General features: G+C 49.7%; 5 protein-coding genes and 2 long non-coding RNA genes across 11 annotated transcripts; 3 read left to right on the top strand and 4 right to left on the bottom strand.

The window, feature by feature from the left end:
• Nucleotides 1–3894: 3894 nt before the first annotated feature.
• Nucleotides 3895–7139, bottom strand: ZNF768 (zinc finger protein 768). Its single transcript, XM_030871753.3, has 2 exons — nucleotides 6316–7139; nucleotides 3895–6024 (listed from the first exon to the last, which is right to left on the bottom strand). Exons 1-2 carry the CDS (start codon nucleotides 6401–6403, stop codon nucleotides 4427–4429), a joined length of 1686 nt encoding a protein of 561 aa, XP_030727613.1. The 5' UTR covers nucleotides 6404–7139; the 3' UTR covers nucleotides 3895–4426.
• On the top strand, nucleotides 6472–12172 carry LOC132593453 (uncharacterized). The gene is made up of 2 exons (XR_009558980.1): nucleotides 6472–7068; nucleotides 7748–12172. It is a non-coding gene; the product is annotated as an uncharacterized lncRNA (long non-coding RNA).
• Nucleotides 10277–18497, bottom strand: ZNF764 (zinc finger protein 764). 2 transcript variants are annotated; one of them, XM_060284451.2, is made up of 3 exons: nucleotides 14522–18497; nucleotides 14260–14373; nucleotides 10277–13466 (listed from the first exon to the last, which is right to left on the bottom strand). In XM_060284451.2, exons 1-3 carry the CDS (start codon nucleotides 14715–14717, stop codon nucleotides 12550–12552), a joined length of 1227 nt encoding a protein of 408 aa, XP_060140434.1. In that variant the 5' UTR covers nucleotides 14718–18497; the 3' UTR covers nucleotides 10277–12549. The 2 variants fall into 2 exon arrangements, with proteins under 2 accessions (XP_060140434.1, XP_060140435.1); XM_060284452.2 differs by having other exon boundaries at nucleotides 10278–13463; nucleotides 14522–18494.
• Nucleotides 18498–24515: 6018 nt separating this feature from the next.
• Nucleotides 24516–57993, bottom strand: LOC115861054 (uncharacterized). The gene is made up of 8 exons (XM_070043614.1): nucleotides 56915–57993; nucleotides 46421–46726; nucleotides 46105–46218; nucleotides 42924–44098; nucleotides 28282–28641; nucleotides 27765–28146; nucleotides 27339–27452; nucleotides 24516–26212 (listed from the first exon to the last, which is right to left on the bottom strand). Exons 1-8 carry the CDS (start codon nucleotides 57045–57047, stop codon nucleotides 25692–25694), a joined length of 3105 nt encoding a protein of 1034 aa, XP_069899715.1. The 5' UTR covers nucleotides 57048–57993; the 3' UTR covers nucleotides 24516–25691.
• LOC138842340 (uncharacterized) lies at nucleotides 31926–33710 on the bottom strand. Its single transcript, XR_011376747.1, has 2 exons — nucleotides 33194–33710; nucleotides 31926–32863 (listed from the first exon to the last, which is right to left on the bottom strand). It is a non-coding gene; the product is annotated as an uncharacterized lncRNA (long non-coding RNA).
• On the top strand, nucleotides 57774–63367 carry PRR14 (proline rich 14). Of its 3 annotated transcripts, XM_070043691.1 has the most exons (12): nucleotides 57774–58456; nucleotides 59249–59320; nucleotides 59445–59613; nucleotides 60256–60377; nucleotides 60450–60639; nucleotides 60926–60969; nucleotides 61172–61281; nucleotides 61582–62170; nucleotides 62307–62376; nucleotides 62459–62550; nucleotides 62823–62894; nucleotides 62985–63367. In XM_070043691.1, the coding sequence occupies exons 2-12, from the start codon at nucleotides 59298–59300 to the stop codon at nucleotides 63262–63264; spliced, it is 1761 nt and encodes a 586-aa protein (XP_069899792.1). In that variant the 5' UTR covers nucleotides 57774–58456; nucleotides 59249–59297; the 3' UTR covers nucleotides 63265–63367. The 3 variants fall into 3 exon arrangements, with proteins under 3 accessions (XP_069899792.1, XP_060140093.1, XP_030727623.2); XM_060284110.1 differs by lacking the exon at nucleotides 57774–58456 and having other exon boundaries at nucleotides 58806–59320; nucleotides 62307–62352; XM_030871763.2 differs by lacking the exon at nucleotides 57774–58456 and having other exon boundaries at nucleotides 58806–59320.
• Nucleotides 63368–64833: 1466 nt separating this feature from the next.
• On the top strand, nucleotides 64834–77258 carry FBRS (fibrosin). 2 transcript variants are annotated; one of them, XM_030871759.2, is made up of 18 exons: nucleotides 64834–66383; nucleotides 66665–66844; nucleotides 67584–67619; nucleotides 67740–67769; nucleotides 68837–68885; nucleotides 68977–69277; nucleotides 70647–70948; nucleotides 71154–71359; nucleotides 71475–71519; nucleotides 71787–71882; nucleotides 72119–72187; nucleotides 72968–72997; nucleotides 73378–73449; nucleotides 73760–73880; nucleotides 73986–74066; nucleotides 74970–75053; nucleotides 75179–75386; nucleotides 75485–77258. In XM_030871759.2, the coding sequence occupies exons 1-18, from the start codon at nucleotides 65928–65930 to the stop codon at nucleotides 76071–76073; spliced, it is 2955 nt and encodes a 984-aa protein (XP_030727619.1). In that variant the 5' UTR covers nucleotides 64834–65927; the 3' UTR covers nucleotides 76074–77258. The 2 variants fall into 2 exon arrangements, with proteins under 2 accessions (XP_030727619.1, XP_060140983.1); XM_060285000.1 differs by lacking the exon at nucleotides 71475–71519.
• The last annotated feature ends 27780 nt before the right edge of the window (nucleotides 77259–105038 follow it).

The following is a 105038-nucleotide window of genomic DNA, read 5'->3' as shown; positions in this document are numbered from 1 at the left end:
ACATGAAATGATCTGTAAGCCTCATGAAGCATAAGTTATTCATTCATAAGTTATTCATTCCTGCAGGATTTCTTGAGCACTCTGTGTCAGGCCCTGTGCTGTGTCTGAGGACCTGCTTGTGAACATGACAGACAAGTCCCTGGCCTCGGGAAGCTTCACTTCAGTGGGAAAACAGAGCGAAAAAGTAGAAATGTGATTCCAGGTAGTGATAGGGCCGTAAAGAAAGTGAAGAGGGACAAGGGGTAGGGGGTGATGGAGAGGGCCCTTTACATAGGTGGGCGGGAAAGTCTCTCTGAGGAAGCGAGATTCTGTGACACGAGGAAAAAGTGAATATTTTCATCAAGGCTGGCAACAAAACACAGAAAATCTGGGAGGTTCATTTCAGGAACAGACCTGCTGTCATCACGCCAAGGAATCTCTCTTCCAACTCGCTCAAGAGTACTGTCTTTGTGGTAGTTCCCTGGCAGTCCAGTGGTTAGGACTCCATGCTTCCACTGCAGGGGGCAAGGGCTCGATCCTGGTCGGGGAACTAAGATCCTGCATGCCGTGCTGTGCAGCCAAAAAAGGAAAAAAAAAGAAGAAAAAAAAAAAAGAGCACTGTCTTCAAACACCTATGCATCCTTCCTGCCTCTGTGCCTTCACACGTGCTGTTCCCCTTGCCAGCCTGTCCACCTCCACCTGTTTCCTTTTCTTTTGAACTCTTCTCCATTATGGTTTATTGGATAAAATAAACCATATGGATATCAAATATAGTTCCCTATGCTATACAGTAGGTCCTTGTTGTTTCCACCTGTTTTCTATCCTTTAAAATCTTTCTACTTCAAAGTATTGATACTTCCAAGCTTTTCTCATCCCCTTGGTTCCTGGACAAAGGACCCAATTCATCACCACTTTGTTTATGGCTCATCGGGGCACGTGATGCTGACTCTGGGCCCCTCTCTCAAGACTAGGAGATTCTGGAAGGCAGGACTCAGGCCTCACGTGCATTACCGACACTGACCCCTCACCAGGGCTGGCACAAAGGTATTGTTCAATAAATGTTTGATTCAGTGGCCCTAAATGTATATGGGTTAAATCTATTGGTTTTACCCAATTAGAAATTAAACCGGAGAAAAACTTAAAACATAAGAACATCCATGCCTACATTCCACGCAAGCCATCAGAGTGATGACATATGTCATCACATGTCATGCAGCTTCTAGAAAACAGTTCTTTATGGGAGAAACAGAGTGAAAAAAAGTAAATAACAAAACAAAACAAAACAAAAAGCTATAAGGGCTTCCCTGGTGGCACAGTGGTTGAGAGTCCGCCTGCCGATGCAGGGGACATGGGTTCATGCCCCAGTCCGGGAAGATCCCACATGCCACGGAGCGGCTGGGCCCGTGAGCCATGGCCGCTGAGCCTGAGCGTCCGGAGCCTGTGCTCTGCAACGGGAGAGGCCACAGCAGTGAGAGGCCCGCGTACCGAAAAAAAAAAAAAAAAGCAAATAACATCTTAGTATCATTAGGAAAATGGTCAAAACCCAGTCAGCCCTAGGATGGAAACCAGGCTCTGCTGCTTCCTAGCTGTGTCATGTGGGGCAATTTCCTTAACCTCTCTGGGATTCATTTCTTCATCTGTTAAACAGGAATAATAGCAGTCTATACCTCAGAGTCGCTCTGAGCGTTAAATAACACGTGTAAACTGCTTAGCACTGTTCCTAGCGTATAAGTGCTAATGGCGGTAGACAGAAATGGTTGGTCTATTGTGCAGGAGAAGGGTGTAGTAAAAGCAGCAGGCTGACCACAAGTCAAGAGACTTGGTGCTGGAGCTCTTCCATTAGCCCTTCCACCTCGACCTTGGGGAACACACATGTCCTTTCTGGGTTTGGTCTGCTCCACCTGGCACCTGAAGGTACCTAAGGAGCTGTCATGAAGAGAGGGGTAGAGGCTGAGCAGCTAAGTTCCCACCCTCATTTGAACCAATATTAAATACCAAGGTTACTGGGATTCCCTGGCGGTCCAGTGGTTAGGACTCTGTGCTTTCGCTGCTGAGAACGTGGGTTCAATCCCTGGTCAGGGAACTAAGATCCTGCAAGCCACATGGTGTGGCCCAAAAAACCCAAAATACCAAGGCTACTTTATCAATTAAGCACCACAGGCACTGTACCCAGGTCCTTCTAGCTTTCAAGTGCCTACAGTTGGGAGCCGAAGAAATTTTCAACTCCAAAATAAGGAGATTAGGGCGTCCCTGGTGGCTCACTGGTTAAGAATCCACCTGCTAATGCAGGGGACACGGGTTTGAGCCCTGGTCCGGGAAGATCTCATGTGCCTCGGAGCAACTAAGCCCATGCACCACAACTACTGAGTCTGTGATCTAGAGCCCAAGAGCCACAACTACTGAAGCCCACGCACTTAGAGCCTGTGCTCCGCAACAAGAGAAGCCACCGCAGTGAGAAGCCCACGCACTGCAAGGAAGCCTAGCCCCTGCTCGCTGCAACTAAAAAAGCCCACACACAGCAGTGAAGACCCAACGCAGCCAAAAATAAATAAATAAATAAATTTAAAAAAACAAAATAAGGAGATTAAATTGTATAATTGAAATAAATGTTGTAGTAAATGTCTACAAATGTAATATGTCAGGTAGTCAAGTGCAGTTCTGTTCGACATATATAGTTACATATATGAACTATATTAAATGCGGGAGTTGGAGTTTTTTAATATTTGAAATTATGTGTGGCAGGGTGGCTGTACAAAAATGTGCATAAAGTTTACAAAGGTCTTTAAAAGACTGTGAGATTCCCCTTGAAAAGTAATGTTCTACATCCAAAATAATTTAATCTTTGAAAACCACTAAACACACCAAACCGTACTGAACTACATGATCTCTAGGGCACCTTTCCAGAGTTGGTAGATCATGAGAGGCTGGATTGAAATGTGCTTAGAGAGGTTATTTGCCCTTGACAAGTTATAAGGCCTGAGGATGGGCGCGGGGCCGAGGGTGATGTCAGGATCCTGAGGCCCAAGAGGCCTGTGGAGCGATGACTCTCCACCCGCCTGTGAGGCTGAGCTGCTGGGGGCAGGTGGAGCCAGGCAGACATGGTCTGAACGTCTCCTTCATAGGGAACTTAGCAGATGTTCATCTCAAGATGTGCCCTGCAGCTGAGTAATTCCCTGAGGTGTGGCCTGTCCTCCTTAGCTAAGTTCACGACAGGGCACACTCCAGAATTCCCCCAGACTCACTGCTGGCGCCAACTCCCCATCATTTCCTGAGGAGCCAAGTGTTAGGAGGCTGAGGCTCAGATGTGAAAGTAGGATAGAGATGGGGTGCTAACAACATGGTCCTAAAAAGGACCAGCCTAGTGGGTCTTAAAGGCTGAAGTTGTCCAACCTTCGTACTGGGTCCAGTATGCTCCCCCTATGGGTGGGGTTGGAACGGCAGACAATCCCTGTAATTCCGGTCAGTCACAGTGTGCACAGAGGGGTGGCTAGAGGTTCCAGCTGGCAGCGGGGAGGGGACAGCCCAGCTGGCTGCTGGGAGCCTGAGAGAGCTGGAACGCAGGCACTAGGTCTGGATATGAGAATCAGGGTCTGTTTTCTGGCCCAAGGACAGACCCTCCGTGTTTGGGAATAGGGACCTCCACAAGGCTGAGGGTTTTCTCACACCTACACTGGACTCCCTTTGTGTTTGTGCAGCATTCAAAGCACAGGACGTGAACTTGCACAGATATGGGTAAGTCATGTCTCCTGAGCCTCAGTTTATAAGATTCAAGTGAAACACTTAATATAAAAGCACTTCCCAGACAAGGGCTTACAGCTTCACTGGCTGTAGTGATGACCTAGTACCTCCCACTGCCCGGGGCACTATTCGTGCACACATTTTAAGGACGAGTCTCTTTTACCACATAAAGGTTTTTATTGAACTCAAATTCAGGGGCTCCAAAGCCTGAGGAAGACAAGGGAGGCTGGGGTTTGCACTCAGAAGCCAGGCCAAGCTTCGGGGCCCCACTCCCCGCCCCGCCTACCCTCACCCCTTCCTGACTCAACGAGGGTCTCAGTAGCTACCAATCTAAGCTACCCATTCTAATTAAGTAACCCAAACCCCCTCCCCCCACCCCCACCTAGCACTTTGCCAAGCCAGGCTTCCACCAAGGGGCATGCTGCTGCTGAGGCCAGCTCTCTGCTGACCTCTTTCTGGATCTCTCCCAGAGCCTCCGGCTGCCAGCTTGGCCTCCCTCCAACCCCTCTTCATAGCCCATTTCCCATAAGTCTCCGTGTCATGTCGCTTCCTCCATCCAGGCCCCCTCTCCTCCTAGAACCCTCGACTCCTCCCTCCTCCAGCGTTTCCCCTATTCTCTCTCAAGGTTTCTCTAGCTCCCTGTCCCCTTCTCTTCTGCCCACCACCTCCCCACCCCGACGGGTCAGCGCCGGTCAGCGCCGGCCCCAGGTCAGCGCCGGCCGGCCGCGTGGGTCCGCTGGTGGCGGATGAGGTCGGAGCTCTGAGAGAAGGCCTTTCCACAGTCATCGCACTTGTAGGGCCGCTCCCCGCTGTGGACCCGGTGATGCTGCAACAGCGTGGAGGAGCGGCAGAAGCCCTTGCCACACACGGCGCACCTGTAGGGCCGCTCGCCCGTGTGGGAGCGCTGGTGCTGAATCAGCGTGGAGGAGCGATTGAAGGTCTTGCCGCAGTCGGGGCAGCTGTAGGTGCGACCCGGCAGGTGGGTACGGGCGTGGATGGCCAGCACCGAGCTCTGGCCAAAGCGCTTGCCGCACTCAGGGCACTTGAAGGGCTTCTCGCGGGCATGGCTGCGGGCGTGGGGGATAAGCGCCGAGCGCTGGGAGAAGCTCTTGCCACAGATGCCACAGCTGAAGGGCCTCTGCCCGGTGTGCACCCTCTGGTGACTACGCAGGGATGAGTTCTGGCTGTAGCACTTGCCACACTCGGGGCAGCTGTAGGGCCGCTCATGGCTGTGGGTGCGCTGGTGCCGCAGGAGGTAGGAGCTGTCGCCGAAGGCCTTGCCGCAGTGTGGGCACTTGTAGGGCTTCTGACCAGAGTGCGTGCGCTGGTGGCGAAGCAGGTAAGAGCTGTCAGCGAAGGCCTTGCCGCAACGGGGACACTTGTAGGGCCGCTCGCCCGTGTGCGTGCGCTGGTGTTTGATGAGGTCAGAGCTCTGGGAGAAGGCCTTGCTACAGACCTCACATTTATAGGGTTTTTCACCTGTGTGGATGCGCTGGTGCTGGATCAGGGTGGAGCCCCGCCCAAAACTCTTCCCACAGATGCCGCAGATGTTAGGCCTCGGGCCCTGCCCACCCCTGGCCCGGCCACCCCGTCGGCCTGGACCACGAAGGGTCCCCGTCAGGCCCAGGGGATTCTGGAGCATCTCAAACTGGGGTGTAGCCAGCAGGGCCCCTGTGGGCATCTCAAAAGGGGGCCCTAGGGGCAGGCCCCCAGTGGGTTGCTCCCCAAACCCCTGGGTGAAAGAGTCCAAAGGGTGGACTCCCAAGGGGATGCTCAAGGGATTCTTTTCCTCAGGATTCAGAAGAATCTCTGCACCTTCCTGGAATTTGGAACTTTGAGCTTCAAATTCAGGGCTCTGGGTTTTGAACTCAGGATTCTGGGGTTCAAATCCAGGGTTCTGCGGTTCATACTCCTGGCTCTGGGATTCATACCTGGAGCTCTGAGATTCATATCCAGGGCTCCGGGGTTCATACCCAGGGCTCCGGGGTTCATATCCAGGGCTCTTGGGTTCATATCCAGGGCTTTGGGGCTCATACCTAGGGCTTTGGGGTTCAAACTCAGGGCTCTGAGAATCTGATTCAGGGCTTCTGGGTGCAAACTCAGGGCTTGGGGGTACAAAACCAGGGCTTCGGGACTCAAAACCTGGACTCTCAGGCTCAAACCTGGGGCTTTGGGGTTCAAACTCTGGGCTTTGTAGCCCAAACCCAGGGCTCTGGGGTTCAAGCCCAAAAGGTATCTCTTCCACCTCATAGTCCCCAGTGCCTTCTTGCTGAGAAATTTCCTCTTCCTCATTCTCACTCATGTTGCCTGCAGGATCAGAGAATTACAGAAAACCCAGATTGTGTGGGGCCTGGAAGGTCACTGGGTCCCACCATTAGTTGCCACAAACCTTTCCCTCCTCCTCAAGCAGGGTCGCTGGCCCTCGGGCAAGTGCTGAAATTCTCACCTCCCCCTCAGCAAACCCAGGACACCGGGTCCCCGCCCCCGCCCCCTCCAAGTCCCAGGTGTCCAAGCCCCCGGCTCTCTTCCCCTCCCACCCACTACAACCCCCTCTCCCGCTCCCAGTCACGCTCCTCGGAGGGGCGCTCCCTCCCTCACCTTTGAGAGACCCTTCGGGGCTCCCCATTTCGTCAGGACTTTGCACATCCCGGGGCTCGAGGCCCCACGGCGACGCCTCCCGTTCCATCCCCGCCGGCTCCCAGTGCGGCGGCAGTGGCGATGGCGGACGATCCTGCGACCCGGTCTGAGTGCCCCGAGACCCGGGCCCTCGCCGCCCGCCCGCTTAGCGCCACCCAGGGGACCCGGCTGTCCAGCCCCGGCCCCTGAGGCCGGACGTCTTGACCCTGGGCCTCTCCGGCCCGCTGGGCCCCTCCCCTATCCGCGGCCCCGCCCCCACCCACAAGGTCTCGGCTTGCCCTGGGGTCCTCACAGGCCCCCACACGTCGTGACCTCGGAGATGAGAGACTTCACAACTCCCCTTGCCGCCCCCGGATACCGCTCCCCGCCCGGGACCCCGACGTCTGGCCTCCCAGCCCCCGGGTGGGCTGCGGCTGGCCGTCCCCCTCCCTCCGCACAGGAAGTGTCCGTCCGCGGCCAGTTTCCCCCGCTGGCTAGCGCCGCGGCCTCTCTAGGAGCGACTGGAGGTGGAAACTCGTTGGCATTAACCCTGGGCTGGATGGCCCCGGCGTCGAGGTAGGCGAGGACTGGGCGCCCTGGAGCCGGCGGGAGAAGCTGGGACAGTTTGTATGCCTATGTCCTAGGTCCTGTCCTCCCGGGGGCCTATACGTCCGTCTCCCGGCCCTGCGTCCGTCAGTGCCTGTGGCCAAGGGCGAGGCAACAAGCGAGACCAAGGTCAGCGAGAAGGAGCGACGCTTCCCGGTGCCAGCGGGGGCGGTGTCTAGCTCCCCTCCCCTCCCGGGCCTTGGGGTCAGCTCTGGCCGCGCCTCGGGACCCCACCCCGCCCCTTAGGCTCATCGAGGCTCCTGAGTCTCGAACCCCCCACCTCGAACTCCACTCCCCCACACCGGCGCGCCCACCCCCAGTCCTCCTGGCCCCCTCCGCTCGCTGTTTCTCCTAATCTCACCCTTCCCCCTTCTGGGCGGGCTAGGATCGTTGCCAAGGAAACAGGCCTACCTCCAGTTTCCAGAGGCACCGCCCCTCCCTCCCAGGGAACTCACCGATTGGTCGGTGTAGCGCGTGCTTTCACCGTCCCGCCTCCTCCCACTACACCAACTGCTAGGCGTTAATGGTCGCCAGGGAACGCGAGGCACCTTTCTGATTGGTTGCAGGGTGCGCAGGCCGGTTCCACCTCTTCTGTGCTTCAGAAGTGCTAGCGGGAGGAGTGGGAGGGACGTTCCTGGCGTCTCCCTTCTTGTCGAGCCTGTGCTTTCAGACATTTTCCCGCCCTCATTTACCCTTCATTAGGTTTTATCTTTCTGAAGAATGAAAGACAAGGCATCTGAGGAAGACACCCTTGACTCCCCAGTCTCTTCTCGCACTCTCTTTCCCAGCACTTTCCTTCTTCCCACAGGTTCCAGGTGCCGAAGTGGCCAGTCGGGGGGGATCCTGCCGCAGAAAGAAGGTTGTTTCCTCTTCTGTTACCCTGCCTCTCCCCTCCACCTTCCCCAAAGACTGAGTTTAACTCAATCCCTTGGAGCCTTTGTCCCTGGTTCCTGGATTTTCTCAGGAGTGGAAGTGGATAGGAGAGAACCACTCTCCAGTCCTGTCTGACTTGGATAGAGGCTTGTAGAGGAAGGGAACCTGAGAAACACTGCCCTAGGTGCAGCTTTGAATCAAAGGAAAAGTGACCCTGGAAAGACAATTTAATAGGATCCAGTTCTTGTCCTTCTACTACCCTTGCTGCTGAAACTAGTTGGTAGTGTTCTTTCTTCTTTTTTTTCCCGGTACGCGGGCCTCTTACTGTTGTGGCCTCTCCCGTTGCGGAGCACAGGCTCCGGACGCGCAGGCCCAGCGACCATGGCTCACGGGTCCCGCCGCTCCGCGGCATGTGTGATCCTCCCGGACCGGGGCACGAAGCCGTGTCCCCTGCATCGGCAGGTGGACTCTCAACCACTGCGCCACCAGGGAAGCCCTGGTAGTGTTCTTGACAATTAATGAACCAAATTCTCTCTGTGGGAGTGATGCAGGAACCATAGATTGTGTTTTCTTGTTGCCTTACCAGACAAAGGAAAGGAGGAAACTACTTAGGAGGAAAGATGGCATCTTCCATTCTCCTGAAAGGAGATGAGAACAAGAATTTGGAGAATTCCAAAGGAGAAAAGGCTGGAGAGACGCGATCTCAGTTCTCAGTAGAGGCTTACAGACAGAATCACAGATAGAGATACCTTCCTACAAATAAAGCAGGAGTCTTTTTCTGCCCTCCAGAGGATCAGCTTCCAGCTCCATGCCTCTCTCCCATCCCACTGTCTGTCCTAAAACCTTCATGAAGAATGGCTCACAGGGTCCAGCGCTAGAGGGCCCACACAGGCAGAACACCCTACAAGTGCAGTGATTATGGGAAGAGCTGGACCTGGGCCACCTCCTGGTCATCCCCAAAGCACACAAATGAGAGACAAAAGTCTCCTTCATGAGACACTTTTCTCTGACCTCCTACCTGCTTACCCACCAGAAAATTCCCACAGGAGAGCAGCCGTCCCCTGCAAAGTATGTGGCGAGTCCTCCAGCCCCAGCTCTGACATGGTCCCTGCCTGCACTCTTCATAGCGTGGGCCACAAGCCCCACGAATAGCAGAAGTTGGGCCAGGGCTTCAGTCTGCTCTGGCACCAGTATTTCCATGTGGAAATTCAGTCTCACTAGTACCTGGCTGACTTCCAGGCAGCCTCCTCCAGCACCTATCCTCTCTATGCAATGGACCTTCGAGAGGCAGCCAGCCTCTGCCGGCCGCATGCCCATAGCAGGGATAGGCTCTAAGCACAGGGAAGACTCTGATGAGGGTTCCAACTTGACCAAGTGCATGTCCTGAGTTGGGCAGCCACTTTGTCCACAGCATCATCCCTCAATGTGCAGCAGCACTGGGGCAGTGTGCAGCCACAGTTCATGGTCCAACCAACTTGGCCCACACCCAAGAGAGTCCTGACAAAGGCTCTGTGTGAGAGGGGCTTCTGTGTGATCTGCTTCCTCCCTGCATGCAAAGGACAAGCCCTCTAAGAGGGCTTCTGTCAGATGCTACAAGAGATGCCCAGGTATATTCAAGAAGCTTTGAGGTACCCAGAAAGAGACCAATCATGACACAGGCCCCTTTGCGAAGAACAAAGGAAATGGGAGTCTTTGTGTATGGCGAAGTCATCAGCTGGCCTGACACATTTGGAACAGGCCCTGACACCAACCCCTACTCTTCTAACGCTAAGAACAGCTAGAAAATAACATTTTTACGTTCAGAGCAGTGGTTCTCTCAAACTTTAGCAGCCATAAGATTCCATTGCTGGAGATACAATAAACTAGGGACAGGCCCAGGGAGCTAGCTGCATTTTGAAGAGATAACTGCATGTGATTCTGTGGCAGAAAGGCCTTACTTTGAAAAATATTGGCCTAGAGCAGGTTTTAGCTTCTGAGTCATAAACGTCTTTGCATGCACTGTTCCTAGAAAGATACACATAAACAAATATTCCCCCCAAATTTAGGGGTCTTTGGAGCTCAGATCAATACTTATCCTTTACATGGCTTGGACAAACTAGGAAGGGGCATGTGGTCATGGCCTTGACCTCTCACTCTGGCCATGTGGATGGGGCTCATGTTTTCACTGATGCAGACAAGCATTTCTCCTGATGCACCAATGAAGCCCTAGGAAAACCCTCTTCCTGGCTTAAATTGCTTCAAGGGCTGAGCCTCAAAAACCTGTGGTAGTGGAGAGAAAAGGGAGCCTTACCTTTAGGGGAAGTATCCGTGCCAAGGAGTGAGGAGCCAAGAAGGGGGTGAGGCTGAGGCTTAAGCGTTCCATGATACTCAAATATTAAGTGAGGGGGAAATTGGGTCACGAGGGCAGGAAGCAGAGGAGTTGGTTCTGGTTTGGGGGCCCTACGCAAGTCTTGAAAACTTAAGCGCACTCAGAGAAAGTAGTAATTATACCTTTAATTGGCAAGCTCAGACAGGGTCCAGATCTGGCTTTGAGGCTGACCTGAGAAGTGGTATTGCAGGCTGAGTTTCCCCCAGGCAGTGCTGAGGGGCAGGGGAAGGATGGGTTGGACACTGGCTTCTCTAGGGGAATAAAAGCTGGCACAAAGGTAGCTACTACTGCCAAGGTGCCTCTCCTTACTCCCACATTCCCCCTGTGACAGGTGGCATATGAGCCAATCCTCCTGGTGAAGTTTAGTATAAGAGAGATCTTGGTGGGGTCAGATTGGAAGATTAGGTTGGAATCAAGTCAGTCCATCACTTTACCTGAAGTGTCTTTTCCCCAAGTTTTGTACCTCTTCCTATAGAAGTTTCTTTAGGTTGACAAATCTGGTTTCTTCCTAAGGCCAGACACAGGGCTGAGTTCTCAGAAGGGAAGTGCACACAGGCCACCGAGGACATAAGTCTTTGCTACTTCTACTTGAGGGGAAGGGTCATCCTGACCAGAGGCAAGAAAGGGTCTGCACATGGCTGGCTGCTTCCATCACCTGGACAAGGCTGGACTCTGACCACAAAGGAATGAGTGGTAGATGGATGATGGAGTCACAGGGTGATGGGGGAGGGATTCTGTGCAGAGCTTGGGAATATAGAATAGTACAGTTCCCTCTGGCTACTAACCCCAAATGTTCCTGGCCTTGTCCCCCTTTGCTGGTGATGGAGGTCCTGAAGAGAGTGAAGATGCGAGCTTTGCTTTTGTTGGCCCTGGAACTCTCATCTAAGGCTGCTTTCTCCCTTGCCTTGTTGGCTATGTGGCTGTTTTGTCACTCATCTTGTACCTGGGCTTCACTAACACTGGGCTGCTCTGTCCCTAGTCTAGGTCAGTGCCTGGGTGTCATCTCAGGGAGGGGGGAGATGCTTCCAGAACCCTGGCTGAGACACTGACAAGGAACACAGGAGTGGTATGGTAAAGACAGCAGGAAACAAAGAATCCTAGCATCTCACTCTGTGTGTGACCTTGGACAGGTTGCTCAGCTTTCCCCAGTCTCAGTGTCCCCAGATGCAAAAGGATGGAAAAGCTAAGATCTCTTCCAGTTCAAAAATGTGATGAGGCCCTCCTGGCTGGGCCTAGAATAGCAAAGCCTGAGCCATAGGGCTCTCCGAGGGAGGCCCATGGAGTACTAGAGGGGTCTCTCAGGCCCCTGCCCTTCAAAAACAGGAAGTGCAGGTCAGCTGAGTGGTGCTGAGGTGGAGACACCACTCCATTTGGGGCAAAACATTCAGTCCTGACTGCCTCTTCCTGATGGGCTGTCCTCTCCAAGCAAGATGCTTCCTTCCATATGCAATTATGAGGGTGAAATGAGTTGGACAAGACAGTACTTTGTAAACCATAAAATGCAATACGAGCCAAGATCTAACATAAAGCCTCCTTTTACTTCTCTCCTGCCACCCTTTTACAAATATGCTCTCTACCTGAATCCCTGATTCAAGAACAATTGAATGCTGTAGACTACAGTTTGCAAACTCAAATGACTACAGGAACCCAACAGGTCATGTAAATGAGTAGAAAAATGCCAGATGGAGAGGGCCTGCTTTGCCAGAGATGTTGGCGAGCCATGATGAGTGCCAGCTGACACTGGACAGGAGGTGACAAGGAGTGGCAGGCATGCTGAACTGGAGAGCCTGGTCTCCATCCAAAGGGACAACTGCCCCTCAGCTCTCACCAATTGTGGTTTTGTGGGAGCTCAGGTGGAGTTGCCAAATCTTCGGATTTTTCAAGAGAGGCCAGAAACCTGGTTTTCTGTGTGAAATATCCTGATTTTTAAATCTTAACCAATAATTCATAACATTTAAAAATGCTGGCTGGGCTAAAAAAAAAAAATTAAAGGCTGCTACAGACCACATTCAGTACCCAGCCATCAGTTTTTAACTTCTGCAGTAAAGTCAGTGGGTAAAACAAAGTTCTCCACCTCAATCCTCTTAGAAACAGCCTTTTCTTCCCCACAGTGAAAGTCTAGTGGGGGTTCTAACCTCAGCCCTAACTCAGCAAAGGGGGCTTCTAGAGTCTGGGACAGTAGGGAACAAGGTATCAGCAGATGAAGCTCGTGAGGGCCTAAGATGAAACAGTCCTCCTCCCCCAGGTCCAACTCTGGCTGGGAATTCTGTGGCCTCCCCGGGGCTGCCAGAGTTTCAGGCCCCTGAGGCCACCCTGGGCCTCAAACGATGTCTAGATCTTCACCCTTTGCCTTGTCACTGTTGAGGCCATCACCCACACTCCTGGAATATCTCTGGGTAGTGCTGGAAGCCCACGGGTGGGTCCAGGTCCCCTCGGCCAGAGGCCAGGGGTACAGGCAACCCACTGGCACCCCGGCCCCTGCGCCGCCCCGCCCCGGGCCGATGGACCCACTGGTGCTTGGCCATGGCTGACTTCTGGCCGAAGCACCTGCCGCATTGCGGGCAGGCGTAGGGGCGCTCGCCACTGTGGGTGCGCCGGTGGGCTGCCATCTCGGAGCTCTGCCGGAAGCAGCGCCCGCAATCTGGGCATGGATAGGGCTTCTCGCCCGTGTGGGTGCGCACGTGGCGCCGGAGGTCTGAGGCGTGGGCGAAGGCGCGGCCACAGTCGGGGCACGGGAAGGGGGTCTCGCCGCTATGGACCCGCTGGTGCTGGTACAGGGCGGAGCTCTGGCTGAAGCAGCGGCCGCAGTCAGCACAGCTGTAGGGCTTCTCGCCCGTGTGGACCCGGAGGTGGGTGGTGAGGGCGGAGCGCTGGGTGAAGGCCCGGTCACAGTCTGGGCAGCGGTGGGGCCGCTCCCCTCGGTGGATGGCCCGGTGCTTGCTCAGAGAGGAGGCCTGGCTGAAGCCCTTGCCACAGTCAGGGCAACTGAAGGGCTTCTCGCCCGTGTGGGTGTACAGATGCTCCACCAGGGTGGACCGCCAAGCGAAACTCTTCCCGCACATGTAGCAACCGTGCCTCTGGTCTGCCCTGGGGACCGGGGGATGGGCACAGAGTGGTGGGCGACCCCGGCGAGGCACCTTCGATGGCTGCTCCCAACCATAAGAAAACCCAGCAGAAAAGGGTTTGAGAGCCGTCAGCCCGGGAGGCTGAGCATCCACAGAAAGGATCTTCCCCAGTGCCTCGGTCCCTTCTCTTTGTCCTTTCTCTTCCTTGTCTCTGGAACCTGCTGGGAGATAAGGGGAGAGCTCAGACCCTGGCTTATCCTGGTCCCTGATTCCCACAGCCCACATGGGGACAGAGAAGCCTCTTAGATACAAGCACCTTCTGGACCCACAGCTGCCTCTGGGCCTCAGCTTGGTACAGGCAGGGAAGCTAGGAGTGACACATTTTCCTCAGCTGCACAGGATGGTAAGAAAAGCTGCAGAGACGGAGAGAGAGGGAAGGAACAGAGGCACAGTACATTCTACCTCAGGGCTGGGGAAATGAAGGTCAGAGGGATAACAATTTAGCTTGATCACGGAGGATGAGTGGATGGTAAGGATGCAGCACAAAGAGAGGCATGAAGGTGACTGGCATTGACAAGTTCAGAGGGGCTGGGCACTGTGCAACAGGTGGACAGGATAAGTGGAGGAAGAAAGCCGTGCAAGCCAAGAGAAAGGAGGCTGCTACAAAAATACAACAAAAAGGAAGTAAACTAAAACAGAGGAGGTGGCAGAGGAGCTAGAGAGCAGGCAAACAGCAGACGAGGTGACGCGGAGCTCCAAGGAGCTTAGAGACCAACTAGATGTGAGGGGCTCAGATACCGCGGAGCTGGGAGTGGAGAGGCAGGTATGCCTGGGTCACACTCACAGCCCCTTTCTAGGCTGAATCCAGAGCTAGGCAGGGACCAGGCATAACAACCTTAGCTGGGAAAGCAATTCAGGGAGGAAACTGATGAGCAGGTAAGGAGTTGGCAGAGGGTAGCAGGATGGGTCAGACCCAGAGGAAGTCCCCACGGGACAAAGTACCCACTACTTCACCTGTGTCTGCTTCTCTAAGACACTCTCCCGTCTCAGGATCCCGGGCATCTGGACCCCACAGTTCGGCCTCTTCCTCCACCCAGGAGATGAGGGCTGGCTTGGTGCCTCGGAAGCCTAGGGGAGAAGAACGCAAAGCCCACGCTGCGGGGGAAGCCGCCGCCCAGGGTCGCGACTTTCTGGGGCCTCCCACTCCACGTGCAGGACCCAGAGGTTGGGCGGGGTGGACGGGGTTGTGGGCGCAGGCGAGCAGGTGGAGCCTCACCGAGCGCGCCCAGGTGGCCGTAGGTCTCCCGCATCACGTCCCGGTACAGGGCCCTCTGCGCGGGCCGCAGACACCCCCACTCCTCCGGGGAGAAGTATACGGCCACGTCCGCGAAGCTCAGGGACTCGGGTGTCCCCCACTGGCGCCCGGCCCCGTTAGGTTCCCGCGCGGGGAGCGGGGCCGGGGGCGGCGCCATCGTAAGTGCCACCCCGGCGGCGGGCCAGCGCCAACCCTACCCGCCGGGGTCCGCGGAGCCTCCGCGATCCAGAACGCTCCGTGGCCCGGCCCGAGGGTCGGGGCGCCGTCGTGAGGCCGGGAGACCAGGGACGGCCCCTCGAGGGCCCACGGGGAAGGCTGAACACTAAGAGCGGGTGGCTGAAGGTGCACCGAGAACCAGAACTGGAAGATGCCTTCCTAAGAGATGGCGGCAACGCGGCCCCGCGAACTTCGCTCCCGCGCCATCGTGCCCAGATGACGCCGCCCCGGTGTCTCCAGGTGGCTTTGTCTTCGAGCCCTCAGCCAACATGGCTGCGGCGGCTACAGGCGCCCGAGGAGGCGCTGCCACCAGCCCGGAGGCGGCGTTCCCCAGAGCTTGGCGCCCGGCCCCGGAGGCGCGGCGGCCCGGCTTCCCCGCCGGGTCCCCGCGCCCGTCGCGCTGGAGGCGCAGCCGTGGCCCCGCCCAGGTTTGGAACAGCGACCTCCAGCCCAGACCCCAGGCCGCTCCGCGCTGTTAATTCAGACGTTCAATTTCGTCGCTGGCCATCACTGGGTGACAGCAGGCTTCCCCCAATGTTGACGGTAAAAAAAAAAATGGAGCGGGTAAAAGAACCTTCTCTACTGGAAGCTTGATAAGCCTGAAATTATGGGAGCTTCTGTTTCAGGAGATCGTGGGGGCGACTGGGGAAGAGTAGGGTGAGGTCTAAAAAGGTCGGAAGGACCCTCTTTCTGTAAGCTTACGCTCCCCCGACATGCCCTACAGGACGTCTCCCGAACATCTCTTTACCTCTAGCTCAAGCTTGGCTCCTGAGCTCCTGATCACAGAGCCACCTGCCACCTTGCCCCGGCATGGATGGCCCACAAGCACCTCGGACTCTGCGTGGCTCAAACTGAACTCATCCCTTTCTTCCCATAACCTGCCCCTCCTGGGGTCTTTGTCTTAGCAAATGGCACCAACTCTCTCCATCATTTCTACCTCCAAACCCTCTCTCTCACCGGACACATTTATTGACTGTCTAGTCTGTGCTTCCCACAAGCCTTCATAAATACCCTGCCCTAAGAAGCCTTGATATTTTTCCTTTGGCCACTTAAATCAGTCACAGCATTTCACACACTTCATGGACATGCACTTCACATCTTCAGCAGCTCTGGTGTCTGCTCTGGAGCTCTTGTCTGTTTGCCTCCTTCCAAAGGCCCCCCTGAGGCTTCCACCTGACATCCTGTACCCAGTGGCTGCTTCTCCCTAGGGGAGCTGGGCAAGTAAACAGTTGATCTCAGCAGGAGGGAAGGGGAAGACTTAAAACTTGGGAGGGGTCAGCCTGGCCAAGGAGAGAGGCTTGTTGCAGGGTGGTCCGTGGAGGGTAAGGACTAAGGGTGCAGAGTTGCCCAGGGGCTCAACCCCAGCAAGTTCTCTGAGCCTCTCAAGCCCCCTGAAGGACACAAAAGAAATTAGAAAATTTCCATTAAGAGTAATGGCTTTTTGTCACCTGTCAGTGCCCATCCCTATCGCACACTGGAAGAGCCCTGGGTAGTGCTGAAAGCTCGCAGAGGGGTCTGGACTCTCCTGGAGAAGAACCCTGAGCAGAGTCTGCACTCCTGGGTCAGACCCTGAGGGCCATGGTACCAAGCTGGTGGGTCTATTAGTGGCCTCTGGCTGAAGCACCTCCCACTGTGGGGACAGTAGTAGGCCTGCTTGCCTGTGTAAGTCAGCAAGTAGCATGAGAGGTACTGCACTAGCTGCAAGTAAAGGGTCCCTCTCCAGAGTGCACTGCGCCGGGACTTCCCTGGAGGTCCAGTGGTTGGGTCTCTGTGCTTCCACTGCAGGGGGTACAGGTTCGATCCCTGGTTGGGGAACTAGGATCCTGCAAGCTGCATGGTGTGGTCAAAGAAAACAACACAAAACAGAGCGCACTGGGCCAAGTTGAAGGTAAAGGTAAAGCATGACTGCACTTGGTGTGGGGATGAGGGTGTGGTGTGAGTGCCAGGTGTTGAAGCTGGGCACAGACTGAGGGCCTGGGAAAGTCCTGACTACAGGGAGCCTTGGCCACAGGCTCCAAGGCCACGTCAGTGTCTCTGACCCCAGAGCCTCACGACAACTCCCAGATAGACTTCTGCTCACCCCTTCCAAACGTATCATTTTTCTGAGTGAGTGCTGGGAAACAGCAGATTCAAAACTTACCATTTTTCCTGTTAACTCTCCAAGGCCTACGTATGTTCAGGTAATAGAATCAACCTTCACAATGACAGAAGCATTCAGATGGGTACCCAGCCCGGGAAGCCCCCTTCTAGACTGTATTGGCCAGTTGAGGGCTCTCAAGTCAGGGACATTCCCACCCACTCCAGGGCCAACCAGAAGAGATACTCTCAACCAGAAGGGCAGCTGTTATAGGAACCAGGGACCTGGAAGACAGATGAACTGCCTCCATCCTAAACTTGAATTCACACACTGCCACTAACCTACGGTCTGGATGATTCATACAGTGTGACCTAATCATGTGACCACTTGGATGCCTCAAAGCCAATTAAGTGAGAAAGAGAAGGTCAAGATTGCAATCTCCAGTGGGTGTCATAAATTCAGGTCAGTGAAAATTAGTAATGCCAGCAGTAAAGAGCATATAGATGGTGTTTCTTGCTCAACAAACGTTTTCCCTTACAGTTGACACTGGGACATCACCTCCACTTCCCATCTTTCTGGCTTTCTCTCAGGCTTCCTCCTCCAGAGGATCCTGAGCACCTGTACCTCACAGCTGGGTCTCCTGCTCCACCCATTTGATGAGGGCTGGTTTGGGGTCTGGCAAAACTGGGGAAGAACCCTCATCATCCAATAAACAGTTCTTAAGACTACCTACGCATGCATTTAATGAAAATGTATTGGGCATCTCACGTGTGCCAGGCATTGTTCTAGATGTTCCAGGTATTAGAGACATTGGTGAACCAAGATAAAGTACCTGCTCTAAGAGAGATACCAGGTAGGAGCTTTGCTGGCACAGGTGCAGAGAGGACCTTTGGGCAGATTGTACTCAGGGCTACAGAGATGGACACAGAGCTGCAGCTTAGAGGAGACTTCCAGCACAGGGCAGAAGAGCTCCAGGAGGAATTTCATTTCTTTTCTTTCTTTTTCTTTCTTCCTTCCTTCCTCCCTCTCTCTCTTTTCTTTCTTTCTAATTTTTATTAGAGTATAGTTGATTTCCAATGTTGTGTTAGTTTCAGGTGTACAGTGAATCAGTTACACATATACATATATCCACTCTTTTTTAGATTCTTCTCCCATATAGGCCATTACAGAGTATTGAGTAGAGTTCCCTGTGCTATATACTAGGTCCTTATTAGTTATCTATTTTATATATAGTAGTGTATATATGTCAATCTCAATTTCCCAATTTATCCCTCCCCCCCAAGGAATTTCTTGAAGATGGCATTTGAGAAGGGCATTGAAGGGTGTTAGAGTTGGAGGTCAGTGTATAACACAGCCGAATAGCAAGAACAAAGGCTCATTAAGCTAGAAGCATGTCCAAAGAACAAAGATTCTACTTAGCTGCAGTCAAGGAGATGGCTTGTCTGTAGGGAAAGATCTGGTTTGAGTCCGTGGAGGTTAGTGTGCCATGCGCCTTTAAGGCCGGTACAGGTTCTGAACTTTTTTTAGAAGTTTTTGCAGTGTTGAAATCTAACCGGAGAGGGTCACTTATGAATTTAGGCTGATCTGGCGAGGATGCCGGGAAACAGAGTCCCTCTCTGTTGGAGTCAGGCTCAGTGGATTCAGGCACCTGGCCCTGTTCGTCCCACCCACCCGCTTCCCTTTTCAGAGATCCGGGACACTGGATCTCACCGAGCACGGTCAGGTTAAGGTATGCCACCGCAGACATCCCCACTCCTCGGGGAAGAAATACAGGGCCACCTTCACGAAGCCCGTGGCCCTCAGCCTTCTCCCAGCTCCTTCCCCCCCGGCCTTCACCGGCACCTGCGCAGGGAGCCCAGAGCAGGGCCGGGGACGGAGTCTTGGGCTCACCCCCATATCCCCGGGTTGGGACGCTGGTGATTCGGCCTGCGGTGCTGGGCGGGCGTGGTTCCCTCCGGGCCCAGACGACCGGAAGTAGCTTTGGTTGGGGCCACTCTAGGATGGCGGGAAACGGCTCGTTACGCGAACTCGTTGGTCCCAGGGCCGGGAAATGAAGAAGCCCTCAGAAGAGATGGTGGCACTCTACCGTCCTTCTACTTTAGCGAAAGGCATGTAACAGCTTCAGTGTCGGCCTGGCGTTGATGATCTGGTATACTCCCCCCTCGAGTTGTCTTCTCTTACTGTTCCGCTAGTGGCTTTGCAAGGGCCTGTTGCCCGTAGTTAAGATGGCCGCAGCCGCTTCGGCGCCCGCGCTCAGGTCGGGTGGGTGAAAGGTGAGGCGCGGGTGCAGGCGCGGGTGCAGGCGCGGGTGAGGGAGGGCTGGCGGCGGCGAGGGGTTTGGGAGACGGGGACGCTGGGCTAGGAGTGGAGGGGCTGTCCGGCCAAATGTCCTCTTCCCAATCCCCGCAAGAAGGCCCACTCAGTGACCCGGTCATTAAAATATATTTTTTTATTATTGGCAAACTAATTCATTTCTCAGGTTTTTGGGTTTTGTTTTTTCATTTACAAGGTACATAAGAATATTCAGTGAATGTCCTCTCCCCCAGCCCCCCACCATTCCTCTAATAGTTTCTTAACTATCCCTACAGTGATTGTGCCTTATAGAGATAGTCAGTCTGTTTGTCTATAGTACTTCCACACATTTACTAGCTCTTACTGAGGACACCGGGCCGAATGCCTCTCAGTCCCTTAGAGTTCAGTCATTTTATAGAAGGAAACTGAAACCCAGTTAGGACCCAAGGTCAGGAGGCCATTAGTGACTCAGGGTTTTCAGACTCCTAATGCGAGCCTTTCCACCGCCTCCTGGCGCTGCCTCCTCCAGGCTCCCAGAAAAGTAACATGAATGCTTCAAATTTACTGGCCCCTGCTGACATTGTGAAACAAACTGGATTCTCGTTATTGTCATTATTGTTGTATAAAAAGTTAGACGAGGGACTTCCCTGGTGGTGCAGTGCTTAAGAATCCGCCTGCCAATGCAGGGGACATGGGTTCAATCCCTGGTTCTAGGAAGATCCCACATGCCGCGGAGCAAATAAGCCCGTGCGCCACAACTACTGAGCCTGCGCTCTAGAGCCCACGAGCCACAACTTCTGAGCCCACGTGCCACAACTACTGAAGCCCGGGTGCCTGGAGCCTGTGCTCTGCAACAAGAGAAGCCACGACAATGAGAAGCCCGCGTACCGCAACGAAGTGTAGCTCCAGCTTGCCGCAACTAGAGAAAACCCACGCACAGCAACGAAGACCCAACGCAGCCAAAACTAAATAAAAATTTTAAAATAAACTTATTTTAAAAACAAAAAGGTTAGGGACTTCCCTCATGGCCCAGTGGTTAAGACTTCACCTTCCAATTCAGGGGGCACAGGTTCGAGCCCTGGTTGGGGAAGTTCCACATGCTGTTGGGCGTGGCCAAAATAAAATGTTAAAAAAAAGAAAAAAGTTAGATGAGTTACTGGATGACAGGACTCATTTGCTTTCATGCTCCATCTGAATATGCTTCCATTTCCAAGCTCCCCTAACAGAACAGTGGCCGACTATGCAAGAGCTGCAGTTGGTTCTGTGATGTGACTAAGACATTAATAATATTAGCTTATCTTGATCGATCACTTACTGCATGCCAAACTCTGTTCTAAGTGCTTTTGCCTGTTAACTCAACCCTCACAACACTTCGGAGATAGGTACCCTTCTGAATCAGGAAGCTGAGGCGCAGGGGAATGACCTTGCCCCAGGCCACACAGCTAGTGAGGGTTCTGACTCCAGAACCCATGCCATGATGTCTCCAATTATTGAAGGCACAATGTCAGCAACCAGAGACAGGTGGGATTTTAGGCCAGGTATGCAGTTGTAATGTGGGGTAGGGCAAGAAGCAGGGACGTAGGAAGTCAGAAGAACTGCTTTTGGTCACCTATGCAATTCCATACTGTTGTATTAAATGTAAAGAGAAAAAATTAAAATGATGTGCTCTAAGCATTAAAAGGATTGTGGTTAGGGGTCAAGTCACGGGGAAAAAAATATATCATTCGAGTGCTTGGGAGGTATGTGAAATTGCCCTTCAGGAGGGTGACAGGCTTCACAAAAGGCACCCTGTAGCAGCTCTTGCTCAGGCCATTGCTGATTTAGGCCTGGGGTCTCCTACCTGATCTCTGGGCATCCAGCCCTTTGCCTTTCCCATCCATCCGGCACTGCAGCCTGGTGTAGTGAAAAGATCAAGAGCATCAGCTGAGAAATCGGGAGCTTTAGGTTCCAGGCTTGCCTCTGCCACTAACTCAACTGTGTGGTCTAAGCCAGGCCCTTCCCCTCTCCGGGCCTCAGCCTTTCTCAGGGTGTATTCTGTGGAACAGTATTCCCATGAGATAGGAACAAGTGTTCTTCCCCGTGCCCCAGAGAGTCCCCTCCCACCCTCGGTTTCCCAAACCCTGCTTCAAACATTGGACCAGACAGCTCCAAGAGCTCCCTGCCAGCTCCAAGATGCCACAGTCCACCCTGTCATCACCTCCAGGTCCACCCCAGGAACTGCTCCTCCATCTTCCTCACTCAGCCAGAAACCTTATCACGGTCCTGGTGCCCCTCCAATGACCCAGCCCCCATGTGCAGCCCTGGACAGGCCCTGTCCCTTCATCTTCCAGTGTTTACCTCCAGCCCTTCAACTACTCTCCATTTCCACTCTATCGCCCCCCTGCAGTCCACTCTCAGAGCAGCCAGAGTGGGTTTTTAAAATGCAAATCGGATTACCTTGACCCTTGACACTCTGCTTAAAACCCCCTAGTGGTTTAATCCCTAAAGTAGTCAAATTCACAAAGACAGAAAGTAGAATGGTGGTTGCCAGGGGCTGGGGGAAGGGGGAATAGAGCATTATTGTTTAAGGGGTACAAAGTTTCAGTTGGGGAAGATGAAAAAGTTCTGGAGAGGGATAGGGGTGATGGTTGCCCAACATCGTGAATGTTGAGCAATGTTGGGCAATGTTAATGCCACTAAACTGAACACTTAAAAATATTTAAAATGGTAAATTTTTTTACATATATTTTACCACAAAACAAAAACAAATGATACAGTGGCTTCCCAGTATATTTAGAATCAGATCCAAACTTCACATCATGGCAAGCAAGAGCTCTGTGACCTGCCCCTTTCCCACTCCCCACACTCCTTCCCCTGCCTCCAAACTCATTTTCAGCACCTCACCCAAACTCATCCCTACCTCAGAACTTGGCACCTGCCGGCCCCTGTTTAGAAGCCCCTCTCTCCCACACCCTGTCCCCAGCAACCCCCCTACCCCAGCACCCACCCACCCCCGCCTCTGAAACCCTGCCTTCCCCCACTCCCACATCCTGTGACCCTACCCGCTTCCCCTTGGCTCCTTTTTTTTTTTTTTTTTTTCTGGCCACGCTGAGCGGCCCTTTGGTTCCTTCTCATCCTTTGGATCTCATCTCAAGCGTCTCCTCACCAAGGCCCGGCCTAGGTATCCCCCCGCAACAGGCACTTCCAGTATGTCCTCTGTTTTAGTTCCTTCGTAGTGCTTGTTATTTGCAATTACAGTACCTTGTCTTATTTATGTACCGGCTTATCACTTGTCTCTCCCCACCCTACCCAAATGTAAGGTCCAAGAGGATGCCTATGTCTGTTTTCCTTGCTATACCTTGGCACTTAGAATAGTACCTAGTACATGGTAAATGCTTAGTAGATATTTTCTTGTTGTTTTTTGTTTGGTTCGTTGGATTTTCTTTTCTTTTTTTTTTTGGCTGTGTTGGGTCTTCGTTGCTGGGTGCAGGCTTTCTCTAGTTGCGGCGAGCACGGGCTCTAGGCACGCGGGCTTCAGTAGTTGCAGCATGTGGGTTCAGTAGCTGCGGTGCACGGGCTCTAGGGCACACGGGCTTCAGTAGTTGTGGCGCACGGGCTTAGTTGCTCCACGGCATGTGGGATCTTCCTGAACCGGGATGGAACCCATGTCCCCTGCATTGGCAGGCAGATTCTTAACCACTGTGCCACCAGGGAAGTCCCTGTAGATATTTGTTAACTGGATAAACGAGAAAGAGCAGACAGCACTTGCCCTGTGCTGAGACAGCTCTGCTTGACACACTGTGCCTGGTTCTGCTCCCCCCTCCTTGGTGGCTCCTCCACTCTCCAGCTCCCCCTCCTCTTTGACTCGCCCCCTCCAGTACTGGTCACCCCTGGACCTTCACACTCTCCCACTCCTGATTGCCCCTTGCCCAGCGCCCAGGCTCCCTTGCTTACCTGTTCACAGCTCATGTTGTTCATTCACTGAGCCATGCAAATTCTATGGCAGAAGCCTCTCAGGAGTATCTTTCTTCCCAATTCCAAGGTCAGCAAACAAGAGCAACTGCAAGAAAGAGTCTTGCTTTCTAGCTTTGTCCCACTCCTGATCGCTTCTACCTGGGGACAAACGCCAAACAGATCTCTCAGGTGCAGGCTCTTCCCACGGAACACACTCCACACTGTTTGACAAAGACATCATTTTTTTTTTAAGAATATTTCTTTTTTTTAATATTTATTTATTGGCTTCATTAGGTCTTAGTTGCGGCACGCGGGCTCTTCCTTGTGGTGCACAGGCTCTCTAGTTGTGGTGCATGGGCTTAGCTGCCCCGCAGCTTGCAGGATCTTAGTTCCCTGGCCAAGGATCAAACCGGCGTCCCCTGCATTGCAAGATGGATTCTTAATCACTGGACCACCAGGGAAGTCCTGGCAAAGACATCTGATGGGACCTGTCAAACAGCCTTGCTACTGCTCGGGGATTTTCTATGGCTCCTCAGTGCCTACAGGGTGAACTCCAAGGTCCCCGCTGGGATCCTTGGTCCTCCCAGATTGGTCCCACTTCTCCGGCTGCATCTGTCATCCATTATTCTTTACTTTCAATCTTTATGTTTCAATCAAGTGGAACTGCCAACCATTCCCTATACATGCCCATCCTGGTTGAAATCTTTCTCATCCTTCAAGGCTAGTTTGAACCACCTCCTCCAGAAAACCTTCCTCGGTCTCCTCTTGGTCCTCCTCACATATTATTTTGTGTTGTATTTGAATAATAACAATAACCGATGTTTATTAAACACTAATATTCAAGGCACCATTCTGTGTTATCTCATTTAATCGTTATGTCAGTCTTATGAGGTAGGTGCTATTATTATCCAGGTTTTATAGATGAAGAAACTAAGGCAGAGAGAGGTAACTTGGAGCAAGAAGTCATTTGCCCACGACTGCAGAGCTATAAAGCAATCGAGTCAGGATCTGAACCCAGACAGTCTGACTCCAGAACCCATGTCCTTAACCTTTACTCCATGCTGTGTCCCTCTTTTATCCTTTTTAGGAAATAAGGCTCCTTCGCTGCTTCCTCTGCCTAAAAATCTCACTACATACCAATTCCTCTTAATGCTATGGGAAGCACAACCACCTCCTTCTCCAAGCTACACTTCCTGGCATATCACCAACCAGGATGGGTTAAGTGGTGCCTCTGGACTTCCTCCATCACAGCCCAAATCACTGTTTTGAACATTGGACTTGAGTCAGTGTCCCTGGCGCCCTGCACAAAACCCGTCTTCAGACGGTGTTTGCTGAATAAAGGAAATTAGCCTTCCTCATCTTGGGATTCCCTTATCACCTGGCAGTCTCTCCAACAGAAGCCACTCAATATATGGTCACTGAATGTTGACTGCCAAAGGTCTCTGGCCTTGGCGGGGCTCTCATTTTCCTGCTGAGACTCCCCCAGACAGGTGAGACTGGCTCCTTCACTTCACCCTCACCTGAGCCCCTGACCCCTGTTCTGCCCAGATCTGACTGCTCTTAGGAAGTGGTAGATACGTGTGGGCACAGTGCCAGTTTCCAGCTTTCCTGCTTTGTAGTGGTGAAACTTTGATCCTCAGTTTACTCATCTGTGAAACACAGCTGTTGCTATCCATCCCTGCCTCCTTAGCAGACTTCTTTTCATGGTCTGAAGTGTAAAATATCAACAATCATTTTCAATTGTGTTTCAACAAATGTTTATTGCACATTTACTGTGTCATACATATTGTTACAATTTCAGTCTTCACACTAACCCTTTGAGGTAGATATTATTATTATTATTATTATTTTTTGTGGTACGCGGGCCTCTCACTGCTGTGGCCTCTCTCGTTGCGGGGCACAGGCTCCAGACGCGCAGGCTCAGTAGCTGTGGCTCACGGGCCCAGTTGCTCCGCGGCATGTGGGATCTTCCCGGACTGGGGCACGAACCCACGTCCCCTGCATCGGCAGGCGGACTCTCAACCACTGCGCCACCAGGGAAGCCCGAGGTAAATATTATTGATCCTCATTTTACAGATGAAGGCGCTGAGGCTCAGGGAAAGCATGTGACTTAACAGCTACACCTTGGGGGCAAGTTGCAGAGACTAGGTCTGCACCCGGTGTTTCTGTATTCTTTCCACCCACTCCACTGCCTGAGCCTCCTGTTGGTGTCAGTTACCCGCGACTAGACCATGCCCTACATCTGAGGCCTCCTCCTCGGCCTTAGTCCCCCAGAGCATTTACCTCTGCTGCAGATAAGCAGCGGGGATTTTTTTTGGAGACAGTGTTTGCACATGATCTTGGCTGCACCTGCTACTGAGATAACACTTTGAGAAAAATCCAGCATGTCACTCTCTTCATTTTTTAGGAAAGACTAGAGAGAGGAGGTGTCAAGTTTAATCTCTGAATCTTTACAGGCACTTTTATTTTTACAGGTTTGGAAACTAGAGGGATCCTTGAGGGAAAACCAAGGGATGAATTTTGGGTCCCAAATCCCTGACTCAGGAGCCTCCCTCAGGGCCCAGTTAGTCCTTAGCGCTGAGGTCAGGCTCAAGCCCAGCCAGGGGTAGCCGCTCACCCACACTCTTTAAAGATGTCCGGGTAGTGCCGGAACAGCACCGGCGGGTCCCGGTCACCTCGGACTGGGGCCCGAGGCACAGCCCGGATTCCGGGCCTCCGGCCCCGCCGGCCCCCAGAGCAGGAGCGGTGGATCCACTGGTGCGCTTCCACGGCAAACTTCCTCTTGAAGCGCATGCCACACTCAGGGCAAGGGAAGGGCCGCTCACCCGAATGCATGCGCCGGTGGCTGACAAGCAGCGAGGGATAGGTGAAGCGGCGGCCGCAGTCTGCACACACGTGGCGCCGCTGGCTGGCCTGAGCATCTACACTGGGCACCAGGGCCGGGGGCTGCGCACCTGCGCTCTGGTCACAGGCAGCTTTGCTGGGTGGCTCTGCTCTTGCCGAGGTTTTGCTGATGGTTGAGTCAAGGTTGTTTTTAACCAGCTCTTCAGGCCTCTCCTTCCTAGGAGTCTTTTCGGATCCTTTGGCTCCTGGCCCTGTCTTGGGTTCCTCTTCCCTTTTGTTTGGGGCATCTCCTAGGAAACAGGAATCAAGTTACATTTTAAAACACATTCGCTTATATCGTTTCAGGTTATAGGATGCTTTTACTTAAGGAAGTGCCAGAAAAGTACTGCCCAGTGATTAACACACAGGCTCTAAAGGATGGTAAACAGGGGTCAAATCTCTTAAGAGCGACTTATCTGGGCCTTGCTTCCTCATGTGTCAAACGGGAATCATAATGGTTTCTTTAGTTCACAAGTTTGTTGGGAGGATTAAATGAGTAAAAGCATCTTAAGTACTTAGTAAATGCTCAGTAAGCAATAGCAGTACTTCCCTGGTGGCGCAGTGGTTAAGAATCCGCCTGCCAATGCAGGGGACAAGGGTTCCATCCCTGGTCAGGGAAGATCCCACATGCCGGAGCAACTAAGCCTGTGCGCTACAACTACCAAGCCTGCGCTCTAAAGCCTGCGCGCCGCAACTACTGAGCCCGTGTGCTGCAACTACTGAGCCCACGTGCCCCAGCTACTGAAGCCCGCACACCTAGAGCCCCTGCTCCGCAACAAGAGAAGCCACAGCGATGAGAAGCCCACACACCGCAAGGAAAAGTAGCCCCCCGCTTGCTGCAAATAAAGGAAGCCCGCGCGCAGCAATTAAAACCCAATGCAGCCTAAATCAATAAATAAGCAGTAGCTATTATTATGGTGGTTTCTCATTTTTTGCAGGGTTAAGACATTTACAGAGAAGTAAAGATATTTGCTCAAGATCACTCTGCTGAGGGATGGTGAAAGGAGAAGAGCCAAGTTGTCAATTACTGGCCAATTACTGCTTTGCCTTGTTTGAGAATGTGAAAGGCAGACCTGAAGCTGCTTTCATTCTTAGGGGATTTTAGTTGTCCCTGAAAAGGGGAGAATGAACAGCGCTTCTCCCAGAGGGAGTCTCAGACTTGGGCTCCTGATTATCTTACTCTGGTCTCAACTTGACTACTGTACCAAATTCTGAAAAATTTGTATCAGGTCTGACTCTTTTCCTTCTCCCGTATCCAACATCTGTTGACTCTTTCATTCCTTTAGGGATGCTGGAGGTGGCGATCTGAAAGAAAACACTGCTAGACAGGAAGCCCTGGAATACTGGGGCTGGGGGAAACTTGGGACCATCCCTCACCTCTCAGAGCTCCTCCCAGGCTTTCCCCCTCCTCAGGATCCTGGGCGGCGGGGCTCCAAGCCTCACTCTCCTGTTCCATCCAAGAGATGAGGGCTGGTTTGGGGCCTGGGAATCCTGGGAGAGAACAGGGATCACAGTGCTGGCCTGAGAGGCTGCCCTGGGAAGATGGCATCCCCCTGTCAGGGTGAGGTCACCTCCTCAGAATTTAGGATCAACCTGGACAGGGTCTGCAGTGCTCCTGCCTGAAGCAAGCGGATGCGAGATGGAAGGACTCTCGAGAGGGTACCTTAAGCGCTGGGGATGGGAGGTGGCTGGTGTCGTTGGTGGAATAGTGCGGGATTAGGCCTCACAATCCTCCGGGTCCTCATGTCATCTCCCCTGTGAACCCCAGTGAAGGAGCAGGCGAACTCTGACCCGGAGCCTCACCGAGCGCATCCAGGTGGCCGTAGGTCTCCCGCATCACGTCCCGGTACAGGGCCCTCTGCGCGGGCCGCAGACACCCCCACTCCTCCGGGGAGAAGTACACGGCCACATCCGCGAAGCTCATGGCCGCAGGCTTCTTGCAACCAAGCCCGGTCTCCCCTGGTCTCAGCACCAGGAGCGGGGCCGGGGGCGGCGCCATGTGGCCTCCAGCCCAGAGCAGCGGCCGCCTGCTCCCCGCGCCTGGCCTCAGCTCTCGTCGTCCACAGGAAGGGCTCCCGAGCCTGGGGCCCCGCCCAGTCTTGGCCTCCGAACTCAGCCGAAGGGAACCGAAGTAGCAGGGTTGGCTGTTTGGGATTCGGGATTCTGATGGGGACAAATAAACACCCTCGGTGTTTAGTCACTTCCTGGCAGCTTGGACACACACACCCGGGTTAAGGGACCCGTAAGGTGCCTTCAGAAAATATGGCGACATCCAGGCTTCAGTTGTCACTGGCTGCTCTTAAGGGCGCCGTCCCTTGACCGTATCAAACATGGCGCTGGTCTGGCTTTTCATTGTCCACTTGACCTTAAATACAATGGCCGTGCAGGTGAGTTTTAACGGGTGGGAGCTGAGGGGAGCTTTCCTGCCATCAAGAAAGATGGACGTGCCCGCGGCTTCCAGCACTCCCGCTGGCCGCGTTGCACGCCGGTGATTGGCCGCGACAGCAGGAAGCGGCTGTGCCGCGACGCGGGACTGGCGGGGCGTTTTCACGCGGAACTCTCTGTAGGCGGGATCTGGAACCCAGCAACGATCTCGGCGTTTGTGGAGCTCGGGACTTTGAACTCGATGGTCTCTTTCTGCGCGTCCCGGCAGCGGGATCCGCAAGCCGGTCTCTGGCCCCTGCGGGAAGACGCACACACCTGGCCAAACCCTGGGGGCAGCCGAGGTAGAGATCAGGTACACGTTTACACTTGGGTGCACAGCTGCGGAGCCGACCCGACGCCTTGCACCGGCAGTTCCGCTCGCTCATTTTCTGGACTGGAGCCGCCGGCGAAGGAAGGTGCTTGGTGAGGCTGGAATTGGAATGGAGAAGTTTTAAATTACTTTTTAAGTTTTTCCAAAATAATTAACGTACGTGGTTTTTAAAAAAGTAATACAAAAGGTTTGTAATGAAAAAGGCAGCCTCCCTACCCATTCCCCCTGTTCCGTAGAGGCAACTAATTTAAACTTTTTTTTTTTTTTTTTTTTTGGTACGCGGGCCTCTCACTGACGTGGCCTCTCCCGTTGCGGAGCACAGGCCCCGGACGCTCAGGCTCAGTGGCCATGGCTCACGGGCCCAGCCGCTTCGCGGCATGTGGGATCTTCCCGGACCGGGGCACGAACCCGCGTCCCCTGCACCGGCAGGCGCACTCTCAATCACTGCACCACCAGGGAAGCCCCTCAACTTTTTATTAACTTGAATTATATTGTACATACAGTAAAATGCACGGATCTTCAGTGTGAAATCCGTTGAGCTTTGACAAATGTATGCCATCACCCAAAACAAGATGTAGGACATTGGTATCACCCATGTTTCCTTTCCAATCAATACATACTTTTCTATTGTGATATATTGCATAAAATTTTAACCATTTTTAAGTTTTTAATTCAGTAGCATTAATTACATTCACAATGTTGTGCGACCATCACTAGTGTCATTTTCCAAAACATTTTCATCCTCACAAAAGAAAACCTGGAACCTGTTAAACAGTCCTTCCCCATTCCTTTCTTCCCCCCACCCCAGCCCCCTCCCCCCCCCCCCCCCCCCGGTAACTTCCAATCTGCTTTTTCTCTTGGATTTTTTTTTTTTTTTTTTTTTTTTTTTGCGGTACGCGGGTCTCTCACTGTTGTGGTCTCTCCCGTTGCGGAGCACAGGCTCCGGACGCGCAGGCCCAGCGGCCATGGCTCGTGGGCCCAGCCGCTCCGCGGCATGTGGGATCCTCCCAGACCGGGGCACGAACCCGTGTCCCCCTGCATCGGCAGGCGGAATCTCAACCACTGCGCCACCAGGAAGCCTCCTTTTCTTAAAAATTGTGGTAAAATATACATAACATAAAAGTTATCATTTTAACCTCTTTTAAAAAATCATTTTAACCATTTTTAAGTTCAGTGGTATTAAGTACATTCACAGTGTTATGCAACCATCACCACCATCCACTCCAGAAATTTTTCATCTTCCTAAACTGATTCAATACACTTCACTCTTAGCCATTTCTTCTGGAGCTTTCGTTTTAAAATACACTTTTTTTAAAATTGCTTTTTCTTGGTATACTCATTTTAGACACTATGGGCACCCTGCTATGATACTTGATACTTAATTTCTAGCCCCATTCCCTTGACCTCTTTACAACATACTTAATGCAATAAATTATTTATTTATGGCTGTATTGGGTCTTTGTTGCTGCATGCGGGCTTTCTCTAGTTGTGGCGAGCAGGTGCTACTCTTCATTGCGGTGCGTGGGCTTCTCATTGCGGTGGCTTCTTTTGTTGTGGAGCACAGGCTCTAGGCGCGCAGGCTCAGTAGTTGTGGCTCGCGGGCTCTAGAGCACAGGTTCAGTAGTTGTGGCGCACGGGCTTAGTTGCTCCGCGGCATGTGGGAATCTTCCCAGACCAGGGCTCGAACCCGTGTTCCCTGCATTGGCAGGCAGATTCTTAACCACTGCGCCACCAGGAAAGCCCATTGCAATACATTATTGTAAATAGCATTTCCTATATATGCTATTATTATACTTCCTTTCTTGTCAACTGTTTGCTTTTCTTCAATTTTATAATTGTCTTTTCTCCTTGTGCTATCTGCTCTGCTTTTTTAAGTTGTTGCAAATCACCAAGGGGAGCATCAAATCTCAAATCCCCATTTTTTTTTCCTGGGAAATCTCCCTCCTTGGGCCCTCAGCCCTCTCTCCAAAACAGACTGGGCCTCAGCTGTCATCCAGGGTCTTCCCTCCCTGCCCTTGGGTTGTATCCTCTGCTTCCTAGACTCAGTGTCTTCCTATTTTTGAGTTGAGAGGGGTCATCTCAATGGCTTGCATTGGACTGACTACAGGTGCTAGATGTTTTCACTCCCACCTTTGGAATATTTCTGCAGTCAGGCAGGATGCAGACTCTAGTTGCTAAGCGTGGGGCCGGTCACTGGAGATAACAGACGGATGAGATCTACCAGGTGTCTGTTGGCGGCAGCCCACAGTCTGGTCTTGGAACAATTCCTTGCTTGCCCTCCTGCCTGCCCTACATGCCGAATCTCCCCTTTGTGTTCAGAAATGTTCTTTGCTGATCATGCTAGTGCCTTTTCAGTCTTTATATTTTCTGGCCTTGTCCTTGCTGTTTTTCACCGGAAATACTTTCTGGCTTTAAGTGTGACTTCTGCTGATTTTGCCTCAACAATTATGTGCTTATTTTAAAACATTTTGAGTTCTGGAGGTAATTCACTGTGTGAACAGTGTAGAAATGGGAGTAAGGAAAAAAACAGATCCTCAGAAATAAGTATCCTTTTAAACAGGGAATCAGGGGCTTCCCTGGTGGTGCAGTGGTTAAGAATCCGCCTGCCAATGCAGGGCACACGGGTTTGAGCCCTGGTCCGGGAAGATCCCACATGCCGCGGAGCAACTAAGCTTGTGCACAACTACTGAGCCGCGTGCCTAGAGCCCGTGCTCTGCAACGAGAAGCCACCGCGATGATAAGCCTGCGCACTGCAATGAAGAGTAGCCCCTGCTCGCTGCAACGAGAAAGCCCGTGCACAGCAACAAAGACCCAATGCAGACAAAAATAAATAAATAAATAAATTAAAAAAACAAAACAAAACAGGGAATGAACTTTATGTAAAGAGAAGCTATAAAGCATTTCACTTGGACCAAAAAATACTTCTGTTTATTCAGGTACTATGTTGTAAATCATTTCTCTTTGCACTAGGGATGGAGAAAACATAAGAACATGGAGCTAAGTACACTTGGCTGTTAACCATCAGATTGCAACGTTCAAGACTAAAACTGTTTGCTCATAAGTGGTTGGTGTCATGTTTTTCCTGCCAATCATTATAAAAATACAAAAATGATGCTTTCAAATTGCTTTATTGCCCAACAAACTGTAAATGTTTGTTGAAGAATCTTGATCAGATAATTATGAGAAATTAGGAAACACGCAGGAGGTCATTATAGTTCATAAATTTTACTTGTCAGTTTACATCTGAATAATGTAATAATATAATATGCTTAAGGCCACACAGCTAGTGGGGACTGAGCTGAACCTGGAATCCAGGTCTACCAATTCAGGAGAGGCTATGTAGTGAAGTAAAAATAACCCTCAGTTCCCATTAATAATCATCTTTGGAACCCAGGTATTTGGAGAAGCAGTCTTTTGGTCAAGAGATATTTGAGCCACCTAGCACCACTCCTGACACAGACATGCTTAGTCCCCCCCCACCTCCTTGCTTTTATCCCTTCAGGAGTTTCCTGTTCTAAAGTAGGGCTAGCAAATCTAAATAGGTCAGAAAGACCTCTCAACTGCTGACACATACAAACATTACAGTAAGAATTAAGTCGGAAGATAACTATGCCTTGATTTCAACGCTAATCACAAGTAATATACTCCTTCTTTAAAAAAAAAAAAATTCCCCAGCATCATATTTCCAGCTGCTGTGGCCCAAGAATACATCTTTGCTCAAAAGATGCAAAATCCAGGAAACATGCAAATATCTGGGGGAAAAAAAGCACATTGCAATTACTAGTTCATAAAAATTTGGAGAAAAAACCCTTTAAGCTCGCTAAGTTTGATACCTTTGTGCACTATGTGCAGAGCAAGTGTGGGGCAGGAGAGTTCCTCACCTGAAGCCACTGTCCTCTTAACGGCCACCTCTAAGTCTTCAAGACCAAACAATGCCAACAGAGGCTTGACACCACATGTGTGTCCTTGCTAGCTACTTGACCTGCTCTGGGTAAAAGACAGAATCCTTGGATGAGCTTCCCCAGTGCGGACAGGCCCGAAGCGTGCCCTCTATTCCAGGGAGCACCAGCTCCTTTAATAGGCTCTTATATCTAGGGTACTCCGTCTCTGAGGAGCGGGAGAGATACAGTCCAGAAAGCAGAATGCACTAAGGGAGAAAATAATCCAGAAAAAAAGCCAGTTAGGTGAATGGTTTTCAGTGAAGTAACCTCAAGTGGGTCTTGGAAGAGGGACCAGGAGCCTCAGCCCAAGAACTGAACACTAGTCGCGGGTGGCTGAAGGTGCACCAGAACCAGAACTGGAACGTGCCTTCCTAAGAGATGGTAGCAACGTGGCCCCAAGAGTGCTACCAGTCCCAATTTAGCTGTTCTGTTAAGCCCTTTGTGCAGATCAGGTGCAGGGAAACACGGAGGGGCTCTGGACTGGGCAGTGTGTGCTGAGGCTCCGAGTGGGGGAGGAGGTTCTCCAAGGTCACAACCTGGGGGTTGAAGTGAAGGACCTTTCCCTCGTTTCTGCTCACAGCTGCAGAGATCTGGATCCTGGGCCTCTGGGCTCCACGCCTCCACCTCTCTTTCCACCTAAAAGATAAAATTGGGTTTGGGGCCTGAAAATCCTCACAAACACTGGGCTCGGCTGAGAACCCGAGAAGAGAACTGAGGGCGCTTGCTCGGTGCTCCACACTTCCAGCCCATCGCCCCTGGGCGCATCAGTCCCCGCTTCCCACAGATTACTGGGTCCTGGCTGGGCCGCCGGACCTCACCGAGCGCGCCCAGGAAGCCATAGGTCTCCCGCGTCACGTCCCGGTTCAGGGCCTTCTGCGCGGGCCGCAGACACCCCCACTCCTCCGGGGAGAAGTACACGGCCACATCCGACAAACCTCACGGCCCCTGGGCTGCTTTCCCTCGTCCGCCCGGTCCCGGCCTCCCCAGGCACATCCGCCACCGGGAACCGGACCGGGGGCGGCGCCATGGGAAACCCTTCTGTGCTTCGCAGAGAGGCTTCCGGAAAATGTGGAAACGCAATTACCTGTTTCCGGCCTTCCTTGGAAAACGTCCTGAAGGCCCACAGTCCTGCCCTTAACTAAGATGGTGCCCCTCCGGCCTCAACATCCCTCGCCTTTCTTATCTGCCCTTCCATGCCAAGGGGCAAATCGGAAGGGAGGTTGGACTCCACGGCGTAACCGTAGAGAGATAGCGTGCGTTGATTGGACAGCGCCGGTCGCTAGGGGAAGAAGGAAGGCTCTGATTGGTCTTTCCGGAGCGGTCTGTTTGAAAGGCCGAAAGTGAAGTAGCGGCAGATCCGAAGGTGGCCGGCGGTGCAGGATTTCTCTTGATCTGGCTTTTCTGGGTCGGCATCTAAGAGAGAGGTTCCAACGGAGTAAAGGTACTCATTTCTGCTACTCTCATGAGACCTCTTATGGGCAGGTCCGGGGCTTGGAGGTGAGTAAAAGCCCAAGGGCAAGACTGAGGCGGGTTCTGGAGGTAAGGGAGTGAGCTCTGGTACTCGGGCAGGGCTAGCCCGTGGGCTGTGGAAATGCGTTCCTACCCAGTATTTGATCTGGCCCGTGCTCCAAGGTCACAGATGTCTCCCCTTTTACAGACAATGAAACTGAGTGACGGGGCAGGTGACAGCTCACGGGGCAGCAGAGCCGGATTCAGAGTCATCTGGCTCCCGTTTCGGTTGAACTTAGGTTCAATTAAGTGCTTAGGGTAGCGCCTTGCACAAAGTACTCAATAAATAGGAGCTTATAGTTGTTATTGTAATTATAACACTATCTAGACCCTGCCTCAATCAGAAAACCTGTGTCAAATTACAGCTCATAAATGAATAATAACACTGAGGAATGAGTCAGATCATCTCTTAAGATTTATTTCAATTCTGGATCAAGGTGGTGGAGTGGGAAGGTCCTGAGCTCACCTCCTTCCAGGACACACCAAAACTACAACTACATATAGAACAACTGTCTCTGAGAACTGACCTGAAGACTAGCACAACAGATTTTCTACAACTAAGGATATAAGGAAAAGGCCACATCGAGAAAGGTAGGAAGGGCAGAGTCCTGGTCTAGTGAGAACCTCCCCCACTCCCGTGGGACAACCCACAAGCAGGAGGGATATCACAACCGCAAAGGTCCCCCCTGAGGAGCAAGTGGTCCATGTCCCATATCAGGCTCCCCAGCCTGGGAGACCTGCACCGGGAAGCCAAGCCCCCATAACATCTGGCTTTGAAAACCAGCAGGGCTTACATCTGGGAGAGCCCGAGGGCCGTGGGAAAGGGAAGACACTCAATTATTAAAGGACTCTCGCAGAAACTCACTTGCTCCAAGTCCTAGCACAGAGGCAGCAGCTTGAAAAGCGCCCGGGTCATACAAGAAGGAGATTCATTGACTAATTTCAGGGCATGCACTGGAGGGGCAGGGATCTGGTGGAATTTTCTCTGGGGATGGAAGCACTGGCAGACGTCATTTGTTTTTACTTTCTTTCCACGTAGCTGGCCTGGTGCTGGTGAGCACTATTTCTATCACTCTCCATCAGCCTAGCTAACACCACGCGCCCTGCCCCTGCTTTCCCCTGAGGACCCAGGGGACCAACCTCACCCACCAGAACACCTGCAACATTTGCTGCCCAACCGCAACAGGAGGGCACATGCAGCCCACACAGGGGATACCCCTGGAGCACCTGGCTCTGTTGATCGGGGGAGATTGCACCACTGAGCCCACAGGACACCTCCTATGTAAGGCCACTCTTTCAAGACTGGGAGATGAAGCTGATTTACATAGAAATGAACACAGAGGTTTAGGCAAAATGAAGAAACTACAGAATATCTTCAGAAGGGAAGAACAAGACAAAACCTCAGAAAAAGAACTAAACAAAGTGGAGACAAGCAGTTTATCAGATAAAGAATTCAAAGTAACTGTCATAAAAATGCGCATCGAACTCAGGAGAAAAGTGGATGAATCCGGAGAGGTAATCTGTGAGGAAATCATCAAAGGGCTAGAAGATCTGAAAAACGAAGATTTAAAACTTTTGAATTTATTAACTGAAATGAAAAATACACTCGTGGAAAGCAGCAGGAAATCAGAGAATGCAAAAAAACCAAAACAGACCAGTGATCTGGAAGACAATGGAAGTTGCCCAATCAGAACAGCAAAAAGGGGGACTTCGCTGGTTAAGACTCTGTGCTCCCAATGTAGGGGGCCCAGGTTCAATCCCTGGTCAGGGAGCTAGATCCTGCATGCTGCAACTAAGACCCGGAGCAGCCAAATAAATAAATAAATATTTAAAAAAAAAAGGAATCCCCAAAAAACAAGAATAGGGTCCCCACCGCGGGTCCCAGCAGCTCCAGTGTGGGGGAGAGTGGCAGCAGCCAGACAGCCCAGCTTCGAGAAGGCTCTTGGCAGTCTGGCTGGCACACCAGGGAAGTCCCTATTTACTCTTTTAGATCCTTTTCCCATATAGGCCATTACAGAGTATTGAGTAGAGTTCCCTGTGCTATACAGTAGGTCCTTATTAGTTACCTATTTTATATATAATAGTATGTATATGTCCATCCCAATCTCCCAATTTATCCCTCCCCCCCAATCCCCCTGGTAACCATAAGTTTGTTTTCTACATCTGTGACTCTATTTCTGTTTTGTAAATAAGTTCATTTGTACCATTTTTTTAGATTCCATATATAAGCGCTATCATATGATATTTGTGTTTCTCTGTCTGATTTACTTCACTCAGTATGACAGTCTGTAGGTCCATCCATGTTGCTGCTGTAAATGCTTTTTTTTAAGAGGTGAAGTCATTTGCTGGTTGTTTATTTTTTGGTACAATCAGAAAGTAGTGGGATATTGAATATGGGAGGTTCTGATTGTCTTGGGTGTCAGCTTAACATTCCATAGATGGGGTAGCTTTTCTATCCTATAATACAAAGCATACTAAATGGCAATTGGAGTCAATTGTACATTTAATGTCTTGAACACTTTTTATATATTTATTTTATTTATTTTCCTTTTTTTTTTTATTGGCTGCGTTGGGTCTTAGTTGTGGCACACAGGATCTTCGTTGAGGCATGCAGGATCTTTCTCATTACAGCGTGCGGTCTACTTGGGCTTCTCTCTAGATGTGGCATGTGGGTTTTCTCTCTCTAGTTGTGGAGGATGGGCTCCAGGGCACGTGGGCCCTGTAGTTTGCGGCACGCAAGCTCTCTAGTTGAGGCGCAAGAGCTCAGTAGTTGTGGCATGCGGGCTTATTTGCCCCATGGCATATGGGATCTTAGTTCCCCGACCAGGGATCGAACCCGCATCCCCTGCGTTAGAAGGCGGATTATTTACCACTGGACCACCAGAGAGGTCCCTTGAACACTTTAAATTACTTCTCTTCCCTTGTTGTTTTTGGTAGAATTGTTTCCTAAAGCAAACCACTCCTTGATCTTGGCTCTCCTGGTCAGAATTTTGTGCACTCTGTAACATCGTTGGTCCTGGTAGTCCAGTTTTCCTAATAACTTTGCTGATGTGCTATGAATGATTGAAAACTTGAGTATGTAGTGTATACGATATTAAATTGTGAATTTAGTGGGACTTAGGATGTAACAGCATATCAACATTTGAAGATATGGGTACTTGATATCCTGTTAAGGGAATTTGCCTCCAAATTTTAAGCTGGAAAGGCACTGGAATAACTGTTCAGAAAAGAATCATGGGGGATTTCCCTGGTGTTCCAGTGGGTAAGACTGTGCTCCCAATGCAGGGGGCCTGGGTTCGATTCCTGGTGGGGGAACTAGATCCTGCATACATGCTGCAACTAAGAAGTCCTCATGCCACAACTAAGAGTCCACATGCCTCAACTAAGCCCTGGCACAGCCTAAGTAAATTAATTAATAAATTTAAAAAAAGAAAAGAAAAGAATCATGGGAATTTCCTGGCTGTCCAGTCGGTTAGGACTCTGTCTTTCCACTGTAGGGGGCACAGGTTCGATCCCTGGCTGGGAAACTAAGATCCCACAAGCTGCGCAGTGCAGCCAAAAAAAAAAAAAAAAAAAAGAATCACAACTACATAACTTTTTAGGTTTTTGGTATGTATGTTAAGAATTGTGTACAGAGCTTCCCTGGTGGCGCAGTGGTTGAGAATCCGCCTGCCAGTGCAGGGGACACGGGTTCGATCCGTGGGCCGGGAAGATCCCACATGCCGTGGAGCAACTAAGCCCGTGCACCACAACTACTGAGCCTGTGCTCTAGAGCCCATGAGCCACAACTACTGAGCCCACGTGCCACAACTACTGAAGCCTGTGTGCCTGGAGCCCGTGCTCCACAATGAGAGAAGCCTCCACAGTGAGAAGCCCGTGCACTGCAACAAAGAGTAGCCCCCGTTTGCCGCAACTAGAGAAAGCCCGCGCACAGCAACGAAGACCCAACACAGCCAAAAATAAATAAATTTATTTTAAAAAATGAATTGTGTACAAATTGAAATGCCTGTGTACTGATCCTCGAAACAACTAATAAAATCTCAATTATGAAAGAAAAGAAAAGAAAACAAAAATGAAGATAGTTTAAGGGGCCACTGAGAGGACATCACGCAGACTAACATTTGCATTGTAGGGTCCCACAAGCAGCCAAAAAATAAATTAAATAAATAAAATTTTTTTAAAAAGAAAGAAAATGCAAATTCACATGAATTTTTTAAAATTTATTTATTTAATTTATTTTTTGGCTGTGTTGGGTCTTCGCTGCTGCACGCGGCCTTTCTCTAGTTGTGGCGAGCAGGGGCTACTCTTCCTTGTGGTGCACGGGCTTCTCATTGCGGTGGCTTCTCTTGTCGTGGAGCACGGGCTCTAGGAGCGCAGGCTTCAGTAGTTGTGGCATGCGGGCTCAGTAGTTGTGGCTCACAGGCTCTAGAGCGTAAGCTCAGTAGTTGTGGTGCACAGGCTTAGTTGCTCCACGGCATGTGGGATCTTCCTGGACCAGGGCTCGAACCCATGTCCCCTGCATTGGCAGGTGGATTCTTAACCACTGCGCCACCAGGGAAGTCCCTGCATTTTATTTCATAAAATAACCAAATGCAAAAGAATGTATAGTCAAAAGTAAGTTTCACAAGTGTTGAACTCTCATACTACTGGTGGAGTGTCATTTGGTACAGTCACTCTGGAAAGCTGGCAGTATATACTAAAGCTGAAAATATGCCATACCCTATGACCTAGTAATTTCATTCCTAGGTGTATACCCAACAGAAATGAATACATATGTTTACTGAAAGACATGTGCTCACAGCAACATAAGTTGCAATAGCTCAAAACTGGAAACTATCCACAACAGTAGAATGAATAAACAAAGTGGGATATTCACTACATGGAATACCATTCAGGAATGAGAATGAATCATCTCCAACCACATGCATAATATGGATGAATCTTATAGGCAAATATTGAGCAAAAGATGCCAGACAAAATAGTATACATGATTCTATTCATATAAAGTATAAAAACAGGCAAAACTAATGCAAGCTGTTAAGAATCGGGATAGAGGGTTACCTTTTTTGTTTCTAGGGTGCTGATGAGATTCTGATTCCTGTTCTAGGTACTGGTTACTCAGATGTGTTCAGTTTGTGAAAATTGAGCCATGCACTTGTGATATGTGAACTTATTTTTGTATTATGCTTCAATTTTTTACAAAAAGTCTCTCCTCTAGTCCCTTTCCCCTCCCTAGAGGCAATTTCTGTTACCAGTTTCTTATGTCCTTCCTGAGTTATTTTACTTTTTTTACTTGTTTTTTTGGCCGCGTGGCATGTGAGATCTTAGTTCCCCAAGCAGGGATCGAACCCACGCCCCCTGCATTGGAAGGCAGATTCTTAAGGCAGGTTCAGACTGGACCACCAGGGAAGTCCCCCAACTTCATTCTTTTTCATGTCCCAGCACCACCTGTTGAAAAGACTTTCTTTCCTTGCAGTGTCTGGCACCTTTGCTGCAAATCAGTTGATCATAAATACAAGGGTTTATTTCTGGAAGAACATTTTGTCTTATTTAATACATTTCTCTCATTTGGATCTCGAAGAATTAGAATCCCTGAAAACTCTAGTTACTTCCCTTCTCCCATGCCCAGCCACCCTGGTAGATGGCTCTAGGTACATTTGGAAAAGGGTAGGAAGAAGTTTTACAGTGTTTTGCCAATGTAACATGGTCCTTCATCAAGGGGACCCAGCCTTCCCTTATTCAAGGGGCTCTAGGTCTGGAATTGGCTCAAGTCTGAGAATTTGCTGCGGGTAGAGCCTTGTGTTTTTTGGCATACTCAGCAAGATGCGTAGCAACATGAGAGACCCATGGAGGAGCATCTCCTAACACTGACTTTATGGGGTTCTCGTACCAACTATAGATTGGCATGTATATAAAATGCTTAATGCCACAGTACACGGCACATCATAAAGGCTCAACAAAATAGCTAGAATACTATTGCAGTAGGCCAAAGAATAAACAGAGTGGATGTAGTGAATGTAGGCTACTGTTGTTTTAAAAAACTTAGCTGAAAATAGGAGATGGGGACGGAAGCCAAAGGGAAATTTCTTTGTTTTCAAAGACAGATTTTACCATGTTTATAGGTTGGCATGTATATATTCCAGGCAAGAGAGGGACTCTGAAACCATAAAACTAAGAGAGAATAATAGACGGAGCAAAGTCCCTGAGAGGGCATAAGGAGATGAAATCCAGGCACACCTGTACAGACAAGCTCTGCGTATGAGGGACTTCCCATGAGGTGGGGACGCAAGTACGAGTGGTCACACTGGTAAATATGGAGTCACAGCAGGGAATGGAATGTTAAGGGAGTTCCTGTTTGACATCCTGTGTTTTCTTGGTGAAGGGGAAGGCAGTCACTGGTTCGGGGCTATAAAAGACATAAACAACATTGAAGGTTTAGCTGAGGATGGAGTGGAAAGGCTGGCCCCTCTCAGCAGCACTGTGAATTTTTTTTCTTCATAGCTCACATATAGGCATGAGGACAGATGGGAGATATACCCATATTGGGGCTGTGGATTAATTCTTTTGGTTGCAAGTAACAGAAACTCAACTTAAACTACCTGAAGCAGAAGGGAGGATTACTTGGAAGAATACTGGGATCTCCCACTGACTACAGTTAATTGTCAAAGGGATCCTGGGACTGAAGTGCCTTAGGAAACCTAAGAACTTGTCTGTCATCTTGGCCCTCCACAGACCACATACTGGGACTTGCCTACCAACGGCTCCCAAGTTCATGAGTTACAATCCAGGCCCAAAGAAATTTCTAAAATTCCTAGGTAAGGAAGTAGTTGGGTCAGCCTGGTGATAGAGGTAGGGAAAAGAGGCAGTTCTGAAACAGGAGGCTAGGCAGAATTCTAATAGGTTTCTGCTAGGAAAGGGCAGGTTTCCATCAGAACTGTAAATATGTCTACTTAGTCAAGGAACTAGATTTACATTTTATAAACAGTAATTCCACACAGAACATAATCATTCATCAGACATTTTAATGAAACCCAATCTGGTATGACCCCTGCTTTTGGGGTAGCCCATCAATCCAAGGAGAAACAAACAGTTACAACGCAACTTGCTAAATACCAGAACAGGTAATTACAAATACCCTGTGCCCCAGCTACACCCCCCTGGGGCTGATACCAGGCGGACTGAGGGAAGAAGCAACAGGGGTAGGAGGATGACCCACACCAGCTACTGGAATATGCGATATGTCATGTTTAGAAATTCAGTTTGGTACAGCTACCCAAGGCAAAGTGGTAGGCCTTGTTTACTTAATTCAGTAAAGCTTTACTGCACACCTGCTTAGGAATGGGTGCCACGGAGGCATGTCAAAATTAAAACACATTGCTGCTGCTGCTGCTGCTGTCTGGAGCTTTTATTAGGGAGGCAGGGCATGAACACAACTTGATGACTACAGACTCTTCCTGCTTTGTATTCAGTTACCTAACTCTTTAACCTCCTTGAATGGCCTCACTTCATTTCATGAAAAATGTTCACAGAGGACTCATTGGAAGGTTTTGTGCTAGTGTCCTGATTCTGATGAGACTCGGGGAGGAGTGAGACCCAGTTCTCAAGAATTTTCCAGCTACTGGCTGCCTGGAACTAATCCAAATCCACCAGATAAAGTACAACAAGCTGGTCCTGGTTCTACTTCTTGCTGCCTAGACCACAGCTCCCCTGTTTTTCCTTTTCCTTTTCTCCCAAAGCTCACTGCACTTACGTCCCAGACCCATCTTGAACCAACTTTCCAAACACAGGATGCAGACGACTTACTTCACAGCATGTGGTTTTAGAACAAAAGAAAAAGCTTAGGTATTTAGGTGTCTAAAACCCAATAAATTCCTGGTACACTGCTACCACCCCCAAATCCAATGCAATCTAGAGCTGTTAAAACAAGTACAGACCAAGGAGGTACAGTGTACACTGTGATGCTGGCTTACTTTGTATGATCCTTTAAAAAGGACATTGAAAAACCAGCACCTGTTTGGGGAGAGATCATGTGTGGGACTTGAATACCTATCTTTAAGGAATGACTGACCAAATTAATGCTAATTAACCTGAAAACATGGGGGCAGAGTATCTGTGGTTAAGTTTTCTGAAGGGCTGCCATGTAGATCAAGTTTTAAACATATTCTGGGCAAGGCTTCCAGGGAAGGAGAATGTTGTTCTTAAGGGCCTTCTAATTGTCAGAGCTGTCCCACAGTGAAATGACCTGCCTTGTGAGGTAGTGAGCTCCCTGTCAAGGGAGGTTTTAAAGGGTAGAAGACCACTTGGCAGGAATATCATCAAAAGGGGGCTAAACCAGGTTTGTTTAAACCTGGCATGGAGGAAGAGGCAGAGGAGGAGAAGGTCTTGCTCCCCATAAATGGGATCCTCCTGACTGCATGCAAGGGGACAGGTAATCCCTGCGTGCACAAACTAGAAAACACAAAGCCCGTAAATTAGATGGGGAGAACTTTTAGCCCAATATCCACACACAGAAACTCTTTTAGGATAGGGTAGGCTTGGAAAACTTTAACCAAATAATGTCACTTGTCCTACTGGGACTGTCTGTTCTAGACACATGTATTAAGGCAGCCAGCGTGGTAGAATAAAGTTCAGCTCTGTGTAGCAAGAGACCTGGGTTTTAGTTCTGACTCTGCCCTGTATAACTGGGGGCTCCTTCCCTTTTCTGGGCCCCTCCGCAAAAAGAAATGAACTTGCACAGTCCTTCCCATTCTAAAGGGCGTTGCCTTTCTGGCTAGGCACCCCTATAGCAGATCTAGGGCTACAGTTCTGGACCCCAGGGCTACACTTGTGGACGGCCAGAGACCACCTCTGGCGGAAGCAACGGCCACACTCGAGGCAGGGGAAGGGCTTCTCCCCGGTGTGCAGGAGCTGGTGCTGAGCCAGGTGGCTCCACTGGGCGAACCGCTTGGAGCACAGGTCGCAGGCATAGGGCCGCTCGCCTGAGTGGACGCGCCGGTGACTGGCCAGCAGTGAGGGGTAGGCGAAGCGGCGGCCACAGTCGTCACACGCGTGCAGTTTCTCCTCGGTGTGCGTGCTGCGGTGTATGGCGAGGGAACCGCTCCGCCGGAAGGCACGTCCGCAGTCCGGGCAGGGATAGGGCTTCTCTCCCGTGTGCAAGAGCTGGTGCTGGAGCAGCGTGCTGCGCTGGGAGAAGCGGGCCTCGCAGTGCTCGCAGGCGTAGGGACGCTCTCCGGAGTGCACCCGCCGGTGACTGACCAGACGAGAGGAGGAGGAGAAGCGCCGCTCACAGTCCGGGCACGGGTAGGGCTTCTCGCCCGTGTGGATGCGCTGGTGGATGACCAGGGCGGTGCGCTGGCGGAAGCGCCGGCTGCATTCCAGGCAGGTGTAGGGCTTCTCTCCGGTGTGTGTGCGCTGGTGGATGGCGAGCAGGGAGGGGTAGGCGAAGCGACGCCCGCAGCTGGGGCACTGGTGGGGTTTTTCACCCGTGTGTGTGGTCCGGTGATTGGCCAAGGACCTGCTCCTCCGGAAACAGCGGCCACAGTCAGGACAGTGGTAGGGCTTCTCGCCTGTGTGGATAACCTGGTGCTGGGAGAGGTTCTTGCGCTGGGAGAACCGCTTGCCACACTGGTCACAAACGTAGGGACACTCCCCAGAGTGTGCCCGCCGGTGACTGACCAGCAGGGACGGGTAGGAAAAGCGGCGCCCACAGTCTGGGCAAGGGTAAGGCTTTTTCAGATTCTGGGCACACTTGTGGCTCTGCAGGGCCGGGTGATCGGGAAAGGTACAACCACAGTCAGGGCAGATGGGACCTCCGGATGTTTGCCTGGGGATCAGGCGGGGTTTGCTGGGCCGGCGGCCTCGCTTCCCCTTTCGGGGTGCCTCCTTAGGCGGGAATACTTCCTTCTCTTCATTCTTCTTTCTGGTTCTGGTTTCTACAGGAACACAAAGGAGAAATTAATTTAACAAACGCTGGGCTCCTACTCTCTCCTATTATAGTGTTACAGGTTATAAAACAGACTCGGCCTGTCTTCAAGGAATGTTAGTGACAAAGACAACCAACCAAGTGTGACATACGGCTATGGAAATATGGAGGGTATTACAGGAGCCCCTAATCCAGCTTGGAGAAATCAGGGAAGGTTTCTTGGAGGAGATTAAGCTGACTTTAAAAAGGTTTTGGGGGCTTCCCTCGTGGCGCAGTGGTTAAGAATCCTCCTGCCAATGCAGGGGACACGGATTCGAGTCCTGCACCGGGAAGACCCCACATGCTGCGGAGCAACTAAGCCCGTGCGCCACAACTACTGAGCCTGCGTTCTAGAGCCCATGAGCCTCAACTACTGAAGCCCGCACGTCTAGAGCCCCAGCTCTGCAACAAGAGAAGCCACTGCAATGAGAAGCCCATGCACTGCAAGGAAGAGTAGCCCCGCTCGCCACAACCAGAGAAAGCCTGCGTGCAGCAAAAGACCCAACTCAGCCAGAAATAAATAAATTAATTAATTAATTAAAAAAAAAAGTTTTGGGGACTTCCCTGGAGGTCAGCGCTTCCACTGCAGGGGGTATGGGTTCGATCCCTGGTCCAGGAACTAAGATCCCGCATGCCGCATAACGTGGCCAAAAATAAACAAATGAATAAAATAAAAAAATAAAATTTTTTTTCAGTTTTTGAAGAGGTAAGTATAAGGCAGGAAGTGGAAACAAATGAGGTATGATTTGGCATTGACTAGGTCATAAGGCTCTTTGAGCCAATGCTTCTCAAATTTTATTGTGATCCAAATCATTTGGAGGGTTTAATGAAACAGATTGCTGGGCCCTACCCCCAGTTTTAGATTCAACATGTCTAGGATGGGGTCCAGGAATTTGCATTTTCTAATACATTCCCGACTGATGCTGCTGCTGCTGCTGCTGGTCTGACGACCACACTGTGAGAACCAAACCTAAACGTACATCCAAATCAACTGAGGCTATTAAAATATGTATATGTTCATAGATATCCATAAGAGTAAATGAGTCGTTCTGGGATGGGGTCCAGGAATCTGTATTTTCACCAAGTTCCCCAAGTGTCTTAGATATAACTGACAGCCATTTGACAACCTGCCTTGGCAAAAACTGAAAGGTTTTTTTTTTGGTTTTTTTTTTTCTGGTACGCGGGCCTCTCACTGTTCTGGCCTCTCCCGTTGCAGAGCACAGGCTCCAGACGCGCAGGCTCAGCGGCCATGGCTCACGGGCCTAGCCGCTCCGCGGCATGTGGGATCTTCCCGGACCAGGGCACGAACCCGTGTCCCCTGCATTGGCAGGCGGACTCTCAACCACTGTGCCACCAGGGAAGCCAAGCTGAAAGGTTTTAAGCAAGGAAATATCATGTCCGATCTGAATCTTAGAAAGATAGCCCTGCTCTTAGAGAATCTGGCACTGAAACTCCAGCCCAGACAGTTCCATCTGCCCCTGTAGGTGGATCTGGGGGGCCCTTCTACCTGAATGGCCTTAATCAGAGCCTTGCTTGATCCTGAGGAGACGTGCAGATTCCTGCACTGATCGGGGTCATTCTGCCAGAAGGGCAAACAGAGGCCCCTGCACCCCAGGCCACTGTTCCCCATAAGATCCCTTCAACCAAAACCTGGAAAAGTCAGAGGTATAGGCTCTCTCAGTCAGAGCCCAATTCAAAGCATGCTGGAGACAGAGTCCTGGGAAGAAGGAAGGAGGGTTGTAGCTCTTTTGAAAAGCTCACTGATCCATTTACACAACAGACAACTGCAGGTAGTCAGTTTACAAACTGACAAGTGAATCTTTGGTAGAAGGACTCGACACCATGAAAGAGACAGGAACCCTGAAGTTGTAAAAACGAACACGGTAAATGGAGCGTGGGTCATAGGTACCCCTAGCCACGGAAACTCTGGACTGAGTCATTAGAGGCTGCAAGCCCTCCGAGGCATTTTTCACTTACTTCTTTGGACTGTTACCCTCCTTGGGCACTCCTGTGGATCCAGAGCAGCCGGTTCCCAATCATCGGTATTTCGTTCCAACCAGGAGATGAGGGTTGGTTTGGGACCTGCGCACCCTGGGGAAGAAGAATCAGTCAGAGGCCCAGCTCGTACATAACGCTGGGTAGACTTATCTACCCGGTGGCATCTCCTGCCAAGCCCCTGTCCTCCCGCCCGACACAACCTCTTCTTAGGCCAGGACCATGGACACTCTGGACTCCCACCCCCAGTTCCTCCATCCCTTCAGGTCCCGCGGAAGCGGATTGGGGCGGGCCTTACCGAGCGCGCCCAGGTGGCCGTAGGTCTCCTGCATCACGTCCCGGTACAGGGCCCTCTGGGCGGGCCACAGACACTCCCACTCCTCCGGGGAGAAGTACACGGCCACGTCCCCGAACTTCACAGCCCTCGGCCTCCTTCCCCTTCTCCGGCCGGGTCCGGCCTCTCCTGGTCCCCGCGCGGGGAGCGGAGCCGAAGGCCGCGCCATTGGACCCGACAAGCCGGCGCCACGGCTGTCCCGGCCTTGGCCGCTGGGCGCTGGCGGGCGCCGGGACTTGGGAGCCCAAGCCGGATCCGGGCGGAGCGTGCCTGGGGAGACCAGGAGGGAACAGGAATCGGCCGCCGGCGGGGCTAACGGAAACCTTTCGCTGTTATTCAGGAAACTCCTGCCCGAACTTGGGTGAAAGGCACCGGAAGATGCCTTCAGGGAAAATGGCGGCCCCGCTACTGCACCGCCTTTGCCTGAAACACAGGCAGCTTCCAGCTATCGATTTTATTGACCGGAGCGCCATGCCGGCTCCCTAACCTCTTTGCCCTCAAGTGTGATGGCGCTGCGATTGGGCTTCACGCCCTTTTCCCCCCCTATTCCACGCGGTCATTGGGCGGTGGCCTAAGATCGAGTATTCTGATTGGGTATTGCCGAAAGCGGCCTGTTTGAACGAAGCCAACGGAAGCGTAAGGGCAGAAAGTTGGACCCTCGATGTCGGGTGACTGCCCGGGAGTCTGGAGGCGGGAAGGGGCGACCCCGCCTGGGATCGGTAATGGTCTTCTGTTTCTTGGAGGCGCAGCCTAGCCGAGGGAGGGAAGGATTTGAGCGACGGAGCCACTCTGGCCAACCCGGGGCTGGAATATCCCTGGGTCTCCTTTCCTGGCTTTCTCAGAGGAGCCTTCTCTTGCGATAGTGGGTAACTCCCTCCTTGCCCTTTGGGGAAGGGAATTAACGTTAGCGTTTCCTGTGCGCAGGTACCATGCCCAACATATTACACGTTCAACGTATTTATTTTTTGCTACCATGTGTGAAATGATGATTATCATCCTGGTTCTACTGATGAGGAAAATCTCAGAGGGTACTTGCTAGTAAGGAGAAGAACAAAGATTTTGTCCAACTGAAGAAAACGTACAACCTAAAAGTTCCGAGTTGAGTTTTATTCCAGGAGCTTACTGAGGACTATCCTCTCAGCTCTGAGGAACTGCTCCAAAGAGGTAAGGGAGGAGCCAGGATATATAGCAGTTTTTGCTGGAAAAAAAAAATATATATATATATATATTTGAACATCAAAACATTATTGCTAATCACAAAAAAACAGACATTTCAAGTTAGTGATTTTAGGGCTTTTCTATATATGGGAAGATGCAAGAGTCTGGGCTTGTTGAAATTGTTCTTTAGATATGCAACTTAACTGTCGAACCAGTATCCAGGGCACAGAATGTTTCCTGTATTTTTCCATCTTGAATTTCCCTCAAGGCACACCTTGGTAGGGAGTAGGAGGGCCTGGTGGCTGCAGTGGCTGATAACTTGATGGCCGGCAGCATTTGTTGTTTACCAAATGGCAAGCAAGGTTCCCTTTCCACAGGGCCCCGTCTTTTTTTTTTTTTTTTTTTTTGGCCACGCCCAGCGGCTTGTGTGATCTCATTTCCCTGACCAAGGATCGAACCCAAGCCATGGCAGTGAAAGCCCGGAATCCTAACCACTAGGCCACCAGGGAGCTCCTGCACAGGGCCCCCTCTTGGTCATAAATTCGACCAAGGTTTGGGAGGCTTTTCATGGTCAATTTGTCATGGAATTCTCATTCCTAGGTCAGAGGAAGATTTCATTGATCAGCCACCCAATGTGCTGCTTCTGTTTTGTTTTTTTTTAATTTTTTAAATTTTTATTTGGTTGTGCCAGTTGGGGCAGATGTGCTCCTTAGTTGCGGCTCACCGGCTCCTTAGTTGTGGCATGCGAACTCTTTGTTGCGGCATGCATGTGGGACCTTAGTTCCCTGACCAGGGGTTGAACCCAGGCTCCCTGCATTGGGAACACGGAGTCTTAACCACTGTGCCACCAGGGAAGTCCCCCAATGTATTATTTTTGGATTGGGCCCTATTAATAACCTAAAATTCTCTGGATCGTGTGTTTTACTAGTCTATTCCTATAATCCAGGAAATGTTTTCCTTTGTTGCTTCTCCATATCTAGAGTCTCACTGTTAAAATTATTTTACATAGGGTTATGTATATGATCAATTGCCTCAAGACATTTAGCCATCATTAATTTTGTTGGAGGCCTGATGATACATTAGGTATTAGGTAATGCAAGAGGTAACAATCTTATAAAATAGACAGGATATAAGTAATATAGCTAGTAACATTAATAAGGTCATAGTACAGCAGAGAGAGACACAAGGCATAAGCAATTTGAGAACAACATAAAGAGAACAAATTTCAATGATTAGTATAACTAGTTGTAACCTGGTCGCAAGAAGCCATCAAGTCCAGAGGGGAGCTAGCTAGAGAAGCCAAATTCTGGAGGGATCAGGCAGAGAGAAAAAGAGCAATGTTTCATCTTCATTTACAATACAGAGGTATACTTTATCAACTTTTTGTAGGTCATAGCATAAGAGGAAAGGTTTTCTGGAAAACAGAGATTAAAAGCCAGCCAGTAATATTTTAGACAAAAAGTCATAAAATTATAAATCATATTTATCAGTTCATTCAGTCCCATGTAATTCCTGTTAATCTGGAAGAAGCCATCAGGTTTCCTGTTAGAGTTTTGTGAATCTTAATGTAAACTATGGACTTTGAGTGATAATGATGAGTCAATGTAGGTTCATAGATTGTAACAAATGTGCCACTCTGGTATGGGTTGTTGATAGTGGGGGAGGCTGGGGGGAGGGCAGAGGAATATGGGAACTCTGTACATTCAGCTCAATTCTACTGTTAACTCTAAACTACTCTAAAACTAAAATCTATTTAAAAAATTCTAAATAATGATTCATGTTATAACACGGATGAACTTTAAAAACATGCCAAGTGAAATAAGCCGGATTAAAAAAGACCACATGTCTTATGATTCCATTTACATGAAATGTCCAGAAAAGGCAAATCTACAGAGAGATAAAGTAGATCAGTGGTTGCCCGGGGCTGGAGGAGAGGAGAATGGGGAGTGATGGCTGGGGAGTTTCTTTCTGGAGTGATGACAATGTGTTTAGTTGATTGTGGTGATGGTTTCATAACTCTAAGTATACTAAAGAACACTGAATTTTACACTTTAAATGGGTGAATTACATGGTATGTGAATAACATTTCAATAAAGCCGTTTTAAAAAAAAAACTATGCTGTAGTCATAGACACAGCAAGATGGTCATAGTAAATTATTAAAAAAAAAAAGAAAAAAGGCTTTCAAGAGACACTCTAGGACAGTCCCTCCCCAAGCCTCAGCCCACTATCCCCTCTTTTCCCCTCAGCTCCAGGCATTTTGCCCTGAGTAGTCCGCATCTGCAGTTCTAGCCCAAGAACTGGCTTACGTACATCGTGAATAGATGAATAAAGAGTGAGCAAAAATGGGCAAAGGGAGACCACTAAAGGGCCTCACGGAGCGCCCTCAGGTGGCCATAGGGTTCTAGTATCACTTTCGATAAAGGGCCTTCTGCGCCTCGGATTTCACCACTTCTCCAAGAAGAAATACTCCGCCGCGCGGCAAAGTTACACAGCTCACAGCCTCCTCGGCTCGGATCCAGGCTCTGGGCTGCAGATGGGGAACGGGACTAGGGCGGCGCTTGAATTCTTCCAGTCCCCAGGTCCTAGATGTCCCAATCCAAGAGCTACTCTCTTTTCCGGACCAAGGAGACACTGCCCTGCTAGACCCGGTGTCTGAGCCAGCCCGGATTTGGCTTTGCGTGGGGCCAAGCTGCGGCCCAAACAGAGGAATCACAACGTCATGGGTCACTCTGGTACTCAGAGTGGACAATGGTACCGGAAAACGCCCTAAGAGAATATGGCGGCGACCTGCCTTCACAACCATCATTCAGATGCAGTCGGAAGCTGGTCATTCCCTCCCCCTAGGTGGTCTTATCAAATAAGAGCCAGCTCCGAATACTCAGCTCCAGCTCTTAAAATTCCTAACCCCTCATTGGTGCTTGCGGAGATTAGCTTGAGGAGGTGGCTGTTGACAGCGCCCGGTGACTGGACTGTTCTCATCACTGAAATAACTAAGTACGTGCTGATTGGCCTCTTGGGCCAGACTCTAGGACGCTGTTGCTAGGTAACGCCTGACAGGAGGCCGGGTTCGCAAGAACAGGATCAGGAGCCTCCGGAGGTTACCATGTAGCGAGCCCGCATTGGTCAGCGTCCTCTGGGCTATTCCACCTCAGCTCCTTCTGTTCTGCTGACCCACAAGGCCTCGGAGAGTGCGTCCTGGCCGCAAAATTAACTGGGTTCCTGTCCTGAGAGAAGCCAGTAGGGAGCTGAGCACCTTTGTGGAATTTCTACATTGCCCCAGGTGCACAACAACCTTCTTAGAATCATCTAACCTTGATCAACGCTCCATGTGAGGGTAGGGACTGTGGTCTCTATTTAAGAATAAGAACATTGAGATTCATTAAGATTTGTGCACTTTCGTGTATTATATTATTCTTTAAAAAAAAAAGTAATGTATATCTCAATATGTAAATGCTTGGGCAGGGCTTTGCCAAAGGATTTAGTGAAGCAATCATATGGAAATATGCTTGCACTACATATAGGATTTCTATGAACACAGCAGCTACAAACTCAGGCTGTCACAGATGGGTGGTGCTGCTGATTCAAATTCAAGTGTGGCCATCTGTGCAATGATTTTCCAAAATGGCAAATAATTCTTGGCAAAGTTCCAAACAAAACAAAATACAGTCTTTCCTCCATTTATACAGGCCTTTCTGGAAAAGTCAGGATTAAAACTGTACTTGTAAGTTTGTGCTTCTATATAAAATAAATATAGGTTCTGTACTCAGATAATTACAAACCTGTTTTCACTTACACGCATGTCCACGGGGCATTCTGAGCATGGTAGAGGACAAGGGACACTTTTTCACTGAGCAGGGCTGGCTGGTTTTGAGCAAGACAGCTGATACCCCTGGGCCCACCCATTATCCATAGATAAGGAAGGATCCCTTATCTATGTCGATTAGAAATTGTCCATTCTCCCGCTTTGGAAGGTAAGCTCCTTGAGGAGAGAAACTTTGCCTGTTTTTTTTCCCCCATGGATTTGTCCTAAACTACAGGTACACAATAGACTCGGGACTGGCATGGGAAAACCATGAGAAGGAAGGACTCGGGTAACAGGATTTTAGGTCATATGCTAGCAACAGGAGTAAAGTGTAGTTGAATAGTCAACTAAAATATCTAGAAAAAAATAAGAAGCTCTCGGCTCATCAACCATGTGAAAATGTTTAGCAGCCAATTAGATGTGCAGGCCTAGAGGAGGATTTCTCAATCGCAGCACTATTAATATTTTCAGTCAGAGAATTCTTTGTTGTGAGGCGCTGTCCTGTGCATGGTAGGATGTTTAGTGGAAGCATCCCTAGCCTCTACCCACTAGATGTCAGTAGCGCACACATAGCCCTCCCTGGACCTTCCGTTCCCCCCCACCCCCACCCGCATGCTGGACAACCAAAAAATGTCTCTATACATTGCCAAACACCCCCTGAGGGGTGGGGTAGTGGGGAGTCACCCCCCCAAGTGGGGAATCACTGGCCTAGAGGTTATAATGACAGTTGGAACCAAGGAAAAGAGGTTGGATGCCTGAACCTTGGGAAAATGTATTTTTAAAAAAATTTATTTTATTTATTTTTGGCTGAATTGGGTCTTCGTTGCTGCGCATGGGCTTTCTTTAGTTGCGGTGAGCAGGGGCTACTCTTCGTTGTGGCGCACGGGCTTCTCATGGCGGTGGCTTCTCTTGCTGCGGAGCACGGGCTCTAGGCGCACGGGCCTCAGTAGTTGTGGCTCACGGGCTCTATAGCGCAGGCTCAGTAGCTGTGGCGAATGGGCCCAGCTGCTCTGCAGCATGTGGGATCTTCCTCGACCAGGGCTCAAACCCGTATCCCCAGCATCGGCAGGCGGATTCTTAACCACTGCGCCATCAGGGAAGCCCCATCATATTTATTCTAAAAGGCATGCATTAGTTCTGAGAGGCTGACACCCAATTATTTGCAGCCTCCTGAGTTTTGTCCTCTGGTCCTTTGCACAGTTGGGATGACCCATGCACAGTCTCCCCACCGACCCCCTTTCCCTCAGTTCTTAGATGATTCATCACTTTCTCTGAGGTTTCTCTAGCTCTGCTTATGTGCACTTTTGGGAACCTGCATATAAGCCGAGTTTAGCATTTATCTCACTAGGCTCTGGTCTGTTTACTTGTCTGTCTGTGGACAAGGACTCTCACTGTCTTGCTCACCACAGTATTTTTTGTGTCTGGCATGTGGTTTGAGTTTTGAAAATGTGTTGAGCAAATAAATGGACATGTCATCCCATATTTATAGCCTTCTTTTTTTATTGATTTATTTATTTTTGGCTGCGTTGGGTCTTCTTTGCTGCGCACAGGTTTTCTCTTGTTGCGGCGAGCGGGGGCTACTCTTCGTTGTGGTGCGTGGGCTTCTCATTGCGGTGGCTTCTCTTGTTGTGGAACACGGGCTCTAGGAGCACAGGCTTCAGTAGTTGTGGCTCGTGGGCTCTAGAGCGCAGGCTTAGCAGTTGTGGCGCATGGGCCCCGTCGCTCTGCAGCATGTGGGATCCTCCCGGGCCAGGGCTCGAACCCATGTCCCCTGCCTTGGCAGGCGGATTCTTAACCATTGCGCCACCAGGGAAGCCCTAGAGCCTTCTTGACCAGCCAGGGCCCTTGCCTCCCATGTCTAGGCCTCTTTCTCTGAGGAAAGGTCATAGCCAGGTGAATGTATTTTGTGTGTGTCGTGGACCTCCCTGCCTCAGCATTGCCACTGATACCACTGCCCCTCTGCCTTCTCAGCCTGTAGTATCAGGTACAGTCATTTCTAGAAACCTCTACCTGGACTTGTTTTCTGAGTGTTGTCTAGAGCTGGCCTCCACCTGAAACCACAGGATGTCAGGAATGGCCTTTAGATAACATGGCAGCTGTCTAGTCCAACTTTCTCCATTTCAGTTGAGCCAGCTGTCCTCACAGGCACCATCTGCTCTCATTTATTATTTTTTTCTTAGGTGCGATAGGAGCATTCAAAATGCATTTAAGGAATATGTCTGCAATGCAGATTTTAAACCTCTCTCAAAAATGGCCTACTCTCTGAAATATCTGCATAGTAATTGCAGTAGGAACTTTCAAGATTCGTATATTCCATTTTCTTTAGTGCTAAAACACTAGTATTTTTGTTGGTGATGGTATAAGTGTGGGTGCAATTGGGAGAATCCACATAGCAATTTCAACAAGCAGAAGTTTATTAAACAGAATTATTGGGAGTTCCCAATAATTGGGGTGGCTTAGTGGTTAGGATTCTGGGCTTTCACTGCTGTGGCCCAGGTTCAATCCCTGGTCAGGGAACTGAGATCCTGCAAGCCATGCGGCGCAGCCAAAAAAAAAAAAGAATCATCGGGACTTTCCGGGTGGTCCAGTGGTCCCTCCCAATGCAGGGGACATGGGTTCAGCCTCTGGATGGGGAACTGGGATCCCACATGCCACGGGGCAACTAAGCCCCCGCACTCTGGAGCAACCAAGCCTCTACGCTCTGGAGCTCGTGCACCACAACTAGAGAAAAGCCCATGCACTGCAACGAAGATCCTGTGTGCCATGACTAGGACCTGATTCAGCCAAATAAATAAAATTTAAAAATACTTTAAAAAAAAAGAATGATCAACTAAAAAAGGGAATTAGAGAAATGAGGGATTGGATTATGTATTAGTTTCCTAGGGCTGCCGTGACAAATTACCACAAATTGGGTGCCTTAAGACAACATAAATCTATTCTCTCGTAGTTCTGGAGACTAGAATCCTGAAATCAAGGCATCAGCAGGGCCATACTCCCTTTGAGACCCTAGGGGGAATCTTTCCGTGCCTCTTCCTAGCTTCTGGTGGTTTGCTGGTGATCTCTGGCATTCCTTAGATTTGTACATGCATCACTCTAATTTCTGCCTCTGTTACCACATGGCATTCTTCTTGCATGTCTCTTTGTGTGTCTTCACATGGCCTTCTCCTTTCCATGAGTCTGTGTCCAAACTTCCTTCTTCTTACAAGGACACCAGTAATTGGATTGAGGCCCAACCAAATACAGTATGATTTCAATGATTATGTCTGCAAAGACTCTATTTCCAAATAAGGTCACAGTCACAGGAACTGGGACACAATTCTGAGGGACACAATTCTGCCTGTTATAGATAGTAAGAAGGAAAGAGAATTCTAAAGAATGCAGGAATAGCAGCTATAAGAGCAGCCACTACCCCTCAGCTGGAGATACTGCACCTAAGAAAGAGCCTCTACCTGGGCCTCCCTGGAGCTGAGATCCAGAATTTTGGGGGGAGAACACAGAAGTCACTGGAGTGTCACTCTGGTGGAACATGCTGGAAATCTTCCCTCTAGGGTGCCAGGGAAAACTGTTCATGGGAAGGTGTCTCACCAGAGGCACTGTACCATTAAACTGTCCAAGGGGTGTACCAGGGGAAGCTGCTGGCATTTGGGTGCCGCTGGCCATTACGTACTTCAGGAGCCTGCCAATAGGGCTCATGGGAACCAGGAAGCAAAGCCCTTCCTTCCTGCAATGTCTCCCCAACTCTCTACTGACAAAACATTAATTGTGCCAGCTGGGAAAGAAAAAGTAGTTAAAGGGCCCAGATCCATTTTCACAGAGCAGGCAAAAAGAATGAATTTTTTTCCAAGAGGTAATAAATGAATAACTGGCACAGTGACATACATCTGTTTCAGATACTAATAGGTAGCTCCCGTTACACTTCTTGACTCTCTCTCTAATCCTCCCAATGTTCTTCCTTCCCCTGACATCCTCACCATAAGCCCTATCACTTTTTCTCTGGCCGCACTGTGGGATAAGTGGCATCTTAGTTCCCTGACCAAGGATTGAACCCGTGCTCCCTGCAGGGGAAGTGTGGAGTCTTAACCACTGGACCGCCAGGGAAGTCCAGGCCCTATCACTTTACCATTCAGTTCCTCCAAACTTGACACCTGCCTATCATACCCACTTAAATAAATAAATAAATAAATAAAAAATAAAAGGAGGTGAGGACAGTAGTGGTGGCAGATGGTTCTAGACTGGGGAAGACGAGTTAGACGATGGGCAGGACCACTTTCCCCAGATAAATAAAAATTCTAGCAAGTAGCTGACCAGAGTGGAAGAGCCCCCAGAGGTGGTCTTGAAAGCTCCTCACCAGGGGAACTAAATTGGACAGGAGTGTGCTGGCACCTGGTGGACTAAATACTTCAGGGTGGAGGGGACTGAGGCTGAGGGAAGCAGCAGAGGCAACGGCCACCTTGTACACAGGCATATAAACTCCAAACTCCTAGGGACAGGCATCTGTCTGTTCCCACAGCATGGCACACAGGTAATGAAATTTTGTTGAATGGTTGATGCGAACCAGAGTAGCAACCCAAACCCAAGACTTCCTGTCATTTCTCTGGGGTGGTTCTTGGCAAAGGGCTATAACTGAACATCCCTCCATCTCAACACCCTGCAGCCACAACCCAACCCAATCCTCCCTGGCTGATCTAGAGCTCAGGCTAGAGGCTTCTACAGAGAAAGATACTGAGCAGAGTAGCTGGCTTGAGGACCAGAAGGGATAGAGCACTCTGAGGGAAAGAGGCGGTTTTTATCATCCTCTTTTTACCTGCAGCCTGAGACTTAACTTACTTATCTGGCACTTTCAGATGTGCCTTCTCACTTGATCTTCTAAGTCTATTTTGAGGCAGGCACGACAGGGTTTATTGTTCCCATTTTACAAATGAGACCACTAAGGCCAGGAACAGTTAAGCAGATGTGAGCCCAGAGCCTAAAGGGGTCCAGAGTTTCTTAAGGATACACGGATATGCCAATCTCCAGCCATATCACCTGTCCTGTAGGAGGCTGGCTGAGGCCTCTTGCCACTGGATCAGCACACATTGGCCACGCCTGGGGTGTGTACACAGGTGGTAGATAAAGTAAGAGTTTTTGAAATGGTAGTCACAAAGAGGTGACTGGAAATCCTCCCTCTAGGGTTATTTCCAGAGGCAAGGCCGTGAGGGTGTGAAGGCTCGTCACTGCTGGCCTGGGCTGAGGGCCAAGAAACCGCAGTCCACCTTATTCAATTTGATGAACTCCAGCACCCCAAGTTAGGATCATAGGGCTGGGCCCTCCCCGCCAGATTCTCAGGCCCTTTCTTTAGGCTACTTCCTTTGCCCTCAAAACTCAGATCAGGCTTGCTCGGCCCTTGAAAGGTTTTCATTGCCCTGGAGTCTGGGAAACACCTGTGTATTTAAGCAGGAAAGTGAAAGCCTACAGGGGCCCTCTCAACTCATCAAAGTTGAGAGGGATCTCTACTCACAGCTGGAAGCATCACCATACCAGCAGGGAACATCCTCAGGCACCTGTGTAGCCGGCCCTGCTCCAGCGGGGAGAGAGAACACTTCTAGTTGGAAGAGCTGTTGCTTATTCGCACCAGAAGTCTCACCATGCATTTCCAGAGGCCCCAGCAGGCCTTGTGCTACAGAGAGTCACTGTAGTCCCAGAGACCTATCTGGATGAGTCCTTGGTTAGAGTCGGGAGTCTTCATTTTCCACACCAACTCTTACTGATGCTGTTCTTTCCATATCTTCCTTTCTGGATCATTACTCTTATCACTCAATCCCATAAAAGAGAATTATGCTGGGCTGAGTAGGTCACTCCGCACCTTCATCTCAGACCCAGGATTCTAGGCTCCAGGCTTTTTTGTTCTATCAAGAAAATAAATACTAGGGAATCCCCTGGCGATCTAGTGGTTAGGACTCCCAGCTTCCACTGTAGGGGGCAGGGGCTCGATCCCTGGTCGGGGAATTAAGATTCCGCATGCCCTGGGAGCGCGGCCAAAAATAAATATTTTTTTTTAAATAAAGAAAAAAAAGAAGAGTACTAGAGTTTGGACCAGGGAATCCTGGGGAAGGAGAACTAGTGGAGGCATGGGCTTTGGTTAGGCAGTGAGGGCGCCTTCACAGTACAAGAAGCCAGTACATGCCCACTACCTCCCCACCAACAGCCGGCTCCTGGTATAAAATTTCCGTGACGCAGCCTCTCTAAGCAGCAGGATTCCATCCCCGATCCCCTACTACTAAGGACTATTTACACACCCCATCAGCCAGGCCCCTCTTGAAAGAGGGCTCGTGGGAGCCCCAGAGAAAAGCGGACCCATCAAGCACGCCAAGGTGGTTACTGGTCTTCTGCAATGACGCCTCTGTACTGAGCCCTCTATAGAACACTCGGGTAAAGTGAAGCTCAATGCCCCACCCTCTTCCCCACTTTGAGCCCAGTCTCTCCAGGCCACCGTGCGAGCAAAGGAGCCTGAGGCGGCACCAGCCCTAGCCAAACTCTTCCCTGCAACGTGAGAACCCGGTTCAGGAGCCTTCGATGATACTGGAAACGGGCTCAATGGGGCCTCTCTAGGAAATTGGGAATTTCACATATCGTTAGCACTCAGTTCACGTTTATTGGCCTAAAAACGAAAGAACCGGAAGATGCCCTTAGAAAACGTGGCGGCAGCCTAGCTTCAGGACAGTTGCCTCAATAGCTCAAGAAACTTGCCATAGCCTTCGGCCACTCACTGACCGGAGAAGATGACGCCGTCCGGTCTACTTCGGTTCATCTGGTTCAGCGTAATCTGCCCTCAATTATAATGGCGGCGCTGCCAAATTTGGCTTCTTGCCCCTAGGGATGATGGCCGCCAGGCGGCTTCACTTAGTTTCTCACCACCCCGGAAGACGGGGACCGGCGATTGGGCGGTGCCCCAAGGCTTCGAGAAGAAGGCCCTCGGCGGTTGGGCAGTGCTGGGTAAGGCTAGTTTTAAAGGAGCCGGAGGTGGGAGCCGTCGAAGACCCGGGATCCGCGGGAGGCGGCGGTGAGCGGCGCGTGGGGGAGGGCACCGAACGGCTGCAGAGAGGGCGGGAGGAGGGAGGGAAAGAAACTTTTGAACCATCTGGTCCCGGGCTGGGGAGAGAGCTGGGCGGGGATCAGGGGAGGGCGGAGGGAGGGGGTCTGTGGGCGGGACCTCCCGGGATTGGAGTGAAGGGGGGGTATCTGCTTGACAGTGGATCCCCAGGGATCCCGACTGAGTTCCTGATGCTCAAGCTCGGGCCGCCCCTGTCTGAGTGGAGCTTTGCGGAGCCGAAGCTCACAGGGAGAGGAGGATCCTCGCGCGGCGTCTGTTTGGAGGAACCGCGCTGTAGGATTCTTTCCGCGGGGGTCTAGTCTAGGGGATCTAGTGGGAGTGGGGAACCGTCGGCGTGTGGGAGTATTGCTTCGGAGTCCTCGGCCACTCGCTGGGGGTGGATGAGAATTGAAGAGGGTTCCGGCGGAAACTGAGCCTCCGAGGACTGGGATCCCAGCTGATCCCGGGGGAATCTCCGGGCGGAATCTGCAGGGACAAAGGCCCCAGGAGGCTCGGGCCGTGGGAGAACGGGGGCCGCAGCAATCCAGGTTTTCGCGGCCCAGACAGGGCGCGAGTGATCCGCTGGTCGCTGCGGCGGCAGCGGGAAGACACCCGTTCCTGGCAGCCAGGCGGGGGCGCCCTTACGCGCCCCAGGGCTCCGGCCCGTGAGCTACCGGGAGCCGCGGGAGGACCATGAAGGGCGGAGCCCCACGGGAGGGGCTGGCCTTCACTCCCGGCTCCCCCGCTCCCCCCCTACCCCAGGCTGGAGCCTGGGATCCCCCAGGGACTCCCCGGAGCCGCCGCTTCCCCCATGGACTTGCCCGGGGACTCCAGGTGAGAGCGCACCCCGCCCGCCTGTCTTGAGCCCGGGAAACGGGGAGCCTGGTGGCCGTACCGGGGAAACCACAGAGCCAGCAACAGGCTCAGGCGACCGTCCTATGCTTCTCTCATCCTCCAGCCCGCCTAGCCGGCAGGGTCTGTGCCGCCAGCCCCTGGCTCGAGCGTTATGGGGAGCCAGGAGCCCCAAACGGCCGAAGCTGCAGCCCCTCGGGGCCCCTTCGCCGTTGGAAAAAGCCTCTCGGCGGGTCCTGGCCGTGGTCCTGGAAGATGTCATGGCTGCCCACATGGTGAGCCCCTTGAACTGAGAGGCCCCCTTCTCCCTCAGGTCCCCTCAGTACCAAAGTCAAACTAGATCACTAGTGAGGATAACTGAGGTCCAAACACCTCACACTCCCACTCGTCCATCAGGCAGCCTCCCTAATGCTAGATTTTTTTTTTTGTCTTTTGTTTTTCCTTGGCTCTCACTCCAGCCTGGAATTGGGCAGTGTCTCCAGTGCCCATTCCCCACTACCAACTCTGTTGGGCTGAAACCACATCCCTACAACTCTTAAGTATGAGAAACCCTTCTGCTTTCTTCCCAGCCCAACTTCTAGGCAATCCTTGGGAAGTAGGCTGAGGACTTTGGCTCCATTGCACAGATTAGAAAAACTGAGGCCCCAAATAGGGCAGTGACTCACTCCAGGTCACCCTCTCCTTTTCATTTCTTCAAATAGCCTGGGTGACATTATCCAGCTCCCACACCAGCAGCTCAGGACACTGTCATATCTGGCCCTTAATTGAGGGCCATCACTGACCTCTTCTTTGGGGATCTTGAATGAATTCTAGCCACGATTTGTGTCATTTTTGTGGCATAGGGCACTGTTAGGCACAGGGAGGTCCTGTCCAGCCTCATTCCATCACCTTGCTCTTGACACTTCCTCCTCCCCTAGGTCCCCCTGGTGCCCCAAGAGGAGATCTCCACCCCACGGCACTGCAGCAACCGTCGGGATTCTGTCCACAGCCATCCACCTGCCTCACCACCCCGACAGGCCACGTGGTCCCCACAAACCAGGTGAGCATGGCAGGATGGGGGGTAAGCTGGGAACACAGCTGAGCCCCACTGATATTCCTGGTCCCTCTCTAGGCCTCCCGACCCACTGCACTTATGCCGAGAGCCCTTGAGCCGTGTGCATCGGCCCCATTCCACACTGAGGCGGCGATCAAGGACAACACCTGGCCCAGAGGAGGGCCCTTCACAAAAGGTGGACCAGGCCCCCCAGCCCACTCTGGTGGTGATGCTAGAGGACATTGCCAGCTCCAGACCCCCAGCGGAGGTATGGAAACTTCAGGGAAAGATGTCAGGAGTTCAGCTGGGGGCAGGCATGCCAGTGGGCATAGAAGACAGGGGTAGGAGGACTGAGTCTGGGGTGGATTTTGCTCAGAGCAAGGAGGACAGCGTTTTAGGGCGGAAGACACTGTCTGAGCAAAGACCTATATGAAAAAGTCTTTAGTGTGAACCCAGGCAGGAATCTGGAGACCGAGAGAGTCGGGATGTGGGAAGCTACGGAGACTACAGGGGGCTTCCCTGCCTCCTCACAACCATCCCCTGTTTATATCCAGGGCTTTGCCGATGAGACTCCCAACTTCACCGTCCCAGCGAGAAGGTGAGAGGGCTGGGGAAGGGATTATCAAGATGTGCAGGCAACAGCCATTATCCAGGCAGCCAGAGCTAGGGGCATCAGAATTTACATGTCCAGTCCTTCCTTGTAGCACTTTCAGAAGCCTTAAGGGACAGGGGATGTGCTGGCTCAGGTGGGATCTGAATCTGGAAGCTTCCTCAGCCTTTAACTTGCCCCTTCACCCCAGAACTGAGCCAAGGATGATGGTTCACCAGCCAAAGCCTCCACCCAGGGATGTGGAACCCTCATTCCAGCCATCTGCCCTGTCTGCAAACCCTCTGGAGAGCCCACCACCAGGTAAGGACTCAGATGGATGAGACTTGGGGTTCTGGAACATTCTAGCTGAGCTTAGAAGTGTGAGGTGACGAGTTGGGGATGGGGCTTAACCCCCTCCTGGGGCAGAGCTTGGTGTATGAAGATGGGGTTTAAACTTCAGAGACCTGAAGCTTAACTTCTAAATTTAGGGCTTGGTATTTTAGGGATGGGCTTATTCCTCTGTGGGCAAAGATTAGTGTTTGGGGAGGGACTAAGGCTACTGAAGTGGGGCTTAGACACCTGCAGCTGAGGAATACCCACCTGACCCTCTCCTTTCCTCAGCCCCAGATCCTGTTCTGGAGCTCCCATCGACCCCACCGCCATCCAGCCTTTTACGCCCCCGCCTCAGTCCCTGGGGCTTGGCCCCCCTCTTCCATTCCGTCCGCTCCAAGCTGGAGAGCTTTGCTGACATCTTCCTCACACCCAACAAAGCCCCACGGCCCCCGCCCCCATCACCCCCCATGAAGTTGGAGTTGAAGATTGCCATCTCAGAGGCCGAGCAGTCTGGGGCTGCTGAGGGCACTGCATCTGTCAGTCCCCGGCCCCCTATCCGCCAATGGCGGGCCCAAGACCAGAATCCCCCAGCACCTCTCCCTAAGCCCTCTCTGGGCCGAAGCCACTCCTGCCCTGATCTGGGGCCCCCCGGCCCAGATACCTGCAGCTGGCCCCCTGCTCCACCCCACCCAAGCCGGCCACGGCCTCGGCGGCACACTGTGGGTGGTGGAGAGATGGCCCGAGCCCCGCCACCCCCTCGGCCCTGTCTCCGGAAAGAGGTCTTCCCTCTTGGAGGAGTGGGAGGCTCTCCTCCCCTCGTCACATCTTGCTCGTCTACCACGTCCACTTCTTCCTTCTCTGAACCTGCAGAACCCAGGTAGTGCTCTTGATAAACCCTCCTTAAAGCTCTGGCCATAGTCTGGGCCCAGCCTCCTTCCCTAGTATCCAGTGGGCAGGAGATGGGGATGTTGCTGTGAATGCTGTTTGGCCCTGAGCTTTGACCTTCTCTGCAGGTTGAGCTCAACCAAGAGGAAGGAGCCAAGGGCCTCAGAAGACCAGGTGCTTTCAGACCCCAAGACCAAGGTAGAGGTACAGATGAAGGGGGAGGAGACAAGTGGGAGCCTGAGCCCATGCTGCACTTTTACACTCTGCCCCGTTTTTGCAGAGCATGGGAAAGGTTTCTCGATTCAGAATACGCAGGACACCGGCCCGTTCTCAACCAAACCTTACACCAATGGGGCTGCCTCGACCAATCAGGTGAGAGGCTTGTTGTGCACGGAGCTGCCTTGGCCAAACAGGTGTAGGCTCAGATCCCCTGAGTGTGGCTTCATCTCCTCTCAGGGAGCACAGTCCAGCTTGGAGGAGTCAATTTGGTCTGGACATGGTTTATGCTTAGAACCATTTGTCTGCCTCAGGCAGCACTCCTGGCACGTCCTAGAAACTGAAATACAGACCAGGCCTTGACTATCCCTTCTCCAGGCCCACTGGCCCCAGGTTTCTCAGAGGCCTCTGCTCCTCTTTGCTCACAGGTTGAACAAGAAGGAGTTCAGCTTAGAAGAAATTTACACCAACAAGAATTACCAGTCACCCACAACCAGGAGGTGAGAAACTTTGAAGGCTTGGGGGTGACAGAGGGAAATCTGGAACCAGGGGGCGTGCTGGTAACCAGCACTCCTCCCTGCCTGGTCCAGGACCTTTGAGACCATCTTTGAGGAACCCCGGGAGCGCAACGGGACTCTGATTTTCACCAGCTCAAGGAAGCTCCGGCGAACTGTAGAGTTTCGGGACAGTAGTCTTCCTCGATCCCGGCGGCCATCTCGCGGGGCCCGGGCTGCAGCTGGCAGGACCCTTACTCCCAATCTGGCCCCCAGCCCAGATGTAGGACCCCTGCTGCAGCAGCGACTGCAGGAGCTGGATGCCTTGCTCCTGGAGGAGGAGGAAGGGGATCGAGAGCGGCCCCATCGGACTTAGAAGCTCCATCTGTTTGTCCATCCGTCCTGGAGGGAGGGGAAGTCTCTGAGACAGTTATATTTTTTTCTCTGTGTTTCTAGTAAAGTTTTCGATATGTTTCTGATTCTTTTGTATGTCTCTAGCTGAGTTTGAGATTAACTGGCAGTACTGGTTGATGTTTCTACTTTGGCACCCGAAACTGGGAAACGGGAGGAACCAGGGAAGATGATGAAGGTTGGATATAGGGAGGGGGTAAAGGAATGGTCATTGGAGATACCCTCTTGATTTGAGAATTTTCCTATGTGGAGGGATACTTCTGAGTATGCTCCAGAAGCTAATGTGACCCTGGTCAGGGTTCTCTCAGTTCACTTACATCAAGGAGGAGACCGAGGGAATTTCCTGGAAGTCCAGTGGTTAGGACTTCGTGCTTCCACTGCAGGGGGCACGGGTTTGATCCCTGGTCGGGGGACTAATATCTCGCAAGCTGCGCAGCGCGGCAAAACACAGGAGACTGAAAGTCCCAGAGTGGACTAAGGCCTTGTTCAAGATGGTCCTGAGCTCCTCCTAACACGCAGGCCAGGAACCTGCTGCTGGATTCAAGAGCTAAGAGTAATCAGCTGTAATTAAGCACCTACAACAACCTGTCACAGGTAATTGACCTACACATAGCCCTGTGAGAATTATACTCATTTTATACATAAGAAAAGCAAGTTGACTCTCAGTGTAATGTCCACATTAAAAGGGTAACCCAGGCAACCAGAGGACACAAGCGGCACTGTACATCTTTCATAACTTAGAGGCAGAACAGAGCAGTGGTAAAGAGCACAGCCTGGAGCTAAGCTTCTTGAGTCCAAATCTTGGTTAGGAAACTAAATGTGCATCAATTCCCTTCTCCATCTGTAAAATGGGGCCGATAGCAGTACTTTCTAAGACACTCCTCATTGTCAAATGAGTTAATATGTGAGGAGGTGCCCGGCACTGTTTTTTTCTTGTTAGCACGCGGAGACCACAGGCCAGCACTCTCCCACTGCACCGAGCGATAAATGGGATGCGGTTTCCTTCCCGCGCGGCTGGCGCTCTCAAAGCACGCCGCGTGCTCTAGCCACCACGCACGGCAGGGGATCCCGCTGAGCTGCCAGCCGGATGGTGGTATCACCACGCGCGTGCGTGAGAAGCCAGGCTGCCTGTGGGCTAAGCCAAGCAGCGGAAAGGGAGAGAAGCCGTTGCTGGCTGTCGACTGGGACCTTCCGCGACCGCGCGCCGCCCAGCGGCCAACCGTCCCCTAGGCCTCGCGCACTACATCCAGATCCTCGCCTTGACGCCGTCAGGAGACGGGCCAATGAACGAAGACCAGGAAGAGGCGGGGTCATCTGGAGAACCGCCCCAAGCACCTACTTCTAACCAGTCGAGTCACAAGACTTGATGAAGGGCGGAGCTAATCTGACATACCCAATCCAAGATTTGAGGGCGGTTACATATTACTCACGCCCCCTAGTTTGACTCCGCCCTTCGTCTTGACGTACACTTCTCAACCTATCAACGACTAAGGCTGTAGAGGGGTGAGGGGGAAGGGGGCGGAGAGTGGGAGGAGGCCGAGAGAGGAAGGAGGCGTAGGCTGAGAAGGAAGAGGGAGGAGGGGCAGGGAAGTCCTGGCGGAGAAGAGGCCCAAGACTCCAAAGGAGACGACAGGAGGGTGAGCTGGAGTTCCCTCGCTGCCCAACAGCCGTTTCGGATCCCTTAAGACGCAAGTCAGACAGAGACGGAGGAAAGGAGGAAGAGACTTTTATGTCGGCAGACAGACAAGCTTTACCCGTCACCGTTGCCTCACATCCGGGGCTTTGGAGGGCTGGCCCCGCGGCCCCGCCCCCCCCTCGCGCCTTTCATGGCGACCGGAGGCGGAGGCTGGAAGAGCTGGGCCTGGAAGAGGCCCCTTTAAATCTCCTTAAAGGGGTGGCCACTGATCTCGGCGGACTACAACGCCAGCCTTTAAAGGGGAAGGCACCGAACCAGATGCTGACAAATTGAGAACTGTACTGTTGGGAGAAGTGGAGCTAGTGGGAATTCTCACCGCCACTTCTCCCCCACGCAAGAAGTCCTTTAAATTCAACTTAAAGGGGAAGTGGCCGCTTGTGGAGGACTAGAAACTAACTCCCGAGCCCTTAAAGGGGTGGCCTGGTGTTTGGAGAACCCTGGACTCTTTAAAGGGGTGGCCTCTTTTAGCCGGCGGACTTGAGGCACTTTTAAAGGGGAGGTCTGCGTTTCGGGGCGAGCTTTCGGCCACTGGTAAAGGGGTGGCCCTTCCTCTTCCTCGGGGAGAGTTGTCTCGACCCCTGGCAGGGGGCGGCCACCGAACTAGGCCGGTCGGACACCGTTGGGTCGTCTTAAAGGGGCCAGGGGCTGGACAGCTTGAGGCCTTGCCTTAAAGGGACGACCGCCCCGTTTTCGCCGTCTCGGCCCCGCCGGCCCCACGGGGGGGGCTCTCAGGCTTGTCGCCCCGGGGGCGGCGCCGGCTCCCCGGGCCTTGGCCTTGGGGCAAGCTCGGGGCCAGCAGATCCTGCTTTAAAGGGGAAGCCGTGGCCCTCTCGTCCCTGTGCAGCCGCCAGCGCCGCGCCTGCGACCCCGGGCCTCCGGACAGGCCGTTTCGGGGCCCGCCGCCTCCGGATGCGGCGCTGAGGGCGGTCGCCATGGAGACGGCAGCGGCCGCGGCTCCGGGCCCGGGCTGGGCCGCTGAGGGGGAGCGGCGGCGGCGGCGCTGCTCGCGTCGAGACCGAGACCGGGAGCAGCGGCGCCGCCGAGGTCCCGGCGGCGACGCGCCCCGGGCCCTGTTGGCCGCCCCGCGCGGCTCCTCGTCGTCGTCGTCGCCGCCGCCGCCCGCCAGGCCCTGGTCGTCAGCTTCGTCTGGAGAGCGGCCCGGAGGCCCGAGACGGCGGCGGCCGCGTCCTAGGCCTCGGCCCCCGCGACCCCGAGCTCGGAAGCGGCCTGCTGGCTCGGGCAGCCGCGGGGAGGAGGAGGAGGAGGAGGAGGAGGGGGGCGCAGACGATGGGGAGGCTGAGGAGGAGCCTGAGGAGGAAGAAGAAGAAGAGGAGGACTTGATCGATGGCTTCGCCATCGCCAGCTTCGCCAGCCTCGAGGCCTTGCAGGTGGGGCCTGATGGGGCCGGGGACCTTTTCAGAGGGCCAGAGAGAAGAGTACGGTGCCTGGAGGGGGTGGAGTTGAGGGGGGAATGCTGGCACCCCAAACCAGAGCAACCGGCTCCTCTGGCCAGGCTGCTGCCCCACCCTGGGGTGGGAGGAGGTAGAGCTAGTCTCCAGGGACCAACCAGGTTACCTGGCCTGAGAGCCACTTTGGTAGCCTGGTCACCCCTAGAGAGGTCGGAGCTTTCCTTTCTCCATCTACTGTAGTTCCACCTTCTCCTCCACAGAAGGATGCGTCTCTTCAGCCCCCAGAGCGACTGGAGCATCGGCTGAAGCATTCTGGGAAGCGGAAGAGGGGGGGCTCCAGTGGGGCAACTGGGGAACCAGGGGACAGCTCTGATCGAGAGCCTGGCCGGCCCTCTGGGGATCGGGCCCGAAAATGGCCCAATAAGCGGAGAAGGAAAGAGGTGAGCTTGTCCCAAATCCCTGTCCTTTAAAACTCTTTGCAGAATGTTCTTCACGTAGATCCATTTTCCGTCAGCAGTGCTGCTAATGGTAAACAGTGACCCCAGTCTCTAAGGGCAAAGAGAAAGGCAGAGCAAATTTGAGCTTCCACTGCCCCATCCAGGTCTGACAAAGACATGTCCGCAGTCAGACTTGCCTGCTTTTGGCCGACACTATGTCTGCTTCAAAACATACTGATAATTCAGAAATATAGCAAAGGGACTTAGTTGAATCATAAGTTAGATATGGTGTCTGCACACCTTTTCAAGTCGGTGTCAGTATAGCAGGAAAGAAGCAGCCTTTGAGCAATTACCTAGACGAAAACCTGAGAAGCAACAGAAGGCAGAGATCTGGGAGAGATGCTGCAGAAGCCCACATGAGGAAGCCACTCATTCTGTCTGGGGGATGGGAGGAGGGTTGTGGTTAGGGAAAGCCCCCTGGGATGTCTTAGTCAGGCCTTGAAGGATAGTCATAAGTTTGCTAAGAAGAGAAACAGGGCTAAGTTGTTTTGGGCGAAAACACAGAGATGTGAGAATCTGGTATATTTGAAAAATTGCCAGAGCATTGAGAACAAGGGTGGGCAGTAGAAAGGGATTGAGAATAGGTCATGAGGGGCCTTGAGTGCCTTACCGGGCAGTTTAGACTTTATCCAAAGGCCTCGCCAGTCAGCCTCCCTTACCTCTGGACTGTGGTCTTTCTCAGGCCTCCTCCCGTCATTCTCCGGAAGCTGGATACATAGTAAGTGCTCTCCACCTGTACCAGCCCCTCCCCTTTCGCTCCCTGTCTGAAATTCCCCTCTCAACCTTTGCCCCCACTCCTCTTCCCTCTTGTGACACCTCTGTCTTTCCTTCTCCCCAGTGTGACGCGGAAAGCGATCTGGACGAGAGGGTGAGTGGGGCTAGAACTTGTTGGGTGGGCAGTATTACAGCTCGTAAAATGAACTGCAGCTTAAAAGTTTCCTTGTGCAGCAGACAGAGTCTCCCCTTAAGTGGGGAACGTGTGTTAGGTTGAGCCAGAATTAGATTTTTAGGGAGGAAGTATGGGGCAGGGGATTGAGAAAGTAAGTGACAAATTATATTTGGTAACTAGAGCCAGTTGACCAAAGAATCAAAGGCCCATGCCTTGCTCTGCCATCCTTTCCAAAGCCCTTGGAGATACCAGTGGTTCTCCACGGAAACCTGGAGTGGCTGTGGAATCCAGTTGGTCCTTCCTGCTAGCCATTAGTCTGTTCCTGTAGATTAGAGTCTGAGCTGAGACGATGGTCATGGCAGTGAGAACACTAAACCATTGTAGTCAGTTTAAGAATATATCCTGTAAAGGTATATTTCATTTTATCCTTAGGGCTGATGTGCTAATTTTGAAACAGTGTGTTCTAACGGTTGGTGCTGTACTCCTGTAACTAACTAAATTTGTACTCCCTGATGTGTGTCTTGCTGTAGTTTAAAAAGTTGGCTGGACAGGAACTGTGGTGAAACAAATAGTACTTGTCTATCCAAACGGGGCAGCCACTATTGGGAGAATAGCGGCCCATTCTCAAGAGAACCTGCAAGTCTGAGTTTTTAATGAGGAATCTCCAGATTTCTAAATATAAGCAATTAGTTTAAGAATTTTGCTAACGTTTATGGACCAAACAAATCTATAAGCCAGGTAGGCATCTGAGCCAGCAGTTAGTGATATCTGACATTTTTGATTTGCTTGTTTCTCTGCTACTTCCATGCTGCCTCAGTTCAGTCCTCCCAGCCTATCAGATTCTCAGGCTCAGTTGCTCTACCCTTTTCCCCAAGCATAGGGCCCCCTAGAGCCCACAATCTTTGGTGGATTTCAGCTAAGTTGATGGAATAGACTTGTCACCACTACCAGTTCCTAGCAGACTCCAGAGGCTGTTGGCCTTCCTGAGTGAGGGCCCGACCTGACCAGAACCTGACCCTGTCCCTGTCCCTGTCCTTCTTCCCCAGGTCTCCGATGATGACCTTGACCCGTCCTTTACTGTCTCAACCAGCAAAGGTTGGTCTCAAGGGCTGGGGTTGGAGACAAGGGAGGGAAATTGGGTGAGCGTGGACCTCAACTGAATATATCTGCTGTCCTGCCTTCACAGCCTCGGGCCCCCATGGCGCCTTCAATGGGAACTGTGAAGCAAAACTCTCCGTAGTCCCTAAAGTGTCGGGCCTGGAGCGGAGCCAGGAACAGCCCCCAGGGCCCGACCCGCTGCTAGTGCCTTTCCCCCCGAAGGAACCACCGCCTCCACCGGCCCCTCGGCCTCCTATCTCACCCCCTGCACCCTTGCCGGCCGCCCCCAGTCTGCCACCCCCACCCCAGCCCCAGCTGCAGCTTCGGGTCTCGCCTTTCGGCCTCCGCACTTCCCCCTATGGCAGCAGCCTGGACCTCAGCACTGGCAGGTGAGTGGTCCAGGGGTTTGGCCTGGTCTGGAAAGGCCTGGTCATTTTGGTGTCAGCTCCTGCATTCTGTGGCTGGGATATGGGATGGTACCTGTGGGATATGACTTGAAAAGGGATTCGGAGGCTAAAAAGTTTGAGAGATGCTGGGTGGAACACATCTGAAGAGATTACTACAGGACTTATCAGAACCCTTATATATTCACATAGAGGGGAATCCAGTTTGTGTTGTTTCCCAATCTTATTTGCTGGTGAGACATTTTCGCAAGGCATATCTGCTAGGTATAGTGTTCTTTGGAACATACTTTGGGAAATGCTGACATCATGATTAAGAGTGCTGGCTTTGGTGTCAGTCAGACCTGGATTCAAATTCTTGTTCTGCCACTTAATGGCTGTGTGATTTTCGACAAGTCACTTAACCTCTCTGAGCCTTGATTTCTTCTTTCTGTAAAGTGAAATAATAGTACCTTCATTGTAAAGCTGTTGTGAGGATTAATTACGAATTAATGCAGTGTTTCCCAAAGTGTGTACGCTCTTTGTTAGTGGTATGTAAGTGCATTTTAGATGTTATGCGAGTAAAATTTTTTCAGCTCTGATGTGCTTTAAAAAAATATGAATAGTTCCTCAATCCCTTTATTTCACGTGTTACTGCTTGGTGAGGCTAAGTAAAAACAAACTGAGTTAAGTTAAAGAAGTAAGCGGTACAGGGGGTTCCATGGATGCGGCAGCAATTGGGAAGGTGATGTGGAATGTTGGAGACTTGGATTAGCATATAAAGCAGGTGACAGCACTTGGCCTACAGTAAGTGCTCACTAAAGGGTAAGAATCACTAACACTGTTATTATCATCGATGCTGTCTTTGTTATTATTGTTATCATCATTATCATTCTCTTATTATTGGGAAAACTAAGGCTCAGAGAGGGGCAGTGACTTGCTCAAGGTCACCCAGGGTGTTAATGGCAAGATGGGCCTAGAATTCAGGTCTCCTGACTCCTAGGCCAGGCCAGGGCGGTGCTGCTTCCACTGTCTTAGGGTGGGAACCCAGGTGGCCTGTCGTAATTAAGCCTCAAAGTGAACGATATGTTTTGTGCTGTGGTCGAGTCAGAAAAGGGAAAGTCACGTGGCCAGAGGCGTCAGAGGCAGCTGTGTGGAAAAAGAGACCTAGAGAAGGAGAGAGGGGGCTGTTGGGTGTGGGAGGTACCTCAGTCTGAGGCTGGGTTCTCCGGGTCGGCGGGTGGGGGTCCTGGGGGCCAGGTTCTACCACCTTCCATGTTGGAGAACCAGGGTCAAGGTATCGCCCAGGCTTCTGACCCCCTCCCGTCAGAGCTGGCACCTCCCAACCCCTCACTCATCTCCCCACTTCTCTCCCCAGCTCTTCACGGCCGCCCCCCAAGGCCCCGGCCCCTCCCGTGGCTCAGCCTCCCCCCTCATCATCCTCTTCGTCCTCTTCCTCCTCATCTGCCTCCTCCTCGTCCGCGCAGCTCACCCACCGGCCCCCGACGCCCTCACTGCCCCTGCCTTTGTCCACCCACAGCTTCCCCCCACCCGGGCTGCGGCCCGCACCCCCACCCCCCCACCCCTCCTTATTCTCCCCTGGCCCCGCCCTGCCCCCGCCCCCTCCCCTGCTGCAGGTGCCAGGGCACCCTGGGGCCTCAGCTGCTAACGCCCTTTCTGGTGAGTTTGGGGTCCTGGCCGGGGGGTGGGGGGCCATGGCCCCGGGCTTGGGCCCAGTTGGCTTCGGGGCATCTGGACCTTAGCAAGCAGCAGGGCGTGAGGAGGGAGCGGCCCAAAGCCAGAAGGGAAGGCCAGTCACCCGGGCCCAAGGAGGCTGACACGGTGGCTACAGATGTTAAAGCCTTCTCCCCCTCCCCTCCCACAGAGCAGGACCTGATCGGCCAGGACCTGAACTCTCGCTACCTGAATGCCCAGGGTGGCCCCGAGGTGGTGGGGGCAGGGGGCTCTGCCCGGCCCCTGGCCTTCCAGTTCCACCAGCACAACCACCAGCACCAGCACACCCACCAGCACACCCACCAGCACTTCACCCCTTACCCCCCGGGCCTGCTGCCACCCCACGGCCCCCACATGGTGAGCTCCTCATTGGGCCGGTGATGAGGCTCAGAGACCTGGGGGGAGGGTATGGCTTCCAGGGGAAGGCCCTGGGTTCCTGGCTGGCAGCTTACTCTTCCCTTCTCTTCCCTAGTTTGAGAAATATCCAGGAAAGATGGAAGGCCTTTTCCGGCATAATGTGAGTGTGTGAGAGTGTGTGTGGGTGTGTGGGTGTGTGGGTGGGTGTGTGGTGTGGGTGTGTGGTGTGTGTGGTGTGTGGGCATGGATGCATCAATGCGTGCGGCCCTGATTGTTGGGGTCCAGTCTTCAGCTTCAAAAGCAAGAGCCTTGAGCCTGGGAGAGCTCCCTGGGGGGGATTTAGGGTGGAGGCCAGAGGACTGATGGGCAGACCGCAGATGGGCTGCACCTCCACCCCCAGCTTGGACTAGTCCCCTTCTCTCCACAGCCGTACACGGCCTTCCCTCCCGCAGTGCCCGGCCTACCTCCGGGCCTCCCGCCGGCTGTCTCCTTTGGCTCCCTGCAGGGGGCCTTCCAGCCCAAGGTGAGCTCCCAATCCAGACGACACCACCACCTCCCACCCCTTACAAACCCGGATATCCCTGGATCCATTTACCTTCCCATTCCCCAAAACCATGCCCATCCTCCTGCCCTCCCCTTGTGGACCCAGGTTTCTCCAAAGCCATGCTCCCTCCCTGTCCCAGCCCCCAGCTTGGTTTTAGATCCCTCTTATGCCTGGTGTCAGCTCTCCTGACTGATCCCTCCACTCCCCTTTCCCAGAGCACGAACCCCGAGCTGCCACCACGACTGGGGCCAGTGCCGAGCGGGCTTCCCCAAAAGGGGACACAGGTGAGGGGGGCCAAGGCAGGTCCTCGGGCAGCTGGAAGATCTGTTGAGGGAGAGCAGGGTTGACTTGAGAGTGAACCACTGATTCCTCCCTTTAATATATGGTCAGGGGTGTCTCTGAGGACCTGAGAAGAGGGAATTTCTATAAATGAAGGATTTCTTAGGCATGAGGGATAGGAATTTCATGAAGTCGCCCCAGAAATAAGATTCCTAGGATGGTGGTTTTTGTAGGGGTTTTCAAATTTTTTAAGTCACAGCACTCATTTTTTCAAATGACATCATACCAGGAAGTTCTGTCCATAAAACAATGAAAAGATAAGCTACTTCTTTGTGAAGTGACGTGGGGAGCAGCCTTAAAGCCCAGGGCTTTGGGAACATCTTGAAAAGCACAGGATCTGTTTCCTAAAGGAGAGACTAGACCAGAGGTTTTCCAGCTTCTTTTAACAATAGTAAAGGCTTTTTTCTAAAGAAATCTTAAGCAGATCTTCATTATATAAAGCTGTTTATCAGATAGCTACTCTTCTTTTCTGAGAAACCTGTCCTGCCTGCCCACTAACCCACTCCACAGCCTTCCAAGCAGGGCACCTCCTTGGAGCCAGGTTCAGTAACTTGGTGCTGGAGGGGAGGTGCCTGGAGTGGGAGAGATGGGGAAAGGAAAGGTTTGAGGGAGCCGCACACGGTCTCAGGGAGGTGTTTGGGGGGGCATTGGGGACTGCGGAGATGAGGTGCCCAGGTCAGTAAACAGGTCTGAACTGCTGCCAATCTCTGCTTTGCTATTCCCAGATCCCTGACCATTTCCGGCCACCTTTGAGGGTGAGTTTGGTGAGGACCTCAGGCTGCATGAGGCTGGGGGCTGGCGTCAGGGTGTTTGTATGAGGGGAGGGTCTTGCTTGGGAATAAGCAAGAAGCCCAAGACGTGGAGGCAGCCAGATGTGGAACAGCAGGAAGCGAAAGGCTTGCAAACCGCAGACCTGGGTTCAGACACAGCTGGCCGTGGGACCTTGGGCAAGACAGTTTATCTCTCTGAGCCTCAGTTTCCTAGGCTGTGAAATGAACCTAGTCATCCCTCAGGTGTAGGGGTGATGAGTGGGGACGTTGTGTGGCAAGGCTGGGCCCAGGGCCAGGTCTGGAGTGGGTGATGAGTGAACATTCTTTCCTTCCCTTTCCCTTTGGTCATCCTTCTGGGGCGGCAGAAACCAGGGAAGTGGTGTGCCATGCACGTGCGCGTGGCTTACATGATCCTGAGACACCAGGAAAAGATGAAGGTACTGGGGCCGGAGGGCTGGGGAGAGTGGGCCTGCCTGAGCTCTGGGCGTCTACCTTCAGCAGAGCTTGGCAGAATCTTGGCCAGAAATGTTCCCTCCTGTCCCTGGTCACTGCCTGAGCAAGTCCACAGTTAGCACTAGGTTCTCTTGCTAACTGGGGGGTGGTCAGAGAAGGCTCTGAGAGAGGCAGAGGCCCACCCAAGCCCTGTCTTGGCGCCAGGCAGCCCTCGGAGGGGGCCTCGGGGTGGAAGAGCAAGAGCGGGACCACACCTGGCTCCTCACTCACTGCCCCTCTCCCTGTCCCACGCAGGGCGACTCCCACAAGCTTGACTTTCGGAACGACCTCCTGCCCTGCCTTCCGGGGCCCTATGGGGCCCTGCCCCCTGGGCAGGAGCTCTCCCACCCGGCCGCCTCCCTCTTCACTGCGACTGGTGAGTCTGGCCAGCCCTCTCTGGGCCTGAGGTTGCCCACCTGTAGCCCGAGGCCCACCTTGCGTCCACTCAGCCTCATCAGAATCTCCCGCCTCTCCGCCCCAGGTGCCGTCCACGCTGCAGCCAACCCTTTCACGGCAGCTCCCGGGGCCCACGGACCCTTTCTGAGCCCCAGCACCCACATTGGTAAGAGCCAAAGGCATGTTGGGCAACCTAAGCCTTGTCCCTGAGTTCCAGGAGGTGTTAAGCTGGGGATAGAAGTTAGACCTGAGAGGCAGCTGGAATGGAGGGTAGACCTGGTTCCACTTGCTTTGTGACCTTGGGCAGGTTACTCTACCCCCTCTGAGCCTTGATCTCATCCTCTGTAAAATGGGATAGGGAAGGGCAGAGTAATCGCCAATCCCTGACAGCTCAGTCACTGTCTCTGAAACTAGCCAGTGGTAGTGGGGAGTGTGCCACCTGGGAGAGTGGGGTGGAGGAAGGCTGTGCAGGCCCAGCGGAGAGCATGGTCACTGGCTCCCAGTGATCTTGGCAGGCTTCTTGGGGAGCTTTATCCTGGGTTTGGATGGACGAGGAGGAGTTGAGCCGGCTGGCCTAGGAAAAGGTGTTCCTAGAAGAGGAAATTGTGAGGTTCCCGCAGCTTGCTAGTTACATGTTCTGACTGGCTATGTGACATATATACGAAGTTAGGGTCAGGTTGGGAGCAGCCCTGCATGCAGGTGGGAGGAAGCTAGCTGAGGCCTTCAGGCGAGTGGCTTGCTGTAGAGCTGGTCTGGGTGGCTGGTGTCGGGGGCTGTGGGGTAAGAGCCTGACCTCTGGAGTCAGAGGCCCTGGATTGGGGGTTCCACTCACTGGTAGGATGACCATTGATTGGCAAGTTACTTCACCTCTCTGAGCCTGTTTAATCATCTTTAAGTGGGAATGCTCCCGTCTGCCTCATGGAGCTTGTGAGGTTAAACAACACGTTGCACCTTAAAGCTCAGTGCTTTTCTGGGGCCTGCTTGGTGATCAGCCTCTTCCCTGCCAGTCCTTGATGCCTGCTCAGAGCCGGCCGCCCAATGCTCTGACCATCCCCCTTTTCTCCTACAGATCCCTTTGGGCGTCCCACAAGCTTCGCCTCCTTGGCTGCCCTCTCCAACGGGGCCTTTGGAGGCCTGGGCAGCCCCACATTCAGTGAGTGCTGGGCGGGGTGGGGTGGGGGCAGTGGGCTCCTGTGCTCAGGCAGGGGACTGGGAGGATGCCTGAGTGGGACCTCCCACTCCTGGCTCCCATCACTTTCTACTTTGTCTTCTGTCTAGACTCCGGCGCCGTCTTTGCCCAGAAAGAAAGCCCAGGGGCCCCACCAGCCTTCGCCTCCCCGCCAGACCCATGGGGCCGCCTGCACCGCAGTCCTCTGGCCTTTCCTGCCTGGGTCCGGCCCCCTGAGGCCGCCCGGACACCAGGCTCAGACAAGGAGCGGCCTGTGGAGCGGAGGGAGCCCTCTCTCACTAAGGAGGAGAAAGACAGGTGTGCTTCCCCACCAGCCCCCACCTGCCCTGCCCTCCTCCCTCCCTTACCTCAGTCCAACCTCCGGAGTACCTTCATCCTCTCCTCCCTGCCCCCAGGGACCTCCCCTTCTCACGGCCCCAGCTCCGAGTTTCTCCTGCTACTCCCAAGGCGCGGGCTGGCGAGGAAGGGGCCAGGCCAGCCAAGGAATCGGTGCGGGTAAAGGAAGAGCGGAAGGAGGAGGCTGCTGCTGCCGCTGCCGCCGCCGCTGCTGCCGCCGCCGCCGCCGCCGCCGCTGCCGCTGCCACCACCACCGGGCCTCAAGGCCTTCACCTGCTGTTTGAGAGGCCCCGGCCACCCCCCTTTCTGGGCCCTAGTCCTCCAGAGCGCTGTGCTGGCTTCCTGGAGCCAGCCTGGTTGGCAGGGCCCCCTCGCCTCTCTAGGCCACCCCGCTTCTATGAGGCGGGTGAGGAGCTGACTGGACCAGGGGCTGTGGCTGCTGCCCGCCTCTACGGTCTAGAGCCTGCCCATCCCCTGCTATACAGCCGCTTGGCTCCACCGCCGCCACCAGCTGCGGCCCCAGGAACCCCTCACCTTCTCAGCAAGACCCCGCCAGGAGCCCTTTTGGGGGCACCACCTCCGCTTGTGCCCGCCCCTCGGCCTAGTTCCCCACCTCGGGCCCCTGGCCCAGCCCGGGCTGACAGGTGAGGGAAGGGGAGGGGCAGGGGCATAGCTCCATCCCCCTTTTCTTTTGACAAGGTCCTAGAGCTGAGGTTTCAAGCCGGGGCTGGAGGGCAGAGGTCATGACCTCACCAGCCACCTCTGAGGTCGTGGAATCTGGGAGCAGTAAGCCCCAAACCCCACTGGATCAAGCATCAGTTGGATCTTGGGGTCACTGGGAGGGCAGAGGTCACAAGCCTTTAGAGAGGTGTGTGTGTACATGAGAGTGGGGGTCAATTCAGAGGTCATAGCTCGTGATCTCCTGAGGTGCACCATCGCCCCTTCTGAGGGCCCCTAGGCCCTTGGCCTGCCTCCCCAAGGGCTCACTAAGCCAGAGGCCAAAGTGCCCCCCTCCTCTTCACCTACCACCCAAGTCCTCATGCCCTCTCAGGGCTGGGGGAGGAGGGGCTAAAGGAAGGGGGGTTCCATGTACATATTTATCTCCTCTTCCACATAGCCCCCCAGACCTTTTGTACATTTTTACAGGGGTGCCCCTCCCAATAATCCCCCTTCCTGGTTAATTAAATCCTGAGACTGGTGCTGTGTTCCTAGCCTCTGGCCTCTCTGTGGGGGGAGGGGGGATTGCAGTGGGGAGAGCTGGGAGGGAACAGGCAGGAACCCAGGGCTTATCCCTGGAAATCTGGGGCCCAGCAGGAGGTGGACCAACAGGAAAAGGGACCTGGGTACCTAGGCTAGAGAGAAGGGCAAGTGCTTCCTGCTTGGCTGTCAGCCCAGGTTCCCCCCACCTGTTCCTGTTACCTCTGTGTGCCCCCATCCCCAAAGGCGCAACCTCTAAGCTTCAGACTCCACCTTAGTGGCTTGGTCCCCCCCACTCTATTTCCAAGTGCCCCCAGGATTCCTGGGCCTTGCTCTCCAGAACCCTGTTCCCCAGAACCCTGCCGCAGGCTCCTTAAGGGGGGCCAGAGAAGGTCACCATGTACCACACACCAAAGAAGGGGGTTGGCCCGGGGGTGGGCAACACAGGCAGCTTCTTCAGCAGCCTCTTGGCAGCAGCCCCAGCCTTCCCAAAGCAGCAGGTGCCCCCAGGCTGGGGCCCAACCTAGAAGGCAGGGGTTGGTTTAACAAAAACATAACATTGACTTTTTTCCCCAGTGGGACTTATTCTGTAACATGACTTGCGGATATTTATATAAAAATAAGTGTTACAATGAGGCCCCTTGGCTCCTCTTTGTGTGTGGGTCACCTGGGGGGGATTGGGCTGGGTCCTGGGGTTGGGGAGGGATGAGGACAATATTGTCCATGTCCTGATGAAGGTTTTCCCCTCCTTCCCACCTGGGCAATTTGTTCTACTTCTGGATGGATGGATTGGAGTGTTGGGCACTGAAGTTTTTCACATTTTTCTACAGTCCAGGAGTACATATTCCAGTTGACCCTTGAACACGGGTTTGAGCTGCACAGGTCCACTTATACGTGGTTTTATTCCCAATAAATACTTCATACAGTACCACATGATCAATGGTTGGTTGAATCTGTGGATGTGGGACCACAGATATGGAGAGCCAACTATGGGACTTGAGCATCTGAGGATTTTGGTATCCATGGCAGGTCCTGGAATCAATACCCCAGGGTCAACTGTGTGTAAGATTCAAGCAATAGGGCTTCCCTGGTGGCGCAGTGGTTGAGAATCTGCCTGCCAATGCAGGGGACACGGGTTCGAACCCTGGTCTGGGAAGATCCCACATGCCGCAGAGCAACTGGGTCCGTGAGCCACAGCTACTGAGCCTGTGCGTCTGGAGCCTGTGCTCTGCAACGAGAGAGGCCGCAATAGTGAGAGGCCCGCGCACCGCTTGCCGCAACTAGAGAAAGCCCTCGCACAGAAACGAAGACCCAACACAGCCAAAAATAAATAAATTAATTAATTTTAAAAATGCTTTATAAAAAAGATTCAAGCAATAAAGACAGCAAAACCAGATCTCCCGTTCACGTGTCAACATACCCCAGCCCTGCACCCTTCCCAAGGTAACCACTGTCAGTCATTTGGTATTTGTGTTTACCTGCACATATATATGAACATGGATAGTAGTTAATGTTAGAAAAGATAAAAGATCTATAATTTTTAAAAAATCAGTATTGGTTTTTCTTTTATACATGGTCATTATAAAACAGTTCAAATACACAGAAATACATGAGAAAGTACCTCATGATCCCATTCCTCAGAGATGCCACTGTTAACTGTTGGGCATATTCTTCCAGTTATTTTACTAACTGTATGCTCAAAATGTAATGAAAAAAATGGGATCCTGTGAAATGTACTATTTTACAACTGTCTTTTTACACTTAACATCATTCTTTGATGTAATCATAAAAACCAAGTGACGACTAAACTGAGCTAGAGAAGCTGGCTCCCACCCGAGCCACCCAGAATCGACTTGTTCCGAGTATACCCATCACCTTAGGAAAGATGCATCCAACACTCTCTGCTACCACCACACACGCCCAAGACTTCTAGGGAGGACTCAGGTCTACCTTGCTCCAACAAGTCAGAAACGGGTTGACCAGGAGAAACTTGGCTTGCAGACAATATTTCACCTGGCGGTCCTTGTTTTCAGCTTCTCTTGAAAAATCCAAAGATCTGTTAACATTGTACCTGCTCTCCCTATGACTGTCACTTGAGATGGGGCGTATTCTCTCCAGATTGTCACTGTCCTTTCCACTCTATTGTCTAGGAATGGGGCATTGGCATGATTCAGGGCACTTCCCTGGTCCCTGTAAGCATTTGGGTATGGAATTCTCAGTGAAATATTTTCTAGATACATATATCCAACCTCTCCTAGATCTCTCCCGCAAGTACCTCAGATCTCTGATGCTGCACACCACCCCACCCCTACTCCATTTCCACCTCTGAGAGTTTCACCAGCACCAAAGTCAGAAACCTCCCTCTGTCTGATTCCCTGTCTGCACTGCCTCTTATTCTTTCAACTGCTGTTCGCTTCATCTATCATGCCAGGCGCTGAACTAGTGACTGGGGATACAGAGGTAAACAAAACAAAAGTCCAGCTTTCCTGGAGCTTACATGCTACTGTGAGAGAGGAGCAATAAACTCATACGAGAAGAAAGAGTGAAGGGAAAGAATCCCAATGGCTATACCTTGTTAGGGCCTATCCTCAATAACCATTGTCTTCCATTGACCCATCTCTGGTTCTGACCCTAACTTATGCAGCTCCTTAGGCAGAGGTAAAAGGACAGTCCAGAAACGACTGTCAACATTGGGGAAATACAAAACAAAACCCAAATCATTCACCATCAGGCTGCTATTTGGAAATGTGTTTCTTTGTTCTGAATGAGCTCAGCAGAGTAGCTGTGTGATCTTAAGCAGTGGGCTCATTTCTGTGCCATGGTTTCCTTATTTGCAAAATGGAGGGTTTTAAAAACAAATTTACTGATATATAATTCACATACCGTACAATTCAACCTGTCTTTTATGACTGGCTTCTTTCACTTAGCATTATGGTCTCAAGGTTCATCCCTGTCGTAGCTTGCATCAGTACTTCTTTCCGTTTTATTGCCAAGTAACATTCTCCATTTTATGGATATGCCACATTGTGTTTATCCATTCTTCAGTTGATGAACATTTGGGTTGTTTCTTCTGACTATTACGAATAATGCGGCTGTGAATATCTGTGTGCAAGTTTTTGTATGAATGCATGTTTTCAATTTTCTTAGGTATATACTTTGGAGCGGAATTGCTGGGTCATATGGTGGCTCTACATTTAGTATTTTGGGGAACGGCCAAACTAGTTTCCAAAGTGGCTGAACTATTTTACATTCCCACCAACAATATATGAACCTGGAGTTTTAATGGTTTCTTCTACCATTACTGCATGAATTTGCTACGTTAGTAAGCATAAAGTTCTTAGAACTGTGTCTGGCACAGGGTACATGCTCCAAGAACGACTGCTGTCATTGCTGGTGATGCCTTTCTGATCAGAAACCGTAAAAAAGAACTTAAAAGCTTTTGCACGGCAAAGGAAACCATAAATAAAATGAAAAGACAACCTTCAGAATGGGAGAAAATATTTGAAAATGAAGCAACCGACAAGGGATTAATCTCCAAAATATGCAAGCAGCTCATGCAGCTCAATATCAAAAAAACAAATAACCCAATCAAAAAAATGGGCAGAAGACCTAAATAGACATTTCTCCAAAGACAACATACAGATGGCTAAAAAGATGCTCAACATCACTAATTATTAGAGAAATGCAAATAAAAACTACAATGAGGTATCACCTCACACCGGTCAGAATTGCCATCACCCAAAAAATTACAAACAATAAATGCTGGAGAGGGTGTGGAGAAAAGGGAAACCTCCTACACTGTTGGTGGGAATGTAAATTGGTACAGCCACTATGGAGAACAGTATGGAGGTTCCTTAAAAAACTAAAACTAGGGCTACCATATGATTCAGCAATCCCACTCCTGGGCATATATCCAGAGAAAACCATAATTCTAAAAGATGCATGCACCTCAGTGTTCATTGCAGCACTATTTACAATAGCTAGGACATGGAAGCAACCTAAATGTCCATCAACAGAAGAATGGATAAAGAAGATGTGGTACACATATACAATGGAATATTACTCAGCCATAAAAAAGAATGAAATAATGCTATTTTGCAGCAACATGGATGGACCTAGAGACTGTCATACTGAGTGAAGTAAGTCAGACAGAGGAAGACAAATATCATATGATATCACTTATACGTGGAATCTAAAAAAAGGGTCCAGATGAATGTATCTACAAAACAGAAATAGAGTTACAGATGTAGAAAACAAACTTATGGTTACCAGGGGATAAGGGGGTGGGGTGTGTGTGGAGGGATAAGTTGGGAGATTGGGGTGGACATATACACACTACTATATCTAAAATAGATAACTAATAAGGACCTACTGTATAGCACAGGGAACTCTACTCAATACTTTGTAATGGCCTATATGGGAAAATAATCTAAAAAAGAGTGCATATATGTATATGTATAACTGATTCACTTTGCTGTACACCTGAAACTAACACAATATTGTAAATCAACTCTACTCCAATAAAAATTTAAAGAAAAAAAGAAAGAAACCTTAAGTAAGAGATTTTTAGAGATTGATGAAAGAGAATGCTTAGTTACAAGCAGTTTGCTGGGGAAGCACATCTTTCAAAACGGGCTTTGGGGTGGGAAGCATCTACCAACGGGCATAGAAGAGGGAAGGAGGGATCTGAGCCAGTGGAGAACACAGGTTTAGAGCCTTTTACATCAGATATAACGGAGTTTGAATTTGGTTTCCACCAACCAAAGCTCTGTGTCTTGGTGTAGTTGCAGCCTCTTTCCATGGTGGACAAAGAAGAAAAATGACAATCTTAGCCCACAGTTTCACTGTGACGGTTACACGGGAATAATGCATGTAAAGGGTGCCTAGCATAGAATTTAGTACACAGTGAACATTCATTCACTAAATGAGAGTGTTGTTATTGATTGTAGTTGGAAGGATTCAAAATAATTTCCCTATTTCAAGATGGGGAAATTGAAGTTCAGAGAAGTTATATGACTTACGGATTCAGGAGAAGAAAGGAGACATTCTTATGTGGAGATGTTAAAAAAATAAACTTTATTATTCAGAAATTTTAGATTTACAGAAAAATTGAAAAGATTGTACTGAGGGTTCCTGTATGTCCCCCCACTCAGTCCTCTATTAACATCTCACGTTTGTTACAATTAATGAATCAGTACTGATACATTATTATTAAGTCTATACTTTTTTCAGATTTCCTTAGTTTTTACCTAATGCCCTTTGTCTGTCCCAGTGTCATCATGTCTCCTTAGGCTTCTCTTGACTGTGAGTTTTCCAGGTTTCCTTGTTTTCTTTTCTTTTTTCTTTTTTTTGGCATAATGTAGTGATTTTATTTTATTTATTTATTTCTTTATTTACTTATTTTTGGCTGTGCTGGGTCTTCGTTGCTGTGTACGGGCTTTCTCTAGTTGTGGCGAGAGGGAGCTACTCTTTGTTGTGGTGTGTGGGCTTCTCATTGCAGTGGCTTCTCTTGTTGTGGAACACGGGCTCTAGAGTGCAGGCTCAGTAGTTGTGGCGCACAGGCTTAGTTGCTCCGCGGCATGTGGGATCTTCCCAGACCAGGGCTTGAACCCATGTCCCCTGCATTGGCAGGCAGATTCTTAACCACTGCGCCACCGGGGAAGCCCCTTGTTTTCTTTTTGTGTGTGTGTGTGTTTTAAATTAATTAATTTATTTTTGGCTGTGTTGGGTCTTCGTTGCTGCGCGCGGGCTTTCTCTAGTTGCGATGAGTGGAGGCTACTCCGCAGCGGTGCGCGGTTTTCTCATTGCGGTGGCATCTCTTGTTGCAGAACACCGGCTCTAGGCACGCGGGCTTCAGTAGTTGTGGCTCGCGGGCTCAGTAGTTGTGGCTCACAGGCTCTAGAGCACAGGCTCAGTAGTTGTGATGCACGGGCTTAGTTGCTCCGCGGCATGTGGGATCTTCCCGGACCAGGGCTCGAACCTGTGTCCCCTGCATTGGCAGGCGGATTCTTAGCCATTGCACCACCAGGGAAATCCCAGGTTTCCTTGTTTTTGAGATCTTGACAACTTTGAGGATTACTGGTCAGGTATTTTATAAAGTGTCCCTTAATTGAGAGTTGTATGTTGTTTTCCCTAGAAGTAGACTAGAGGTTATAGGTTTGGGGAGTAGGCAGAGGTAAAATGCCATTTTCATCTCATCATATCAAGGGTACATGCCTTCAAGATGATTTATCACTTTTTTTAATTTGCATTTTTTTTCAGGTTGTATTTATTTATTTATTGGCACCACACAGCATGCGGGATCTTAATTCCCTGACCAGGAATTGAACCCGTGCCCCCTGCAGTGGAAGCACGGGAGTCCTAATGACTGGATCACCAGGGAAGGCCCAAGATGATTTATCACTGTTGATGTTAACTTTAATCACCTGGCTGAGGTAGTGCTTGTCAGATTCCACTGTAAAATTACTCTTTTCCTCCTTTCCCTACCCTACTCTTAGGAAGGAAGTCACTATGCACAGCCCAGACTACAGGAGTTGAGACATTATGCTCCACCTCCTTGAGGGCAAAAATATCTACATAAACTATTTGGAATTCTTCTGTACGGTAAGAATTTATTTATTCAATCATTTATTTATATTATATTATGATGGATTTATGGATATTCATTTTATACTTTAGATTAACACTAGTACTACTTTAATTATTACTCTCCAGTTTTCAGTTGGCTCCTGTGTCCCTTTGATGTACCCCCATCATTGTGGTGTTTTTTTTTTTTAATAAATTTATTTATTTATTTATGGCTGTGTTGGGTCTTCGTTTCTGTGCGAGGGCTTTCTCTAGTTGTGGCAAGCGGGGGCCACTCTTCATCGCGGTGCGCGGGCCTCTCACTGTTGTGGCCTCTCTTGCTGCGGAGCACAGGCTCCAGATGCACAGGCTCAGTAGTTGTGGCTCACGGGCCTAGTTGCTCCGCGGCATGTGGGATCTTCCCAGACCAGGGCTCGAACCCGTGTCCCCTGCATTGGCAGGCTGATTCTCAACCACTGCGCCACCAGGGAAGCCCCATTGTGTTTTTTGTTCTGGGTGTTTTGGGTTTTTTTAGCGGAGACTTACTTTTTATTATTATCCTTTTATATTTTTGGATTTTTGTCTCATGTGCATGTATTATCTGCTTTTATGCCTAGGGTAATTAACATTAAAGTTTGTAGGTTATTAAAAAAGGTAGAATAAAAAGTTTTCTTCCTTCCTCTGACCCTCCTACCCTGCTCCATTTCCCCTTCCCCGGAGACATCATTTGATTTCTTGTTTGTTTCTGCAGAACAATTCCTTTTTTTCTTTCTTTTAAACAAGTGTTTACATATAGTACACGCTGTTCAGCACATTGCTGTTTTCAACTAACGATCCCTTGTGGGTTATTCCATTTCAGCACATAGAAATCCATCTCCATTTTAGTCTCTACATAGTATTCCATTGTAAGGCTATACCATAATATATTTAACCAGTCTCCATCAATGGACATTTACCTTCTTTTTAGTGTTTTACTAGAATAAGGAGTGCTGCAGTGAATACCCACATCTTTGCATACTTGAGCAAATAAACCTGCAGGATCAGTTTCTAGACAAGGAATTGCTAAGCCAGAGTACATGCTTTCAAGATTTAGATGCTGCTAAATTGTCCTCCACAAACCTTTCACCAATTTTCATTCTCACCAACAGTGTATGAGAGGACCTGTTTCTCCACACCCTTGCTAACATGGAGAAGTAACAAGCGATTTTTTTTTTTTTTTTTTTTTTTTTTTTGCTGTACGCGGGCCTCTCACTGCTGTGGCCTCTCCCATTGCGGAGCACAGGCTCCGGACGCGCAGGCTCAGCGGCCATGGCTCACGGGCCCAGCCGCTCCGCGGCATGTGGGATCTTCCCGGACCGGGACACGAACCCGCGTTCCCTGCACTGGCAGATGGACTCTCAACCACTGCGCCACCAGGGAAGCCCATAAGCTTTTTGATCTTTGTTAATCTGATAGGTGAAAGATGGTGACTCACTGAAGTTTTAATTTGCATTTCTTTTATTATGAGTGAAGCTGAACATCTTGTCAGACGTTTACAAATCACTTGTATTCTCCTTTTCTGTGAATTGTCTCTTCAGATCCTCTGCCCATTCCCCCCTCCCCTGCCCTTTAGACTTTTTCTAATCTTTGTTTTGTGCCTCAGTGAAAGCTACTCATTCATTAAGTCCATCAATATTTATTATCTACAGTGTTATAGCAACATGCAGTGAACAGAAAAGACAAAGGTATTTTTCTCTGGGAGATTAAAATTCTAGAGGGGGCAGAAAGAGTAAAGAAATAAATAGATGTCAGTTGGCGATAACTGTTAAGGAAAAAGAGTAGAATATAGGCTAGAAAGTTCTGGGGTGCTATTTTCTCTTATTTTTTTCAACATTTATTTATTCATTTATTTTTTGGCTGCAGTGGGTCTTAGTTGCGGCACCTGGGATCTTTTGTTGCAGTGCGCAGGCTTCTCTCTAGTTGTGGAGCTCAGGCTTAGTTGCCCCTCAGCATGTGGTATCTTAGTTCCCTAACCAGGGATCCAACTGGCATCCGCTGCATTGCAAGACGGATTTTTAAACACTGGACCACCAGGGAAGTCCCTGGTGTGCAATATAGAGAGATCAAAGAAGGTTTCTCTAAGGGATGCCAAGGGCAGAGTGGGAATGAAGTGAGGAAAGGAATCATGCAATACCTGGGAGAGGAATGCTTGAGGCAGAGGGAGGAGCAGGGTGAAGTCCTTGAGGTGGAAATGTGCTGGGTGAGCTGGAGGATCAGCCAGGGGACCAGTGTGGCTAGAGCAGAGTGAGTGAGAGGGAGAGGGATGGGAGATGAGGTCCAAGAGGTGTGCGGGGACGAGATCGTGTAGGACCTGGCAGGCCTTTGTAGGGACTTGAGGATTTTGGCTTCTACTCTGAGTGAGATGCTAGCCATTACAGTTTATTTAGGCTGTACTTTTTTTTTTTTTTTTTTGAGAATTTCAGAACAGTGGAAAGACATTACCTGATTTAGTTTTTTAAAGGACCACACAACGGCACAACAGTAAGGTCTGTGAAGGGGGTTGTTACAGTCCACACGTGACGGGGGCATTTCCCATCATTAGCCTGTTCTAACTGGACTATTTAGGGGCCTAGCCTGCTTTAAGCAAATCCAATGTGTGAAAATCCAGATGGACCTAATTTTCTCTAAGGGACAAGGTGGTCATTGCCATAGGCATGTGCTCAGTGTGGAGAGGGTAATGCAGAGATCCCAAGCCTCTCTGCATATAAATAAGCCCCACCCTTTTTCCCATTGGAAGTAATCATCTCCCTAAAGCTTATCCACCGCACATCTAGAGGTGCCTCCTGCTGACACATTCAGGCAAGGTCATAAAAATTTGTGTTCAAGAATGTTCCCAGGGACTTCCCTGGTGGCACAGTGGTTGAGACTCCAGGCTCCCAATTCAGGGAGCCTGGGTTTGATCCCTGGTCAGGGACCTAGATCCCACATGCATGCCGCAACTAAGGAGCCAGAGAGCCACAACTAAGACCTGGTGCAACTAAATAAATAAAATAAATAAATAAAGTAAATATTAAAGGGGCTTCCCTGATGGCGCAGTGGTTAAGAATCTGCCTGCCAATGCAGGGGACCCGCGTTCCAGCCTTGCTCTGGAAAGATCCCACATGCCGCGCAGCATCTAAGCCTGTGGGCCACAACTACTGAACCTGCGCTCTAGAGCCCATGAGCCACAACTACTGAAGCCCACGCGTCCTAGAGCCTGTGCTCCTCAACAAGAGAAGCCACCGCAATGAGAACCCCATGCACCACAACAAACAGTAGCCCCTGCTCACCGCAACTAAAGAAAGCTCGCGTGCAGCAACGAAGGCCCAACGCAGCCAAAAATTAATTAATTAATTAATTTTTAAAAGAAGAAGTGAGTTGGAACTTTTTTTTTTGAGTTGGAACTTTTTAAAAAATAAATAAATAAATTTTTTTTTTAAAAAAGAATGTTCCCAGAATTAGATAGTGGTAGTAGTTGCACAACTTTGTGAATATACTAAAACCCCAAACCCTTGAATTGTATACTTTAAAAGGGTGAACTTATGGTATATGAATTATAAGTCAATAATAATAGTAATGTTCCCGGAAACACTGTTTGTTATCGTGGAAAGACTGGAAACAACCCAAATGTCTAGCCACAGGCATCTGTTAAACTTGTAGGATCATCAATGGATAAATATGGAACAGTTAACAAGAATGAGGTGTGTCTGTACTGGTTGGTGTGGCAGATAAGGAAAGCTCCCTGTGACGTAGTGTTAAGTTAAAAAAATTAAGGGAAGGGCTTCCCTGGTGGCGCAGTGGTTGAGAGTCCGCCTGCTAATGCAGGGAACACGGGTTCGTGCCCCGGTCCGGGCAGATCCCACATGTCACGGAGCAGCTGGGCCTGTGAGCCATGGCCGCTGAGCCTGCGCGTCCGGAGAATGTGCTCCACAATGGGAGAGGCCACGGCAGTGAGAGGCCCGCGTACCGCAAAAAAAAAAAAAAATATTAAGGGAAGAACTGTGTGTATAGTTTGCTACCATGTATGTGAGAAAAGTATATATCTATGCATGCATAGAGTGTTTCTAGAAAGATATTTGAGAATTGCTCAATAGGAACTTCTAGGGAGTGGAGATAGGGTTTCACCTTTACGGATTATGTTCTACTCTTTCTACTTAAAAAAAATATATTTATATGTAAAACTTTTACAAAAACATAAAATTTAATTATCACAACAAAAATTAAAAATACAAAAATTGGGAGAGGAATGCTTCAGGCAGAAGGGGGAGCAGTGCCCAGCCAGTCCTTGAGGTGGGAGCGTGCTGGGTGAGCTGGAGCCTCAGCGAGGGGAGCCGTGTGGGCTGTTGCCGGCTACCGAGTGAAGCAGAGCCTGGGAGCAGTGTTTGTGGAGCACTTTCTACATGCCAGGCATTTCGCTGTGGGGTTGTGCGTGGGCAGTGGTGGGTAAGACTGACAAATGCCTTCACCAAGCTGCTAGTTCCTCCCAAACCCTCCCACCCACCGGTGGGAGGCCCTGCCCTGACTCTTGGAGGGAGTCCTCTCTTGCCTTCCTTCCCCCCTTCTCCCACCTTTTCTTCAGGACCCATCAAATCCAGAGTAGGCTTGAGCTGAGTGACCTTGAGCCAATGACTTTACCTTTCTGGACCTTAGTTCCCTCATCCGCAAAATGAGAATAGTAATACAGCGTATCTCAATGGAGTTGCTGTGAGAATCACTGGTGTTCTAAAAATGGTTAAGATGGTTACTGATATTAGACTGCCTCTAGCACCAGCTTGCTTGAGTTGGTTATTTAATACTAAGAATGTAATGCCCACAAGGCGTGCTTGCAAGGCAGGTAAGACTGGGATGAGTATCCTCAGTGTATACTGAGGTGCAACGATGAAAAAGGCTCATGCAAATTTAGTGAAAAATTCAAGAGGGACAGACTTTAGGGTCAGACAAAATATGGGTTTGAATCCCTGTTTTGCTAGCTGTTTGCTTTGTGATTTTAGGCTAGTTACCTCTCTGAACCTGAGAGTTAACCACACCTACCAAAAAAGGGACAAGTCCTTGGACCTCAAAAGCCTGGAGGACTAAAAGCTGCGGCAAAAGAAGAAGGCCTCGCACAGCGCTGGGGACATAGTAAATGCCCAGGAAATAGCAGCTGTTAGGGTCATTATTCTGTAAATGTTCTGAATGATTATAACATTTACGGAACCAGGTGTCAGAGCCTATGTTAGGTGCCTAGAGACCAGGTCTCATGGTCTCTAACTCTCTCCCTAATACCAGCCCCTGCCCTCCCAAGCTGTGAAGGAGAAGAGGTCTTCAGTGATGCAAATGAGCGTTTACTCTTTTCATTAACGAGACAATGAGCCCTTGATGGAAATGTTTGGAACTTTGAAAAAGGAGAAAGATTGGTTAATAAGTGTTTGTTGATATACTCACACCCTGCTTTACTGTCAATAAACATTTCCTGAGGCCAGCTGGGACAACCCCAGCTTGGAATCCAGTTGAGGTCTCTAAAACGCTGGGTGAACTGGGGCCTCAGTGTCTCAGGCTAATGTAGGAATAACAGCGATGTAATGATGCTCACCTCTCAGGGCTGGGCCGGGCGGCTGTGATGAAAAGTGTATGAAACACTTGACACACCTTAGAAATGAAGCAATTTTTCTTACCTAACAAAATCACTTTATTTTACTCCAAATCTCCCCACCCCACCCCTAGCTTCAGGAAAAGCAATTGTAGACTCTCTAGGGGACCCTGACCCCAATACTTAGGGATCACAGAGCCGTTGCCAGTCTCCTGGGGAAGACACAGCAGGAGGAAGACGATGATGAAAAAAGACGGAGGACATCTAGAGCCATTGTGCTGGGTGCAGAACAGGCTAAAGTTAGCAATAAAGAGAGACTTTAAAAACAAAATCAAACACTGTTTTTCATGTATGTCAAATATTCACTACAGGTTTTCCACAAAAATATTGTTCCTAGAGCTAGAGAATGAAAATAATTCAACTGTCCAAAATAGGAGAGTGATTAAATAAATCACTCAACATTCACAAAATGGTCTAGTATGGCCTTTTAAAATATAAGGTAAAATAAAATATAAGGTAGATCCCAACATGCAGATCTGGGATAATCTTCAACATTTATTATTAATAAGCAAATGGGGCTATCTTGTGTTCATGGATAGGAAGACAATATTGTAAATATACAGTTCTCTCCAAATTGATCTGTAACCGTCAATGCAATGTTAATAAAGCTTGCAACAGGGTTTTTCATGAAACTCAACAAGCCAATTAAAAAATATATACAGAGAAGTAGGAGCTAAGAACAGGTAGATACTTCTGAAGACGAATAAAGAGAAGAGACTTGCTCTACCAGAATTGTTAAAAAGCTATTGCAATGAAGACAAGATGGTGTTGGTAGTGATAGAAATTCACCAAAATCAACTCATGAATAAAAAAAAATTTGATAAATGACAGGGGTGGCACGTCAGATGCTAGGAGGGTCTATCCAATAAATGGAGCTGGAAAAGAAGTCCTCCCTATAGGAAAAAATGAAATTAGATCATTGCCTCACACTATACACAAAAATCAACTCCAGATATAAGGACTTAATTATCAAAGGCAAAACATTAAAAGTTTTAGGAGAAAATATAAGAGAATTTCTTTCTGACCTTGGAGTAATAACAAATCTCAAAACACAAAAGGTTAGTTATAAAATAAAATATTGATAAATAAAACTATATTAAAATTAAAACAAAATTATAAGCTACAAATTTGAAGAAGATATTTGCAAACACATATCACGATTCAAGGATATATACATTGAGATGATCTAAAGACCGTCTATGAACCAACAAAGCATAATAAATCAACAGAAAAATGGGCAAAAGACTCGAACGTGCATTTCAAAGAAGAGGAAGCATGGCTAAGAAACTTACTGAGAGATGTTCAACATCATTCAAGGAGATACAAATCAACATCATAATGAGATATCCAGTCTACGGCAAGAATTAAAACACCAAGTACTGGAGAAGAACTTCTATACGTTGCTGGTGGGAATACATAGCCATACAACCATTTTGGAAAACAATTCATCATTCTTTCTTGTCAAATTGAACATTTACACACCTTAAAGCCTAGCACTTCCACTCTTGGGCAGGTATCCAGGAACAAGTCTTGCTCAAGTGCTCCAGGAGACATGTCTATGAATATTCATAACAGCAGTGAACAAATGGCCAAAACCCAGAATGAACCCGAAAAGCCCTTCAACAGGAGAATGGATAAGTGCATTGGGGCATCTTGACAAAATGAAATAGTACACAAGAGTGGAATTGGAAGCAACCACAGCTACACATAACAGTACGAATGAATTTCATTAATAGACCATTGAGTGTAAAAACAGAAAGTGAGAACCTGAGGACTCCTACACGGTGATAACCTTTAAAAAAATTCAGAAATAACTAAAACTAAACAATATATTGTTTAATCATCATAGATAGGACAAAACTACAAAACTAAAGGCAAGAAAACAATAAACACAAAGTTCCAGATAGTGGTTTCCTGGTGTGGGGAAGGGGAAGCAGCTTGAACAGGTAAAAGGTAGAGCCCATCAGAAGATGGGAATTATTGTCAATATTATTGTAATATTAATAAGTAAATATATAAATAGATGAATAAACAAATAAAAACATAAAACAACTGGATAAAGAAATAAAAGAGGGCTATAAACAGATAATAACAATGTGTTATTAAGGATTTTAATTAATCCAATTCTTAGTACCTGAAGTCTTTTCTAAAAAAAAAAGCATGTACCTTACACTAAAAAACACTAGCGGGGAAAATATTCATTCACTATGCACAGAACTTTTTATTTTTATACACCAGCCTTTCACAGGGTATCTGGGTTGGATGGGGTAGGAGGGTCATATAGGGAGACTTTCTCTTTACTGTATACCTTTGTGTACTATTTGGAATTTTTGTTTTACTTTGTGCATAGAATGTCTTTTCAACAAGGGTTTGTGTCAAGATGAAAAAATTAAAATAAAAACCAGCTTTTTATTCGGTAGAGTTGATGTTTCACGGGAGATGTTTTTTTGTTGTTGTTGTTTTTTGCGGTACGTGGGCCTCTCACTGTTGTGGCCTCTCCCGTTGCGGAGCACAGGCTCCGGACGCGCAGGCTCAGCGGCCATGGCTCACGGGCCTAGCCGCTCCGCGGCACGTGGGATCTTCCCGGACTTCCCGGACCGGGTCGCGAGCCCGTGTGCCTTGCATCGGCAGGCGGAGTCTCAACCACTGCGCCACCAGGGAAGGGAAGCCCTCACAGGCCACGTTTTAAAAGCCTACTAGGGACTTTCCTGGTGGTGCAGTGGTTGGGAATCTGCCTGCCAATGCCGGGGACACGGGTTCGAGCCCTGGTCAGGGAAGATTCCACATGCCGTGGAGCATCTAAGCCCGTGCGCCACAACTACTGAACCTGCGCTCTAGAGCCCACGAGCCACAACTACTGAGCCCACGTGCCACAACTGCTGAAGCCCGAGCCCCAAGAGCCCATGCTCCACAACAAGAGAAGCCGCCGCAATGAGAAGCCTGCGAACCGCAACTAGAGAAAGCCCACGTGCAGCAACGAAGACCCAACACAGCCAAAAATAAATAAATAAATAATTTTATTAAGAAAATAAAAGCCTGCTAATTAGTGATATTAATGAGGGAGGGGCAAAGGGGCACCGTTCGTACCCTGTTGGTGGCACTAGAAATTAGGGTAGCACCTTAGGAGGGCAATATTTAGTAGTGTCTATGGAAATCTTAAATGCACATATTCTTTGACCCAGCAATTCTCTTCCACTTTAAGAATTTACCTTATAGATTTACTTGTACAACTCAGGATATAAACGTACAACGTTGTCCACCACAGCATGGTACAAAATTAGCTAGACATCATGTTATATGCACACAATTGACGGGCAGCTATTTAAAAGTAAGAGATATGGACTTCCCTGGTGGCGCAGTGGGTAAGAATCCGCCTGCCAATGTAGGGGACACGGGTTCGAGCCCTGGTCCGCGAAGACCCCACAGGCCGAGGAACAGCTAGGCCCGTGCACCATGACTACTGAGCCCGCACACCGCAACTACTGAAGCCCACGCGCCTAGAGCCCCTGCTCCGCAGCAAGAGAAGCCACCGCAATGAGAAGCCTGTGCACCATAAAGAAGAGTAGCTCCCGCTCGCTGCAACTCGCGAAAGCCCGTGTGCAGCAACGAACACCCAACACAGCCAAAAATAAAAATAAAATAAATAAATTTATTTTTAAAAAAGTAAGAGATAAGTCTGTATGTATTGATGTGGAAAGATGTTACACATATATTAAGTGTAAAAAGGCAAGATGTAGAACAATATATACAGTATGATATCATTTCTAGGTATAAAAGACATACTCATGGAAAATTTCTGAGGAAATACAAGTAACAACACTGATTACCTCTGGGGAGTGGAATTAAGAAGGTGAAGGAAAGACATACCTTTTGGTTTATACTTCAAAGTACTGGATTTTATGTTTGATGAAGAGCAAACATTTATTACCGCGATTAAAAAAAAAAGATTTTAAGAGTTCAAAACACAATGTCAATTATATCTCAATAAACCTGGGGAGGGGTAAAGTTCATAAATTAAAAAGAAGCAATGTATGCTCATTGCGAAGAAGTTTTTAAAGAAAATAAAGAAGAATATAAAGAAGAAAAGATCAACAGCTTTGCCTTCTCATCCTCAACAAGATGATCACATTTAACAGTTTGGGATATTCTTCTAAAAATTTTTGTCTGCGTTTTTGTTTGCCTATTTAGATTTAGTTATTTTTATGAAATGGAATCATATTACATATGTTGTTAGTCTTTTTTTCACATTTTATCATGTTAATAATATATACCTACAGCATTTTGTTTCCAAAACCATAAATAATTGTACTTTTTTCTGACTGTACAAGTGTGATTCACAAACAAAATATCTCTATAACAGTGTTGTTAAATAAGAAATGCAGGTTGTAGAACAATAGGTACAGTGTCCTCTCATTTTTGTTAAAAAAAAGAGAAAAGAAAACGTGTGTGTGAGGTCTGAAAGAACAGTCGAGGAGAATAGTCATTAAACTCTGTTTAGAGTCGTTATGTATGGGAGATTGGATTGAAGTTGTTTGGATTTTTATAGCATGTTGCTTTTATAATGATGATACATGCCTGTGATCAAAATATTTTAAAATTCAGACAAGCTCACAAAAAATTGAAATTATCCCAAATCCTACCACGCAGAGATAACCCCAGTCGACACATTGGTGAGCACACTCACATTTCCTTGTCTGCCTATACAAATATATTCATCCTCTCAATTTATAAGTTGCAATTATACAAAATGCACTACTCTGTACCCTGCTGTTTTCAATATGTTCCATGTCAGTACATCATTCTAATGATTGCACATTATGCCATGTAACAGCTACATTGAAATTTAATCAAGCAATCCCTCACTGTTGAATTCTTTTAACAAAAATTTTTAAATTGTGAAATACGACATACATCAGAAGAATGTATAAAGCGCATGTACTTCTTACGAAGTAATTATAAAGCAAACATTAGTGTTACCTCTATCCTAGACACACTTAAAAATTGTTTTTAAGTTAAAAAAAGAAAACTAAAACAAGCACGTGTGTACCATCTCCTAGAATTAACAAACACACATTTTGTTATTTTTTTGCTTTCATTAAAAAAAATTTTTTTTCACTAACAAGACGACAAAATAGGATTATTTTATTCTATTCACCCTTTTTAAAGAGTTCAGAACTTTATGTTCACTCTTCTGTGAATACTTTAGTGGGCCAAGCCCAACGCTGACCTCAGCCCAACAGGGTTTTTTTTAGGGTTTTAATGGTCTTAGCGTTGGCCAGCGGGAGCCCCTTTGTCAAGATTCTTGTCTTTCCAACAAGATTATGTTAATCTTTGAAAATTTCCTTGCTTCCTGGGTCTACAAGATGTTCCAGGCTCATCTTGTACCTTTCAGCCCTAGACACAGACTTGGCCTTTTCTGCAACCAGCCCTAGTTAGAGACCATAGTCTGGGTGCTAAGGTGCATTGCTGGGGTGCAGAATTGTTAAATAAAATGCAACCTTACAGGTAAAGGCAAAGTCCTCCTAGTTTTGTGAAATGGTAATGTTATCACTTTTACATTTCCCTGATTATTCATGAGGGTGACCATCTTTTCAATATATTTATTGGTGATTTGACTTTCCTTGTCTCCCAACTACTTCTTCACATACTTGTCTTTTTTTTTTTTTTTTCCTCGCCTTGTGGTTTGTGGGATCTTAGTTCCCCGACCAGGTATTAAACCCAGGCCCTAGCAGTGAAAGCTCCAAGTCCTAACCACAGGATGGCCAGGGAATTCCCTATTTTTCTTTTGTTGAAACTTTATGTCATATCCAAATTTTTTTGCCTTTATAAACAATGCTGTGATGGACTTCTTTGTCCATGGATATTTGCTCATTTTTAGGATTGATTCCTTAAATAAATTTCTAAAAGTGTGATTTCTGGGGAAAAATAGTGTTTTTTTATTTTTAAAATAAATTTATTTATCTCTTTACTTTTGTCTGCGTTGGGTCTTCGTTGCTGCACGCGGGCTTTCTCTAGTTGCGGCGAGCGGTGGCTTCTCTTGTTGCAGAGCACAAGCTCTAAGCGCACAGGTTTCAGTAGTTGTGGCACAGGGGCTTAGTTGATCCTCATCATGTGGGATCTTCCCGGACCAGGGCTCGAACCCGTGTCCCCTGCAATGGCAGGCGGATTCTTAACCACTGCACCACCAGGGAATTGCCAAAGAATAGTTTTTAAATTTAATACTTTTATTTTCTTTTTTTAAAAAACAGTCTTTTAAAAAAATCCAAATTGGGACTTCCCTGGTGGCACAGTGGATAAGACTAAGTGCTCCCAATGCAGGGGTCCCGGGTTCCACCCCTGGTCAGGGAACTAGATCCCACACGCATGCTGCAACTAAGAGTTTGCATGCCACAACTAAGGAGCCCACGTGCCACAACTAAAGAGCCCACGAACCGCAACTAAGGAGGCAGCGAGCCGCAGCTAAGACCTGGTACAACCGAAAAAAAAAAACCCCACCAAATCAAAATGATTGTGCCCATGTACACTCCCCCTGCAGCATGTGAGTGCCTGTTTTCACACCCTTCCTAGAACCACGCATCATGATTTTAGTTTCCCTCTTTTAGTGCTGGGGATGCTTTTGATTGCTGTGCTAACTTAAGATGTGCTGGAATCAACCCATAAAGTCTCTGTGCTTGGCTGTGTTCTCACAAGTTCCCAGTCCTCCCAGAGAGGAGAGAGGTATTCTAGCAGCTTGCCACCCTCTCCTAGGCTCCTGGGACCTCACCCACTGCACAGCTGACTTCTGGAGGCTCCTCTGGGAGGTCCCCTGGAGGAATTATTTGTTAAATCTGGCAACCCTATCCCTGGGTTCCCATGCTACGTAAACATTTTGGTGTCCATCACCTCTCACCTAGTCTACAGCAGTCGCCTTCTCATCTCACCTCTATAATCCATTCTCAACACTGGCTTCTGCTCAGAGCCCCCCTGCTACACTTATAATTCCATCTAAACTCCTTCAAAACCCTACTAGATCCAAGCCTGACCCCCCTCTCCGGCCTCATCTCCTACTGTTCTCCTGTCCCCTGCAGCCTCCTGAGCCTTCTGGTTGTTTCCTGTCAGGATATGCTGGGCAGCCTCTTTGTACTAACTTACCTTCGCTTAGAATGTTCTTCCCCCAAAGCATTCTCTGTTCAAATGTCAGCACACCAGAGATGGCTTACCAGACCACCTTGTCCAAAAAAGCACCACCCGTGCCCCTCACTCCCTCTCCCCAGCCCCGCTTTATTTTTTCATAACACATATTACCTACCGTTATTTTATACTTTTACTTGCTTATAAATTTGTTCTTTGTTTTTCTCCATCAGGAATATCAGCTCAATAAAAACCTGAATGTTGAGTTCTTACTGGTTTGTTTTTCCAATACTATCTTCCTGGTGCCTAGAATAATACTTGGAGCTTCATAGATCTGGATTTGTTAGGCTGTGTTGCACCGCAGTTAAGGGCACACACGTGAGCCAGTCTCTCTGGGTTCGAGTCCCTGCTCTGCTGCTTCCCAGCTCTGTCACTTGGGACTAGTTAGTTAACCATCTTTTTTTTACCATCTGTAAAAACGAGGATGACAATCTACTCAATAAGGTTTTGTGAGAATTAAGTGAATTAATTTCTGTAAAAACACAGGTTGGTGCTTACAGTGTTTGTCACTGTTATAATTTTTGAGTGAATCTCACATATGTGGGTCATAGAGACAATAACCGGGCTTCTCTGGTGGCGCAGTGGTTGAGAGTCCGCCTGCCGATGCAGGGGACGCGGGTTCGTGTCCCGGTCCGGGAGGATCCCACATGCCGCGGAGCGGCTGTGCCCGTGAGCCATGGCCGCTGAGCCTGCACGTCCGGAGCCTGTGCTCTGCAACGGGAGAGGCCACAACAGTGAGAGGCCCGCGTACCGCAAAAAAAACCCATAGAGTCAACAACCAACCCCTATCCATTGATATTTAGTATGTGCCTGTCACTCTTCCAGACAATGGGTATAGACATGTGCACATAAGTGAACAAGACAAATGTGACCCCTCTCTTGCCATGAGCCTTCAGGAAGTCGAGTAATTATTTCCAGTGTTAAAGTGCTGAGAGGCAAAAAAAAAAAAAGCACAGAATGTAATAGGAGATATAATGTAGTCTGAGAACCAGAGAAGGATTCTGGAGGCAGTGATGTTACTCTGTAAGCTTTGACTGGGTAGAAAGGAAAGAGAACCATGTGTGAGAAAGCCCAGAGTAGAGAAAGAGCCTATAAAGGGACACGAGTGGGAAGACCAGCGTGGCTGGTGTGTGGAGGGCTGGGAGAGATGAGGCTGGAGGATTTGGCAAAGGCCACCAAGCAGGGCTTTGTGGGTCTCAGAAAGGAGTTTCATGGGAACCATGAAAGGATTTGAAGTCGAGTGACTTTATCAGCTTTGAAGTTAGAGAGGTTTTCCCTGGCTGCTGTGTGGAGGAGAAACCTTCAAGTCTCTGTTCAACTGCCACCTCACCAGAGACTACCTCGTCTAAAATGGCATCTCCCAGACCCCCCATCTCTGCCCCTCTCCACCTGCTTTACCACGTTATGAGGCCCTGACATTGTCCTACACTCTCTCATGCCTGTTCTCTGTTTACCCCCATTGGAATGGAAACCCTGCCAGAGCTGGGACTTTAGCGGGAGGAGAGACTGGCCACAGGGAGACCACTCAGGAGGCTGGTGAAGACAGCGCAAGCCCTAGGAGGGTTAGGAACAGCTGTCTGGAGGAGGGTTAGGAACAGCTGTCTGGCTGGTAGAGAGCAGAAGGCTAGAGGACTAGACTCCCCTAGAAACTTCATTTGCATATCACTTTACATAAGACTGAGAAAACAGTCATTGTCCATATCAAAGAATGGGGTGGGGAGGCAGTTAGAGATATTGGTAGTGGGGCAGGGGAGGACTAAAGTCCCTGCAGTTCCAACAAGCCAGTTCTTGGTACTGTCACTTGGTATAGGTCATCAAGGGCTAAGAACTGGGTGTGGGACTGGAGGGAAATGGATAGAAATATCCATTGGAGAGAAATATTTCAGATGTAATGGAAAATACTCGGTGGCTTGATGTGGGGTGTGAGGGAAAGGGAAGGTGTTGCCTTCCATTCTGGTTTGAACTGGGTGGATAGTGGTGGACTGCAGAGCGGATTTGTGGTTCAGATCATGAATTCAGTTTAATTAATTAATTAATTTATTTTTGGCCGCACCATGAGGCATGCAGGAGCTTAGCTCCCCAACCAGGGTTCGAACCCGCGCTGCCTGCAGTGGAAGCCTGGAAGTCTTAACCACTGGACCACCAGAGTTAGTTTTAAATGTATGTGTCCAAAGTGCCTGGGATGCCTGCAGGAGGAATCCACGTGTTAGATGGGAAACCAGGTTCCAAGGTGGGAATAACCCTTGCGAGTCCTTGACTTAAGAGGTGGTCATTGGACTGCATGATGAAATCATGACAAATTACTGGAGCCTTAGGGATTAGTGTCTTTTTCTTCTCTTTAGGCAAATTATCAGAAATGCTTATGTGCAAATGCTTTCGGGTTGCAACCTGGCTTTCCCACCTCACCTAGACTGTTTTATAACCCCCAGATACTTCGAGTAACGAAGGGTCCCTGTAAGGGAGGGGTCCTGAAGCTTTGGGGTACCTGCCTCTGCCCTTGAGAATGTGCTGGATGAGAGAAGGCAATTGAGGGAGGTATGCTGAGGACCCCCTACAATTGATGGAGGTGTCCAGGAGAAGTGGCCTGTAAGCAAGACTGAGAAGGAGCGTCCAGGGAGGTAGGAGGTAGGAGGAGACTGGGAAAGGCTAGCTTCACAGAAGGCAAGAGGAACTGCTGTTTAGAGGATCGTTATCACTAGCAATCAACTGTCTGCCAAATCCTGCTAATTCTTCCTCTTCAGGGTCTCTCCCTCCATCTCCACTGCCACCTGCTGGCCAGTAGCCCCCATTACAACTGGGTAACAGCTCTGGCCTCTCTTATCTCCAGCCTTACAGCTATCTTTACAGCCACCCCATTCATTCTGTTAGATTGTCCTTTGGAAAGTGGAGTCTGGACCATGCCAATTCCTGCTTAACAACTTTCAATAGCTCCCTGTAACCTCTGAACGAATCCCTTACTACCTAGCGTGGCATGCTGGGCCTTTGGCAGCCTGGCTCCATGTGACCTATCTGTCTCAATCTGTTCCCTTATAAAGAAAATAAGCTGATCTACTCACTGTCCCCCACAACCCTCAGCTTCACTGAGGCCATGTCATCTTCTTGAAGTGCCTACCCTTCATGCCTAAATTTTTCAAGGTCAGACTCAAACGACAACTTCCCTTGGAAGTCCTCCCCACTGGATCTGACACGACCCTTGACCACCGTGGCATCAAAACGCTCTGCCCTGACTTTTTACCAAGCTCACAGCTCATTCCGTAATGAGACTAAATTCTTGAGAGCAAGGGCTGTGTCATCTTTGCTCTCGTCTCTCCCACTCACGTGTAGGAACAAGAAGTTGCAGATTCAACTGCCTTCAGGAGCCAGGCAGATATGATGTGTGAGGTCGCCCAGTAAAAGACAATTAGAAATGGTGGGGCTTATGGCAAGTAAGAACCTTCATTCTCCTGCCTAAAGTATTAATAATACTCAGAATATCAAAACATTATGTAAAGCACATCTGAAGGCTAAACTTGACCTGAAGATCATGAGTTTGAGACTCTGAAATAGAGGTTTAAAATACACCCCTGCATTTAGCTGGTTCTTTAGAGCTTTCAAAGCAATTTTACATCAGCAACTCTAGCCCCACTTTACAGATGAGGGGAGAGAGGCTCAGAGAGGTGAGGTGAATTGCTCAAGGTCACATAGTAAAGAATTAGTAGTACAAGGCTATGTTCAATCCATTCAGACTCTGGCTTGGCCTTGTCTTCTGAGGATGATGGGAGGAGGGTCTAAAAAGATGGGCATCATTCACCTTTTTTTAAATTAAGACTTTATTTTATTTATTTATTTATTTATCCCGCTTGCGGGATCTTAGTTCCCCGACCAGGGATAGAACCCAGGCCCCTGCAGTGGAAGCACCAAGTCCTAACCACTGGACCGCCAGGGAATTCCCCACGACTTTATTTTTTAGAAGTTTCAGGTTCACAGCGTTGAGGGGAAGGTACAGAGATTTCCTCTATAGCCCCTGCCCCCCCACATGCATAGTATCGCCCCATTTTCAACATCTCCCATGAGAGTGGTACATTTGTTATAATTGACGAACCTACACTGACACGTTATCACCCGAAGTCCATAGTTTACATTATGGTTCACTCCTGGTGTGCATTTTATGGGTTTGGACAAGTGTATAATGACATGTACCCGCCAATAAGTATCATACAGAGTATTCTTTGCCCTAAAAATCCTCTGTGCTCCTATTCGTCCCATCTCCCCACCCCCAATCCCTGATAACCACTGATCTTTTTACTATCTCCATAGTGTTGCCTTTTCCAGAATGTCATATAGTTGGAATCATACAGTATGCAGTCTTTTTTTAATTTTTAAAATTCATTTATTTATTGGCTGCATTGGGTCTTCGTTGCTGAGCGGGCTTTCTCTAGTTGCGGCGAGCGGGGGCTGCTCTTCATTGTGGTGCGCGGGCTTCTCATTGTGGTGGCTTTTCTTGTTGCGGAGCATGGGCTCTAGGTGCGTGCGCTCCAGTAGTTGTGTCGCGCAGGCTCAGTAGTTGTGGCGCGCGGACTTAGTTGCTCCGTGGCATGTGGGATCTTCCCTGACCAGGGCTCGAAATCGTGTACCCCTGAACTGGCAGGCGGATTCTTAACCACTGCACCACCAGGGAAGTCCCAGTATGCAGTCTTTTCAGATTTATTTTTTTCACTCAGTAATGTGTTTAAGATTCCACCATGTCTTTTCATAGCTTGATAGCTCACTTCTTTTTAGCGTTGAATAATAAATAGCCCATTGTCTGAATGTACCACAGCTTATTTAACCATTCACCCATTGAAGGACATTTTGGTTGCTTCTAAGTTCTGGCAGTTCTACATAAAACTGCTGTAGACATCCATGTGCAGGTTTTGTGTGGACATAAATTTTCAACTCCTTTGGGTGTTTAAAGGGAGTGATTACCGGTTTGTATGGTAAGAGTATATTTACTTTTGTAAAAAAATACTAAGTTGTCTTCCACAGTGGCTGTACCATTTTGCATTCCCACCAGCAATGCATGAGAGTTCCCACTGCTCCACGTTCTCATCAGCATTTGATGTTGTCAGTGTTCTGGATTTGGAGCATTCTAATAGATGTGTAGTGGTATGTCATTTTTATTTTAATTTGCCTTTCCCTGATGACATATGATGTGGAGCATCTTTTCATATGCTTATTTGCTGTCTGTGTATCTTTTTTGGTGAGATGTCTGTTAAGGTCTTTGACCCATTTTTTTTTAAACAGGTTGTTTTCTTATTTTTGAGTTTTAAGAGTTCTTTGTATATTTTGGATAACACTCCTTTATCAGATGGGTCTTCTGCAAATATTTCCCCTCCGTCTGTGACTTATCTTCTCATTCCCTTGACATTGTCTTTCACAGAGCAGTTTTTCATTTCAGTGAAATCCGGCTTATCAATTATTTATTTCATGGATCATACCTTTGTTGTTGCATCTAAAAAGTCATCATTGGACTTCCCTGGTGGCACAGTGGTTAAGAACCCGCCTGCCAATGCAGGGGACACACAGTTCGAGCCCTGGTCCAGGAAGATCCCACATGCCATAGAGCAACTAAGCCCGTGCGCCACAACTACTGAGCCTGCGCTCTAGAAGCCTGCAAACCACACCTACTGAGCCCACGTGCCACAACTACTAAAGCCCACGCACCTGGAGCCAGTGCTCCACAACAAGAGAAGCCACCGCAAGGAGAAGCCCGCGAACCGCAACGAAGAGTAGCCCCTGCTCACTGCAACTAGAGAAAGCCTGCGCACAGCAACGAAGACCCAACACAGCCAAAAATAAAAAAATTATTTTTTATAAAAAGGCCGAGCACCGCAACGAAGAGTAGCCCCCACTCGCCACAACTAGAGAAAGCGTGTGCACAGCAACGAAGACCCAACGCAGCCAAAAAAAAGTCATCATTGCCACATACAAGGTCATCTAGATTTTCTCCTGTGTTATCTTCTAGGAATTTTATAGTTTTGTGCTTTACATTTAAGTGTGTGATCCATTTTGAGTTAATTTTTGTGAAGGGTATAAGATCTGTGTCTAGATTAAATTTTTGCACGTGGATGTCCAGTCGTTCCAGCGCCATTTGTTGAAAAGACTACCTTTGTTCTATTGTATCGCCTTTGCTCCTTTGTCAAAGATCAGTAGACTATATTTATGTGGGTCTATTTCTGGGCTCTCTTTTCTGTTCCATTGATCTGTCTATTCTTTTGCCAATACCACACTGTCTTGATTACTGCAGCTTTATAGTAAGGCTTGAAGTCTGGTAGTGTCAGTCTTGCAACTTGGTTCTCCTTCAATACTGTTTTGGCTGTTCTGATCTTTTGCCTCTCCATACAAATTTTAGAATCAGCTTGTTGATATCCACAAAGTAACTTGCTGGGATTTTGATTGGATTGCGTTGAATCTATAGATCAAGTTGGGAAGAACTGGCATCTTGACAATATTGAGTCTTCATTATTCACTTTTCATTCAACCAAAATTTCATTTGCCTAATGGAACAATCTCTTCTTCACAGGGTTGTTTGAAATGGTTTTCATATATTAATTATCTAGAGATACTGTGAATGCTGTGACAATGTACCTGCTCTCAAGGAGTTTATCTTTTAGTGGGAAGGGGGCAGACAATAAACAAACATACAAATAAATTAATAACTTCAGGTAAGGGTTGTGAAAAAGGCATGTGATAAAGAGTGACAGGCAGTGAAAGGGCTATTTAATGTCAGGGAACTTCTCTGAAGAGGCAACATTTGAACTAAGACCTTCACGAAAAGGAAGAGTTGGCCATGAGAAAAATTTTTATTATTATTATTTTGGGGGATCTGAGTTCCCCGACCAGGGACTGAACCCAGGCCCACGCAGTGAAAGCGTTGAGTTTTAACCACTGGATCGCCAGGGAATTCCAAGAAAAATTTTTAGATGGAGGGAACAATGGAGATGAAGGCTCTGGAAGCAGAAATGAATTGGATGGATGGTTTGGAGAAGGGCATGGTGGCTATAGTATAGTGAACAAGGGGTAAATGAGGTTAAAAAAAATAGACAGGGATCATATCCTGTAGGTTATTTTATTGAAAAAAAATAAGTATAAAATACATGTTGTGAGATACATAAAGTGTACAAATTTTACGTGCACATTTCAGTGAATGTTTACATCTGTATACACCCCTGGATGTGACCTCATCCAGATCAAGATATAGGACAGGAGTCAGCAAACTTTTTATTGTAAGATGCCAGACAGAAAATAGTTTAGGCTTTGCGGGCTATGGTCTCTGCTGCAACTACTCAGCTCTGTTACTATAGCAGGAAAGCAGCCACAGTTGCTATGTAACGAAGAGGCATGGTCAGATTCCCATAAACCTTTAGTTGCGGGCACTGAAATTTGAATAACTTGTAATTTTAACATATCACAAAATATTTTTTCTTCTTTTGATTTTTTCCTCAACCATTTGAAAATGTAAAAACCATTCTTAGCTTGCCAGCTGTACAGAAACAGGTGGTGGGCAAGACTTGCCCTTTGGGCCATAGTTTACCAACCTGATACATTTCTAGTATCCCCCTTGTGCATCTTTCCAGTTAAAACCTTTCTCTCCCAATGGTTATTGTTCTGATTTTTATCACCATCAATTAATTTTGTCTGCTCTTGAACTTTATATAATTGGAATCATATGTATTTACTCTCGTGTCTGGCTTCTTCAGCTCAACATAATGTCTGTCCTATGGGAATTTTAAACCATGATACATCATTTTCATTTAAGAGAACTAAGATGATCTTAAGTGTGAGAGCATGATGATCTGATTTATATGAAAAGGTCACTCTGGTTGCTGTGTGGAGAACGGAGTAAAGGGAAACAGGAGTGGAAGTGGGAGGCCCAGTCAGGAGTAATCCAAGCCAAGAGATGATGGTGGCTGAACCAGGGTTATAGTCAATGAAAATGGAAGACAGACTTTAGACTTACCTTGAGTTTGAGCTCACATATCCAATACGTTATTTCTGTGTTTCATAAGGTGTGATAATACTAGTAAATTTCCTGAATAATCTTTCTGAGACTGGCATAGTGAATTGTCAGGTATAAACCATGTCTTTACCCTCAAGGGGTTAACAACAGTTTTGGGCGTGGGGTGGACAGACCATGAATCCAGATACAATGCAATCAGTTCTTTATGGAGCCCAGGAGGCTATGGGAGCCAGAAGGGTAGTCAAGAGAGATCATCTGGGGGTTGTGGCCCTTGAGCTAAATTCTGAAGGAAAAATATTGAAAAAGGGTAAAAAAGTATATGGGAAGGCCAAGAAATGTGAGCTCTCTTGGGAGTTCAGTGCGGTTCTATGGAGTCTCAGAAATATGTAAGCTTGGCCTGGAAAGATTTTGAACTGGGCCTAAATGGATGGGCACTTACCCACTTTTTCAAACAATCCATCCTTGATACTTCTGTGTGCCCTGAGGCTCCAGCATAGGACAGAGGTAGCAAACTGACAGCCTGTGGCTGAATCTGATGTATTTTGCCCCTCTTTGCTTTATTTACACTACCTTCCTGGTCCTCCTAGGTTTTTGAGTTTTCAACCCCTGGTTTTTGCTGTAACAAAAACAGTACTTCAAATCAACGACACAGAGAGAGAATCAGCTCTTTGAGTAGAATGGGGAAGAGCTCAACTGAGTGGATGAAGAGGAGCTGAATGAGAGCTTTATCTGGGATTCTGTACCTGGCTCCTAGGGTGGGCTTTAGGTGGTAAATTTTGTGTTTGTATCCTTGTGACTTTGACTGCTTTGTTATGAATCTTCGTTCTGGACTCTGTCACTAGTTAATCTATGAGCCTCAAATCATTTGTAAAATGGAGCACTGCTGGGATTAAAAGAGATAATCAAGTGCACAAAGTGGCCTCAATAGAAGGTATCTGTTATTATTATTTTATTTCGGGGTGAGGGTATATTCCCAAAGGGGTTCTTAACCTAAAAAGTTGGCTAACAGATGGCATAAGTGCTTAGGAGTTACTGGGAATACCATCCTTGTGTAAAA

Source organism: Globicephala melas, chromosome 15 (genome assembly GCF_963455315.2).
Source record: "Globicephala melas chromosome 15, mGloMel1.2, whole genome shotgun sequence".
In the NCBI taxonomy this organism is placed as follows: Eukaryota; Metazoa; Chordata; class Mammalia; order Artiodactyla; family Delphinidae; genus Globicephala; species Globicephala melas.
Note: the sequence above shows the minus strand (reverse complement) of the source record. Positions and strands in the feature narration are given on the sequence as shown.

Bases quoted from the DNA above. Each gene is read 5' to 3' on its own strand.
- PRR14 (XM_070043691.1), top strand. From the start codon at position 59,298: ATGGACTTGCCCGGGGACTCCAG. The intron at 60,378-60,449 runs GTGAGCATGGCA...GTCCCTCTCTAG, and splicing joins ACGTGGTCCCCACAAACCAG to GCCTCCCGACCCACTGCACT. The intron at 62,895-62,984 runs GTGAGAAACTTT...TGCCTGGTCCAG, and splicing joins CAGTCACCCACAACCAGGAG to GACCTTTGAGACCATCTTTG.
- FBRS (XM_030871759.2), top strand. From the start codon at position 65,928: ATGGAGACGGCAGCGGCCGCGGCTCCGGGCCCGGGCTGGGCCGCTGAG. The intron at 69,278-70,646 runs GTGAGTGGTCCA...TTCTCTCCCCAG, and splicing joins CTGGACCTCAGCACTGGCAG to CTCTTCACGGCCGCCCCCCA. The intron at 73,450-73,759 runs GTACTGGGGCCG...TGTCCCACGCAG, and splicing joins GACACCAGGAAAAGATGAAG to GGCGACTCCCACAAGCTTGA.
- ZNF768 (XM_030871753.3), bottom strand. From the start codon at position 6,403: ATGGAACGGGAGGCGTCGCCGTGGGGCCTCGAGCCCCGGGATGTGCAA. The intron at 6,025-6,315 runs GTGAGGGAGGGA...CTGATCCTGCAG, and splicing joins CCCCGAAGGGTCTCTCAAAG to GCAACATGAGTGAGAATGAG.
- LOC115861054 (XM_070043614.1), bottom strand. From the start codon at position 57,047: ATGCATGGTGAGACTTCTGGTGCGAATAAGCAACAGCTCTTCCAACTA. The intron at 28,147-28,281 runs GTCAAGGGACGG...CTAAACACCGAG, and splicing joins CCAGCGCCATGTTTGATACG to GGTGTTTATTTGTCCCCATC. The intron at 26,213-27,338 runs GTGAGGGATGGT...CCTGTTTCCTAG, and splicing joins CCTGGGAGGAGCTCTGAGAG to GAGATGCCCCAAACAAAAGG.
- ZNF764 (XM_060284451.2), bottom strand. From the start codon at position 14,717: ATGGCGCCGCCCCCGGCCCCGCTCCCCGCGCGGGAACCTAACGGGGCC. The intron at 14,374-14,521 runs GTGAGGCTCCAC...CTTCTCCCCTAG, and splicing joins CGGCCACCTGGGCGCGCTCG to GCTTCCGAGGCACCAAGCCA. The intron at 13,467-14,259 runs GTGAAGTAGTGG...CTTATCTCCCAG, and splicing joins TCTTAGAGAAGCAGACACAG to CAGGTTCCAGAGACAAGGAA.